Genomic DNA, 135,693 nt, shown 5'->3' on the forward strand with positions numbered 1-135,693 from the left:
CATATTTACATGGTTGCACTGAAATCTAGACCGTCCAAATCGCTGACCTAACCGATGGATGGAGCAAAATCAAAAAATTGCTCTGAGAAGATTATACTAGCCATCTGATTTTTAACCACCCATTTCATAGCCATTAATTAGATGTTTAGAGATTATTTCCTCAACAAGAATTTGAAGATAAAGGGTGGCAATGCAGCAGGATCAAGTTGAGTTGCTGAATAGCCAAGCACTACCAATTTACTAAATTGCCATAATTTACCAAACTGCTAACAATACAAGGGAAAGTAAAGGGTTAGGGTTTCTAGTGTGACCAACCATCTCAGATGATGACCTTGAGAGATTTGGATGAGGATAAGGCTACAGTTTAATGAAATATGTTTGATTTATTATCCTAGAATGTAAGGTTCTAATACCATATTAATTCAGAAAATTTGGAATGGATTTCTTCCTTATTATTTTCATTAATTTATAAAGAGTAAAATAATACAAAATTAATAAGTATATATAAGTAAATATGATAAAAAGTGTAAGGTAGTGTATAAAAGCACATAAATATATACACTAACATAGCGTAATATGGAAAGAGTTATTTAATTATATTTAGGTTAGGCTAGAGTATCTAAATAGGATATGTTACGGCCCCACTTAGGTTTAAGAATGGAATATGAAGCTAGGAGTATGCTTAGCCCACTGTAGATAAGCTAGTAAATAAATCATATAAACTTATTTATTTGGTTTAAGGTCTTATGTCAAGTCAAAGGTCGTTTCATGGATTGAATTTTGGACAATTGTGGATTTAAAATCTAAATATAAATAATTTTTTGTTTGATCACTAAATTATGGGTGGATTCGAATAAAGTAGGATTAAATCTTTAAAAATGCCAATCTTTGGCTTTTCTCTAAAATGTAAATTTAAATTTTGAGATTTTTTTATCCTCTTTATTTGACATAATGGTTAGCTCTTTCTCTCTTCCACCCTATCAAGTGACTCTTTTGAAAATTAAAGCTGCCTAACACAATATCTTTAACTTTTAAAGGATTGAAAGCTTGGATTGCTACATACAACTGATGAAATGAAAATCTCGCAATTGAAGATTTTCAAATCTAAGGCATCAGTCCAATTCATTAAAGAGACATGTAGACGGTTGAGTTGGGTTCAATCCATGTCTAACATATTTGTTTAAATGTCTAACTACTTTCAATAAATTTCAAAATAAAATTTTGGCAACAGAAAAGTAAACTATGAATGGGTTGATTGTAATCAAGTTGAAGCAAGTATCAGATACGTGGTTCCTAAAAGCATGATTTGCCTCCTCCTTTGAGATTAGGGATCGCTAGCAAGCTGCCGTTGAAGCGCTTACAACAAATCTTGTCTAATACCGTGTGCAACAATCATGAAGGGACCATAATAGGAAACTCAATTTTATCATGCAATTCATTTAATAAATAGGAGAAAGAGATAGTGTTTTGTTCTCATAATCAAGTTCATTTGATTTGCTTGTTGACGTTCTGAACCTAAAGGGATCCAAGTTATATAAATAGAGGGAATGGACTATGGTACTTGAGGCCATTAAGGATAAGAATGTTGTAAAAAAATAAAAAAGGGATAATGTTTTGTTAGTATAGTTGAGATCATTTGATTCAATTATTGATGCTCTAAATTCGAATGGATTCGATTTATATAAACCAACATCAATTTCTAATCATTCTCTATAATGGATGGATCAAACCGTTCTTACATAAGTGTGCCACTAACACACCCTCTATAGCCACATTGCCATGCCCGCAACCCAAGTTCTCTCCTACTTTTCTCCCAGTAATTTTTTCTTAACTTTATTTATTTAACTCCAAAAAACTTCCATTTCTGAACGACATGGGATAAAAAAAAACGTCACTTTTTAAAAAAGAATTTTGGTATGAAATAAAATTTTTAATTTGATTTTTTTTTTTTTAAAGCATAAATTATTCATTTTAAAGATACGAAAATTCTCAACAACTGGCCGAGGCCAACTTGCAACCTATATACGTCCGACCACGCCTCTCTCTAAAGCATGTCAAAAAAGCTTACGTGAGGCCACCATAGGCTTACATATGAATCACCATCATTTTTTAAACGGTGCAAAACTAACATTGAGTCTTACGCGTGATTAAGTAATGGGTTGCTATTTGATACTCTGTCTGAGTATGAAGTTTGATACACAGGGACTCAGAGTACTAGCTTAATCTAAACCAACTAAATTGTGGAAAGCGGGGTCTATAAATTACAAGATAGTAATCAGATTTGTTGAACGATCCTGATCTCTGATTCGTGTACACTTTCTTTATGAAATAAGATGCTTGGATGTCTTTAATTTTTAACCGTAGAATAATTGTCAAGAAATCTAATAATTTGATGATCAAATAAGACTGGTCTTTAATTTATAATGCATCTAAAATGATATTTATAATTTTGGACGGTTTATTTTGAAATTTGTATCCCACGTATGCAATTTATTAGCAATTTTTAACTGCCTGTGTATCATCCATCGCACTCCGCCAGAGTATCAAGTATTTATCCAAATAATAAAGGAGGATAAGATAAGAGACTAATGCCTGCGTTGTCATTTCGGAGATGTGGAGTGTCCGATCTTTCCATCTGGACCGTCCATTCGGCATAGTATGCTTAAATCGATTATTGAACTTTCTGCCACGAATTGTATGGGACCGTTTATTTTGGAGAACACGTGTGGATAAGATCCTCTGATCCTCCTGAGTCTTTGGACAGCAAATGATCAGGGCCACTACTAATTCGGATGAGGGGTATTTTGGTCATTTCATTTGAGGGCAGTTTATAAGTAATCACGACCGTGCAAGGAAGTTTAAGACCGTAAGGGTAGTTTGGTCATTTTTCATACATGGGCCGCCTCTTTTTCGCTGCTTAGGGTCGTACAAAAATCCCATTGATGGGATGATCCTTATCCATTCCAACTCAGGGCTTTGCTTTTCCAATCAACGGATGAGATTGTAAGGATTGAGTACTTCGACCTTGGTAGATGATAGCAGCCGTAGGAATTTACCCTTGGAATCGGGACAACTCACGTTTTTTCTTCTAACTGTCTAGATCCGGACAAGCACCCGCTTTTAAGGAGTCTTTCTACCTGTAAAAAATGCAACTAATGGTTCGGTGATCCAGACCATTGATCTGATGGGCCCCAATTTGGGAGATCTTTGGGACACGATCCATCCATGGTGGACCATGGACCCAATAGCCTAGATCAAGCTGATATATATATTTTCCCTTCATCCAAGTCTGTATGACCTAATCAACAGGTTAGATGTCAGATAACCATTATAGTGGTTTTTAACGGTGGACATTCAATCACTACTATTTTCTCATGGTGTGGTCCACCTGAGATTTATATCTACCTAAGTTTTGGAATCAAGCCCTAAAATTATCTTTCAAAATGGATAGACGGCGTGGATAAAACACAAACATCATGGTGGGGTCCACATAGCACCGACCACAAGCCATTTGGCTGATGGCAGCGTTACTAGCCAAACCGCATCCTTTCGGTTGCCCTTTCCACCTCCAGGGATCAAACGTCAGGCGTCAATACACACACTGTTTGATATTGTCCTCTCTGGGGTGGTCACTTAAAACCAATGGACCAGATCGTACAATTCCTCCACAATGAGAGGACAGGAAGGGATAGTTTGGTAATTTGACAAGATGAGATGAACTTCACGGTGGGGCTCCAGTAGTGGAAATGGGCTGTAAGTGGGCCCAGTGAAGGCAAGCCCAGCCCATTAATAGTGGGCCTCAAACTGGGCCAGCTCTGTTACTAAATGGACCAACATCTAGAAGTAAGCCAGGACCCGGCCCATCTCTAATCTTAGTGGGCCCACCTTTTGCTAGGATATGACGTCTACACATGTCCACGTCGCGAGAGAGACCTCTCAGCCGTCCGTAAGTGATTGGACCGAAATCTTGTACAACCTGTCGTAGGCGGCGCGTGCAACACTCAAGCTATGTGGGGCCCACAGCTATTTGTGTGGCATGTACTCCGCCCATTCAAAACTAGTTGAGCCACACCACAGGAAAATTGTAAAAAAGAAAAAAAGAAACCGCCTGAAGCATATATATTCAGAGGATGTGGTCCACCTGAGTTTTGGATCAGACTAACGTTGTGATTCGCCTGATGGACGGGTTGGATGGCGTATAAACATCCCATCCCCACTTGTCATGGATCGGTCCTAACATGAGGTACAGAAGCTGATGGACGGAGTGGATGCACAAACACAGGCCGAGGTGGGCCCACAGAGCTTTGGTGTTGCACGCTTTTCCTAAAACAGGTGTTGCAGAAAATTTCCTTCTCAGGATTTCAGCGATGAGATCTCATCCGTCGAACAGCATCCGGAGAAAGAAAGGGCATTTTTGGTAAAAGATATTAATGAGTAATACGTTCCTTGGCCTTTTATGAAGAAAGATTTGTATAGGTGATTGGTGTGACAATGGGACATAAATAGAAACATCAAGGTTATTTTGGTCATTAACGGATTGTGACGGTAGATAGGTATGCACTCAGGAAATGTACGTGTGGCTGAGATTTTAGTCAAATCGACATATATCCTGGGACCCACTTTAAATTGACCGTTGAATAGACATGTTGATTCATATCCTGACCGGGCCGTTGGTGGACATCTAGTTGACGGTTGAAATAAGAAATAGCCATGAGCAGAGGTTATAATGGTCCACTCAATCAAATTTCATGGTTAGGATCTATCCAAAACGGGGCCCACGGATTGGACGGTTTTATCTGAGTTAAGAGTATGCCACGTGTACAAGTTCTAAATGCATGCCTATGAACCATGATACACTACCAGAGTATCAAGACGGCTCCTTCTGGAGAAATATTTCTATAGAATTTGGGAGATCCACAAGCGTGTGGAAGTCTCACACATCCACACGCGGGATTATCTGTCATATGTGACCCTTGTGTGAGATCCGAGCTTTCTATCAAGTGACCTACAATCTTCACACTTCAGAAGGACAAAAAGATATCAAAATCAACCAATTTCTAGAAATAAATTCGTGACCGTTGAATTACTTTGTAAGTTTTGGCCCACCTGAGGAGCAACATTTCTGCAGAACATATAAGCATTAGTTAGAAACTAATGAAAAGCTCAGATCTCACACATGTTCTTTATATTTTCACGTATTCCCGCGTGTGGACTTGTACCGATCTACACGCGTGTAGAAATAGCAAGCATTTGAAGTTGTTGTGGTGTACAACAGTACAAGAAAGAGAAAGTAGGGCCGAGCATGTATCGTCGCTTGCGAGAGTAGTATTTATGCGTCTCTGTCGCTCGTACATGACATGGGGGAGCGGATTAGGTACGGCCCCAGCCTAACCAAAGATGGTGCGGCTCTTATCGTGAGGCTCACCTTGATGCATTTATTCTATATCCACACCGTCCAGACATTTTTTGAGAACATTTTAGATGATTATTCAAGAAATGAATCAGATATATATCTCAGTGGATCATAACATAGGAAATAGTATTGATTGACTATTAAAAACTTATTATGGGACACAAAAGTCTTGGATTAATATTATATTTGTATTTTCCAGTAATAAAGTTTTACGAAACATTCTCAACAGGTTGGATTTAAAATAAACATTATGAAAACATTACATTGGACCCAAGGAAGTTTTTAACGGTGGGGAGTTCATTCACCACTGTTTCCTAAAGTATGGACCATATGAGATTTGAATCTTCTTAATTTTGGTTTTACGCATTAAAATGATCTCTCAAAAATGATGGACGGTGTGGATATAGAATTCATACATCAAGGTGAGCCCCGCGGTAAGGGACTCACCGTCTTGTGTGAGGCCGGGGACTGACTTAAAGCGCTCGCGTGATATGGACCGTGCGTCCATGCATGCCTATTGTGCGCACTACTCAGTACGCACATGCAGAGAGAATATGTGATACTCTGGCTGCATATATCACTTGATACGCAGGCATATTGAAATTTTATGCGTGGCATAAGAATTTTTTGCACTTGTTTTTATAAATAAAACTATCAGATATTTTTCATTTTTAACTGTCCAATTATTGTCCAACAATCTGATATCGACATAATAAAATAATCGTGTTTTTTGGTTCATGATACATCTAAACTTTTAATACATGATTTGTACGGTCTAGTTGGACTTATTTGTATGCCACATGTGCAATTTTTAAGTAGTTTCCAAGTGCATGTGTATCATCTATCGATATCTGCCAGAGTATCAAAGATCTCTCAGTTGGATTTTACAGATGCATGGGAAGTTTTGCTTTGATTTGGAAATTGACCACTGTAAATGCCACCTTTTACCCGGCGTCTTTTCAAAGCACTCCAAACATTACTTTCCCAAAGTAAACTATTGTGTACGGACACACTATTTGCAGACGAAAATACCGTTGCGTTCACGGTGGCTAATACCAATAGCTACGGCTATAATTCGTAGCTATAGGTAGTGTATGTAAGGGTGTTTTCGTCTGCAAATAGTGTGTCCGTACAGAATGGTTTACTTTGGAAAAGTAATGTTTGGGAGCGCTTTCAAAAGACGCTGGGTAAAAGGTGGCATTTACAGTGGTCAATTTCTCTTCCTCTCTTTCATTCACATGCGTACACGGAACGTGCATACCACAAGCTCAGTGAGAAATGATCCATGCTCTCGCAAGCAAACGAAGTTATGGTGCTCCAGTTGCATCAGGACACTTGTACAGTCTAATCAATCTATCTTGACCGTCTACTAGGTTTGGAATACTTTCTATGTGTTAAAGTTACAAAATTGCACTGATGGAATGGTCTGATCCATCTGTAATATGATTCATTTTTAGCCATCCGTTTTCTAAGCCATGGATGGGATACTTAGGATTTTCTTCTAAAATTGATTCTTTGGAACTATAGCCAATCCATGATGTTCTCCAACAAATAGATTGATCAATTTATTGGTTGGGCCTATTTTCAAGAATGATGCACTAAAAATACTCCCACGTGGGAAAATGTCACTCATCCAATCTCTTGGCCCATTTCATGTTGAATGAGGACCACAGCTTCTCTTTTTACCCCCTGAACCACCTATAGGTGTACCTGATCAAAGGGTTAGGGATGAGCAATTTTTTAGACAGTTACCGTCAGCTGTGTATCTAGTTAGATCAATGGTTTGGATGAGTAAAAAAATGACCCAGATCCAACGGTTGTAGTAGATACTATCAAATTACAATAAGCAGGACGGCCTGTAGTAAACTTCGCTCTCCCAAGGCCTAGGTGGGATGGGATTAGTAGGGATTAGGTGGGATGGGATTCATCTGGTCCTGTGCCAATTCCACTCTGTTTGGAAGAATGGAAGAGGTTGGAATTGCAGGAAATAGAATTGCATTGGGTCCGTGCCAATTTCACTCAATGTTAGCAAGTTTTTGTAGGTCCCACTATGATGTGTGGGCTATATCCACACCATCCACCCATTTATCAAGATTATTTTAGAGCATGGGCCAAAAAATCAGGTAAATCTAATGCTCAAGTGGACCACACCATAGAAAGCAACGGGGATTGAATACTTACCACTGAAAACTTCTTTGGGGCCACATAAGTTTTGGATCTACCCCATTTTTAGGCCCATGCTATAAAATGAGGTTACAAAACAAACGAACAATTTAGATATAACAAGTGTGTTATTCTCAGTAATTTCAAATGATGGTGGGTATATCCATTCAATGTACCACCATATTATCAACAAAGCAGGGCATTGGTCTTATCCCATGGCAATAGGGGACAATCCCTGTCATGGATAATAATTATATTTTTTGAATCCCATCCCACCTAATCCCTTCTAATCCCACCGCCCAAACAGACCCTAACCTCCTAATAAAGAGCTGGCTCTTGGACTTGGTTATTTGATACTCCGGTAGAGTGTGATGGGCGATACACACGCACTCAGAAGTTATACACATGTCACGTAAACTCAGACTAAAATTCCAAGTCACAACACCTTCCTGAGGTTATCTTCAAAAGGTCACATTCCTTGAAAGATCCTAACCTCTGTTTAGTTTGCATCTATCTAATGAATTTGGACCGTTGAATACTTTTCATCTTGACTGTCCGTTAATTGTCCACGAATAACCAAGTTAGGAAATAAAATCTATATAACTTCTGAATTGCATCTCAAAAGTCTTGACGGTTTAATTCAAGTTACATACATGCCACGTATGCAATTTCATAGTGCCTGTGTATCAAACATCACACCCTACCAGAGTAAATGTTATGGAGGTGAGTGGGTGGAGAAGTTGGGAGGTAGCTGGAGCTAGTAGCATTGCTTCTTGATGCTTGACACGTGTCCAACATCCACTACACCTTCAATCAAGGACATCTTTATTTCACCTTTAAAAGGGCGTTTGGAGAAGCCTCTTTGCGGTGTGGATGTTCAAAGTATTTAGGTGGGCATCATAAAGGCTCTGTTTCACCTATTTTATTCGGACGTGGATTGCATACTGACCCTTCCAATAGCGACTCCTGCTGGGCGGTGCTCTGTGGGGCCCACGATGATGTATGTGTTTTGTTCGCGCCGTTCATCCATTTGCTGGATCATTTTAGGGCGTGAGCCCGGAATTCAGGCAACTCCAAATCTCAGATGGACCACACCAGAGGAAAAGGTGGTGATTGAACGCCCACCATTAAATACTTCTTTGGGGAGTTTTTAAGGGTGGGTGTTCAATCAAAGAAGTTTTTAATGGTGGGTGTTCAATTAGGATTGTTTTCCCGTGGGGTGGTCTACATAAGATTTGAATTTGCCTCGTTTTTGGGCTCATGCCCTAAAATAATGATCCAAAATGGATGGACGGCGTGGATTAACAGATACATAACAGTGGAGCCCACCGAGCACCGTCCAGTAGCGAGCTACTGGCACTGTCAGTATACAATCCGCGTTTGGAACGGTCGGCACACATCACTTATCCAAAACCGTCTATTAGCTCCGGCCAGCTACTGGACCAAACAAGAATTAAAATTTTAAATTTAAAAATTTTAAAAAATAAAAATAAAAATACACGGCAATCAGATGGTCCCAAACAATGGTGACTAGATCTATCTCCTCCGAACAATCTCATACGTCAATTTTGCATGCAGGTGAATGGTGAGTTCGAATCATCGAATTGCCTAGCCTAACGGATGGCCCAGATGAGCGATTGTAGCTTGATACGCATGCACTTAGAAATCCTAAACTCATATTTGTGGACACCTTTTAAAAAAAAAATTGAAAGAGGCCCATTGGCTATTATTCTTTTTGATCTGTCTAATAAAATTGTCCACAAATCTGACAGTGATATGACCACATAACTGCAATTTTGATGGGTTAATTTGTTTTACTTAGATGTAATGTGTGCAATTTAAGAGTCACACTCCGACTCGGCGTTCTCTTTCATAGAGATCTATTTATGTTTAGAAGAGTAAGGGATGAAGATGATAACAAACAAATAGATTGCTCAAATTCTGGATTGAACCTATTTTTACATAAACAATGTGGACCATCGATTTCATATCAAGTGGTTGGAAGGAATCATCATATCCGTATGAATTTTGCTTAGGCAATAACAGTTGAGAAAGACCTAGTGGTAAGCCTATATTGAGGTTGGACTGTCCAAGATTCCTATTGCAACCCAGAGCATCTTAGTGCTGGGGTTATTCAACTCCCTAGTTCCACAGCAGTCTTTAAGTTCTCAGGTGAAGAGCTCTATACCTCCTAACCTCTCAGGGTCTGTTTTGTAGCATGATACAAAAATACTGTAGTAGGAGCATTTACTGCTGCAATACCTATTCATTTTCTCTGTCCTCTGGTTAAATATTGAGAGATCCAACAATTTGTTTTCTCACTGAGAGTTTCACCCCTCTCAATGCTTTAAATAAATAAATTTTAAAAAAAAGGATTAAGGTACAACCATAACACCATTGTGTAATGATCCAACCTAGGGGTGGATACGAACCAAGCTAGCTCGGTTAGCTAGCTCGACTCAACTCGAAAAAGCTCGACTCGGTTCAAAGCTGAATTCGAGCTGAGTCAAGCTGATTTTTTGAGCTCGAAAATGAGTTCGAGCTGGCCCCAGCTCGACTCGACTCGGATCGAACCAGTTCAGTGACTCAGTTACTTTGATATTGATGTTGCTCACCAAGTGTTTGATGAAATGACTCCGCAAAGCATGGTTGGTGGCCCGGAAGGTATGTATATAAAACAAATACCCTTTTTTTCTTGATTTTTATGTTGCTTAGGTGTTTGATAAAATACCTGTAAAACCATTGCGAACTCGGCTCGAACTGGCCCGAGCTGCTGACCGAACCGAGCCAAGCTGGCCAGTCAGGCTCGAGGACTAAGTTTGAGCTGGGGTCCGCTAGTGGTCGAGCCGAGTCGAGCTAAGGCCAGCTCGACTCGGTGTACACCCCTAATCCTACCACAGTATAGAGCATCCTACCACCAAACATGCAATTAACAAATAAATTCTGATAGAACAAAAAATAAAAATAAAAAAATAAAAAATCCATATCTGCGACACCTAAGACCAAGGTATTCCCATAACTGCAACGGTGTTGTTATGGCTAGTTGATTCATACCTTTACGATACAGCCCTTGTAATGGTGGTTGCGGCCGTTTTTTAATTTTATTTATTAAAAAAAAAAAACAACAACAACAAACCCTGCATCTACCCCATAACAGTGGTTATGGGTCATTTTTTCCATAATGGCCCTCACGACCCCATAACAAGTAACGATTGCCACCATTACCTTTACGTAATAGCATTTATGGTCCCATAACGGCCATTACAGCACACCATGCCTAAGATGCCCCTTTCACCTTGTGACTCCTAACATGCTAACTCCAAATACACCTGAAAGGCATCTCATCTCATAATGATGCCATGAGCCAAAAACCACTTAAGTGAAGACCCCAACATGCAACATCAAGACCCTAAAGAAACCTAAAAGCACTCCCAAAACCTCGTATTAACTTAGACCCCAAAATCTCACCAATACCACGTGGAGATTGAGCTCCACATGGATGGGCTTCAGGCCCACCCTAGCCCGCATCAGATGCATTCACGGGAAGTGTGTAGACAGGTCAATATGTGATACATTAAGTTCAACCAACATTTTAAACCATGCTTCGGAGGATTGTGTGCAAGAACCCAGTTTTTATCCATTGAACCTTCAACAAATATGTCCAGTTTAACCTGTCCCCTATCCAATCCTAAGTTGAGTGGAGCTAGGCATCCAAAATCTTGTTTGTAATATGACAAGTCCTATGCAGGCATGCTCACCTAGCAGAGGTTGCATAATTATTTAGCTAAAATCAATACAGCACACACTGAGTTTTGCAACTATACATAACACATGGGCATGATCCGTAGATTTCATAGCGAGACATGGACTTGGATGCAAAACTGATCCATGCATCTTGCTTTATGTGTTAGCATTTTCTTTTGCGCATGAGAAGGTCAAGGCTCACCAGTAATTCAAGCTTTGTTATGCAACCTCAGTCTACTACCCTTTCTTATTACTTTATGAAGAGCTGCTTTGGCTTCCTCCAATGTCTCGACTCCATGTCCCGCATCAAAGGATAACCTCTGAATATTGAACTGCGATGAGAATCAAAAGATCAGATGAGACTACAATTCTTACATGTATATGAGAGAGAGAGAGAGAGAGAGAGAGAGAGAGAGAGAGTCTTTTTACTTCAGGATAGATCCAACCTTAGGCAAATTAAAAGGAAATAAACGGGTGAGAGAGTGATATGAACCTGTGCACCTTCCCGGACCCGGATATCAGTGCCCTTGCTGTCTATTGATATGAAAGCTGCATCATCTATCTCTGTTTCGGTGGATAAGAGTTCTTTAAGAGGCTTTGAGAAGATTGCATTGAGTTCCTATGGTGAATATGACACAAAATGGATTCCATCAGACCTAAAATTTAAAAGACTTTCCACCTTTTAAGGGCTCCCCAAATCATCATCATCATCACCATCTAAGCCTCATCCCAACTAACTGATGTTGGCCTAAGGCTCCTTTGATGGTTTAGAATATTTCCAATGTTTACTGCATCTCCCAATATGTATTGCTTTCTTCCCAACAATGTAATATGTATTTTTGGATGTATTGTTGATATGGTACTTTTCACTTGCACTGTGTAGTTGTACGCATAGCATGGGAATATTCCTGGAAGCTCTTTGGTGTGCTTTGACTGCAGCCTAGGTCAGTTTTCGATCTTATTGCAGGATGGCATATTGGCCCATTTTCAGAGCAAGGCAAAATCATTTGGAAAATGACGCCTTTCTGCAATTTAATGGGGTATTTGGAGGGAGATGCCAGAATTTTGTACCCCATGAAATGCCATTCCTTGATCATTTTCCTGTAGCTGTTGGGCTTCTTTGTATCTTTTTTTGGTGTTTAATGGAATCGTTAATTTTCAGGAATTTAAATTTAAATTATATATATATATATATATAATTAAAAAAAAAATTTAAAATAAAAACAAAGAGAGAGAGAGAGAGAGAGAGAGAGAGAGAGAGAGAGAGAGAAGGAAAAAAGCACCAAAGAGGATGACACAAATGTGAATCATCTGATGGTTCCAACGTCCAAACAGGTAGGAAGAAAAAGAAACAAAAATAAGGAAGAGAGAGGGTCGAATGATAAATTATCACATCCAGAAAGTTCACCTTCAGATTTTGCTCCCCACCATCAACTGCAATCTTATCAGGTTGAAGGGTCTCATATTCCTTGACATCCAGCCAAGCAACAGTGCCAAACCCTCCGATGAAATATATGTCACTGAGATAATAAATTTGTGAAAATAAATCAAACCCATGTGTTAAGAATTGCAATGCTTATCAGTTCTATTCAACATAAAGAAATAGATTGTAATCCATGGTATAGAAGATGTCACAACTTGCTACAGAGAAAAACAGATATACAATTCCCAAGTTTCAAAACCGACCTGATGATTAAATTTCTCTGAAGGTTAGGCTAGAAATTATGGTTGATGAAATATTGCAGAGAATTGTAATCTACCCAAAATCAAGGTTGATGAAATACCATTGCATGTATGTTAAGTCATGACCTTGCAAGTCTGAATGGTTCGATGGGAATAAAGCAGCGGAAAGAAAAATGCCAATATGTTCAAACAGAGATGGTGAAGCTCAAAAATGTCTAAACTGGAACGTGTCTCAAGACACTAGTATTTGTGGGCTTAATACACACTTGCTAAGGTGTTGATCTTTTGTTAGAATGGAAATCTAACATTAGGCAGCATACTTTCAATGTGCCACACTCAACTTGGATCTGCAGTAAAGTTACTGGAGATTTGGTTTGGGTCCAAAACACCTCCCAAATTATAAAACGGGTCGGATCTGGAACCTCTCAAAGTGACCCAAACCAGCCTACCCCAGACACAACTATCAAAATGGGCTGGGTATGGACGACCTAAAAATGGACTGCACCCAAATCCAACCTGAAGTCAATCTAGAATAAACCTTTCAAATGTCTTCAATTAAGTAATTAAGGTAACAAACTAAAATCTTAAAAACCCACCTGAATAAAACATGTGAACAAGTGTTTAATAGGAAGTTTGTATCAAATAGGAAATTGGAAATTAGACCAATCCAACTCAACCCCACCCATAAACAAATGGGTAATGTAGACCCAACCCACACCTGACTTATTTGGAATATGACCTGACCTATATATAATTAATGGACCGCGTACTATCATATGGTGATTGTGAACCCATCATAGCCATCGCTTGTGTGGCATACCATGATAACCATGAGTGGATGCCAATGAGAACCATATGCATGAATGTAGACATCAATCTTGACCGATCAAATCAGATACTCTCGAGCATCCACCATGTTAGATCTGTGACCGACCGGCATGAGAAATCAATTGCTAAAGGAGAATAACTAATGATCAAGGGTCATATCAACGACCCAACGGTTGGATCACTTGGGAATGAGATTTGAAGCCTTTTTTGATGATATAATAGTGTAGATCGGTCCAAATATTCTTGGACTACAAATAAAGGTTGTGTTATTGGAAGCCATTTCAATTTCTTGTATTGCACACATATTTTGGATTGGGAACCTTGTAATTTTTAATCAAGATTGATAATTTGTAATCCCGTCACCCAAACAAGGTTTATCTTTTATTATACATTTAGAAGCATGAACTAATATACTTATATCTCTTCAAACTATTTTCGATTTATGACTAAAAACATATTATTGAGGATTCTGAATAAGGGTGAAAAACTAGAAGGCACTAATTTTGACGCATGAAAGCACCAAATGATGTTCTTGCTCTTCGAGTGGAACATTCGTCATATTTAAACTAAAATCACTGTGAAATCAACTGAAGGCACAATCGATGAGGCTATGTGCTATTGCTACTAAAGAAAAATGCATATGGAATGACACATTGTTCAGAGCAGAAGGTCCTATGCTCGAATCTCGAGAGCAGCAAATATGCCTCGCAAATATATTATTCTCCCACGGGGGGTCAGGAAAAAATCAGGTCCGGCCCAAGGACCGGGAAATCAAGCCCGGCCTATTTATGGTGTGAGTATCCCTCCACCCTTGTTAGTATGTTCCCGTGCGGAGTTCCCACCCCGCACGTGCGGGGGGGTTTTGGAGTGATAAAGTCCCTTGATATACATTGATACACCACACGCTGACAGTTAAAGCTTTTAGAGTAAATGGCTGTTTGACACCCATAACACTGGTTCCCACCGTTACCATTATGTAACAGCCTTAACAGTGTTACGTAACTGGTTTTTAATAACTTGGCCATAATGCATATCTGTGCTTAATTATCAATTGTACAATATCTTGTTGGCGGTATTGATCTTAGTGCTACGTATGCACAATCTCTTCAATTTGGGTTCCGTTTTTTCAAATTGCTACATCAAGCGATGCACAGTGCATTAAGTAGATAACCCATCAATAAAAAATCCACTTCTTTGCATACTTCTAAAGAAGATTTCTAACACACTTGCAATAAAGAGAAGCCAAAGACCATCAAATATTAAATTTTAATAATGTGCAAGGTTTAGGGCCGTCAACAGGCTGGTTCGGGCCAGGCTGAGGTTTGTCCAAGCCTGGCGCGCAAAGTAAAACCTAGGGCCTATGCAAAAAAAAAAAGCCCATAATGGGCCAAAAGAAACAGAGCTGAGCTCAGTCCATGATGGTTACACATGGCCCTAGCCCAAGTCCAACTTGAGCCCAGCCACCCTCTTTTGTGCAATATCTTGGTTGTCCATTAAGTGTTGCCCAATCATGCATGATATTGACAAAAAATGCCCTTGACACCTCAAACGGGCAAGGCTGATGGGCTCTTATGCACAGCCCGTGCCCAGACGATTAGTAAATGGTCTTAAAGTTTAGGATTTGGCTCCATCCCTAGGGCTAGTATTTCAGCCCAACAGGCCAACCCAGCCCATTGCCAGCCCTACTAGAGGTGCAGGAATTGCTTGCTGACAGAGAAATTAAGATAGGGGACGAATAGTTCTATAGAAGATTCATTTTTTTAACAGACCAGCAATAATAGCACAGGTGCAAACTCCAAACAAACCTTATGTTCTGCATCCTGTAATAGTAGAAGTTGCCCCACTGTTGAGATGGTCCTTGTTGATGTTTTGCTATGTACTGCTTATGAGCCCAGTCCTAGCAAGATAGCATATTAACAATATTACACTTCACACACAGTGTTCGAGTTGTCGGTATCACTACAAGTTTCGCTGGACAGAGATAAAGATATAGTATCGTTATCGCCGATAACTGGAAATGCAGGAAAAAAGGGGGAAACATGGAGAAAATGATGGAATTTTTCAGTGAAACTTCAGGACATGCATGAATACACATATTTACATATTCAGGAATGAAAAAATTGCAAAAAGAATCATTACATAATAACTTTTCATTTAATGGGACCTAAAAAGCATGCGATGCCATAAAAAATCACTCTAATAGCAACCAAAATGAGTTTATAAATTACAAATGCAGCTGGCATATAGTAATTAAGACATGTAAAAGTGAATGAACTCAAAGATGCCAAATCAAGGATGGATTGGATTATCCAATCAGTGTGGTTTTTGCATGATAGAGATGTACGTCACAAATCTACTCCTACCATCTGTTTTGAAAGGCCACAATAAGACAATGTTCTAAAAGTTTGGCGGATCCAAAAATTTGGTGGTGGGCCATACCACTGTTTTTAATGGTGGGCATTTAATCACCACTGTTTCCCTTGATGTGGTCCACCTGAGATGCAGATCTGTCTCATTTTGGGCTCATGCCTTAAAATTATCTATCAAAATAAATGGACGACATTCATAAAATATTTATCATTATGATGGCCCCACAGACCATCGACTCATCAATCCACGGATACCAAGTGGAGCACACCATTAACAGTGTGAATGGAACATCTACCATTGAAAATTTCTTGGGGGCCACAGAAGTTTTGGATCAAGCTTGTATTTGTGTTTTCCCTTCATCCATGTCTGTGTGATCATATGAACAGGTTGGATGAGAAATAAACATCACTGTGGGCCTAGGAAATGTTTCAACGGTGGAAGTTATTATTCCAACTGTTTCCAATGGTATGGTCCACTTGATCTTTGGGTATGCTTAAATTTTGGTCTCAACCCCTAAAATAAGATGGAAAAATGGATGGATGGCATGGATAGACCAGATTCATTCACGGTGGGCCTAACAGAGATTACTCAGTACCACAGGAGCGTACTAAGTTACTCAGTACACAATCCAATTTCCCCATAAAAACTGGATGCGGGTTTCCTGCAAAACCCTTCCGCAGGAAGTTCCTACGCAAGGATTCTGGGTGGGGCCCACTGAGATGTTTGTTAGAAATCAAACCCGTCCATCCGTTTTTCGACCCCATTTTAACACATGCTACAAAAAATTAGAAGGATCCAAAACTCAAGTGGGCCATAGGAGATGAAATAGTGGGGAAAGGAATGTCTACCGTTGAAACCTTCCTAGGCTCCACCTTGCTGTTTATATGCCATCTAAACCGTTTATAAGATCATTTTCACTCAAATAAAGTGAAAACACTAAAAAAATTAGACCGTTACAAAACTTTTATAGCCATATAAATGTTTCAACGGTGGTCACTAAATATCCACTTGAATTTTGGATCCTCCTCATTTTTGGTCTCACGTCATAAAATGATCTTCAAAAACGGATGGAGGGGTTGGATTTCTCATAAACATCTAAGTGGGCCCCACACATAATCCTTGCATAGGAACTTCCTACGAAAGGGGGAAGCGGATTGCGTACTGAGTAACTTGGTACATTAAGTGTACTGAGTAAACTCTGTGGGGTCCACCGTGATTTGCATATTTTATCTACTCTGTCCATCCATTTTAATAGATAATTTGATGGCTGGATCCCAAAAATGAAATATACCCAAATCTCAGGTAGACCTCACCACGGGAATCAGTGTGAATTGAAATTCTACCGTTGAAAATTTCTTGGGGCCCACATAAGTTTTGGATCAAGCGGATATTTGTGTTTTCCCTTCATCCATGTCTTTGTGATCTTATGAACATGTTGAACGACAAATAAACATCACTTTCAGCCCTAGCAAGGTTTCAACGGTGGACGTCATTATTCCCACTATTTCCTTTGGTGTGGTCCACTTGAGCTCTGGGCGTACTTATATTTTGGACTCCACCACTAAAATGATCTTTAATAACAAATGGATGACGTGGATAACCCACATATATTCATAGTAGGCCCAACTGAGTTTACTCAGTACGATAAAAGCGTACTGAGTAACTCAATACACAATCCCATTTCGCGAAAGGGTTTCGCAGGAAATCCGCGTCCATAAAAAACCCGCCCATCGTGAGGCCGTTTTCGAAATGGAAGAGGGTTTCAGAAGGGAACCCTCAAAACCCTAAATTTCCTAAACAAAATCCCTCTAAATCCCTAATCTTCAGCAGATTTTTCGCCGAAATCATCTTTAGGTTTGAAATTTTTGACATATTCGAAGAAAAAAAGTGAAAAGTAGAGATTAGATGGCACTTACGGCACACCGATCAATCATTTGGCACACCACAATTTCCGTTCACCGATCCTCTTCTAAGATTGGCCCTCCTCTTCTACAGGTATGAAAATCCGCAAGTTTCCCCAATTTCCCCCTTTTTTTGGGATATTTTGCGCATTTACGCAACGCTCAGATGTTATCAGTCCTTTTATCATAGAAAATGGGTTGTTTGCTACAATTATCCCGTGACAGGGTAAGCATTTACAATGATTTCTCGCTGACAACTCGACTTTTCGCAAAAAATCGATAAAATCGCTGAAAATTTGGTGATATTAGGAAGAGAAACGAAAAAAGGGAGTTTCGGTATCGCAACTCCAGCGATACTAAAATTATTGGTGATAATTCGATAATATTGCCGATAATTTAAACATTGTTCACACATCCATGCAATATACACTAAACAAATTTATATCATCTTAATAGAGGGCTGTTTAATTTATATCAGCATTTTTAGCCCCCAAAAAAAAAAAAAAAAATTATCCAAAGTAAATCTAAGAAGACAAGGAAAACATTTGCGAGCATTAGGAGTGAGGACAAAATGGTTCCCTATATCCATATTCGCCGTGCTATTAACATATTTATCCAGGAAGGGTATACATTAGCAAGTCATACATGGTTATGGGAACATGTTGCGAGTGTTGTTTAAATATAAAACCAGTCTACTATAACCACAGGTAGTACTAGAGTTGTCAATGGGCACCGGAAACATGGGAACCCGACATACCCAATCCAATTTTAATGGGCCAAGGTCCTGTTTATTGGACCCACTAAGAAATTGGATTGCATTCGGGTCTTTCCTTTTGGGTACAGTTAACAAGTGGGTCTACTCGAGTTTGGGTAAGGCCCAATTAATTTTACTAGTAAATATATATATTTAATATTATATTGATTATTCTAGCAAAAGAATAAGGTTTCCTAAGATACATACACGTCAAAAAGCCCCCGCGTAAATTTATGAAATTTTATTAAAAGAGCGCCAAAGGCATGCAAAGCTACAAAGGCCCTAAAGAAGGCTAAGAGAAACAATCTACTGGAATAGTCAAGCTACAAGCCCATTCTGTTACGTCCACCTTAGCCCGCTCTTGCCCCTAAAACACTGATTGTCTTCCACCCCAGATTGTCTAAAGACCCACCAATAAGGCAAGCTTCCATAGAGACCTTCCATCTTTCCCAACGCCACCACCGTGCCATGCTAGCAATATCTCTTCTATTGCTCCCAGCATCACCCACGGTACCATGAAAACCCCCAAGAATCTCTCCCATAGAGACCTATGTAAAGGGCAATAGATAAACAAGTGGTTTACCAACTCCACATCGATAAGGCACATGGGGCACAATGTTGGGGTCCTTGGGGATGATCTTTGATCTCTTCTAAAGGTTGTCTATAGTAAGCACTCTCTTTCTACCCACCAACCAAGCAAAAGCCGCGATCTTGGGAGGAGCCCCATAGCTCCACACAAAAGCCCCGAGCACAATTCTGAGGCTACCCCTGCCCCAAGCCCGACCACACAGAGAAACGGCCTGACTTCTCTAATCTCCATAACTTGGTGTCCTTTACCCCAAAATCGAGACAAAAATCTTGATTCCTTGTTGAAATCATCAGGAACTCTTCGAACTCCTCTTCGGAAAGGTTCCTTCTACAAGAGGGAGACCACACCCATCTCTCCTATCTTAAAGAAGTATCTTGCAATAGAAATATTGTCGTCCTTTACCACTCCAGCCAGCCTAGGAAATGTTGCTTGAAGAGGGCCTCCACCTAAATTTCTATGAATCCATGGCTCCCAAAAAAAAAAAAAAACCTTTGCGCCTTAAGACTTTTTCAATCGCTCCAAAACTGTCTTCAAGCATTTGAACAAAGACATGAAATAAAGCGGCAAATTGGACATGGATGCCTTGATCAAAGTTAATCTCCCACCCCCCCCCCCCCCCCGTCAGGAACTCTTCAAACTCATCTTCGGAAAGGTTCCTTCTACAAGAGGGAGACCACACCCATCTCTCCTATCTTAGAGAAGCATCTTGCAATAGAAATATTGTCGTCCTTTACCACTCCAGCCAGCCTAGGAAATTTTGCTTGAAGAGGGCCTTCACCTAAATTTCTATGAATCCATGGCTCCCGAAAAAAAAAAAAAAACTTTGCGCCTTAAGACTTTTTCAATCGCTCCAAAACTGTCTTCAAGCATTTGAACAAAGACATGAAATAAAGCGGCAAATTGGACATGGATGCCTTGATCAAAGTTAATCTCCTCCCCCCCCCCCCCCCAAGATAGATGCCTACTCTTCCATCTTGACAGCTTTCTTTCCATTGTTTCAAAGACCATGTCCCAAAGATGCTTTAGCAACTTACTGATATAAAGAGGAAGACTAAGGGATGTTAACAGACAAAAGCCAATCCCTCACCCAAACACCATGACCAACCTTCCCACCACCTCCTTCGAAGTTTGTATTCCCAACATTTTGCTCTGTGAGATATTACGCCTCAACCCTAAGACAACTTCGAAGAACACAACTACCTTAAGCTATCCATCGTAACCTCCTTTGTGTCCCAAAAGATTATGGTATCATCAACAAACGATATATGGGAGACCTACAACCCCCCACTTCCCACATCAAACCCTTGATCAAACTTGCTTCTTGCCCCCTCTCCAGCATCCTACTAAAGGCTTCCGTAACCACCAAGAAGAGAAATGGGGGTAGAGGGTCCCCCTGCCGAAGGCCCTCGAGGCTTTAAAGAAGCCTTTCAAGGATCTGTTAACCAAAACTGAAAATCTCACTAACCGCATGCATGCTTGCACCCATCTTCTCCACTATTCCCTACACCCAATCATGTCTAACATGTAGTCCAAGAAATCCCAATCTACATTATCATATTTTCAATATTAAGTTTGTGAACAATCCCCTTTAGCCCAACCCTGTGGCAAGCATCAATGCACTCATGCGCCACAAGGACCTAATCCAAAATCTCTCCCCTCTGTAAACATATTCTAAGATTTAGAAATGACCCCTGAGAGAACCGCACGGCATCTGGAGGCGAGACTCTTGCCTAAGATCTTACTTGGGCTTCCAATTAGACTGCTTGGCCTCAAATCCTATAGATTCTCTGCGAATGATCGTAAAGGAGTTCCCCAAATCAGAAGTTAACCAACCGCCGCAAAGAATTCTTTAATGAACCGCACCACATCTCTTCCCATTAACCCCCCAAAACTCCTAATAAAATACCATAGGAAATCTGTCTGGTCCCAGGGCTGTATCCCTCCCTAACTCATCAATTGTCACTTTAATTTCATCATTTGAGATCAACCTCTCAAGAGCTTTTGCTTGCATTCCAGATAGACAATTAAAAGATTGGTTATCAAACCATAGCCAAACCCACCCATCATGAGTCGGTGGATCCATGTAGAATTTGACAATAGTATCGCAAACCTGCTCCTTGTTGTCCACCTGAACATCATCCACTTTTACACTGCAGACTCTATTCAACCTGGCTCACACACTAGCAGCAGTGCAGATAACCATCCTGTCATCTTTCGATAGATCCCCTCTACCCTCTTTAATATCAAGCGTTTGGATTTCCCGAAGAATAGCATCCAACTCCTAAAGAGAGCTTGTTTAACACCACGTACATATCAAAGCAGCACGTGTGTAAATCTATCCATTTGGGTGGGCTCAACCATTTAAATGCTCTTATTTGTCCTGAACGCAACTTGAAATAGATTCAAAGACCCAATGGGCACCTGATAGGTACCCAAACCCGATGGAATCTGGGTCCAAACCCAGGCCTTCAAGAACTAGACACGGACCTAAAAGGACCCAGACCTGGCAAGACCCGAACCCTGTTAGCCTGAGCATGGGTGCTATAGGATGACCTGAACCGTGGACAGCCCTGGGCAGTACCATAACCAATTAGAGTCAGATCATATTAAGAGAACTTCTATCGCAAATGAGGCAGATGCTTGTTTAAAAAAAATTAAAAATTAAAATTAAAAGAGGGAAGAGAATGAGCAGGTGAATCAAAGTATTTGCTTATAGTTGATTAATAAAGCTTGATGACTTAAAAGTATCTACTAGTAGTTGACAAATTGAACTGAGAAGCATCTATATAAAATATGACTTTACTGATTATTTTTCTATAGTTTTTTGTTTTATATGTGTGTGTGTGTGTGTGTGTGTGTGTGTGTGTGTAGAATGTCTTGATTTATAAACGAAAAAACTACAAAAATTAGAAAATTGAATCGAGTCAAGACGGTCTTAGTGGACTAGGTGGAGACAGTGGAAGGAGGCATTAAGAAGTCTGGAAGCAGGAGCAGACAAGTATCTTCAGAAGAAGGTTCCTGCAACTATGTCAAAACAGTCTAAAACCGTTGACAATTGGATCAACGTTACCAAAAAACATAATAACCCGTGTAACAAGTTTAATTAATGAAGGAAAGATGATATAAATATATTGAATTTGACAGTCACCTGTTGATCGTCAGGGAGAGGGAAAACATCACCGAAAATTGTTACCCGTGCATTTGATAGCCCACTCCATCCAGGAATCTAAGATTGAAACCAACTTTCAGTGAGTACAATAAAAAAGGGACACCTCCGATATCAGATTTATAATTACAAAAACTAAAAAAAAAAAAACTAAAACAAATAACAAAATAAAACCGAAAGATCCCATTATTTACATCAAACCTGCACAACAAGTGTACATCTTGAATCTTCCAACAGATTCCGTGTGTGGATGGCCAATGGCGAAAATGAAAAGATTGGATCTGCATACAAATCATAACAGTATCACATTTTCTGAGATCAAAGAGCCAAGTTTATACATGAGCTGAAAAAAGATTCCACATCCTTAGTCTAGACATTAATAACTTACGGCCCATCGAATCAGGTGCAAAATCAACCAATGAACCAAATGGGTATCCCATTCGACGGTGATGCATCCGAGACATGACAGTGCATAAATGAGCAAATCTGGCCTTGAATAACAGAGAAAAGAAGAAAAAGAAACAGAACTTAGAAATAGAATCATGTGAACCATCAATTTTGTATTATCACAACCAAAATTAAAGGTGTGCTTTGATGCTCAATTAAATCAAATTGCAAAATTCAACAAGATTGACAAAAGTGGGGGTGCCCTTTTTAGGTGAGAGGGGGCACCATTTTAATTCATAACAACCACCAAGCCCCTAATTGCATTTCCATGCAATGCAAGCTGGAACTTGATATTATTGTAATGGTAGTTCGGGGGCTTGTTCCATGATGTGAAAAAAGAAGGGCTCGCCCCATATTGGCCATTGCCTCATTGTTGAAGGGAGTTGTTCTGATTCATTTGGATAGAACATCCAAATGCACCCAAACATTTAAAAGGGACAAAAAGAATCAACTGCATGCAATAAGGTCCCACAATTTTCATAGAGGTTGGACTTTACCTGCTCCATCAGATTCCGGACTGCCAAGGCTGGTCTAGGTAAATCATGAGCAGACGTTGCACTCTGGACGCCGCCAGAAATCGGTGTTCTGAAAAGGCCAGCCCTGGAGCTTCCACTTGTCCCACTACCGCCCATAAGGGGTATTGTTGCCCCTGAGTTTTCATCATCACCCCTTTCTTCAATTTCATCAAGGCTGGAATTACTCTTCAAAATACCAGTGCAATTACAATTGAACAGTGTCAATATTGCCATTTAAATTTGGCATTCACTGATAACAGTTGAGAAAGGACAATTTTAGGTTCTTTCTGAAGTTCTTAAGGATCTGTTTGAGTAAGGGGATCCAGCATAGTCAGGATTTAAGTATAATACCGATTTTGGTGGGGCCCATGCCCTCCCACATTGGATTCACTGCACTAAAGAAGTGCTTCCCTCCGCATAAGCGCAATTAGCTGCATTTTTTTTGTTTTTTCTAAGACTTCCTTAATTGTGATTATGCAAAGGAAAGTGCTGATTTAGTGTGACAAATACTACATGGAGGGCATGGAGCCCACCAAAATTGGGATTAGACTTGATCCCAATTATGAGGGATCCCCTACCCAAACAATGCATAGTATAAAAACTCAAAAACATTAAAATAAAATGGCAATATCATGGATATCTTCTTAATTGTGAGAATCCCAAGATTTATGCATCTCCCGCCCTTTCTCCACTTCCACACTTGCAGAATTACTCTCCGAGATGCACAAGAAGGAACAGGCTTAAAAGATGTTTCACTCTTCGGTTCAAAGGGTAAATATATAACAAAATAAAATAATTATCAACCATAACTTCTAAAATCTATCAAGAAAAAGCAATGGGGTACAGAAACAAGTATCTAGAAAAGGCGATCAGACACTCATTCTCGTATAAAAGTCGCCAGTATCACAGCCCTGTCCCACTGGGGTGAGCCTCTCATGATTTATTGGCAAAGTTTTATGACTGCCTGTCCAGCTGACAGATGTTTCACTCTTTGGTTCACAGGGTAAATATATACAAAATAAAATAATTATCAAGCATAACTTTTAAACACCATCCAGAAAAGGCAAAAGGGTGTAAAGATAAGTATCCAGAAAAGGCAATGAGCCACTCGTTCCTCACGTAAAAGTCACCAGTGTCACGGCCTTGTCCCATTGGGGTGAGCTTCTCATGATTTATTTGCAAAGTTTTATGACTGCCTGTCCACCTGACAGCTGACACTGTCCTTGACCTGTGCATGTGCCAAACTGTGTGCCACTACCAATCGGAGTTCTTGAATCCCTCGCATGGAGGTGGATTAAATAAAGGGAGAAAATGGGAAAGTTACCAATTATAAACTGTGTCGGACATCAAAACATGGAATGTTCCCAAATATAAATGGTGAAAATGGGATAGCAAGAACATAGAGCAAATTGGACGAAAAAAGGGAGACAATGCTAATATAATTTTCATGCAATTACGGATTAAGTGAACAGCTTAAAAAGGGAATAGATAGGGGGTTTTAGTATTTTATAGACATGCGTAAAACCAAAAACCAAAAACATCAATCAAATCATGGAAATCTCCGAATTGAGATATGTCCAAAATGGGCAGATTGTAATTTCAACATCCATCAATAAGCATAGCTGTGAAATTAATTTTTTTTAAAAATAATGCTTTCAGTTAAATTTCAAAATTGAATATATCTTGCTTGAACAAACTAGCACCAAAACAAGAAGCCATTTCATGCATCAAAACATGAATATGTCCATATTAAAGGAAAAAAGCAAGAAAATAAATATATGAATCATAGTTACCAAAGTGAAAAATGGATGGAAAACAATGCGAGAAATGTATGTGCAAAATGTCCCAAATTTACTCTGTTAATAATAGTAAGCTCGGGGCATGAAGCAAGTACGAGAAGCCATAACTGTTGGTCTTTGCAACAGGAAACAGGTTTCCAACGGGAATAGCATGAATATAATTCTACTTCCCAACTTGCCCCCATACCAAAGACCCAGCTTCATGCATCTGATAAAATAAAAGCTTTTCTTTTCTGAACAAAAGATAGGAACTATACATTTTATATCTAATACATGGGCTATTGGTCCACATTATATCAAAATTATTTCTTATGGATGCCTTGCCAAAGCCTTTAAGCATCGCCGTTTCTTTTCACTACTGCATGGGCCTGGGCCCCTGTCACGCCCCGAAATTCAAGTATCCAAGTAGATTAACTCAGACCCGAATCCTAGGCCCGTGAGTTATATAATTCGATACAATACAAAGCATATCTCTCATTTTCCATTCCATCAACATTTTAACAATCAATCCAAAACCATACACCATTGAAAAATAATGAACCATAGTCATTTTTTACAACAATCATAAGATGTAAAACTCTAACTTTAAAAATAATAAAGAATTCATAATCCATGTTAAAATCTAATTACATCAGTTTGAAAATTAACTAGCCTAAATCTTGAAATAATCAAACTATTCCTAAGTAACATCTATTCAAAAAATAATCTCCAGCGTTTTCATAATATTTCAGGCCTGCACCTGAAATGGTTAACACACCATGAGTTTGACAACTCAATAAGATTACGTCCATCCCAATCGAGATTTGCACGTTAGTATCATAATGCAATCTCATTATAATAATTTAAAGATCAACAGTAAAAGAAATAATGAATATTTACAGTACATTTAGAATTTAAAGAAAAGTATTCCATGAATAACTGAATTAGAAATATATTCATTTGCAATTAAACTTAAAAATATATCTAACTATGATGATCTTGTAGGGAATGACCCTGGGCAGAGCATCGCGTGATATCTCTTTGGGAACAACCCTGGATAGAGGGTCACATGGTATCTTTTAAGACTTAATCCAAGGCAAAGCATCAGTGTATGTAAAGCTTCTAGAGAATTACTCAAGGCAGAGCACTCATTCCGATCTTTCAGGAGTGACCCAGGGCAGAGCACCTGTGTGTGATATCTTTTAAGGAATTACCTATGGCAGAGCACCTGTATAACATTTTTTTAAGGAAAAACCTATGGCAGAGCACCAGTTCGTTACACGGGTGCTCTAACCTGGGTTTTTCCTAAAAAAATTATTATACAGGTGCTCTGCCCTAAGTAATTCCCTAAAAGATATCACACACAGGTGCTCTACCTGAATCACTCCCGAAAGATCGACATAGGTGCTCTGCCCAGGGTAATACTCTACAAGATATACACACATTGATACCCTGCCCTGTACTAACTCTTAAAAGATATCATGTGATGCTCTACCCAGGGTTGTTCCCTAAGAGAAATCACATGGTGCTTTGCCCAGTGTCATTTCCTAAAAGATCAACATAGTTAAATATATTTTCAAGTTTAATTGTAGAGGAATATATTTTTAATTCAATCATTTACATAATATTTTTCTTTAAATTCTAAATGTACTATGAATATTCATTGTTTCCTTTAATATTGATCTTTAAATTATTATTATGAGGTTGTGTTATAATACTAACGTGCAAATCTCGATTATGATGGAAGTGATTCTATTGTTTTGTCAAACTCATGATGTGTTAACCATTTCAGGTGCAGAGCTGGAATATTATGAAAATGCTAGAGATTATTTTTGAATAGATGTTACTTAGGAATAGTTTGATTATTTCAAGATTTAGTCTAGTTTATTTTCAAGCTGATGTAATTAGATTTGAATGTGTATTATGAATTCTTTATTATTTTTAAAGTTAGAGTTTTACATCTTATGATTGTAGTAGAAAATGGCTATGGTTCATCATGTTTCAATAGTGTATGGTCTGAATTGATTTTGTTAAAATGTTGATGGAATGGAATGACAAATGAGATATATGTTTTGAATTGTATTAAATTATACAACTCACTGGCCTGGGATTCGGGTTCAAGTTAATCTACTCGGATACCTGAATTTCGGAGCGTGACAGCCCCCTCTAAAAAAAGTAAATAACAAAAAATAAAAAATAAGAATTATATATACATTAAAAAAATTTAAAAAAAATAAATAAATAAAAGAGATAATGACAGTATGATCATTCTTATTACGAGCAGTTAGGTGAGCATCAGCAATGTAATTTGGGCGGGTTGGGCCAGGTTGAGGGTCAACCCGACATCAAGTTGGGTTAACTCATGGCCCAAACCAACCTGACATGCCATATCCTCAACCCAAACCCATCTCAGGTTGGGCCAAAATTTTAGTATATATAGTATCTTTTCTTTTTGTCTTTTTTTTTGAAAGATAGTATATATGGTATCTTATACTACAGATATATTAAATATAGTAATTTATACTATATTAAGTAATATATGGCTGGGTTCGGAATGGGTTGGGTTGCCCAAGACCTCAACCCGAGCAAAACCTAAACTGCAGACGGTTGAGGATTTCCACCCCAAGCCAAACCCGGCCTCAACCAAAATTTCATGTTAGGACAGGTTGGTTCGGGTTAAGCCCGACTGCAGTAAAAGTGGTTGAACAATCAAATAATCCGGACGATTGCATCAGTTTCCCCACTATGAATGAACCACAAACCAAAAATCACACTGCTCAAGCAATCCTAACCATCCAATAAATAAATTTCGGTGTGGACACAGCCACTTTTGCTTCTAATTGAAGGTCACCAACTCAATGATCGGGATCATTAGGTCAGTATGGCTTTTGGGTAGCATCCCATACAATGTGGAGCCCACCAGCTGGATAATCGCCCAACTGTGCAGTCATGTCGATGATGGTGGCATCATCGTCGCACCCAATTCACACCATTCAATAAAAAACCAAGAGAGAGAGAGAGAGAGAGAGAGAGAGAACGAAAGCATGGATGAAAATTTAAAACAGATCTCATACTACTGCTATCGTCATCTCACCTATGATTAGCAAAAATAGAAATTTCTGAATGATAAAAATAAAAAAATTTAAAAAAACAAAAACAAAAACAAAAACATAAAAATTATGTATGATTAAATTCAAAGAACAGGTTCGATTGATTTTACCTCGAACCATGAAGTCTCTTCGGGAATCAAACCAAACCCGTTCCCAGACGTCCCTTCATCTCCGCCACTATCGGAAATCTCACGGGCAACTGCTCGAGCCCTCTCACCGCCAATCGAAACCCTCTCTGCTCTCGTTCTGCAGCTCGAGAGGCCGCGAATGCTCGAAATCTCGGTGATTCTTAAGTACCCAGATCGCCTGGTTTGGGTTTTGATCCAAGAAGGTGGTAGAGATTGAACGGCGTGGGTCGGTTCGCAGAATCTCGATGGGAGAAGAGAGCTTGAAAGAGATTCCATTGCAAGAGAGAGACAGAGAGAGAGAGAGCGACGGAGGGTTTTGCAGATGCGAAAAGGTTTTTGCTATAAGCGGAAACAGCGGCGTGCGTAACTCACGCACCGAGGAAATCGTAAGTCGTAACTCAGTACGCTCTTGTCGTACTGAGTAAACTCAGTTGGGCCCACTGTGATTGTATATGGTTTATCCACACCGTCCATCCGTTTTTCCAGCTCATTTAAGGTGTTGATCCCAAAATTGAAGCATACTCTCAGGAGGATCATACCACAGGAAATAATGGGAACAATGATTTTCACCGTTGAAACCTTCTCAACCCACGAGCGATGTTTATTTGTCATTCAACCTTCTTCTTTTCTTTTCTTTTTTTTTTTTTTTTTGTTAGCTTGTTAGTACAAAGCCATGTCAGTACACACCATGTTGGGAACGGATTGGCTACTCCCCTTGGCACCAGCCCCATGGCTGGTGGTCGGTGCTCTGTGGGGCCCATCATGATGTATGTGTTTCATCCATTCCGTTAATCCATTTTTATAGATCATTTTATGACTGTATACAGAAAATGATAGGGATATAAATCTTAAGTGGGCCACATCACAGGACAAAAATAATGAATGGATATTCACAATTAAAATCCTCCTAAGGCCCACTGTAGTCATAAAGACCCAGATGAAAGGAAAAAATAAATATCAGCTTGATCCAAAAATTTTATGGCCCCCAAAATGCTTTTAATGGTTAAAATTCATTCAACACTGTTTCCTATAATGTGGTCCACTTGAGATTGAGATATACTTCATTTTTTTTATGGACAGCATGGATGACACACATACATCATGGTGGGCCCCATAGAGCACCGACCACCAGCCAATGGCCGGTGTCAGGGGGAGTAGTCAATTCGTTCCCCACCATGTTAGCCACCCTGCTAGGGATTGATAACAGGACCTCAAGTATTGAAACGAGCTATCTCCGCTCAGTCAGCCAATTGAGCTATGGATGGGTGTTCGTGAGAGCATACTCATATGGATGGAGGAAAATAAATAAATAAATAAACATAAGTTTAATCTAAAACTTATGTGGCTAGAAGAATTTTTCAAAAGTAAACGTTCATTCAACCTGTTCGTGAGATCATACTCATATGGACGAAGGAAAATAAATAAATAAATAAATAAATATAAGTTTAATTTAAAACTTATGTGGCATGGAGAATTTTTCAAAAGTAAACGTTCAGTTCATAACATAGGAAACAGTGGGAAAAGTGATTCCACCCTTAAAACTTTTCTTAGCCCATGATGATGTTTATTTGTCATTCAGTTTGTTCATAGAATCATATAAACTTTGACAAAGAAAAAACACAAATATAAGCTTGATCCAAAATTTAATAAGCTCTTAGGATTTTTTCATTTTTCAACCATGGACGTTAACTTCAACTGTCTTTTGTGGTGTGGTTCATTTCAATATCTTATATGCTTCGTTTCTTAACTAAGTCTTAAAATTATCCTGTGAAATAGATGCAGTTGGTGAATAAAATGATAAATCATGGTGGACATCATGAAGCTAACCCAATAAGCGAGGCATAAAATCATCTTATAAAATGGATGGGTAAGTGGATAAAATACGTAAATGATAGTGAACCTCGCAGAGTTTACACTGTACGCTCAGCAGACCCTGTTAGTAAGCAATCCGGTTCCCACACCGAGAGCACACGGGTAGACCTCTTATGAGATCCAAACCGTCCATCAGGGAGTCTATGTCATGTTTGCCTTGGAAGCCAAAAATCATGATCGATAGGTCAGGTGGGCCACACCCTAGGAAAAAGTTGGCATGGGAATTGGGTCCACCGTGGCCTTTATATGTGACTAAAACAAGGTACCTGATGGACGGGGTGGATTTCATGCACGTGAAGTTTTGTGGCCCACATTCGAGAAAGTGAATTGGGTAGCCATGTGGGTGCTTCACTACTCACTGACGTGGATGGATGACTTCACGTGGAGTAGATCCACCGCGTCCATCAGGTGTGCCACCCTGACTTTGGACCGTGTCCCAAAAATCAGGACGATTAAAGATAGGGAACAGTTGATATGGGAAGTTCCACCATTATATAGTCCGAATTGTATGTGGGGTCCACCGTGGTTTATATAATCTATCCAATCCACTCATCTGACTCACCACAGGATGGTTATTTTTCCAGAAATCAGGAGATTACAAAACTCGCGCACCTCACAACACGTGTATTTATAATTCTAGCCATGATTTTACAATGTGCCCCACCTAAGTTTTCGATTGCATTTAATTTTATTTTTCACCGTGAAAATAAGGCTCAACACCTGATGAACGGCGTGGATCTCAAATATATTCTCCCCGCGTGGTGCTTGGATTGTTGTAGTCACCCGTTCGCATCACTGCTCGTGGTCAGGTGAGTCGGACTCTTCGGCAACGAGGATGCTCTGGCAGCGTATGACGCTTGATACTCAGCATGCCATATATCAACTAAAATTAAACCCAACCCACTAGCTCTAGGACACAGCCCCATGATCAGATTATGAGAATCCTATCCTCGTGGATACTTGTTTTGTAGAAAATTAATCATAGGATGTTTGCCATTTAACCATCCAGTGAATAATTCACTGATTAGATAATCAAGTTGTTGTGGTTTGATTTCAAATTTGACCATGCAATTAGGGCTTGTTGGATTTTCAAGACATTGGTAAATACCCCGTAAAAGGGGTAATAATTATTTTCCCGTGCATTTACAACATTTCACCCATACTTATTTGACTACCTACTTTTTAAACACGAAAATCGAGAATATTACAAAATATATGTCGGTCCCACTATGATGCATTTCGCTTATCCACACCGTTCGTCTATTATGCCAACTGCATTTATGGCATGAACCAAAAAATGAGGCATATCCAAAGCTCTAGTGGGCCACGCAACAGAAAAAAGTAAATCATACACTTACCATTAAAAACTTCTAAGGACTATTGTTTCTTTTGGTGTGGGCCACTTGAGTATTAGATTTATATGATTTTTTTACTCATATCTCAAAATGTTATGGTAAAACGGATGGACGGAACAAATATATCATATACATCACCATGAGGTTTAAAAATTTTAACTAACACTTTTGAACCGATTTCCAAGGCAAGAATTTTCAAAAATTTACAAACAGGTGAAAGTATTATAATTAGCCATTTTCCAGGTATTTGCGCTTGCACTGAAAAATCAAACAGGCCCTTAGTGCAAGCATGCAATAATTGAATTTGCGGTTCAATTCAAACTGAACTACTATAACCCCAAGCGTCGAGATATGCAGACACGTAGTATGTGACCGAGATTGAATGAGATAGAACACGTATTCAACTGTTTGCTCCACATGTCAATAGGATCCAGCGATATTCGGATAATAAAGTTCGTCATCTGATGATAGGTTACGTCTCTACATTTCGCACTAATGGACTTTTTAATATAGATAAAAGACAATCAAGGAAACATTACAGTCAATCTTCTTATATAAAAAATTGAATCTAATGTATGAGCATAAACTAAAATTACAGTTAAGATTATCAATTTTTTTTATTAACACTACATATTACACTATGGAATATAAGCTACAGGCAAAAGGTGAAAGATTATATTAGAAAATATAATTGACTTGCAAAAAAAGTAAAGTGATCTTTAAAAAATGTAAATGGTGGATACTTAAAAGGACAATTGAAATATATACATATGAGACAAATCTTTCTATTGAATATTTTTGCTATTTATAGGCTTAACTCTAAATGCTTATCAAGTTATGACGGTTGCGGTAACTGTTTTATATGCCTTAATCATTTTGCTTATCGTGTTCTCATAACTACTTCTGCATTATCACTTTTCAATCATCCACTTAGTAGATGACATAATGTTGCTCAATGCACTCCGGATATATTATTATAGAATTCCATTTGTATACCCACACATATCTCCAAATATACCACATAAATCTATTCAAGTCATATGTAACTCACTTTAATTGGCTTTCACAGCAACAATAAGGATTAATTGAGCTTATTTTTTTTGTTCATGATGCATTAAAGTGGGTATGAATATTTAGCTTGATTTACTTGGGTGGTAGGTATGCAGTTTCTAAGTAATTCCACAATGCCCACGTATCATTTGTTATAAGTTGCCGGAGTATTTTCTCTTTTAGAGAGAGATTTTAAGGGAGGAGGAGAGTAATTCCAATAAAGCTTTGATACTTTGGTGGAGTGTGATTGCTGTTAGGGCTAAAAGTTGGGCGGGTTCAACCCAACCGACCTATGATCGACCCGACATTGGGTTGGGCTTAGGCAGGATGTATTGGGTTTGGTCTCGAGCTTGGGCCATACAAACACCAACTCGATAAAACTTGGATTGGGCTCGAGTTGCCCGACTCAACCCAAACTCAATCAATATATAAATTCTTTATAAATTAATTATAATTGATTTTGGATCGTTCGTGTTGAAGGCACGAGAAATTCCAATGTTGTCGGGTTTCATTGGTCCACTCATTTTCGATTACTCAATCTAACAATATACATTGGATTTCTCTCTCCCAGATAGATTACTTGATACACAATACGACTTTTAAAGGAGTGTTTATCTTATATCTTAGCTTATTTGTTTAGAAAAAATGAACTTCTTTACAATAAATAAGTACATATATAATTAATAAACTTATCGGTATAAAAAATAAGACGTGTATTGAAAATATGACAGACTAATGTAGTAATGAAAATATTAGCATATATCTACCTGACCAACCCGGCTAACCTGACCGAGTTGCTTGGGTTGGGCTCGGGTTAAGAATTTCCAACCCGAGATTGGGTTGAGTTGGGTTAGGGTTGAGGCATAAAAACCTTGGGTTAGGCTAGGGTTGAGCACCAACCCGACCCAACCCGCATGACTTTTAACCCCAATTGTTGGTACGCAAGCACTTGGAATGCATTTCAATTTATGACATAAAAGTAAATCAATTTAAACTATTCAAAGTATGGTTCACAATTTATATGCATCATTAATCATTTTTATTTATTTTTGTCTATCATCTTGAGGGGCTTATAGTAGTGGAGCCCCTCCACTAGCTCTCTCTCTCTCTCTCTCTCTCTCTCTCTCTCTCCATCTTTTCTCTGATGATCATGGCCCACCTGATGTGCTCAGCACATCCAAACCGTCCAGCATTGTGGGACGACCCTGCTGTTCAGATTTCGGGACGCAGGCTGGCCCACCTTGCTGCCCTGTTTTGCATGCAAGGAAAGACACAAAAAATGAGCTTGGTCTGATGCGTGTGGCCCATCTAGGAGGGCCCTATCCTGATGCATGTGATGTATATCCACTTATCCAGTAATTTGTGGGCTGCACCATGCAGCATGTTGCTACCCAATTTCCAGGCCCACATTATTGGCCATCTGGATGGAGCAAAGCCCTCCATTTCAGCTTGATTTTTTGATGGGGAGTGGGGTGACCCATTGACGTGTGGACCTCACCTTGATGCTTGTTCGAATCCACACCATCCGGCCAGGGGAGGACGTCCCTGGACTGGGCCCAGCAGGGCTGGACGGTCCAACATGCTGGCACCGTCCAGCAGGCCTGGATGAAGGGAAAAATAAATATCAGCTTGATTGTAAGCCGGTGGGCCACTCACGTGGACCCCACCTTGCTGTGCACTTGAGGATGCACATCATCCATCCATTTTCCCATGTTAGGCAGGCCCTGGGCCCAACCTAGAGGTAGATCCACACCCAATATGAGCTAGGACGTTGTTAGACTGATTGTCCAGTTGCTGTCCATTTTTTATGAATGAGTTTTATATTCTCCCTTTACCGTATTGTAACATCTCGGAAAAATCCATACAAAGACCCAAGTACCACCTCAGGCAGAAATACTTAAGGATCGTATCCCGTAGAAATTTAGGCGAAAATAGGTTAAGTGCAAAACTAAATAGTCTGTGGATTTAACTCGAACCACCGTTTTCACAAATGGCAAGACTTAAAACCATTAATACCTGTAACGTCCCGAATTTTCACTGTTTTAGATTTTCAAAAATCATTGAAATTTTTTTCTATTAATTAACTTATAATATCACTTAATGACCATTAACACTCAATGTTAGTTTATACAAGGGTGTACCAGTAAAAAACCGCACAAGTCCAACTAATCAGCCGTAGAAAGCCAATGAATCCGCCCGATCACTTGAACATCAGGTGTAGTGTAACGTCCCGCCCAACGTGAATAGCTTAGAAATGAAATGAAATAATAAAGGCTTCATTTAAGTCACTCATAGTGAGGTATCACAAATAAATTAGACCAAAATTCCCATTGGAAAAGAAAAGTCCCTGCATACCAACTTGGGCTTCATAGTAATGACCGTTACACTTACGACAACACGGCTTACCGACGACATGGAAGATCGAAATAAAAACAATTTGGAAAAGCATAGATTGGGCTTGTGGTCCATCGCGGACCACGGACCTAGTGGACACCCTTAAATCTCATTTGTAAAACCAACGACACTTGCCAAATAACCAAAACAGGCCTTAGGGAATCGACACGGAAAAAACCGATGTAAGGCCCTTAAACCACCCCATTCTCTCCATAATTTACGATGAGGGTCTAATGTATTTTTCTACGCCCGCCCACAAAAGGAGAGAAATGAACTTTGGGAATTGCGCATGGTCCGTCCACCAAACCCCATATTCCTCCACTCCTAAATTTTGCATGGCCCTTCAACGGGACATGGAGCACCATCCTATAAGTTTATGTGAAAGGGCCAGTAAGAAATGCCAATTTTCTAAACGAGATATGATTTGGTCTTGGTTGCCACTAGTTCCAAAAATGAATAATGCCCGTCTCAATCGGTTTCACAAAGGTGCAGACATAACGGGTATTGTCTAGAATTGCTCAACTTCAGCCAAAGGATGAGTGCATGAGAAGTGCAAATACCTTAAAGGAATGAGTTGGAACTTAAGTGAATTAAGTCGTTCACTCTTATGCAAAGTTGAGGATTTCGGACCATCGGTTTGCGACCAAACTTTACCATGGAGTAAGAATATTTCTCTGCTCATATCTGTATAGCCGTGGCCCTAATCGACTATCGGTGACCGTTAAACAGACTTTTAATCATATCTGTCGATCGGCGCGTCCAAATGGCGAGCCGATCATATACATACATAGATCATCATTAGGACCAATTATCCAACGATGAGTGCCGACTCCTACGCCCCATAGTGGCCCCCAAATGGTAGAAACACACTCTCCTAAGGCTAGTATAGTGAAAACACAACACTTGAGGCCATTTGTACCAAATCTGGCATTATAAAATGAGCTTCTTTGGGGCACCCCTCTCTCTATACGAATTTGCCCTAGAGAGGAAAGAGAGAAGAGAGAAAAGGGAGAGGAAGAAAGGAAGAAGAGAGGAAGGGAGAGTGAAGAAGGGAGAGGAAATGGGTCATAGCTAAGGTGGGGCCCAAGGGAGTTCAATCTTGCAACTCGTTACCTCTTCCTCAAGAAAACCTCCACCAAACCCACCCATGCTAAGAAGCGAAGGTAAGAATGATATATTTTTCCTTCAATAGAGCAACATAGTGTAGATTTCTAGGCATTAATATTGTCTTTCTTGATTTTGATTTAGAAAATAATGGTTTTACCTAAATCCCCAAACCCTAATATCTCAAATAATAAAAATCTCTTCTTAAGGTGCGGACTATTGTTCTTAGGTGGCTTAGCACCAATTTTAGTATGAGTTTAATGATTTTGTTTGCTTGGATGATGCATTTGAAGAATCTAGACAAACCCAGGGAAGACCATACCCTTGATCCTATCGATTCACATGAAATGGTTATGGAATGTTGTTACCTTTCGTATGATTTGGTTTGAATGGATGATTGCATGTACTTGTCTTGTTTGGTTCTCACATGATGTTGCCTCATAGCATGTATGATCCATTAACTCATGTGTAATTTGGTTCTATTAAGTATAGGAAGTGCTTAGCTTCCTCACCAACCCACACAAAACACATGCACTCTTGATTCATGATATTAGTAGCTTGTTTGATAGGAAAATCTAAATTGTATGTTGATAAAATATGAAATATGATATTATTTTATGCTAGATGATAACCCTGCTAGTTGGCATGCTATAGATTATCATCAAATCCTTAGGTTAGTCAGGAATATGAGGAGAGTGAAGGTGATCTCGTTGGTAGGACTGCCCTGAGGTTAAACCCATGGATTTGGACGGGTGCGTGTGGGCGACAGTAGTTAAGCTACACGGGTCGCTCATACCCGATGTCGTCCGTCCCGTACTCGCCTAAACTCGTGCAGTCTAGCCTACTTACTGACCAACCCTATTTGTTAACCATATTTTCCCACACCTGTATGGAACCTGAAACACCCTGCAACCATTGTAGCCCATCGATAATTAAATTGAAATTAATCCACAGTCTCGTGAGCCGGACATGGTGGAATGAGACACTCTGTCCGAGCTGTTGGCCTACGCTGGGGTGATGAGCCTCCCCGCAGTAACCGCGAGCGACCCCACATTCAGTACCCCCCATGTGCTTGAAGTCGGGGATGGGGGAAACCCGACGGGGTCAAGGATCGCGGGGTCTCGGCCTCACACATTGGGGGGCCTTGGCCTCGCAACTAGTTCAGGGCATTTGATACATGGGGTGTATCGGATTTCCAAATCTGCTGGATGAATGGACTTAACTAAGAACCCGGTTAACATCATCATTGTATGGCATTAGCTAGGTTGGCGACTCGGCAGTCGATGTCGCACTGAGGGAGTGTTGTCATACGCGATTGTTAGAAGGAGTCGCTCGAGGGAGAGTTGTGGCGAGGGCATGCATCATATCTTCCACATGCATGTGCATTAATAAGATTGGTTAGGTATTTGTGAATGATTGCTTTTCATTAAATTCCTATTATAACTGATGCTTGTTGCAACTTAAGACTAATAACACCCACTAAGTTGATCACTCACTCCCACTCTGGGCGGTGTTTTAAAACACCAACCAGACCTGCTCGTAGATGCAGGAGATACATATTACGTGGAGCTTGGTGATGCGAGTCTCGAGGAGGAGGACGAGTTCCCTTACTTCCAGTTGATGAGCGGGACCCCGTCGGATCAGTTGATGGGTCGTTGGATCGCCGAGCAGCGACTCAGCTTTATTCTTGTTGGTCGTGCCATTCTTTTTGTGATTTTGTTGGGCATCACCTTGTGCGCCCGTTTGTATTCTTTTGGACATGTATATATACATATAGTTGATTTTCTTCCATTTCAGTAGACTTGTGTGGTTGTGTCTCATGTTTCAGGAAATTTCAGAATGCGCATTTAGACTGGATTAATCACATATTAATGAAAATCGGTTATAAGTGACTCTGGGAACTCGGGAGTCAAGCTTATACACGACCCCCGATTTTCAGAGCGTTACAATACCACTGACTCAATACAACATAAAGACCTAGGAAAAATCCCATGAGCCTGTCGCTCTCAAGATTACATTGAAACTCCTTATCGGACTTGGATAGCACGTCGAGAATCTGATGACCGCGAAACTATAGGATTATGTCCGTCCTACTGGGCTTGACAATTATCGCGGGAATCAAGCTTAGATGGTATCAAAAAACGCACAACGTGAGCCCTAAACGAAGTGTGTGAAAACGTGAATATCTTTAGAAAATGAAATGAAATTTAAGTAAATTGGGTCATTCATTCACATGTGAATTTTGAAGATTTTGGACCGTCGGTTTCTGGCCAAACTTCACCAATGGAAAAGGAAAATTTCCCTGTACATATCCGTATACTTGTGGCACCGATTGAGTAAGTACGACCGTCGATCTGACATAGGTCTTCCACGGTCGATCGGCCTAACCGATCGCACTGAAAACCACATCTTGGCCTAGATCCATTGTCAGGAGACTTATCTTACGACGTATGTGAATACTCGGCCTCCTTATGTGCCTCATTTGTAAAAAACAGTAGCCCGTCAGATATAATCTAAGTATACTAGGGCCTTAGGGCCATTTGCATCACTTTTGGGCCTATATATAGCCCTTAAACCACCCCATCTCTCTCCCATACGAATTTCTCCAAACCCTAGGAGAGAGAAAAGAGAAAATAAGAGAAAAGAGGAAGGAGAGAAGATGAATCTTTGGGAATTGCTGCAGTGGTTCTCTCCCACTACTCCACGTACTGATTCACCTCCCCACTTCGCTACACACGTTTTTTGCTACGATTTGGGTAAGGAAACCTAACCTTAGTATCGTTGTAAAGATCCATATTGAGTAATCGACAAACTAGCTAACCTATTTCATGATTTAGGTACTCGTCGTTCCGTTTTCGGGAACTTCGAATTCGAACTGTGTCTGAATCGAGTATTCCAACGAAAGGTGAGGACTATAAACATTTAGGTTATGGTTTTCAATGCTTTCAATGTCAGCTAATGATTTATGTCTGACTTGATTGCTGTCATATTGTCTTACATACGCCGCTTTCGATACAATATATATGTGTAAACTATGCTGAACAAAATATGCATCTCATATGTTTGTTAAAATGTTTGAATGAACATGAAAATATGATTTTGTGTTTGCCATGTCTACTGATCTATGATTCACAGTTATTACATGCATGCTGACCTCTCTGTATAAGGATTTGCTAAAATATATGTTGTAACTAACTTAGTTTATATATTTGGTTAAGAGTGGCTTATGTGTTTGATAAATCGTCTGTATAAGAAAGATGTTAATGATTTGTATTTATTAAAAGTATTAAGATAGGATTTTCAATTATCTTAATCATATGCATAATTTCTTTTAAGTAATCATATTTGCCGTTACGCAATTTATGGATAAAATGCAAGTGTTAGTGACATTTTCAGTGTGTTTTATGAAATGCTCAAATGAGGGATTTATTTGGATTGCTTGTTAAATGCTGGTATGATTATCACATGTGTCTACCTATTGCATCTGAGTAAGACTGAGGGTACAACGTAACCCAGGCAATCGGTAGTAATCCATGTATAGGTGACTAAATTAGTCTCGCCACATTGGGTAACTGGACAAATCCGTGTCGCAAGATGATTGTCAATAATGGTTAGGCCACAAGAGGTGTTTATGCGCTCCATGTCGATTAAGTCAACATGTGCTCGTACTAATCAAACTTACCAAACAAACCGACTGGCCTATTGTGTGTTTACCATGTATGGACATCACTGCTTGAATCTAAGGGCCTGTTTGGATTCGCGTATAAGAGGGCGGTGTATCGTATTATAAGTGAATATTCCTGAATATTCCAATTAAACAGCGTTTGGATTGGAGCGTATAACGGACGGTATCCCATGCGCGCGATTTCAGTCCGTTTCCAAAAATTCGAAAACGCGGTATTGTTTTGTCAGAGTTCAGGCATGCCGTCATTACAGCCTAATGGCGGCACTGCATTGTATTCTCATTCTCGAGAATTCGCTACTGATGACTGCTAGAGTTAGGGCCCCACCATGATGTATGTGTTTCATCCATTCCGTTCATCCATGTTTACATATCATTTTATTGCTTGATCCCAAAAATGAGAGGGACATAAATATCAGGTGGATCACACCACATGAAAACAATAGTGATTGGATATCAACCATTAAAATCCTCCTATGGCCCACTATACTGTTTATTTGACATCCAATCTATTGATTAGGTCATACAGACCCAGATGAAGAGAAAAAACAAATATGAGCTTGATCCAAAACATAATGGCCCCCAAAATGTTTTTAATGGTCGACGCTCATTCAACACTGTTTCCTGTAATGTGGTCCACTTGAGATTTGTATATATCTCATTTTTGGATTCAGACGGTAAAATGATGTGTAAAAACATATGGATGGCATGGATGAAATACATACATCATGGTGGGGCCCACATAGCAACGACCACCAGCCATTGGCCGGTGTCAGGGGGTGTAGCCAATCCATAAGGTTGTACAGTACGCAGACATAATACCTCCTATCTAAACGTTGAACTGTATAAGATATTGTATACTATTCTCCATAATACCTCCAATCCAAACATTGATTTGTATCTTAATGATTTATATGTATTCTGAAAACCGTCCATTGTATCCATGAGCAGTACTCGAATACAGTACAGTACAATACAATACACGAATCCAAACAGGCCCTAAGGTACCACTTATTAATGTAAAAGCCCGTTTCAACCATGGTACCACGATCCGCTAAGACTCATGAGTCGGGTATGGTGGTATGGGACACCGTGGTCGAGCTGTCGGCCTACACTGGGGTGACGAGCTCCCCGTAGTGACCAGTGAGTAACCCAGACTCGTGAGCCGGGCATGGTAGTATGGGACACCGTATTCTAGCTGTCGGCCTATGCTGAAGTAACGAGCCTCCTCGTAGTGACCACGGGTATAAACTTTGAACTTCCCTATTGACTGCTTTTCATTAGGGGTGATGCCTTACAACTTGCCTATCGTATGTGATTTACTAGGATTGATGATCCTAGATGGATCCTTCGGTTTGGGTTAGTGATATAAAGGGAGGTATCCTAGCTTCCCGAACCTGTTGTATGAATAAGCTTAATTAAGTACTCGGCTAACATGGTTATGCATTGCATTGCATTAGTTAGGATGTGCTTTTGACGAAGAAGGTGCACTTTAGGGAGTGTTATCATATGTGAACTTGATTGTATGAGTCGCTTGTGAGGGAGCTTTGTGCGAGGGCATACATCATTACCTGCACACCATTCCTGCATTAACAAGAGTAGCTAGGAAGTGATTGTTATATTGTTTTATCATTACTGCTTGATTGACTTGATAACATGTTAACCTTTGCCTTATAGTACTACTGAGTTGATCACTCACTCTTACCCTAGGACGGTATTTTAAAACACCAACCGGAATCTATTGTAGATGCAGGTGATGGGGAAGTCCATGCAGTGGAGTTGGACTTCAAAGATGAGGAGGAAGAATTCTCTTACGTTCAGCTCTCAGGCGGGTCTATGTAGACCTCGTGCTGATTCGATGGGATTACAGGGATATATGGATTAGTTAGATACTTTACATTTTGATATTTTGTTTATTTTGAAACAATACATGTATATATTCAACCCAGTTGCATAATCATACTATGGAGGTTGTGAAACACTTACCTGTTCAAATATATATGTTTCAGTCTTTCACTTGCTTAATTTAATTATATCTGGAGTATGATATGCTGTTTTTGTATAATCATACTTATGTTTAACTCATTAATATGGACGAAATCTGAACATCATTATCCATGTTGCATAAGTGATGTGCTGGATCTCGAGAGTAGAGCTTTGCTCGACCCTCAAAATTAAGGGCGTTATAAGTATTGTGGCCCACCTCATGTTGTTCTATGAAGATCTAGGCTATCCATCTATGGGACACCCCAACCGGGCCAACAACCCACCTACTGGACGCCCCAACTGGGCCAACGTCCAGCAGGGGCTGACCGTCAACCCTTACAGCCCACCTTGATGTTGTATGTTATCCACGTCATTCTCCATTTTTTATGGCCACCTGGATGGAGCCCACCCTCTGGTGGGATGTCTACAGGTGGGGCCCACCTTTGTGTATGGATACCCAGGCCGTCCAGGCCCTTTGGACCGTCCAGCGAGGTTAGGACGCTGCTGGATTGGCTGTCCAGTAGCAGGCCCACCCCTGATATATGTGTTGTATTCATGTCGTTCATCTGGTGGGGCCCACTGTGATATATATGGGCCACCATGAGTTATGTATTTCATTCAAATTGACCATCTGCTGGACCCCGGCAGGCCTAAGAAGTTGGGAGGGCTGGATATCCAGGAAGGGCCCAACCTGCTGCATGATATTGCCATTGTTAACTTGTGAGACCCACCAGATTGGAACTGTAATGTATACACACTATACATCTATTTTTCTGAGATCATGGCCCCCATTAGTACCTCGTGAGGCCCATCTTTTATCAGAATAAATTAGAACCATGCTGTTCAGATTTTTGGACGTCCAGTGGGCTGGAGGTCCAGCCTTAGAGCCCACTTTAATGCATGAGCTGCCCATCCATTATGCAGGATTTTGTGAGCTGTTTTGTAGGCCCACTATGATATATGTGCTGTATGTACCTTGACCATTTTTCTAGAGCATATGGGCTGCCCCATGAGGCCCATTGTGATGTGTGAGCTACCCATCTATTTGCTGAATCATATGGGCTGTCCCAGGAGGCCCACCATGATGGATGTGCTATATATACCCTATCCATCCACTTTTCTGGGCCATGGGCTGCCCCATATAGCCCACTTTGATATGTGTAGACCATGGGCCATTTCCTGAGGCCCACCATGATGTATGAGATAATATGTATGATGCCCATTCCTTTCCTAGTTAGTGTACGGGTCATGGGCCCCCATTGTAAGTTAGATTTCATAACGGGCCGCACTCTAGGAAGCAATGGTGGTTAAACGTCCATGTTGTAACCTCCCTAGGGCTCATTGTTAGGCCCATTCTCATATTCTCTTATTGGGCTATCCCAAATCATTAGGCCCCCGTAAGTACTACCCATCTCACCTTAGCGGGTTAACCCAAACCGTTGAGCCCCCATTATTGATGGTGCTTCCACCATACCTTGTGGATTTGTCCAAGCCCTGAAGCCCATCTTGTGCTTATTGGGCCCCATAGGAAGCCCAATTTACTACGTGATAAAGAGGGTGAGGAAGCCCACTCTTGTACTTAGGCTCATCCTCTTGTCTTCCTTTGTTGTAAGCCCATTGGGCTCACCATGAGGCCCATTCATGATGCTATCTAGGCCACCCGTTGATTGAAGGAAAGTACATCATTACCGTAAGGCCTATCTTGATGTCTGTGTTAGATACGTTGCCCTCATATGGACTCCGTCATTATTTGGGCTGATTAATGTGCTAGTATACTTAAGCTAGTAGGACTTACTGAGTATATCCTAACATAACCTCATGTTACATGCCCATACACATCATTTGTATGCTTGTTATGATGAGTGATTGATCATAACATATGCCATTGGGTTGGTTGTTTTTGAAACTCCTTGTGAAACGGAGTTGCCCCATATGAGCGCGCGGTATGCGCATGATTAATACATGACTAGATAGTATGACTCATGCATCTTGTATTTATGTGAAGTGATTCACTGTACGCCTTAGCGACATTAGGGTTGTGGCCTCCATAAGCATGTCGTGGATGACAAAATTGGATACCGAAAATATTTGGTTCCAGCACTGGGACACTATGGATGTCCATGGATGAAAGTCCCTAAACCCTTATGGTACCAAGAGGATGCTCCACAAGTAGATACATAAGTGCCCGAATATCGAATACTAGTAGGCCGCGCCTCCCACTGTGTTGTGGTCAGTTGGAAATGGGTGTGGCCTTATCCGCCCGAAGGTAGGGGGCAAAGCTAGGCTGAGTTTGACCAGCTTGAAAATGGGTTCGTTACTGACGAGCCGTGTAGATATTGGCTGACCACTGGCCAGGCGGTTAGTGAGGTCTCTTTCGCTCACTCGGCTATGCGCATGGGGGAGGGGCAGTTCATGTGGAGCGCACTAGACCCCGGTGATATTCCAGAGAGGAACTGTACTGATATATGGATTGAGATGATGACTGACATGCATCTTGCATATGATATTTGGCCATGTAGGACTTGCATCGCATAGCCTTGGTATGACCGATAGTATTCATGGACTTGCCAGCATTTTTCGCATTACTCTGATATTACATACTTACCACATGCGTTGCACACACACTTACACCACCATTTAAGCTTCCCGTAAGCTTATGCACGATCGTTGCATGTAGGTGATACTAGGACGTAGTTAAGCTAAGGCAAGAGCGCGTGGTGATCTTTCTGGAGTTTTGATACACACACACACACACACATATATATATATTTGTTCCTGTATTTTCCATCCGCATTGTACTCAAACGTTTTCAATTATAGTGGATATGTAGTGGTGTTGTTGTTTTTTGTGACTTGGTTATGCTTCTTTACAAAAAATTATATTAAAAATCATCCATGTAGGATTCCAGAATCGGAATCCGGTATATGGGTGCCGGAAGACGATAATGGGGTACCACGGAAGCTATTGGCGCCGGATTCGGTGATTGAGATTTTTATGAACCCGGTTTCCGAGTTTAAGGCGTGACGGTAAGGCTCAAGGACCGAGTCAAGTCGAGTTTGAGTTAGGGCCAGTTAGTGGCCGAGCTGAGTCGAGCTCGACTCTTACATATTGCCCACGCCTGAGCTTGAACGTGAGTGCTTGTAGCACTGGAACAGACAAATCGAGCATCTGTTCCTCAATTTTTCAAAATAAAAATACTCCACACTCAAATACTTATAAATAAAAACTTTTCTCGCACTTTATCCAATGTGGGACTAAAAAAAGACAACATTTCATGAAAATAAAAATTTCAAGTTTATTTATTTTTTAACAAAAAATTCAACAAGAAAGTTAGTCCTGACTTAGCCATAGCTTAAATTTTTGCCATCCCTAATTCTCCATCCAACATTTCATATTTTATAGGCAAAAAACTAGTAATAATTTAAATTTGCCCATAAAAGATATGCTTAAAGTGAATGGTTCTCCTTTTGCTAGGGTGTATAGCATACACAATGGTAATGGCATGCAACAAATGTCTCGTACATGAGTGTACAAAATTCACTTCATATCTCTATTGCACATGTCATTATATGACGTGGCCCATGGGCTAAGCAAACACACACACACTCTCTCTCTCTCTCTCTCCCTCTCCCTCTCTCACACACACACCATACCTAGCATCAACAACATATAGCCGCACTCTTTTACTCTTTCCCTCCCATCTTCTCTCTTGCCATCCCTCCATGTGTGTTGCACATGTCACTCCCCTATTGTTTTAATGCAATACTGCGGACAACGTCAATGATGGTGTGAACCAATCATGATGCATAAAAAACATGAAATCCTATTTGTGGCAAACAAAGGATTCCAATTCAACCTCATCGTGCTGAAGACAATACCTGATCACATCTCCTTCCCTCGAACGCACTTCGAATCTACCAAGGTGGGCGGGACCCCTGACTATGGCGCACACGGTGATGTATGTGCCTTGAATCCATATTGTCAAACCATTAGGCAATTCATTTTAGGGATGATCCCAAAAAATGAAGTTGACCCAAATCTCAAGTGGACCACACTTGACGCAGGAGAGGACATGATGATGTCGATCACCATTTTCCTCAATCGATAAACACCCTAAATCCACAAAAGGCACTCTTGAATTCACTGTAGAAAATTAAAAAATTTCTAAGAAGTTTACTGGTTGAATATAAAAAAAAAAGTTTAGCACCATAAAATAACCTTAAACAAATTATAAAAACACAATAAAAAAGTCATAATGAAATTAGGAAACAAATTCAAAAAATAGTGCAAATGTCTCATGTCCATCTACCTAACGTCAACCAATTGAATTGATAGGTCGGAACAAGCCAAAGGTGTTTAGAGATTAAAATTGAAATTTCTGTGATTTTCAACCATTCAACCCATTGTACTGGATTTCGACCGGTCGAACAAACCTATGGGCTGTCAAAATAGACAGAAAACATTAGTGAAAATTTTAGAATTTTGACCCATCAATTACAAATGGTCAATTTCCTGAATTATGTTAAGCGTGGACTATCCTTCTTTGTTTCTTTTATTCAATTCATTTTAGCCCGTTCTATATCAACACTACAAAATAACATTAATGACTAAATAGCTACCATTAAAAACTTAATGGATTTCACCGAAATATTTACATGCCATCTTAACTTGTCGGTAAGATCAACGAGGACTTAGATGAAGAGACCGCACAAACATCATCTTAGTCCAAAGCTTACGAGGCCTACAATTTTTATTTTTATTTTTAATGGCCAATTACAACGGTTTCTGTACCATGGTCCATCTAAGATTTGGATATGCTTTATTATTTTTATTTTTTTATCATGCCTAAAATGCGCGTTAAATACGGTAGACCGGGATATAGCCAGATACATCACGGTGGGCCATAGTGAAGGGTCCCACCCACCTCGGTGGATCCAGATCCACGGAAGGCTCATCGGCAGGGAAACGGATTGGCTACCCCCTGCCACCAGCCAATGGCTGGTGGTCGGTGCTATGTGGGCCCAACTAGGATGTATGTGTTTCATCCATGCCGTCTATCTATTTTTCTAGATCATTTCATGATATCAGTAGAAAAGTGAAGTATATCACAGTCTCAAGTGACCACATTACAGGAAACAGTTTTGAATGAACATTGACCATTAAATTTTTTTCGAGGCCATAAAAGTATTGGATCAAGCTGATCTTTGTTTTTTCCCTTCATCTGGGTCTTTATGATCTAATCAACATATTGGATGTCAAATAAACAGTACAGCAGGCCTTAGGAGGATTTAAATGATGGATATCCAATCACTATTGTTTTCCTGTTGTGCCACCTGAGATTTATATCCCTCTAATTTTTGGGATAAAGCACTAAAATAATTTTTAAAAATAGATGAACGGAATGGATGAAATACATACATCATGGTGAGGCCCAAAGAGCACCGACCATCAGCCATGGGGCTGGTGTCAGGGGGAGTGGCCAATCCGTTTCCCATCGGCAGCCCGCAGCTTTATTCTGCCACGTCGAAAAAATGGGGAGTGGGGACTGAACGTCCGCATCAGTTGAAACCTTATAGCCCACAAAAGGTCGCATATAAACAGGAATCAGATAGGGTGGTGAGCGCTGTGGGCCCACCGTAATGTATGTGCTTTAAATCCACGCCGTCCGTCCATATTTTCCAGCTCATAAAAGAAGCAGATCAAGTGGACCACACAACAAGAAACGGTGGAACGTTGGCACCCACCGTCCATTGAAACCTTCCAGAGGCCCACTGTAATTTTTAATTGCCATCCAACCCACTAATAAGGTCACACGGACCTGGATTAAGGGAAAATACAAATATCAGCTCAATCAAAACTTTTGTGGGCCTCACGAAGTTTTTAACGGTGGGCGTTGAATCACCGCTGTTTCCTGTAGTGTAGTCCACCCGAGCTTTTAATTTGCTTCATTTTCGGGCTCATGCTCTAAAGTGAGCTGGAAAAATGGATCGATGGCACGGATCAAATAAATGCATCACGGTGGGGCCCACAGTTCCAACACCACCCAAACCGCTTCCATACAAAAATGACGGTCAGCCTCAGGAAGATTTCAATGGTGGACATTTCCATTCACACGTTTTCTTGTGGTGTGGCCCACTTAGATATTGGATATTCCTCATTCTTGGGATCCCATCCTAGCATGATTTGGTGAGAATGATGAACGGAGTAGATTTTATAACTACGTCTCGTGGCGCATACATCTCGGTAGCCCCACAGCTTCATGTCGCGGGAGCTCCCTGAAACAGGTGTTGCTCCGTGGCGGGTCGGGGTCATTGTAAAATACTTGAAAATCAGAGAGAGAGAGAGAGAGAGAGAGAGGAGGAGGGAGAGAATGTCCGACGCGACGGTCAGGTTCAGCGTCCTCTGCAGCATGTTCCAGGCCATGGTCAGGAACAAGACCTCGGCCTTGAAGCGGAAGCATTTCCGGAAATTCCTGGACTACGTCTACTCCTCCCGCGACTATTTCAGTGCCGTCCGTCTCATCCTTCCACCCCTCGATCGGGAGCGCGGATCCTACGGCCTCAAGGAGTCCGTACTCGCCACCTGCCTCATCGACGCCCTCGGCATCTCCCGCGAGTCTGAAGACGCCCTTCGCCTCGTCAACTGGCGGAAAGCTGGCTCCAAGGTCGGCGTCAATGCGGGCAACTTCGCCCTCGTTGCTGCCGAGGTATGTTGAAGATTCCCGAAGATTTCTTTCTCATTCCTGCTTCAATTGCATTTGATTTTTGTTTTTCTTTTAAATTCTGTGCTGCGTTGGATGTACAATGCATTTTGATGGCGATAATTGAGATGCAGTATTTTTACGAATTAAAGGAAAATTAGTGAAATTGTGTTTTGTTTGGAGTTCAACTTGAAGATATCAATCCTTTTCTACTTTCGGCAATGCAATAGTACAAAAATTTACTGTTTTTCTTACCATAAGTAGAAATTAAGAGTGGCATCCATCATTCATAGTGGGGTTAGATCTCAATTCCCTTATTGAACGAGGTGAGACCGATCCTTTGTAGTTATTGTATGTTTTTCTTGATTGTTTGTTAAGCTGATCCCCCCTTTTTTTTGTGGTATTCTGATACAATGCTCCCGTTGAATTACAGATGTTCTTCAAGTGGCCCAGAATTCCATATAAGTGGGGCCCACGTTTTGTTTTTCCACGTTCTTCGCCCGGTGAGCTCCACCTTGGGTGGGTGTCTGGGTCATGAACTGAGTTTTTTTGATTGCTAGTTACACTGATTCCCTTTTTTTAGGTATTAGGATCCAATGCCCCACCCCCGAATTATGATCATTTTTACGCGGGTTAGCATTTTGTACGGGTGGGGCCCACTCTACAATTTTCAAGCGCCACCTTGGATGGGTGATGAAATGTATGTATGTAGTTATATCAGTCTGAACAGAAACATGTTTTATTCCATTTAGGATATGTAGTGTCATTATCTGGTGATCATATGTCCAGTGCTGTTGATTTTCTTCAGTTCATTGCACACAGGTGCTACAACGCCGGCAAGGGACAGCTTCTGGTGGATTAACCATCAAGGAGTTAAACGATTCGCTTGATCGGTTGGCTTCCAGTGAAAATAGGTACTTCTGTTAATGTGTGTCGATGCTTTTCACAGTAGCTTACTTCCAATAAATATTGGTACAGGAGCTAAGCTTTGTGTGGAAACTGAGCGGTGTTACACAATGCTTAGCTTGAGAATTTCTAAAGTAACGTCTGCTTTTCTGTTTATAGAAGTGGAAGCCATGGTTCAGGAGTCCACACTGCTGATATGATCAGGCCTCCTCTGGTTGGCCCATGCAGTGGAAGTCTTTAAGATGGGGAAATCTAAACCCTTCAATTGATGGCTAGACGGAAAGAAAATATTCAATTGGAAGAGGGCAAACATTTGAGCTAGGATCTTCCAAACTAGGGACTTTTGGTGCATGGTACATCCATGGTGGGGCCTATCATGCAATCAGTTTTAGAACCATGGGTCCCACTTATACAAAATGGAACCCAAGCATATTGTAGAAGTCCATGGGCCAGGCATTGTGTAATAGCTCAAAAAGAAAGCTTTTGTAATCAACACATATACATACAAACGCAGACGCATACACACAGATCAGCTTGCAGTAAATGTCATGCTATACAATACAGTCTTTCCTATGTAATATTCCTGTATACATGTCTCCTGTCCCATTATCTCCTTATTTGACAATCTTCACAACAGGGGAGAAAAGACTTCTGTTCTTTCGGATCTCATCAAGAAAACAAATGCACTGGAAATGAAGTGGATTATTATGATCATTCTCAAAGGTACTGTTTCTTAACAAGCAAGCATCGATTTTCTTGGTTGATGTGCCAATGGGATCGAGCTTTGATTGGTTTGATTTGTAGATTTGAAGCTGGGAGTTAGCGAAAAGAGCATTTTCCATGAATTTCATCCTGACGCTGAAGACTTGTTCAATGTCACCTGTGACTTGAAACTAGTTTGTGAAAAGCTGAAGGATCGAGCTCAGCGGCACAAAAGACAGGTATTTGCATGATGTGAACTCTACAGGAGAGTCTTTTCACTTATAGTCGACTGCAAAATCTGGTAAGCCGTACGAAGGTGAATAGTTTTATACTTTTACTGCAAATTATTTGTAGTTGCTAGAATTCCATCTGATTAACTTGGATTAAATCATTAATGCATACTGTTTCCTGTGAGAGGCTGTAAATAGACTCGGTTACTATTTCCGCATGGACTAATACAAGGCTAAACTTTTTCTGCTGCTCTCTTTGGACATTTTTAACTATTTTACAGCAAAGCAAATTAAAAGTGAATGAAAACCATTGACTGATGTTGCTTGTTTCCGTCAGATTATTTTATCAGCAACTGTTGCAAATAATGATTAAGCTCCGTTATTCTTTCATGATGAGAAAATGCGGCTAGCTGATTGAGAAGTGTGACGTGTGAGGAACCCACATGATATGAATATTGATTCCTCTCCAATACATTGGATTGCAAAAATGTCGACAAATTTCTTTTCGTGCTTTCATTAAGGCATCTTTTAGATGCATTTGTAATTTTAAAAATCTCCCATACTATAAGTAGAAAGTTGCTGAAAGAGCTTCTACATCATCTATGCAGGACATAGAAGTGGGGAAACCTGTGCGGCCTCAACTAGCTCTGAGAGTTAGCGATGCTGCTACTGCATGGAAGAAGGTTGTGCTCAAAGTTCCGTTTTCTAGTTCTAGTTTCTCGGTCTTCTGGAACGCAACTATTCATAGTCTTTTAATTGCTTCATGGATTGATTAATATTTCTTTTGAGCGACCTTTTTTTATGAAGAAACTTTTTGCATTTTAGAATTTGTGATTGCGAGCATTAGTTATGTGCATGAGTTCCCCTGAAAGTTGATGTTAGTTTTTACATTTTTCTGTTAGATTAGAGATTGCATAGATTTTTTTAATTACTTTACAATTATAATGAAATTTTATTAAAAGACACTTGTTGGGTAAAAGCTACAAGGAAAAAAATAATCAAAGGTCCATTAAGGCAATCACAAATACAACTTGAACCAAAGAGACTCTCTCACTTCAACACCAACCCTAATGGGTCCTAAACATGGATTTAAACAGTGGTTGTGGAGTGCGTGTCATCAAGGGACGGAAATCTGTATGGCTCTCTTTGTAGGTTCATTTCGCTTAGTTCCAATACTGTTTTGTTCTGGCGACCCATTTCCTTTTCAGACTGAAACCAGCACTACTGGGATGAAACTGAGTCACATCAGGAGATTTTTGAACCATGATCCCAAAACCACCGCCTTCTAGTATCTAAGAACATCAGATTTGGATATTCCTTTGAAGGCTTCAAATGCTAGGCCCTGACTAACAATGGGCAATTTTCACATCTCCCGCCACCCGAGCAATGTTTCCAGCTAATTATGAACTGCCACATGAGCGGTTGCCTCGGAAGGAAATTGCCTACAATTCCATCTTTTGATGATGGCCGGGAAGTATTCAATGAGGACCCAACACACACACACACGCACGCACGCACGCACGCCAAACATGCCTACAAAAGATGCTTAAATAGTCTCAGCTTCCCCTGTGGCACATCAAGCACACATTAGTGATGGGGACATCACTCATTTCATGTCCTGCATCAATTAGCCATATACCTATGCCCGCTTCTGCAGACTATTGCCTAAAATTTTGTTTACTATAGCCGCCCTTGGAAGGGCCTCTACGCTGGGAGGGACATTGATCACTTTAGCCCAGGGAGGCTTATGGGGAGAAGGAAGAAAAACTTTTGCAACAACCTTCTCCCCCTCCTGCTGCTCCCCATTCCTGTTCTTGCATCAATTCCAGCTCCAATTCCCACCTCTCGGGTCTTTAAACTTGAAAATATTTTGAAATACTTGATGACTCTAACATGAACTGCTCCTGGTTCCCCTCTAGACAATATAATTGCTACTGAGTTTTACATACCACGAAGGTTATAATTTGGTGGATAGGAGCAAGAACAAAACGACTTGAATGCCCTTAAATTCATATATCTTGTAATTCTTTTTTTCTTCTGAAAGGTATATCTTGTAATTCTAGATCAGTGATTTTATTTTTTATTTTTTATTTCGTCTATAGAATAAGAAGATAAACTAGAGTTTTACCCTAAATAGATTTTGTATGTGGGGTTGTACAGATAAAATCTCCATATAAAAAGTATGAAATTGGCAAAAGAATAGAAACTCGAGATCTCAAGAAAAATTGTGGATGGGCATACATTAGACCATCTCCTCTTGGAAACTTCCTATTCATGAGTTATTCTACTCAACTTTCTGTTTTAAATGCTTTTGTTCTTCTTATTTTCTTGTATTTATTTTAAAAAGAATATGTTGATTGTGAAGCATCAACTGTAAGTGCCAAGGAGTACTTGGCTAGGTGCATCATACTGCTTTGCCTACCTTCCACTAAGATCAGCATTATATGATTATTTGGTTAGTGTCATTTCCATGATTCATTTTGATATGTTCTATTTTCTTGTTTCTAGCTCCATGGCAAGCAAGTGGTTGTTGAGTGCAAATTTGATGGCGACCGTATTCAAATTCATAAGAATGGAACAGATATACACTTTTTCTCAAGGTAGTAACATTTATGTTCATATACATGAGGAGCATGTTCATCAACTCTTTGTTTTCCATGATATATTTTAGGATTTTTTAAGACTATCAGAACCCACTGATTCTCTACTCTCTCTCTCTCTCTCTCTCTTTTAATTTAAATTTTTTTTATGGATGGTGATATTATCGAAGAAAAAAGAAGCAACTGCGGAGGTCCCGAGGTCCCCCCCCACCCTCCCCGAGCAGAGATATTAGCCATGGGTGTGAGCAATGCCCAAGGAAAAAAGAAAAAATGTACAAACAATTGACCAAAGCCCGAACCCGGGCCACAATTCCTATTTACATGAGAAGTCCACAGTGATATAGTGGCTAAATTTTGTGACTTTGCTGACTGCTATAGATACTGTATCTGAGGATATCATATTTTGGAGAATGATCTTCGATTATGCTCCTTGTTGCAACCCAAATCAAAAGGATGGAGTTTCAGCTTGGATAAGTTCCTCCATAGATGATCAAACCACCAATAAATCTTCACAAAGCTGATAGGTGAGCCCACAATAAGAGAGAGAAGCAACAAATGCTATGGATAATCAACTAATGTTATATTGGGAAGTCACGCCTGCTAAAACTCTCAAAAGAATTTTCTTTTTTCTTTAAACCAATTGGATTTGTCCGCAGGTCTTCTCATGTAAATTAATACAATAAGGCTTTAGGCTGATTCAGTTGGTTTAAAGAAACTATAACATCTTCAGAATCCAGTTTATACTAAACCATTCCATATAACATGTGTATGACCCTTATATACAGCTATGTAGAGAGCTGCTTGGCCACCTTAATTCAATCAATAACTTCATTCGTGGTACTTATGAGTATAAACTCCATCCGATTGAATCTAGTGGACCCCACAATACATACAACTGTTCTAGAATGGATCGTCCCACGTGTCACCCTTCACTCAAGAGCATGACTTGAATGCATCAGCCTCTCTTGTTAGTACCATGTGTTCTTTTTGCAAATGGATCGTGACTTAATCGTTAAGAGGAAGATTAATATTTTTGTGGCTTAAGGACACATTGGCGATGGCTGCTTTATAATTTCTTCCGATGCACGAAAACCATTAGTGCATTTAAGGGTGATCCATTCCAGTTCCACACATTACTTCTGTCTTAGAACATCCTAAAAGTGAACTTAGACTTGTTATCTTATTTTCTGATGGTTCTTGCCTCTAATCAGCTTTACATTTAGCTGATATGGGAACTAAAGACCACAGTCTGGCATTACTAACTTCCAAAGCCTGTCCTAAACATGATCATTGGCTAGACTATTTACATGAACAATCTGTGGTAGAACCTGTATGTTTAATTATATAGAACCTGTCGTGTTTTTCATCCTTACAGTCCCTTCTTATTGGTTACTTGTTGGGGACTTAGGATTAGATTGTTTCTCATTCTTTATCAGTTAGACCTTTGGTATTTACTCTGGGTAACTATGGTAGTAACCTTTTCATTTATGTAGGAACTTTATCGATCACCCTGAGTATGGCCATTCTATGTCAAACCTTATCATTCAGAACATCATGGTTGACAGGTAAGTAATTCTGCTTATTTCTAAATCTAATATACTGTGCACTATAGTACCATGGACTGCTGTTTGTTCTCTTTTGTTATCTTTTCACTGGTAACTCACTTATTTCTCTATTTATTCCGGATATGCTTATTGAGGTTCATGCTGTTTGAAGTTTTACATCTTTTATTTTTTTCCCCGGTCTGTCAACCCCGTCAAAATCTACTTTACTTGTTTCTGAGATAATCAGATCAGATACTTTAACATGTTTACTAGTTGCCATTTAATGGGCAAATTGCTTGTCAAACTTGTATGGCATGGAGTTTGTTTCACTGTGCTTCATATTTGAGTGTTCATGCTTTCAAATTCAAAAGGAAATGAGAAGACTAGCAGTTAGCTACTGTCAACAGATTATGTTGTAACTCTATTTGAAGTCAAGAGCAAGCTTGATTCACTGATTCTTTAAAATCAAGATAAAAAATACTTGGTACCTCACTATATTCTTCTATGTATAAGCAAAGAACCTGCCAGGCATGTCATATAGACCCATCTACTGGCCCAGGTGGTGCATTTTGTCTTTTGGTATTGGTCTCATGACAGGTTTGGTAGCCAACATTGGAAGTTTTTTTCTTGAGATATTATATTTTTCTATGCTACTATTCAAACCCCACCTGATATGGATGCAACAGCGAGTCCCCAGCTCAGTAAAGGCGCAGGGTCATGTCAGTTACCAGCCAGTTTAGCAGCCAGTCATTGACCTTTTGCCAAGCAATCATGAGAATAAGCTGACCCCACATAGCTGAGAGAAGGCTGTGATGATGCTGATTTATCTAGCATTTGATACTTCACTCATTCTAAATGTGATGTAGGACCAATGTATGAACCAAATATCATGTGAGATCAAGTAGCAAAATTAAGATAATTAACAAAAAAAAAAAACACAAACCTGGCCATAACCATCACAAATACCATGAAAACCAAAAGAATATCATGCATAATCCTAGCCTAGGTTACCAACATCGTCACACAAGATTATTAAATAAAAGGAAACTAGGATCTAATGGATGTAGGGACATTCAATTAGCATAGGGTAAAGTCTATTTCAAAATAAAAGACCTAATACAATTAGGGTAAAATTAGGGTTAGGGGAATTGGGGAAGTATAGGAATTAGGGTTTATGAGATCAAATTGGGTGAATGGATTAAAGGGTTTATAGGATAAAATGTGGGAATTAGGGTTTTGGATAGAAGGGGTGTAAGGATTTTGGGTGAATCGAAGAATGGGAAAAGTTAGTGTTTGGTAATTTGGGAAAGTAGGAAAATTAGAGATTTTAGGTTTAGGGTTAGGGTTGTGGGAATGGAAGAAGAGGGTTTTGATTTTAAGGGCCTGTTTGATTTTCCATGATACAGGTAAATCCTGGTAAATAAGTAATTATTACATTTTCACCTTGTTTGAAAATGTGAGAGTAATTCCACCTCGAAAATCGATATAAAAGTGTTGACTTAAATCTATGGACCCCACTGTATATGATATATCCGCACCTTCCATTTATTTTATTAGAACATTTTGGGGCATGAGCCGAAAATTGAGACAGATCCAACACTCAAATGGCCCACACGAAAGGAAACAATGGCCTTAATTCATCCACCGTTGAAATTTGTTTCCTTCACTGGGCCCACATTGAGGTTTTTTTCATCATCTAACCCGTTCATAGGGTCACATAGATAGGGATAAGGGAAAAACACAAATATCAGCTTGATTCTAAACTTTAAAAGGCCCTAAGAAGTTTTTAATGGTAGGCGTTCAATTCCACCTATTTCCTGCGGTGTGGTTCACTTGAGCGTTGGATCTACCTCATTTTTTTGCTCAGCCCTAAATTTAGGTGGCATAACAAATGAGCGGTGTGGATAAGTCACATAAATCATGATGGGCCCCACATTGATTTTGTAAATTTCTTGATTTAAGTGTTAAAAAAATAAGTTGCATTGGGAAAGATGTGGTAATTACCTAGGTAAATAATTATCACCCATTTACATGGTAATTACAGTTGAGCCGAAAAATCAAACGGGCCCTAAGGGTGATGGGAAACTAAGAAGGACAAGTTGTGGCCGTACGGCCAACCCGAGGGGTTCACATGTGTGGCTGTACGGCCACATGTGTGGCTAGATTGGGAGGGTTTAGGTCTTTTAAGGTTTGGATTGATAATGAGTATGAGAAAGTTAGGTTTAGGAGAAGATGAAGATTTGTGATGAGAGAATCGAAGAACTTTGAAGAAAATACCTTGATGGAGACTTTGCACCTCCATTGATGAAGATTAGCCTCACACCAATCTCCATTCCAAATCACATGAAAATAAAATATCTTTAAATCTCATGAAGATGGAAGAGAAGAAGAAAAGGAGCAAAAGCTTTTTTTTTTTCACAAATCCAATGGGGGACATAGTCACATACTCACCCTCTTTTATAGCTCCAAGAAGTTTCAATAATTACAATAATCACCCTGTTTTGTGAATTTTAACGAAAATAACCCTAGTCTAAATAAAATCAACTAAAAACACTCATAATGGTGTCCAAACATAACATAAACAAAACTAAATCCTATAAGCTGATAAAGTCTAACAAAAACTAGTGTGGACGATCCACGATCAATGGCCCGATCATGTGATCCAACGGTTCAATCGTCACGTCCCTCCAATCCAACGGTCTGGATCACTCCATAAAGCAGCCCATGTGCATCTTCCCAATGTGGGGTCTTCCAGATGCTCGCATATGCACATGGGATCTTCAACACGATCACGGGTACTCGCCTAGCCATAGGGAAATCGGTGCGGCCCGTCTCCTCATCTGATACGTATGCAAAGGTGTACGTGAAGCGATGTCCTCATCAAAATGTCTTTAGAGTGCATACTCATGCTCTGTCATACAAGACCTTCTACATAAATTGAAGGAGTAAACATGTACAAAATTTGTATTGAAATTGCTCATCAACAAAGACCTAAATTGAAGGAGCAAGCATGTAAGGGACCTTTTAATAGTTGCACTGCATTCTTTCTATAATAAAATCTTTGGTTACTAAAAGAGAAAAGTTTTATTTTGATCATCGAGTTACGATCTTTTACACTAGTCATCAGTATGTCAATATGATAACCAATTGCATCGAAATATCTGATTTGACACTAGTCACACTACATATATTGCATTCAGTAGGTGAAAGTTCTCAACATGATGTGATTCAGGTGCATACTTGATGGGGAAATGTTGGTCTGGGACACATCTGCCAATCGTTTTGCAGAATTTGGCTCAAATCAAGAAATAGGTCTGTAAATTAATATCAGTTGCTCGCATGCTTATTTATTTTTTTATTTTTGAAAGGTAACACTACCAGGAATTGAACCCTGGATCACTGACACACACTACATTGTCTCTAACAGCTCATCTAATGAGTGGGAGACACGTGCTTTTTTTTTTCCCCCCTTCTATTATTATATATATTTCTACTAATCTTTATAACAGCTGATACCCCATTATTTTTCAGCAAAAGCAGCTAAGGAGGGCTTGCAGAGCGATCGACAGGTTTGCCTCTGTGAAGTTCCTTTACACTTTTTATGTACATGATTTTGTTAAGTATTATGGCAGATGACTTTTAATTCTCTACTAATTTCAGTTATGTTTTCTTGTGATGCAGTTATGCTGTATCCTTTGGGTTTCCTATTATTTCTTGTGAACCTCAAATCCCATCCTTGAGGTATTATAGTTTGAAATGTTGGTGAAAATCGAATTTCTTTTTCTTCTAAAAATCTAAGAAATGGAGATATCCACATTTTTTTCGAGGGAGTGCTCTCATTTTTTACAACTGACATTTCTAAATTTCCATGGAAATCATGAATGCTAAAATAAACATGTTATTTAGGATTCTTTTCCACAGATTTCTATTTTCACAAATTTCCTCCAATATAACGTTTTCCTTTCCAAATCTATCTTTTGGATACCACCAATCCAAACAGGCCCTTAGTTCATTCATTTGACAAAATAGATTTGATGAGCTTGGTTAAATTGAAACAATATTCTTTGAGGTGTGTGTTAATTCTAAACAGAGATGATGCATCTCAGCCTTTTCATCCCAGATTTTATTCATTTTCCATATCTGAGGTGCCATGCCAAAATTCTGCCTCATCCTATGAGGTGATAATAAGTAGAGTGCAATACCCATTAGTTTGCATAGTAACTCGTTAAAGTTTTACCAATGAAGAGAGCATGGCCATTTTAAAAGCTAATAGAAATGTTCTCAATTCAGCACTCAATTGTTGCATGATTACACATTCCAACATCTTTTTGAGTAATTTATGTGAATGTGAGTAGATCTAGGTTTCCTGTTCACCTTTGTTAGGACATTCGATGTGAGTTCTTTAGTTATTTCTAATCCCTTTCCCTTGCTTATGCTTCTTCCATTTGTGTTGCTAAGATTTATCTTTTTGGCAGGAAATGGTTTCAAGGTTGTTGAATAATTGATGTTTTTACCTTGACATAAAATATGGTCAGATGTTGCTTTTGATATTCTTTATGTAGGAGACACAAGCGTTATTCATCAAAGCTTGAAGGAACGGCATGAGCTTCTTCGGAAAGTTGTCAAGCCTTTGAAGGGTCGTTTGGAAATTTTAGTGCCTAATGGTGGTCTTAATGTTCATAGTCCATCAGGTAATATTAAGGAAAATAGCTTATATTCTTTCTTCTTTTTCTTCAATGCGAATAGGATGTTTTTTCAAGGTATTAAATAAGGTTTGATTTTATTAACTCCATAGCAAGGGTATGTACCCCATTATGCCTTGTTGAGAAGCTTTAAGAAACAAAATACATTCCAGGCTTTGGTCTGGCAGAGGCCCTTAATTGTAATTCCTAGGGAAAAACCCTTGATTAAAAGCTAAAAAGAACCAGAAAGAATTAATTTGTTACATAGTACAACTTAGTGGGATGCATATGATGCATAAAGGCCTAATCTATGGTCCTTCGTCTTCAGAGTGTCAAGATCATTTGTTAGGCTGAGATACTAGTGATAGCCTATGGCGTTTAAGCATCTCATATAACCAGCTGAGCGTCAGGATACTAGCAAATGATGCGTTGGCTTCAGAGAGCTAGGGAGCCTTGCAATGTAATCAAGCATGATCATTCCGGCATCGCCTGGTTCTCATATGCCAAAACTGATGAAGAAATGCATCCAAATTGCACTCTGGCCAAGGAGTCTGACTACGTTAATGGGGAGTGCAACCTGGGAAAAGGGGTGAGCGACCATTGGGGACTGTGCTTGATTCTTGATCAAGTATGATTTTTGTGAATGCCTTGACCTCAGGGATAGGTAGACAAGAAGGAGCCTTAGCCTGCTCGAGCAATTTGACATGGAGTCAGGATATGTGTATGAATCCATGTTCATATGATGGACAGGGTGCTCAACCCACACGAGGACTACACATCCAAAACATATAGCCTCTGGGGGTGCCTCAAAGTAAGGTGCTGTAGGGACGACACATCCAAAGCATATAACAATTGGGGATGCCCGGTTAAGGGTGTACGATCTTCCTTGGGGGTTGTGCGCGCTGCATCATGGACTTTACAGTCAGGGCAAGAGGCCTCTGCTAGGATGAGTCCTTGGACTCTTCCTTGCTCGCCTTGTCTCAAATGCAGGGAGTGAAGAGATCGACGCAGGAAAATCATGAACCATGAACATTTTAACGAGAATTCTCGAGAGAGAAATAAATCACATGTCTTGCAAATGAGCCCCCTAAGGGATATTTGTAGTGACGGTAAACCTTAGTTTCCCTCCAATACAAATCTTGGGTGATTATTTCCCGCTCTTAGAGTGGTAAAGCGGTTATTTCTTGCTCGAGTGGCTGTTACTTGCATTTCTGCATGTTTGTTCACATGTTGTTATTCCTTGAAAGGCGACCTGCGCTCTCTTAAGGGCAACATGCGCTCCCCTGTCTTTGTGTGCAAGATGTACACTGAGTACCATGGAGAAGGGCCTGTGCCCCCTGCTGGAAGGGTGCACGAGGTGTGTTTTGACACAGTTTTGTCCTTTCATTAGTTCGTTCCTTCTAAGAGAGCACACGAACTGACCGTGACCTGGAATCAGGGGAGTGCCACCTGTCCTTTGCCAATTTTGATGCCTCAGCACCATAAGAGCATTGATGTTTAACATCATCTAGGAATTTTGCTCATCACCGCTCCTGACTCTTCTGCAAAAATGATTTCTTTACCCTTGTTGTGAAGTTTGTATACTATGGTTTAAAAAGTTGTTCTTGTCAAGCACTGTATGCTTGTGAAAGAATTGGTGCCAATCTTTTTTTTTTTATAAATTTTACTAGTTATCATTTGGTTTAGTGCCTCATTCTAACATACCACTTGTTCTGGTTTCACAGGGGAACCATGCTGGTCTCTCATTGCATTTAATGTGGAAGAAGTTGAAAGATTTTTCAAAGAAACCATCGAGAATAGGTTAGCAGGCACTTATATACTAATCCCCTCTTATCACTTTTTGTGAGAAGGAAATGTTAGTTTTATGGATCTGTATGGTTAACAATTATGTGCATTTGGGAAGCTGCTTGTAAATAAATTCCTCTAGTTTTTCAAGAAAAAGTTCCTTTCATATTTACATCCATTCTTGATACAGGACAATTAACCACTTGCTCTAAAAGCTTGAACTGTTAGAGCATGGCAAATTAATTCCTTTATCTCATAGCCCAGGCCTCAAATCCATGAGTTAGGTCCTCGGCCGAACCATCCTCTTGGGCTCCAAATCCATGGGTTCCGCCCCTTCGTGGGCCCCAAATCCATGGGCTCTGCCTCGCATGAGTCACCCGCCTCTACGGGCCCCAAATCTATGGGTTATGTGGGCCACCCACCCCTAAGTGTGCCCCTGCATCCCACAGGTCACCCCACTCGAACCCGGTATGAAAATGCCCCCGCATTAATCACCCCCGGTGAGGAGTCTCGAACACAAGACTTCCCGCTCTGATACCTATTTGATGCAGGACAATTAACCACTTGCTCTAAAAGCTCGAACTGTTAGAGCATGATGAATTAATCCCTTTATCTCATAGCCCAGGCCCCAAATCCATGGGTTAGGTCTTGGCCGAATTATCCTCATGGGCCCCAAATCCATGGGCTCCGCCTCACACGAGTCACCCGCCTCCACGGGCCCCAAATCCATGGGTTATGCGGGCCACCCACCCCTAGTGTGCCCCTGCATCCCACAGGCCACCCCACTCGAACCCGGTGTGAAAATGCCCCTGCATTAATTCTTATCTATGTAAACTGAACTGATGTATGTTTTGGTGTTATACATGATTATTTTGGGAACCCAAAACAATTATGTGAGAGAACTTATGCTTCAATTATAAACAATCTGTATTATTTATATTGTGTAAAGCATTCAAAATTTCATTAATCAATTTCAAATATCAAACACAAGTGGAAATATATCCAGTCACACCTATGAATATTCAGTTGACCTAATTAGAAATTCTTAAGCAAAAGGAATTTATTATTATTATTTTTTGACAAATTGTGGCAGATATTATATATTGGCTGCAAGGAGTTATGGGCAATCATTCTAGAAACAGACACGATACATATGTGATATGTAATGGTATTTTGACTGGAGGAAAAAGAAGATCAGGTCAACTTTTGGCGAGGCACTAACTCTTTAACCTAATACATTCTTGTAGTAAAATTGTTTTCCAGCTCAGAATTTTTTGCCCTCCTAGATATCAATGACTTGTAGCTTACTGTGTATGTTTTATTGCCCATTGTATTTGGAACCCCCAGGGTCCTGAGCTATTCATATGTATTATTTTGTTCTTTCCTGATTATGTAAGCGGTTGGTAGCAGTTAAGAACCAAAAAAAGCCAAACATGTTTCTTTCTTATGGGTGAACTTCATTTCCATTTTGTTTTAGAGATGAAGGAATTGTGCTGAAAGACCTTGGTTCTAAGTGGGAACCTAGTGATCGGAGTGGAAAGTGGCTGAAGTTGAAGCCTGATTACATACGTGCTGGTTGTGATTTGGATGTTTTAATCATAGGTTGGACTTGGCTTTCTTTGCTATTCTATTTCTTGTATGTTGTATAATACACAGTATTTATAGTTTTTCTCCCTGTTCTTGACTTTTGGTGCTGTTAATAGGAGGATACTTTGGCTCAGGGCGTCATGGAGGTGAGGTGAGTGACCTACCAATTGCTGACCTCCCATTTTCTCTCTTATTTTGTGTTTTCATCAAAATAACTTTCAACTTTTTTTTTTTCTTCTTTAAATCCATTTCAGGTTGCTCAATTTTTGGTGGCTCTTGCGGAGCGGGCAACCCCCAATGCCTACCCTAAACGGTGATTAATTTATTGTCGAACTTTCAACAAAAGGTCATAAATAGCCACCAATAGTTTCAACAAAATAGGGTGATGAACTGCCAGTTTTGGATTATTTATATTCGTCACTGAAACCTTGACTATGTTTTCGTATATATGTTAGCTACGAAACTGGGAGGGTGGAATGTTATTGTTAGAGTTGTTATACATCTAAGTGTTCCTATTGGTTAAGTTACTTGTATTTGTTCTTTCTCAGTGTTTTGAAAGCTGGCCAATACTGAGGTGAACCCCCTAAACATGCTAATCAGGTTCCATCTGTAGATAAGTTTTGCCACTCCATGGCCAAGCAGGCTGAACTCTACTGTATCAGTCTAATTAAGCCACTAATAGCTTGAAGATTTGGAACTGACTTTTGAGTCAGTAAGAGTAGTTTCCTTTGCAGTGGATCCTAAAGCAGCACCGCTAGGGGGTTTGCGTTGATGGAAAACGTAGAATTGTTTTCTTTATATGTAACCCTCAGGGTGAAGGTTGGTATTTAAGTTGGCAAATGAGCCAGGCATGGCCCGACTCCAAACATATTCAACAATTTTAAGGCTTGGCTTGATCAGTTCAAAATCTGGGCTCAAACTTTCCTCCGGCCCAAACTTACTGGTTCCAGTTAATGGAATTAGGATTTAAGCCATGCACTGGACAAATGGTGGGAGAGATAGGTGGGAGGTAATGCGTGTGAGCTAGACGTAAGCAATAAGGATGAAGTATCTGTTCAATGCCTGTTGTCTGGGATGGATATATCTCATTTGGCATACATTTCTCACTTTGAAATGCTGGTGCAAGGAATTAGAATCTAAGGCTGTTTTGAGATGCTGAAGATGCCAGGCTCCCCTAATATTTGTAGTGCATCTATTTTATACTCATTTTCGATTTCTGTTCCCCCATTCTGCTATCAGTCTTTACAAATGCATAGAGGGTAAATGTGATATTGCTTGAATATATATATATTTTTTGCAGATTTATTTCATTTTGTAGAGTGGGCACGGGACTCTCTGATGATGAGCTTGATACTCTCATTACAAAATTGAAACCCTATTTCAGGTACTTCTAGAGTGTTTTGTTTTTTATCACTTTCAAGTGATTTCCATTTACACTTATTGCGAACCATCTTGCAGCGTCCTCTGTTAAGAGCGATTGGTGTCATCTAAACTAATTTTCTCATCTCATCATAAATCCAAGTAACTTGTCTTTATCTTTATTTATTTATTAATTAATCTTGATGAGCATTGCCATGTTCTATAGTCATCTTCTGACTCTTGTTATTATCTATAATGGAGTGAAAATTTTCCAAATTATCCTTTTTCTCAAAACTTTCATGGCGTAGGAGCATGCTCTTTTTGAACTTCCTACCTTTTTCTTTATTGTTCTTGCAATGAACTTTGTGATGGATCCATTCCTTTACCAATTTCATCATCATCATCTAAGTCTTATCCCAACTAATTGGGTTGGCTATACGAATCCCATTCTGCCATTCCACTTTGTCAATGGCCATAACTTAAGTTAGACCATAGGTCATCAAGTCTTTTCTTACTACCTCCACCCACGTCCTTTTAGGCCTTCCCCTTGCCCATTTAGAGCCTTCAAATTGTACCACTCACTCCTAGCAGGCGCAGTTTGGTCTCCGTTGCACATGGCCAAACAATCTAAATCTCCCTTCATCTTATTACCTATTGCCTATTGGTGCTACTTCTAAGCTCCCTCAAATACATTCGTTTCTAATTCTATCCTTCCTCATCTTGCCACTTATCCATCTCAACATCCTCATTTCAGCTATGATCATCACATGTGAACATATGGTTCCCTAACTGCCCCAAACTAGAGCATGACTGGCTTTATAGCTGTCCTATAAAATTTCCCTTTCAGTTTAAGTGGTGCATGATGATCACAAACAACTCCAGAGGCCCAATATCATCTTAATTGTCATGTGCTTTTATCTTCTATAGGCATTAGCACCTTTTGACTCACCTTACGAACCAGATACTTCCATCCCAGTAACAGTACCTGATTTGCTATTCTACTCCCTGGGAGCTACAGCATGGTTACATGATTTCTTTGCAGCCAAATATTGTATGTTATGTAATTTATCAGTAAAAAGTTACACACAGATACAGTTCACATTACATTAATATGATAATATCCAAAGTAGTTAACATGTATTTTACTTCAACATTACCATATGATATAGTAGCATGCATAATATATCCTATAGGAATGTAATAATATAATAATGTTTACTGATAACAAGGACTTAGTATTAATACCCATCACTAAAGAGTGCTAATTATATTACAGTAAACATCAATGTGATGAGAATTACATAGCTTCCTACTGCAAATTTGTGGTTGGAGCACAGTTGTCAATACACGTATTTGAACCTAGGTGAATGTTGGTGTATATTATGCTTAAAAACAACTTACCAAAAACATATGACTTTTTTGCACTTTGACATGTGGAAAATACAGCTGTGCATGATGTAAAGCAGTGGTGTTAGGACTTAGGGTTAATTTTGTCATTTGAACTGTTAGCATGTTATATTAGTTTTCTTGGTCCTTTGGAGGAGTCCTTGAGTATATAATATTGAATAACAGAGACACGATATATGATCCTAATGAATAGGAATCCTTTCCTCCAAAGTCATGGTTATCAGGAATCTGGAAATATCTGCAATTCAGTTTTATTATGATGCTGGACTTCAAATATAGTATTAATATGCAGATATGGTGGGGAAAAAACATCCGTTTAACAATGTAAACTCAGAGCATTTTTGTTGACAGTTAGGCAGTACATTTTTCATTGACCTTGAAAACTTGCAGCATTCTTTTCTTTTCTTCAATTATTCAGGCTCAGATTTTAAGAAAGCATATTTTAAACTGGAGTGCAAAACATACTTAGGTAGATGGCAAGATGAATAATCTACAACAGCTGCATAGGAAAGATGAACATTTTGTTGACATAATGATGTGATTTTTAAATCATGCACTGTTACGTCGGCAGGAAAAATGAGCACCCGAAGAAGGCACCGAGTTTTTATGAAGTTACAAATAATTCGAAGGAGAGGCCGGATGTTTGGATCGATAGCCCTGAAAAGTTTGCATCCCATTGTTCTCTTTCATACAACTAAAAACAAGTTTTGTCTTTGCAACCATTGATCTATCTTTTGCACCTTGCAGATCAATTATACTTTCCATTACAAGTGATATTCGAACAATAAAGTCGACGGTACACTTCACTGACTATTTTCCTTTGTGTGTTCTTTTGGCTATTATTAACAGTAACTCAACAAAAGACTGTTCAGGCAATATTCTATTATGCTTCTTTTGTCCCTTTTACAATTAAAAATCTGCATATGCTTTCTCTAGGTATTTGCTGCACCATACAGTCTAAGATTTCCTCGCATTGATCGAGTGAGATATGACAAACCTTGGCATGAGTGTCTTGATGTGCAATGTAATTATCTTCATTACCAAAAGAATGTCTAGTATTCTTTGATGACATCTTCATCTACTTGATTTCAAGCGATTATCTTCAAGTCACCCCTTTTTAAATTCTTTAAATTTCCATTGTGGGATATTTTCCTTTCAGCATTTGTAGACTTGGTACATTCAAGCAATGGTAATGCACAAAGGGGAGCAGATCTTGGAGGGTTGCCAGGCCACAAATCAAAACCCACTAAGTCATCAAGAAAAGTAGAGAAAAAGACTGTTTCTGTTGTCCCTTCTCATCTCACGCAGACTGATGTTTCAGGGGTCAAGGGGGCGACATACATCTTCACAAACATGATGTTTTGTATCCTCTGATTGTGCTGCTTTTGTATACTGTCTTTTTTCAGACTATTTTCGTGTCCTGTCTCTACGCAAATAGGATTGTAATGATTACTCCAGCTAACTTGTCCATTTCTCAGTGCCTTCTAAGGAATGGCTGTTTTATGGTTCTTTCCCTTGTGCTGGCATTTTGTAAAGTGGATAGCTAATTGCATATAATTTATCTCATGCCCTTATCACATGTGAGCTTCTATGGGACACCTGGCGGAAGTTTACAAGATCCAGATCCCTCCTCTGGCAGAAGTAGAACCCTTCTATGGGTGCTGACCCAAAATTCAGACAAATTCGACAAGTCCAAATTGATCAGGAAAGGGCCCAAAACTGGTGGCGTTTTTCCTTTGAATCAAATGGTCAGGATGTTCCAATTCCATGATTTTTTAGCCATGGTCCATCCATGTTGTGGCTCACCACGCGAGCAGTTTGGATTTTGTACACATCAGCTGTTTGTCCCATTGGAACACGTGCAGTCAGAATTCCTCTTTTGAAATTTCATTTAGAGTGCTTCTGGATGTTGAAAAAAATGGGTATGGTACTTCTGAACATTGAAAAAGAAAAGGGTATGGTACTTCTGAATGTTTTAAAAAAGAGGGTATGGTACTTGTGAACGTTGAAAAAAAAGGGTATGGTGCCTTTAGATTATCAAACCCTGATGTGCTATTTTTGTCCTGGCTGTATGTACATGAAAGAACTGCTTGGTTCCTTCACTGGCATAGACTTCGTCAATGTGCCTCCATCCTACTCTTTAGATTCTTTCCACAAAATGGTGGCTGAGAACGGGGGTGCCTTTTCGATGAATCTCAACGACTCAGTTACGCATTGCATAGCAGCAGAGAAAAAAGGTTTGGGTTGTTAGTCAGCTGGTTTTACTAGTATTTGCTGGCCCTCGTTGCTCTCCCCTTCTGCCTTTCCATGTGGTGATCCAGACTGGCAACCAGTAGGCCCATTGTGGATACGCCATGTGGTAAAATTCCTGCCAATTAGAGATCTTCACCCGTCCATTTGAATGGTGCTTAGAAAAACTGGTCTTCATGTTAGGACTTCTGTATGAATCATGGGGATCTTTGGTCAGTGGGATATTTTCCTTGTGGCCCATCCATATTGGTGTCTGTTGGATGAACTGTCTGAATCAGCACTTGTGAGGCACGGGGAGCAAGCATCAATTAGAGAGCAATAGATGGCAAGAATGCTGAAAGTATGTTGGATGGATGCCTTGTCAATTGGATGATAAAAGGTTTTTGCAGGCATCAAATATCAGGCTACTATGCTTCGTGGAGATATAATTCACTACTCTTGGGTCTTGGATTGCTGTTCGCAAAAACGACTCCTGCCTTTGCAACCCAAGTTAGTCGTAGAAATGTAGCCATTCACTTGCATTATTTTTCTTTAAGATACTTATCTTTGTCAATTATAATGCTTGTGTAATTGGATATTTTCTTGAAAGGTACTTCCTCTTCTTCGCGGGCTCTTCAAAGCACAAGCTACAAGAAGAGGTTGATGCATTCTCTGATTATTATTACTGTGATCTTGATATTACAGATCTTAAACAGGTATGCTTCTATAGAATCTTGTGGAACTATCATTGCTTGCTTACAAATTATATGGTGGCGGCCAACCAGTCAACCTATACACATGCTTTTAGATGTTTGAACTTTGAATGTCTTATGAGCTCCATGATCTGTGTCTGATGTTAGTCACTGATAGCTTCTATAAACCTATGCCTGGCATGTGAAAAATTGTCATCCATGTGGCTTCAACAGATTTCCAAGGACACATGGTTAGTTTTAGGTGTAATTGGATGGGTGCCTAATAATTGTTATTTTCTGAATGTCTGGCCCGGCCATTGATGTTTGGGGTCTCACTCATTGCAATGGCATGCTTACCATGGGATAGGCTTATATATGTCATCTAGCCTTGTCCCAGCCACACACACACACAAAACGCAAGCAGGGCGTGGGGTTTTTACCCCTGTAGTTAGTTCCCCTAGAGGAGAACTTTCAATATTTTAGGGAAATGGGAGGATATTTTATTTTGAAGTCGGGGGTATTTTTGGAATTTTACTGGGAAAAAGTGAGTGCTAATGGCAAATTTGTCCCAACAATTAGTTTTAGGAGTTGTTAAAACCGCAGGACATGAGAAGGATTTTACCAAAATCAAGGCCTTTATATAATTTAACATCCTCCCATGCCCGCTCTCCTCTGTGTGTAGCCCGTGGAAGGCATTTTTAGAGAGGGCTTTGTGGGGCCCACTGGGATGAATATCACACCTATTCCATACATCTGGTGCGCCAGATCATGTTAGGACATCATCCCAAAAACAATGGAGGTTTGAATCTTGAGTGGACCGCTGAATCAGAAAAAGTTGGGATGGGTTGTCCACCATTGAACCTAGCTCTCTCTCTCTGCATGTATTTGCACCTATGTGTATCCTCACTCTTTCCCTAGGTCTCTCTCCTTTTTCTTTTCTTCCCTCTTGTAAACGTCTCTCCCCCTTCCTCTCTCCACATGTGTCGCACGTGTCACACCCCATTTATTTTATTGAAAAGAAAGAAGAGCATAGATGAGGGATCTTCGCCCCAAAATTTTGCAATAATGTGTCTATATTTTCTTTGCATTAACACATTGGTAGTAATTGTGCTGGTGATCTTTAATTCGAGTTAAAACCACAAGAGAATCGCAGTGCGTGAAGCTCTTGGCTGATGTAATAGTTTAATTTTTGTGGAGATCTTAACACCAGATTTGCAACAAGCTCATTAGATTCTGTTTGGTTTGTTTCTCAGCTCTTCAGCAACATGGACAGATCGGGAGACCCCAAAAGAATTCACTATTATAAGAAGAAGTATTGTCCAATGGAAAAATGGCGTTTGTTTCAGGACTGTTGTGTTTACTTCTTCCATTCAATGCATTCAGTGTAAGATTCAGTGTCTTCTTTTCCACCTCGCCTTACTTCTTCGACATCAATGAGGAGACTGCATTGCACTGATATGAATCTTGTAATTGAAATAGTGCGGACTGCAAAGTCTTATTGGAGCTTGCCATGAGGAGGTTGAAACTTGAAGTTTCAATGTATGGTGGTGAAATCAGCAATGATCTTTCATGTGCTACTCATCTGGTGGTCTTTTCAGTAAGGGAGTCAGATGTGGCCTTTGATATGGTACTCAAAAGGTAAAATGCCTAGGTTTCAAACATCTCGGTTCTATTACCTTGAGCTTGCATCCCTTTTCTTTTGTCACTGATGTTTTAAAACCAATGCACCACTTAATGATGTGAGACTCATGGCTGGCTGGCATGGAAATGTTGTTGAGTCAGTTCCAATGGATCCAAAAGTTTCTCTAATGAGAAGCATAGGGTTAGTGGAAATGGTTTTATGTCTTATCTCGGGTTATTTTCTCTGTGATATGATCGGAACAGTAAAAAGTAGTGGCTGTTCCTGGATGTCACGTCCATTATATGTCATAGTTTAAAAACCCGAAAACTTGACTCTATGTTCATCTGGGCAGGGTTGACTAGAGGACTCGACCCAACTTGACTCGGACGTTCGATTAATATATGTTAAGATTTTAGGAATACAAAAGTATATTTAAAATAATTAGATGCTATAGGTAACACTTAAAAAAACTGGCATGGTCATGTGTACCCTTGCTGGTGGGGGCTGTACACTAGTAGGTTAAGGCTGTGGGTTCAGTTCCCTATTCTAGCATTTTTTTATTTTATTAATGGCACCCCTCACATGGCATAACGGACTTGACATGAGTCATCATGAGTCGCGTCAAGTCGACTGAGTTAGGTAGTCAACTCAATGAGTTTTTTTTTAGTCAGGGCTGAGTCGCTGCCAAAATACTGTTTCCTAAAGACTCAGCTAGAAATCTTGCCAAGTCGAGATGACTCGGCCGAGTTTTGAGTTGAGTATGGTTCTTCCACTTCAAGAATAAATTCTCATATGGGTGTCTCATAAAGATGCTTCTCTAACTATAAAGAAAGATTGTACCAATGGTGTAGATTATTATTATTATTATTTTGAAATGATGATGTAGGTTAATATAAATATAAAAGAAGGAAAAGAGGAAGAAGGAGAGTTGGTGAAAAGAGAAGGAGAAGAAAAAGAATAGAGTTTACACGCCCCCATTCTCTCTCTCTCTCTCTCTCTCTCTCTCTCTCTCTCTCTCTGTCTCTCTTATATTTAAGTGATAAAAAGGCAAAAATGCCCAAAGTACCCCTAACAATATTAACAATATGACCTTCCAATCCCAAGATAATCTAATCAGCTAAACATTAAAAAACAAGTCCAAAAACGAAGACTAGGCGGGCTGTATCACTGTACAGCCCCTTAATTCACCAGTCCACTATATGAATCACATCCATATTTGTTAACACTCCCCCTCTAGCTAGAGCATAGCTGTTGTCAATGCCAAGCTTGGAATAGATGCGTGCAGACTGACTGCGACTAAGACCTTTAGTGACCACATCAACTAGTTGATCTTGAGATCGAACATATGGCATGGAGATTTCACCACTTGAGACTTTCTTAAGTATAAAGTGACAGTCAACTTCAATATGCTTGTTCTCTCATGTAGACTGGATTACAGTATAGGATGCTTGATTGTCACAAAATAACTGTATTGGTAGGTTTGTTGCAAAACATTTCCTACCACAGATTCTTGATTCATGTATGAGCCTCTATATTCTGCTTCAACGCTTGATCTGGCTACAACACCAGTTTTTACTCTTCCACATGACCCAATTTCCATCCAAAAATATGCAGTTGCCGGTAGTATACTGCCTATCAGTTAATGAGCCCACCCAATCTGCACCAGAATACCTCATGGCTTGAAGATGATTATTCATTTTCTACAAAATTCCCTGGCCTACTACTTTTTTGAGATACTGCATAGTCTGAATAATTGCATCTATGCGAGGCACCATTGCAGCGGTTAGGAGTGAGTTTGTTCAAGTTGAAGGCTCTAAAAGGGCTGGGGGAAGACCCAAAAGGACAAGGGTGGAGTTAGACAAGATTTGATGACCTATGGTTGACTGAGGAAATGACCCTTGATAGAGTGGAATAGTGGAACAACATTCGTGTAGCCAACACCAATTAGGTGGGATGAGGCTTAGATGATGATGACGATGGTTGTTGGTTAAGCAGGCTGTGGTATTTGTCTGCACATAAATACAAAATCATCTAATTCTTTACGTCTTTATCATATTTAATTTTGATTTTAACCACCATCTTAGTTTTATTGTAATGATTTTTTTATATATATTTTTTTCCTTCTGATTTTCCATATTTCTTGACAATTCATTGTATTTTTATCCTTCTTGCATATTTTAAAATTTCTTATAAACTGAAAATAACTTGGCTGGTAGCAATAAGTTACATTAATCTCGTCTTGTATGTTTCATCTGCTTCTGCTTCTGACAGTATTCCAGCCGAAAAGAGACACTTTCTACATAAGAAACAATTGCATGTTGTGGGGCATCAATGGCTGGAAGATTCTTTGGAGAAGGGTAAGAAGTTGCAGGAGGATGCATACAATTTGAAGCCTGAAGGCTTTGAAGAAGCAGATATTGAAGAACAAAGGTAATCTTGTGTGTTTTACCCATGCGATCATGCATGCCTGGTACACATTCTACATGGAACATACATAATGCATGCACTCATAAGACATGCTATCATGCCCCCAGCTCGGGCGTCTCGCAACTCAACTCAAGACTGGACAAGTTGGTCCCAGTTGTTGAGTATTTCAACCATATGGTTCATATAGAACATCTAAATGTTTATGCACAGTTAGTTATATTGTGCATCCAAGCACATGCATTCTCTCTCTCTCTCTCTCTCCCTCTCTCTCTCTCTCTCACGCGCGCGCGCGCGCACACACACACACACCTTGCATGTGCCATGTGTTACGTTTGTGTGATATCTGAGTTGTGCAAAAGGCGCGCCCCAACAATGAAGATCACCTGATGCAAAATCAGTCATCTGGTGTGCCACGTGTTTATGGGATCATTCATACAGCTGGATTTACACTTCCCATTCTTTTTATATGGTATGGAACACCCGAGTGGATGTTGGGTGATGTTTGGTACTAGGTGATCTTCATAGTGGGAATGTCATACGTGCTTTTACCAAGGAAATCACCTCTTCATACATTGTGCTTTTACCAAGAGCATCTTTTTTCTTCTTTTGATCATCTGAATTTCTAAGTTGCATATTTTCATTTTCTTTTCAGTGTACAACCTGTAGAGGTCGAGACCCACTTAGATAATGAAGAGAAGGAGCTATTGTCGACATCACCTAACAGAGATGAAAATCGGAAAAGAGGTAGACCTGCCAATGCAAATGCGAAAAGAGGAAGAGCCAGTTTTCGGCCAGCTCGAAAGACACGGGCAAGGCATGCACCTGCTAAAATAGACCAAAATGAATCAGAAAACAGCTTTTCCTCAGAAGAAAGAAGTAGGAAGGAAGAAAACAAATTAAAAAGTGGGTCTATTGGTTATCACGGGATCACGGTGGAGGAAAAGAAGAGTACTGATGAGAATGAAAGACTGGGCAGTTACAATAATTCGTGTAGGATCAAAACAGCCAAACAGAAAGATACCCCAGGTGATGAAAGAGGCAGACCCACACGTGCAAATGCGAAAAGAGGAAGAGTTGGTTTGCAACCTGCTCGAAGAACACGAGCAAGGCATTCAAACAAACCTGCTAAAATAGACCAAAATGAATCAGAAAACGGTTTTTCCTCAGAAGAAAGCAGTAAGAAAGAAGAAACCGAGTCAAAAAGCGGGTCTGTTGATCATCATGGGATCGCAACAGAGGAAAAGAAGAGTACTGATGAGAACGTTCTTAAAAGACCGGGCAGTTCCAATAATTCACATAGGATTGAAACAACAAAACAGAAAGATGCCCAAGATGATGAAGACAGTGAAGGGTCTGATAATCTGCAGGAGATTGAAGCAGGGGAAAATAAGGCAATCCAAGAGGTGGAAAAGGCTGGAGGGTCTGGAAACACACACAGAATAAAAGAAGAAGACAAAGGTACCACTGGAAAGCTTGAGCTGATGATCGATCCAGTCCAAGCAATGTTGCTGGACATGATCCCTACCCTCAACCGGAACAAAGCTGAAACTGAAAAACCTGTTGTTGAAGATGAGAAGCCAATGAGTCTTGACGAAAACCCATTGAAAAAGAAAAAGGTTAGCTACAAAGATGTTGCAGGTGAATTGCTCAAGGACTGGTAAAACCCATACCTCATTGATTACACTTGTAAGCATAACTTAAAATATATTTCTACTTGTATGCTCATATCATGCAAATGTGTTTTGTTACAGAAACACCATTTCATGGGCATCCATTATAGCATGCATGCATCATGCATATGCACATACATAAATAGCACCATACTAATATTACAGATGATAATTGTGTTTTTGTGAATGCAAATGTATGTGTATGTCAATGAATAGCTTATAATATATTGCTACTTGAAGCTTTGCTTTTAGTGCACATGCGAGTACAATAAAGCTTATGTACATGCTACACACGTGCCAGCATGGCACACAGGTATGAGATCTGGTTCATCCATCAGGTTTGTCTGACCTTTGTCCATGTTTTCCTAAATAAATCTGGTCCAATCAGCATGTGGGCCCAATATTGGAAGCAGGTGAATGGGTTAGAAAACTTCGGCCGAGTTTTTTAGAGCGGTACATTTGTTAACTGTTGCCCACCTGACCAGTGGATCGACCTGATTCTCGTCTTCGGGTGTCCATATAATGGTGTTCTTATGGCTGGGTTGGATCTCGGACCTACCATGCTATGCTGGCACGTGTAGGGTGTACATGAGCTTTATTACACATGCCTGTGCGATTAGCAAAGGTCCGCTACTTGTATGTTTATTTCAGACAAACATGTTTTGTAACAGAACCACCATGTTCATGAACATCCATTATAACACGCATCACACATAGGTGTTGCAGTACAGACCATGCCCGTATGTTCATCAATGTAAATGTATGGCCTATATGAATGCGTTACTTTGTTACTTGTAGTATATTGCTACTTGTATGTTTATATCAAAACGAGCATGCATCATACATGGATAAGTACGCGTTTCATACAATTGCATAGTACATAGTGAACATTTATGTTTATATCAATGGATTACTGATAACATATGGTACTTGCATGTTGATATCAAGGCAAATGTATTTTGTTTCAAGACCATGGTTTAGATGTTCTGCATTTGCCACCTTCTAAGGTGAATATGTCGAGGGTCGGACGATTTGAAACTTCTACATTCTCTGTAATATGACAAGGTGAGCTATTGTCCCATAATCAAGGTTTAATGATGATCCTTACTGTCGATTTTCTGAGATGATTGTGTACTGAAGAAAATTTTCTTTTCATTGTTCCGAATTTAGGGGCTGTTTGTTTGTTTGTTCTTTTTTTTTTAAAAAAAAAAAATTTTATTTTAATTATTATTATTATTATTTTATTTTATTTATGTACCATGGTAATTCATGGTAAATAAGCCATCATTATTTACGCCTGGATTTACAGCAGCTGTCAATGTTGACAGTGACTGGTGGGACCCTGTTTGTAAGGCTTGGAACTCTCCCGATACATTGCATTGGTCCCATTTTAGCACGTAAAAATCGTGGGGTCCACCCTGATGTATGTATCTTATCCATGCCGTCCATCTGTTCCGCCAGCTCATTTTAGGGCTTCAGCCAAAAATGAAGCAGGTCTAAACCTCAAGTGGACCACACCACAGGAAACACTAGGAATTGAATGCCTAACATTGAAAACTTCTTGGGGGCCACAGAAGTTTTGGATCAAGCTGATATTCTGTGTGACCTTATGAACAGGTTGGATGACAGATATACATCCCTATGGGCCCTAGGAAGCTTTCAATTTTGAACCGTGGATGTCTTTATACCTCATGGTTCCTGTGGTGTGGTCCACTTGAGCTTACAATCTGCTTCATTTTTGGGCTCATACCCTAAAATGATATGGTAAAATGGATGGATGACATGGATCACACACATGCATCACGGTGGGACCCATGTTGGTGAAGAAATTACATGGGTGTTTTCCATCACAGCCATTGGATCTGGGTCATTTTTCACTGATCCAAACCATAGATCTAACTAGACGCACAGAAAATCTTCAAGATTGGAAGATTCTAAACATGAACCACATATAACGAAAAATGAGCCATCCATATTCAAAGTAAAAGAGTTGAATGATCGGAGTTTCGAAACTTTCCACAGTTTTTTTTTTTTTTTGAAATTTCCATGCACAGTAAGATCATGGTATAAACGTTTTAGATCAGTTAAATAGGATCCATATTTAACGGCTGTAGACTATGGATAACTGTTCATTGATATTATCAATTTTGGCACATGCGGTATGAGGGATCAAGTGATCTGTACCGTTGATCTCGTGAGCCCACAGTGGTATGGGTCATCCAAAATTTCCCATACCCTTCAATCCAGCCCTTTCTTTTGTTTGATATCGGTGGAAGGATATTCCAGTGTGAGTCATCAATCAATGGTCTTGATCACATAACGATGACTTAAATAAAACAGATGACCAAAATTTCCATAAAACAGAAAACGGGGCCAAAGATTGGACGGGTAGGATCTGCGAAGTGTGCATCCCTAACCCTTTGATCATTGGTCCATGTATATATGGTTCTACGGTCCTCATTCAACCGGAAAAGGGCCGAAAGATTAGATGGTTCTACGCATTGCATAATGATTATTTGCTTATACAAAACTTTTGGGTGGCCCCCAGAAATTGTAAATGGTGGGCATTAAATCACCACTGATTCTTGAAGTGTGTTCCACATGAGATTTGGAACTGCCTCATTTTTGGGTTCATCTTGGTAAAATGGATGGACAGCTTGGATGAAACACATGGATCATTAGTGGGGCCCACAAAGCACTTCCAGCACCGACCCTGGCAGGGTCAGCGTGCAGTCAATATCCGCCGGGCGGGCAAATGAAGATTGGTAAATGAAGACGGGATGGTAGGGTGTGGGCCCCACCGTGACTTGTATGTGAAATCCACTCCGGTATAAGGTGTGTGGCGTAAATCTAGCAGTAGGTCCTACAAATCAGCCACATCCATCATTCAGGTGGGCCACATGAGCAGAAACAGTAAGGGGGGACATCCACCATCTAAACAGTTACACTTGGTGGGCCTCATAAATCATGAGGCATGAATTGTCATGAAGCTTCACATAAACGTGACGGTGGACCCTGTATAAAATTTCAATGGTAGACGTTCCCTCCCCCCCCCCTTCAAGGCGTGGCTCACATGAATCACGGATGCCTGTTATTTATTTATTTATTAAAATAGCCCAACAGCTATATTGCTGTCCTGGACCTAATGGTTGGAGTGGATTTCACGAACATAACATTACGGTGGAGCCCACCAAAGTTTTGGATCAGGCTAAAAGTTGGCCCTGTAGGTTTCATGGCGTGCTGTCTTTCATGGACTGTTTGGATTTGGAGATACGAATAGAATAAGAAGGTTGATCTTCACTACGTAAGATTTTTTTTTTTTGGTTAGCTTTTTAGTACACAAGCCACCGTCACTACACACTCCACTGTTAGCCACCCCCACTAAGGAATCGATGCCAAGACCTCAATGTTAAAACGAGGTATCTTCACTTAAGTGAGAAGTTTCAACAACTGTCAGTAGACATTATGCACGGAATATGTTGATTGAGAGAATATGGTGTTGGATGCAGATGACGTATTGATATCGAAGCAGTGGGCAGCATTTCTAAAATTCCTTGAAGAACTTCCATATCTCAATGTTTCTGTTGGTTTATTTATTTATTTAAATATCAGGTTTTATTTGTTTTGACAACAGCAGCTATTGAAGCATCACAGAGCATTGCAATAATTCCGGATGCCACCAAAGCCAAGGAATTAATGGCTTCTATTTTTACTGTTCTTGAAAGGCAATCCAAGATCGACTCTTAGCAAAGGATGAGTGTATGACAGTGCCCAACATTGAATTCCAACGAGTCAAATTCAAGTACCCAATTCATCTTTAGATACCCGTGTTTTGAGTATCCCTTCTGGAATGGTAATAATTGTTCTTGCTTCATTAAATTTTTTTTAAAATAATCTCTGGACAATTCTGTGGCAGGAGACCTATTTTGAGATTCGTAGAGACCTTTTCATCACAGACAGGTGCAATATGACACATGCGAGTGAGATCAGACATTTCCATCTAGTGGGTCACACTGTTTAGAATCAAGCTGTTTCACTCCTCAGGTGGGTTTTGATGTCCAAACAAATGGATGGCTAGAATCAATTGTTTTAGTTGTCCAATTGTTTTGTACATTACCTCCAAAGGAGAAGCAGCCTAATTTTTTACGCAGAAGATCAAATCAGCATGTTCACCAGATGGAAAGCTTGGCATTCACACGTGTGCCACACCCCACACTGGAAACCAAGCTTGCATGTGGATGAGCAAGGTCCTGTAGGGATTGTGGTTTAGCAGATATCCTATGGCTCAGATACTATTTATGTAATTTTTTGTCTCTTCAAACTACCATCCTAGTTCTTTGTAACTGGCATGAATTTGAGATTGATCTTCACCCCAAAAACTGAAATTGATCTGTTTGTAGACTGATGCTCTAGTGGGTGAGAGCGGTAGCAGGAAAACGACGTTCCTACAGAGGTTCTATGATCCTGATTCGGGCCAGGTAATGTTGATTGGTGTGAAAATTAAGAAGTAAAAACTACTGTCTGAGAAAACAGATGGGGTTGGCGAGCCAAGGGTCCATATTGTTCAATGACATGATCTGTGCCAACATCGCTTATATGAAGCAAAGGGAGCTCTCTGAAGATGATGTTAGAGCAGCTGTAGAGGCAGCCAATGCTCATGGCTTTATATCCTCACTTCCAAAGGGGTTCAACACCTATGTAGGTGAGAAAGGAGTGCAATTGCCATGAGGACAGAAGCAGAGGATAGCCATCACAAGGGTGGTGCTGAACGACCCAAGAGTCCTGCTGCTTAATGAGGTGACAAGCACATCAGACAGAGAACCGGAGCATGTGGTCAGGGAAGCATTGGACAGGATGATGGAGAACAGATCAACAGTTGTTGTTGCTCATTGACTGACTACAATCAAGGGAGCTGATTTAATTGTGATGTAGAATGGGGTGATTGCAGAGAAAAGAAGGCATGAAATGCTAATGAAGATAATTGATGGACTGCTCGTCTTTAGTACCAGTCCAATCAAGTTCTTGCACGTAACAAATGGAAGATTTCAAAAAATTAAAGAAAGGAATGGGTGCCTACTCAGGACAGGAGTCGGGATACATATTTGTTATTTCAAGACATCTTAGGTCAACTGTACATTCCATAATGAAATCTGTCATAGGGTTTGCAGTGACGGTTTTCATGAATTCATGTGAAAATGTAAAAATATCAACTATCAAACAATCCATTATATCCTTTTTGAGCCTCATAAATCGATTTAATGCCTTTTTTTAGGTGACATTACCGTCTACTAAAAAAGGAGTAGAAATGGAAAACATATTCCACTCCTTTTTGACAAACAGAGGAAAAGAGGGATTCTAAGAGAACTTTTCACTTCAAAGGTATTGTACAGAGAGAAAAAAAACCCTTTGGATGTGGACACTTTGTATTTGTGGTCCACAATATCAGAGGATTGTCACGTTGCACCTGATTTCAGAGGCATCCACCTTCCATCGCACCTGTGCATTTGTAGTCCAAAATATCAGTGAATTGTCACATTGTGGGAGATTTCAGGGGAATGTGCTATCCATAGTAAGGCCCATCAAATCATCTGTTTGGATTGTTAGACCATGGGCACAACGAATCCTACTTAAAAGAAAATCATAATTTCTGATGAGGACCATAAAGTTCTTCATTAAAGAGAGGCATCTTTCCAAGGAGAATTGAGTGAAGGAGTTACAATGTTGTCAACTTTTAGTGAAGTTAATTTCCACTTTAATCTCTTCTTTCATTGCACTTTTTTTTTTTTTTTTTTAATGAATTTAGACAGTTAAATGATTTCATTTTAATCATCCATTTATTAGCCACTATTAGGACATTCATAAAGATCCATGTGATTTACAGATTATGATTCATCCATAATGGGCCCACTATATATGATTGGTTTGGCTTGGGTACATTTATTGGCCACTATTAGGACATTCATAAAGATCCATATGATTTACAGATTATGATTCATCCATAATGGGCCCACTATATATGATTGGTTTGGCTTGGGTACATGCATGCCACGGGTGTGCTTGAGATGGATGGCAATACTATGCCACAATTAAAGAAGAAAGATGAGGAATTATAGGGTCCTAAAATTTCTTGCATGTGAAGCACATATTTCGATGATCCAAATAGTTGATATGAACGACCTAATCTTAGGGACATTTCAAGGAATCTCATCTCCATCCACAGTAAGGCTCATCATATCATTGGTTTGGATCATGGAACCATGAAACCCACATGCATGTAATCCAACTCATCAATAAGCTATGCGTTTGCTGATAAGCAACAAGTGTAATCCCTCTTTTCTTCAAGTCTTTCTTTTTCTTTCGGTAACAAGGCGAGAATAACATTTGAAACAGACAAGGAATTACACACGTACTTAAAGAAGAGGGATCCTGGATAAGGGGAGTCCATTTGAGTGGGGTAGCCTCAGGTGTGACTGTAGTAAGGTTGTGTTGAAAGCAGCACACGAGAGATTCTTGAATGGTTTGTGTTGTCTAAGGAGGATATAAAATTCCATTATTGTCCTATTAAGATCGCCAGTGACTTTTCAATGATTAGACATATTGGTCTCAAAGATATAATTATTTGTTCTCACCAGCTGTGCCTGATTACAATGTGAATGATTGATTTCCAAATAGTTCTATTAGTGACATTTCCTTAAGGGCCCATTTGGATACCACCAAATAAGTTACTTTTTCTACTTACAGCAGTAGATAAGTAACTTATTTGAGATAAGTAAATTTGGTTTAAGGTTAATTATAAGTAACTTTTTTTTACTAAGTTACTTAATCACTTCAGCTTAATAAGTAGAAACCAAGATAAGCTACTTGCAGCATAAGTAGCTTATCTTAAGTAACTTATAATCCAAACGCCCTCAAAATATGATTTGTGTTCACAGCACAAACTTGTCACAGGCTACAGTGGCCAACCACTCTCACAGCTAGAAGGACATTATTATGAAATGAAAAGAAATCCTCAAGTCTGGCTCCCATTGGAGAGTTGGAAATGCCTATCAAATCAATATCTGGAACCAGTCCCCTGAAGGAAAAGGGATGTCCTTGAACAGATTGTCTTGGTGGGAATTGCCTTAATCTTGTATATATATTCATGTTTTGTGGCCCACCTAAATTTTAGAATGTTTAAAGTTTCAGGAATTGCCTTAATCTTGGCAGACTCACATGATAATTGGGATGGATGACAAATAAAAAAAAATGATGAACCCACATTTATCTAGAATGTGGGTGGTTGGCATCCCTCTCCATTTCCCCCTTTAGTGTGGCACACCTAAGTAATGGATCACACAGGAGTTTGGGATCTATGCATTACATTATGTGGTAATTGGCAGTTTGGATGGTACTCACACATCACAGTAGGCCCCACACAACTTGACAACATCCACTTGCACCCAAAAACACCAACTTTGTATTTGTAGGAGTTTCTTGGTATTTGTGGGTGTTTCCTAGTTTTTTTTTTTTGTTCCATAGTGTTTGTGGGTGTTTCTTAGTGTTTGTGAATGTTTAAAGGTGTTGCTTGTTTTTTTTTTTTCATAGCATATCACGGTGTTTATTGGTCAATCTTGTGTTAGTGTTTTTTGGTATTTTTGGGTGTTACTTTGTGTTTCTTGGTATTTATTTATTTTGGTGTTAGGGTGTTTATTGATATATCTTGGTGTATCTTGGTGCTTGTGGGTGTGTATTGGTGTTTTTTGTGCCTCCTAGTGTTTGTGGGTGTTTCTCAGTGTTTTTTTTTGGTATTTCTTTGATGTTACTGAGTGTTTCTTGGTGGTTTTGAGTGTTTCTTAGTGTTTGTGGCTGTTTCTTGGTGTTTGACTGTTTGTTAGTGATTCTTGGAGTTCAACCTCTAATATTTTCACTGGATCCCACATCCTGCAGCAGCCCTTTATTTAGAAATAGAAGGGCATTTAGGATGCTTTACCATATCTTGGAATCAACTTCTTTTTTTTACACACACACCCAACACCTACCCCCGCACTCACGCTGTAGTGGGAGTTCACCACCTATGGGTACTTGAACCCCAGACCTCGTGTTGAAACTCCAGGGAGTCTACCACCGAGGCAAGTATAAGGACCCGGAATCAACTGCTTTGATTGTCCCTCCATAGAGGTCCTTATCTCCCTACTAATTAGGGGATAGAGCTCTGGCCACAGTGATTGATCCTTCATTAGGATTCTCCATGCCGACGCACATCGAAAAATGTGTATCACCATTCACCAATACAAATCAAAACATTGTATCAGAAATATGCATCAGGCAAAACACTACATATTGGCCAACATTTGGACCATGGCTACTGTGATGATGATATACATCCTTCTGTAGTTTTTTCATCCAGGCTCTTCTTTGTTTGTCATACTTGAGTTGGTAGTTGGTACTTGAAAAGTAACTCAGTAACACCATTAAGCAAGCTTCAATTCAAATTCATCTCACTTCAATTTAAAATCATTAACAATTGTGAACCCTACACCCATGTAATTCTTTAGTGAATCGTACAATTCATGTACGACATCCATTAAACAGAACAAAGTCAAATCACGGATCACTATCTCCAAAAATCAAGTCAAATTGTCTGATCTGATCTGTAAACAATAGGCTTGTAACATAAGCGATCTAGATTAACATGAGAAGTCAGCAGTCAACCCAACAAATTTAAATTTCAAGGATGCACCATAAACAATCATGGAACAAAACCCATCAGTTTTTATGATGGAGAAAGAGAATCAAGAACATCATACACTATCTCATTCATGATGATGTATAAAAATTAACCACACATTTCAAAACTTCGCTTATATCATCAGTACATCAGTACGCTACCAAATCATTGAAGATTCATTATACCGCATCACACATAATTGGTGCATTTTACTCCTCGGCTAAAACATTTTGGGAAGTCATTCAACTTGTTTAGCAATACAGCAAAATCAGGATCAAAGCTACCCTCTTAATTGATACACGAATTCTCACTTCACTAACATTTATCATTCCAGACATTTCAAAAGAAAAAAGAAAAGAAAAGAAAAAGGAAAGGGCCATAATTAACTAGAAAAACAAATACAAAAAACAAAATCTGCATTGAAAGACTTCAAAATAGAAAGACATACTCAATTTCAATGAAGTCCTTGAAGCAGAGAAAGAACTCCACAGTGTGATGCCTTCCACATGCGTAACTAAAAAGCAACAAGTAAACAACCCCATCAAAACCAATCACTCTTTTTCACTGTCTTATCTTAGTAGCTTTCTTCTTCCCTTCCCTCTTTTTCTCCTCCGGCTTCTCATCCTTGCTTCTCTTCTTCACTCCATCACTACTAGACAAACCAGCATTCACTTCCACATTCCGTACCTTCTTTACCTTTGCCAACACCTTCAGCGTCCCAACTTCCAACTCCTCCATTGCTGATGCCTTCTTTTTATTACTTTTCTTCTTACTCATTATTTCAGCATCACCTCCAGTCACCTCACCACCATCCATACCGTCATCAGCATTCACCATCAAATCATGAAGATGGCCACCATCTACATTCCGCCCCTTCTTTACCTTCACCGACTTCTTCAGTGTCCCACCATCCAACTCATCCATTGCTGCTGCCTTCTTCTTTTTATTACTTTTCTTCTTACCCATCATTTCAGCAGCACCTCCATTCACCTCGACACCATCTATACCGTCATCTGCATTCATCACCAAGTCATCAATATCACCATCCATATGCCCAGTACTTAACTCTTCCGTCACCGCTGTCTTCTTCCTTTTGTTCTTATTCTTATTACCCGACAATTCAGCATTCCCTCCTTTTGCATCACCATCATTTATACCATCATCATCAACTGTCTTTGCCATCAATGCATTGATATCACCATCCATATAACGAACTTCATGAATTCTCCCCTTCTTAGACACCTTCTTCTTCTTCTTCTTCTCTGACTCCTTCTCCTTCCTCTTCTCTGACTCTTCCTTCTCTTCAGCAACTTCCGGGCCATTCTTTAACTTTGGAACAATCACCTCCTCCTTGAAAGCTTCGATCTTCAACCCCATCTCCGGCACCACCTGATAAATTGGCAGCGCCAACGAATCCAGAGACCTCAAATGGAAGGACCGCACGTTCGCCCACTTCTTCGGCACAACCTCCACTGCCCCAGCAATCGCGGCAACCACATTCTCCACAACCTCATCCCGCCCCATCGACAACTTCCCCACCTTCAGAGTGCAACAAGTCCCCGTCCGCAGGTACAGCAGCGCAGACCCACAGGCCTGCTCGATCTGCTCCTTCCAATTCTTATGCCGCAGGTCGATTGGGATCGGGATCTTCTTCTTCTTGAAGAACTGCTTTCCAAGGAGGCGAGGGAGGACTGGAACAACACGCTTGTCAGTAAAGAAGAGATCGTACGAGCCGCAGAGCTGGCGCTTGGCCTCGAACGGGCGGTAATCGGATTTGAGCTTGGTGATCTTGAGGACTTTGGAGATTGGGATGGATTCAGAATCGATCTTCTTCTTGGCGGATTCGGAGGTGAGTCCGGACCTCGATCGATCGTCGATGATGAGGCAGATTTCAAGGGGTGAGGGAAGGACAGGGTTTGGAAGTAGGATTTTGTAAGGGTTCGTGCGGGGATTCGAGGGGATCTTCTTGAGGGTTAGGGTTAGGTAGAAGAACTCCTCGTGCTCGAGGAGCTGGGCCTTTCCATGCTTCGGCTGGGATTTTATCCATTTGATGAGGGCGTCAACGGCCCGGCCGATCGTTTCGGTCTTGATGAACGGCGGAGATACGTTTTCTGATAACGCCTTCGCCATTGAAGAAGGTAGAGAAAACCCTAACGTTTGAGATTTCAGTCTTATATAGAGAGTTAAAACCCTAGCGTTTTAAACCCTGATAGAGAAGAGGCGACTCTGGGAGACGATACGGTAGAGCCGGAAGAAACTATGGTAGAGCCATCAGTACGCAGTACACGTGGAAGGTTTATGTGTCGATCGGGACCGTTCATCTAGTGGGATCTATACTGGATGGATCAAATTTTTTTTTTTTTTTTTTTTATTATTTTTAAATAGAACCAATTAGATAATACCATCACTATATTTCTTCAATTTATTTTAATGATGTTTGGCCGTTAACTATTTTCATCTCATACCGTCTATTTGAAAGCTACCTTTCAGGTGGACAAGATGATTGGATATTTGTATGTTTCGACGTACTATAAATCCGAAGTAGAGGTAGCTAGATGGACGGTCTTGATTGATTCATTACCCTGTCGCTTGTACCGTGGAGAGTTCGATCCATCCTATTGCGGCTACACCGGAAACGGATTGGCTACTCCCCCTGACACCAGCCCCGGGGCTGGTGGTCGGTGCTCTGTGGGCCCCACCATGGTGTATGTGTTTCATCCATTCTGTTCATCCATTTTTAAAGATCATTTTAGTGCTTGATACCAAAAATGAGAGATATATAAGCCTCAAGTTGACCACACCACATGAAAACAATAGTGATTGGATATCCACCATTAATATACTCCTAAGGCCCAATGTACTGTTTATTTGACATCCAATCTGTTGATTAGGTCATAAAGGCCCAGATGAAAGAAAAAAACAAAAATAAGCTTGATCCAAAACTTTTATGGCCCCCAAAATGTTTTTAATGGTCGACGCTCATTAAACATTGTTTCCTGTAATGTGGTCCAAATGAGATTGGGATATATCTCATGTTTGGTCTCATATTTTAAAATGATCTGTAAAAATAGATGAACGGCATGGATGAAACAGATACATCATGGTGGGCCCCACAGAGCACCGACCATCAGCCATTGGCTGGTGTCAGGGGGAGTAGCCAATCCGTTTCCGGCTACACCGGCTTTATGTATGAATTCCAGGGCACGCGAGCTGACGTGGCAATGACTCCAGGTTACGTGGAACATGCCTATCTAGAAAAATCGACAGTAGTGAGTCTCGCTACTGAAGTGACGTCGCCACGTTCTGTGGGGCCCACTATAATGTATATATTGCATCCACACCGTCCATCCAACTGGAGGATCATTTTAGTGCATGAGTCAAATAATGAGGCAGATCCAAATCTCAAGTGGACCGCACCACAGAAAACAGTGGGGATTGAACGCCTATCATTAAAAACCACTTTGGACCACACAAGTTTTCGATGATCAAGCTGAAATTTGTGTTTTCCCTTACTCCATGTTTGTATTAACTTATAAACAGGTTGGATCTCAAATAAACATCATGGTGGACCCTATAAAGATTTCAACGGTGGACGTCACTGTCCCCACTGTTTTCTGTGGTGGGGTCCACTTGAACTTTGGATCTGCCTCATTCTGTGGCCCATGCCCTAAAATAATCTATCCAAATGTATGGATGGTGTGGATACAACACATACATCATGGTAGGGCCCACAGAACGTGGTGACGTCACTTCAATAGGAGACTCGCTACTGTCGGGTTCAGCAGCCAATCCACGTCCCTAAAAACAAGAAGGCCTGGCCCACTCTTTTTTGTGCGAGGGGGAACGAGTAATACGAAGCAAGCGTGCGGTGGCACCACGCGTGCAGGAGATCCTGACCATTCAACAACTGGGGCACACCATGGACAATTCGTGGCCCTAAAAATCATCACGCCCACACATCACTTGTCCGGAAGTGTGCTAAAATGGACGGTGCTGAAGTGGATGGTAGGCCCACGTATCAGTTCACCTCAAGGCCATGGGTAGCAACGGGCTTGGGTTTGGCCCTTTAGACGTTTAAGGCTCGAGCCTGGACAAACCTCACATGGGTCTCTGCCCACAGGCTCAAGCCCCAGCTTTAATCAAAATCATTTGGGCATGAGCCAAACCAAAAACATGCATTCTAGGTCAAGCCCAGCTCACAGCTCATGAATGCGAAGCCCAAACCCAGTTCATAGGTCTAGCTAGTAGGTCCAAGCCCAGCTAAAAGCTAGGTCAAGCTCGCTAGGTTTTGAGAGGGTATGGCATTGGCACCTTCTACCGCAATACCACACAATGGATAGTTTTCCACCCTCGAATTGCATTGTAAGATTGAGATGAACGGTCCATGTTTTTATCAGTGCCATATAGAAATGTATGCTTGATTTCCAGAATTAAATAAGTAAAATTTTAAACTATACTTGGAATATACTTAGATAGACGTCATGCGGCTATCACCTAGGACTATCAACGGCTGGGCTCGAGGTTGGCTTCTGCCCTGATTTTGAACCGTTATTTAAAAATATAGTTCAGGTTGGCCTAAGCCCATCCCATTATCAGCCCAGTAAATAGGCTTTCTTCGAAAATTTTATTTTCAGGAAATTGTGGAAAAGAAATATTATTTCATTCATTTGTTTTTCAATAAGATTTTCATAAAAAATTAAGATTTATTTTCAATAAGACTTATGCTCGTGTGGATTTTTTCGAGAGTGACGTTGCCTTTCTCAAGCACATTGTCAAATAAAATGATTACGAACATTAATATGTTTAATTCTATAATGGTAAATCGAGTTATTCGTTAAATTGATCGCGCTTTCGCTATAACAATTAATTAGTACGACCTCCTGCTAAAACATAATGTACAATAAGGTCCTTTGACTATTCTACATATAGATCTAAGACATTCATCATTCTTTGCAACCAAATATTTTCCTTGAATGCTCCAATTAGTGCTATATACTCAATTTTTGTTGTGAAAGAGCAACCACAGACTGAAGCTTTTACGTCCAACTAGCTGTTCCACCTGCTAATACAAATGAATAATAAAAAATCGACCTTCTTTTGTCCACATTTCTTACGTAGTCCAAATCAACATAGCCTATAAAGCTTTCCCTCTAATTTATGAAATGTCAAGCCGTAGTTCATTGTACCTCGTAAATAACGAAGTAGCTATTTCATTGCTTCTCAATATTGAGTACTGGGATTTGCCATGTATTTGCTCACAATACTAATTGCATGTGAAATATTTGATATTGTAAAGACCCTGACATACATCAAACTGCATCAAACTACCAACTGTGTTTAAATAGGACACACGAGATATAACCTACTTTTCTTCATCTGTAATAGGACATTGCTCTAAAGAAAAGTCTAAAGTGAATAGCATGGAGTGTGCTAACTGGAATAGCTTTGTCCATTCCATACTTCACCAATAATTTCTCAAGATACTCGACTTGAGATAACTATAATCTGCTCATCTCTTTATATCTGAGTATGTTTATGCTGAGAATCTTTTTTACAACTCCCATATCTTTCACTTTAAATGTTCTGATAGCTAAGTCTTCAATATAATGATCTCAAACATGCTTTGATTGACAATAAACATATAACTTATCTCATCATGATGGGTGGTCCCTTAAGAGCCTATTTGAATTGTAAGTTACTTTAGATAAACTATTTATGCCCGAATAGCTTATCTTGGTTTCTCTTATTAAAAAGATAAGAATGTTTGATAAACAACATACTTATTAGTTAAAAAGTAGATAAGTATGTTCCTCATATAAATAATTTTTTAACTATACTTCAAATTCTCTTAGAAAAATGTCATTCGGTCATCACCTACTACTATGTACGGCTGGGCGTGATGTCCTGTGGTTATCACCTAGGACTATCAACGGCTGGGCCTGGGGTTGGCTTCGGCCCTGATTTTGACCCGTTCAGGCCTTGACGGTGGGCCAAGAATATTAATTTTGTAAGACTAGCCCAAGCCCGGCCCATTAGCTGCCCTCAAATAAAAGATTCAAAGACATTTCCATTACCAACTGGCATTCATGGACAAATAACCACATCTTTCCCATGTCAAATCACATTACTATCTTGGGGTGCCAGTTAACAAAAACAGCCAAAATATTTCTCAACCTATATAGTATGAATGATTTATTCCCTAAAGGAAGAAAAACACATGAAATTGCACAAGTTCATAAACCCATGAAGATACAAGAGACTTAAAAAGGAGTAATACAGATCAGATCAAAACAGTCCAGATAATAAAGGAAAACTATCTCCCAAAAAAAAAAGAAATAAGAAAAATCAGAGCAGCCAAAAATTAAATCACAAAAACTCAAACTCAGTTACAAAACCAATCTACAAATTCAAAAATAAAGACCTCAACAACTTATTATTCAATTTCCAGAATTTAAAAAATAAATCAGAAAGATAGTTTGGCCCATTTGCTTGCCTGAGAAGACCCAAATGGCTAGCTTTCTCTCTGTGAAACCTATGGTTTTCCTCCTCATCCATGCCGTCTTCATAGTCAAAATCGCCGTCCTCCTCTGAGCTGAAGATGCATAAGTTTTGCAGGTTTTTAACTGTTTTCAGACGTTTGATCAAGCCTTGCTTCTGGTCTTTGGTGCTCTTATCATCTTTGATGTGTTGGGCCTGTTGGGGCTTCTTGTTTTGGCTGGATATCTGAAACGAGCTCTGCATGCTTACCAGCCCTGACCAGCTTCTTGATCAAAGCTGAAGAAATTTATAACCACAGCAATTTATAAACACCATCGAACCTTCTCAACATATTTCATTCATGATTTTTTCCCTCAAAATTTAAGATAACTATCAAAGAAGCTAACAATAATAGATGAACAGTCACACATAACAATACTCAAAATATGTGTCCTACCAGTAGCAGAAAGTCATCCCAAGAGTATATTTTCAAACCAAACTTCCAGTCTCTTCTCTTTTTTTCAGCTGTAACCTTTCTGCAACTCACAATTGTTGCATCATCAAATGGCAATTTTAATACATATAATACAAGACATGCACCAATTATTTTTAAAAAAATGAAAAATGCTGCTTGCTTTTCGAGAATTCGTTTCCATTAGGAAATGCATTCAACACCTGAAAGAAAAAAGACAACAAAGAAAAAGAATAAAGGTAGACAAATTCAGCATATATTGCAATATAATCTTCAAAGTTTACAAAGTTGGTAGACCTTAGAATTTACAATAGTTTAGAGCTATAAATCTTGAACAACAAGCATGATTATATACAGGCATGGAGATTACAATCGCAGAACTGTATTAAAATGAAATCTATCGGAAATTCAACCATATACAGTCAAACGCTCTAAATCTCCCAAAACAATGCCCCTGATTCAACCATGATTATATAAAGCTATGGAGATTGCAATCAAAGAACTGTATTCCAACCAAATCCACTGCAAATTTGAATGCTTGAGACAAATCAAAACCATATGCAAATTCAACCATGATTCTATACAGCTGTGGAGAATGCAATTGGAGAATGATTATTCAATTTAAATCCATTGCAATTAGAGCATACGGAAATGCTTTAATCACAAAAATTCATCTAAAAACTGAAAACCCGGTCGTACATTCAAGATCTATGAAAATGATATAAGAAAAACAATAAAAAATCAAAAACTCCTTGAAAGACCACAATATAAATTTAAAAACTGGATCATAGGTTCAAGATTAGATCCAACAACATTACCAAATAGTTTCAGAATTAGAAACGCAGCAGGAGATCTCATCCACAAAAATCCTACGAATCTAACAAAACCCCCCCAAAACCAAAAAAAAAGAAGAGAGAGCATAAAAGTGAGGAATGAGGGAGGAAAGAGAGGGAAGCGACAGAGAGAGGAGACAAACCTGGTTTGTCATATTTTCTTAAAGGGGATTGTCTTCTCCTTTCAGTGGATTTTGAGAAAGAAGAAGAAGAAGAAGAAGAAGAAGAAAGGTAAAAGACATTTTAAGATGAAAAAGAGCTTACAATTAGACCATTAAACCATAAGTAAGAAAGGTAACTTATGGGACTGTTGCCAAACAGGCCCTTAATCACCCCAATCGATCGATACCAACCATGTCGGCTAGCACCATCTTGTCCACTTTCAAGGAACCAATCCAATGGCTCAAATCATTTGATGAAAAAATATTGGGTATGGTCCATTTCATGATGAAGCCCATTGGATCAAGGCTTTGATTACAAATTGGTAGTGCTTGGTTGAACCAAAAGGATGTGTTTCCGCATCATATGATACCTCATTTAGCAATGCCTCCTGACCATTCAGATGGGTCACTTCACCATGTCGATTGCGAGCTGGTTCAAGCCCTTAACAACATTAAAGTAAGCCACTTGGGCATTGAGGCACAGGTAGCTCCATGAGAACTAATGATCGAGTGAGCCGCCTTAATTCCCTGATGTCTTGAATTTGGCACTTTGTTAGGGTTAATTTCGTAGCAATAGTCCTTGATTTTTAAGTGAATCTCATGCGCTTAGCATCATTGAAATATCAGTAAAGCCACTTGATCATCTCTTATGAAACATTGACATGTTCTTTCTACAGAAATGTATGTTTAATGTTTGAAACTTGAAAGAGCAATAAAGCCAATGATCGAGTTGGGAAATTACCTTAGTTCCTTGATGTCTTGAATTAGGCACTTTGCTAGTAATTTCATAGCACTAGTCCTTGATTTTTAGGTGAATCTCATGTGTTTACAATCACTGAAAGAGAGTTGAAGCCAATCTCTTCTGAAACATTTATATTTCTTTATGTAGAAATGTATGTTGAATGTTTGAAACCTGAAACCAGATCTTGGAGCTATGGTTACCAACAGGACAGTTTTCACCTTTGTTATATGGTCAGGGACCATTGAATTGGTGAGGTTTTTACCATGTGGTTCATTTATGGTGGGACCGACCTTCAAGATGATTGGTCTGGATCATAATCTAGTGGGGCAGAAGGCAAATAGTAGCATGGGAGAGGAGGCTTTGCTAAATCATTTGTGATATGTGGTCCACATCAATGTAATCCAAACCAGTCATGGTGTGAAACTTGTAGCTGATACCAAGCCCGAAAAATACACAGATAAGATGATCCTAATAATCATATGGGACTTTCTTCTCTTTCTTCTTCTTTTTGGCAGTAAATAGATGATTTATTTGCACAGAGGAAAGGACTGTCCAATCTAGATTCAAATTGCAGTAGCCCACAAATTGGACAGTCCAGATATCAATGTGAATTTGGTCCAAGGGACCTCAAGGAAGTGACTCTGGAATATGTACGTGTGCTTGAGCAGGGAAGTTTAAGAAAATTCAGATCTCCCGCACAAGAGAAAAATAAGAAAAAAAATCTATTCAAAAGCTACAATTCAATAAAAAATTCTGTATTTGTATTGATTTGCGATGGGATCATCTAAACAATGAAAATCCAAAGAGAACAATGAGGAATTAGAACCATTCATTCCACTATCTTGAGACTGATCTGCATTCCCTACCTTTCTATTTCTTCTACATGCGAACTCCTCTGTCGAATTAGGGATACGATCATATTACGGAAATAATCACTGCAGAAGATCACGGCAAATCAAGTGTAATTGCACCTTGATTCACGGCCACAAAATTATTTACTTTCCATGTATATCTCATTAATAAATTTCCTTGTTTATAGTTTCTTGTAAATCCGATTCTATAGACATTAGACAGCTGTAAACAGATCCTCAACAATTGTACAGTTACTGATATAAATATACATCATCATCTCTCGCTGCATTCTACACGAGAGTTTCCAGCATCTTGTTTATCTTTCATGGTATCAGAGCCTAACATAACCTCTGTTTCTTTCCCGCTCCACCAATATGGCCTCATCTCCTTCGAACTCAGTTACTCCCATAAACATCCATAAGCTCGTCACAATTAAGCTCACCAAGGACAATTACCTTCTCTGGAAAACTCAGATCGTCCCCTACCTGCGTGGTCAGCGCCTGTTTGGGTTCGTTGATGGAACCATCTCTAGTCCTAGCCCCACCATTCCCAATCCTGAAGTAGCAACCTCCCAAACCTCTCCCATTGAAATACCAAATTCCAAATACATTACCTGGTATGATCAAGATCAGGTTGTTCTAAGTGCCCTGGTTTCCTACTTATCCGAGAATATCCTAGCACAAATGGTCGGCCTCACAACTTCAAGAGAAGTCTGGGTCGCCCTTGAGAGAATGTTCGCCTCTCACTCTTCCGCTCGCGCCATACAGACTCGACAATTTTTGGCCTCCACCAAGAAAGGTAACTTGTCAATTTCCGATTACTTTTAAAAAATGAAATCATTCTCGGACAACTTGGCTGCCATCGGACAGCTCCTTCAAAACCATGAATTTACAGCTTACCTTCTTGGTGGTCTCGATACTTCTTATGATGCTATTGTCACGTCCATTTCCACTCAAATTGACAAAATGACTTCGGAAGATATGTTTAACCATCTTCTTGCGTTTGAGTTACGCCTTGAGCAGCAACAAACTGTCATTGACACCTCTGTTGGCTCGGTGAACGTGGCCACACGGAATGACTCCAGGTCGTGAAGTGGAAAACATCCACAACAGCAACGCTCTTCTCAGAACCAGTCCTGTGGTTCCAACTCCATCAACAGAGGAAGGGGATGTGGAAATAGAGGAAGAGGTGGTCCGCCTCAAAACTACTCCTCCAACCCGAGACCACAATGCCAAGTCTACGGAAGAAATGGCCACACAGCCATCCAATGTTATTACAGGTTCGATCATGCCTACCAAGGCACTCCTCTTAATATGGCGGCTTATGTGACATCTCCCTTACTACAACATGATACCAACTGGTATCTGGATACTGGCTCAACAAACGATCTCACCAACGACTTTCGCAACTTGACTGTGCAATCAGAAACTTATCTTGGCAACGACCAGATTCATGTCGGCGATGGGGCAGGTTTACCTATAAAAAACATTGGTTCCACTACCCTTTCAACCCCAACAAATTCCTTTATTTTAAATAAGTTGTTGCATGTACCTCAGATTAAGAAGAATTTGATTTCTTTGAGCCAGTTTACGAGTGATAATAATATTTATCTTGAATTTCACTCTTCTTCCTTTTTGGTGAAGGATGAGGCAATGGGGAGAGTTCTTCTGCGCGGCAAACCTAAAGACGGCCTCTACATTTTTTCGACCTCCATGTCACCAACAAACCATCCTCAAACATAACTATCTCAACGGGCGTCTCTTGATGTCTGGCACTGTCGGATGGGACATCCTTCCTATCAAACTGTCCACCATCTTGTTTCCAAGTTCTCTTTACCTACTTTGTCTAATAAAATTTCGAGTGTGTGTACGGCTTGTCAACAAGGAAAGAGCCATCGCCTTCCTTTTTCTAGTTCTCAATCAATTTCCAATCATCCTCCTGAATTAATTTTCTCAGATGTTTGGGGTCCTTCTCCTATTATGTCAACCAATGGAAATAAATACTATGTTTCGTTTGTTGATCATTTTAGCAAATTTACGTGGTTATTTCCAATCCCAAGCAAATCTAATGTCATGCAAAGTTTTTGCTCATTTCAAAAACTTGTTGAACGCCAATTTAATTGTAAGATTAAATCTGTGCAAACTGATTGGGGTAGAGAGTATCGCTCTCTTCACACCTATTTTGTAAATATTGGCATTCAACACCGAATCACATGCCCCCATACGTCCCAACAAAATGGGTCCGTTGAACGGAAACACCGTCACATCGTTGAAACAGGCTTCTCACTCTTATCCATGGTCGTGTTCTTCACACTTATTGAGATGACGCTTTTCTCATGGCCACATATCTCATTAATCGACTTCCCTCCATTTGAAAAACTTCTATTCGATGACATTGACAGACTGTTCGAATAGTGCTCAATCCCATTGAGAATTTTTGGATTTTCTTCAGTAGGTCACTAGATTAACTAGGTGTTTTTTCGATGTCATCGAATATGACATGATGCAATCAAAGAAAATCGGATTTTCATGTCTTGTCTTTGGACTATTTAGGTGTTAGTTTTATGCCATTGACATGGCTCCGATACCATAAAATGATTAGTTTTGATGTCATCAAACTTTGATGACATCGAAGTGTGTTCAATGACATCAAACGGATCGTGGAAATTTTTACAGAGTTGCGATTTTGCAGAATTTGTTTCCGCTTTTGTTTAGAATTCTTCCATAGCTTTTATATATATATATATATATATATATATATATATATATATATATATATATATATATATATATATATATATATATATATATGAGTGTAAACGGACTTGGGAGGGATTACAAGGGTTTGTAATTTGTACAAAGGGTTTTAAAAGTGTAGCAAGGATTTGATTCAAGCTTGTTCGAATTGGGTAAGATTTATTCCTTTGTAATTTATGCTTTCATAGTGATTATTTATTGCTTTGTGCCATGGTTTTTTTCACGTTAAATTGTTGTGTTCTCTCTATGCTTGTGTGGTGCGATTGAATTACTTCTTTAAATTCATTTATGTGTGCTTCCGCTGTCCCCCAACACATCCATCCATCGAACCGGTCTATCGAAAGCAATATTACCTTGATCAGGCTCATGAGAAGGGTATGAATGCCCCCAGTGTATGATTTTTAGTCATAACCCACTCAAATTGGACCTGCCATAATTTTAAAAAAAATAAAAAATCATCTCATTGATGGTAAATAAATAGGATGGCTACGATGTTCCATTTCACACACTGGGTCTCAGCAAATTAACGGTCCGGATCAAGAAGATAGGCCCACTTTAATGGACATTTTCAATTTTAACTTCCCAAACGGTCACTTGTAAGTGGCATATTGGTAGTTTTACCTGTAAATAGGCTTCAAGAGCATATTCGATCAGGCCGTAACTATGGCAATCACTTACATGTATAACCACACTGTCCGTTCATTTAGGTCAAGAGCCCAAAATTGAGGCGGATCCAAATTTCAGGTGGACCACACCACAGAAAACAGCACCATTAAAAGCATCCCAAGGTCCACTGCAATGTTTATTTGCCATCTAACTTATTGATTACATCACATAGACTTTGTTGAAAGAAAAAAAAGAAGAAGAAGTAATTATTAGGTTGATTCAAAAATTTTATGGCCCACCACATTAGTGGTATTAACCGTACATGGGGCCCACCTTACCGGTGTTAACCCAAAATTTAAGCATATCCAAATCTCAGGTGGACCACACCATAGGAAATAGTGGTAATTGAGTGACTCACCTTTAAAAATTCTTAATGGCCTATTGTAAGGTCTCTTTATTGTTTATTTTCCATCGAACCTGTTGATAATGTCAAGCAGAATTAGATGAAGGGAAAATACAAAGATCAGCTTGATCCAAAGCTTTTGTTGACTATGGAATTTTTTAATGATCATTTATTACTTTTTCTAATGATGTTGTCCACCTGAGATTAGATCTTCTAAAGGTTTTGGATCTTGTTATAAATTGAGATGTAAAAACAGATGAGCGGTGTGGATATACAAAAAAATGAATCAAAGTAGGCCCTACACGATTAGGGTAACACCCACTGAGGTATTTGCAGGGTAACAGCTAATCTGCTCTCACATCTGGGGAACGGATTAGATGAGACTGGGGATCCAAGAAGGTGCGGCCCTGTGGGGCCCACCTTCATGTATGTACTCTGTATTCACACCGGCCGTTCATCTGTTTTTTCAGATATATCAGAACATTATCTAAAAAATGAAGCGGATCTAGTCATGGTGTACCATATCCAAGGGTCGCACCAAATGTACGCGGATTTCCTGCTAGAGCCTTTCGCACTAAGTTCCTGCGCAAGGATGCTAGGTGGGGCCCACTGCAATGTATGTGAGAAATCCATTCCGTCCATCCGTTTTGGGATCTCAATTTAGTACACGCAATCAAAAATTAGGTGGACCCAATACTCAGGTGGGTCACCAGAGGGAAAATTGGGAAAAGAAATTCCTACCGTTGAATCTTTCCTGGGCTCCACCTTGATGTTTGTATGCTATCCAAACCGTTTACAAGGCCATTCCCAATGGGATGAAGTGAAAACATGAAGATTATAGCCTGATACAAAACTTTTATGACCATAAGAATGCTTCAATGGTGCTCACTGAATTCCCATTGTTTCCTCTTCTATGGCCCACGTGGATGTTCGATACACCTGAGTTTTGGCTACATGTACTAAAATGATCTCATAAAACGGATGGACGGTGTGGAATTTTCAAAAACATCTCTGTGGACCCCACCCAGCATCCTTGCGCAGGAACTCCGCACCAAATCTGCTCTCAAATTCCAGGAATTTGCCGCGTAAATGTAAAAATCCACGTCATCATCCCATTCATTTGTAAACAAGATAGAAATAAAAAATACGCGTAAATCCTTTTTCACGCGCTTTAACCGGTTATAACAGGTTATAACTGAAACGAAGAGAGTTCGTTGATGTTATTCGAGAAAATCAGAAGGAAGAGGCTGTAGAAGAAAAGAAGAGAGAAGAAAACAGAGCAATGAAGTGGGTGAGAGGATCTATGTTAGGAAAAGGCAGTTATGGTATTGTCAGTTTAGCTATTCCTCTCTTCAATTCTCAGTTTCAATTCCCTCCACTCATAGCCGTTAAATCGACATTGCTCTCCCAATCTTCTTCACTTCAGAAAGAGAGACTCATTTTATCAGAATTACAAGACTGCTCTCAAATCCTTCACTGTTTCGGAGACGACACCACCACTGAAAACGACCAAATGGTCTACAACCTCTTTCTAGAGTACATCTCTGGCGGGACCCTTGCCGATCGTATCAGCAGCTCCAGCACTGGAAGATTGCCGGAATCTGATGTCCGTTGCTACGCGAAGTCGATTCTGAAGGGGCTTGATTACATGCACAAGAAGGGATATGTTCATTGCGATATTAAGCCATCCAACATACTTGTTTCTTCAGCTTCTGATGTAAAGATTGCTGACTTTGGGATGGCGAAGAAGGCCAACGAGAAGATTAAAGATAGGAAATTCTGCTTGTTTGGGACCCCCTTGTATATGGCGCCAGAGTCGGTGACCCGGAACCAATATGAATCACCGGTGGATGTGTGGTCGCTAGGTTGTGTGGTGGCAGAGATGTTTTCTGGGAAGCCGGTGTGGACATGTACCGAGAATACTAATATGAATTCCATTCTGTTCCGAATTGGGTCTGGCAAGGAGTGGCCTGAGATTCCTCAGGAGTTATCAAATGATGGGAAGGATTTCCTGGGTAAGTGTTTTATAAGGGATCCTTCATATAGATGGACAGCTGAGATGCTACTGAACCACCCGTTCATCGTTGAGGAGTCAATGGAAGGAGGTGGAGTTGGTGTGGCTGTGAATACTGCTTCGTCTCTCTGTTCTGCTTTGGAGACTTTCACTGGTTTTGAAGGAGAATCGGACCAGTCAACTGGTTCTTATTCCATGGTGGCCAATCAGATTCACGAGCTAGCGGCTGGGTTGGCACTGGATTCATCATCATCGTATGATGATAAGAGTGATGTTAGGGGAGCAGTCATCTCTATTTGTCAGGGAAGGTGAGAAGAAGTCCTGCTGATGCATTATATTCAAAATCAGTTTTCTCATTGTCGTTTGGGCAATGCCAATCCGATGCATCTGATGGAGATGAGAGCATTGATCATGTCCCTAATTCGACTGAGTAGCTCACGTATAGAAGAAATAGAGAGGGTGGGAATGCAGATCGGTCTCGAGATAGCAGGATGAATGGTTCTGAATTTTCCGATTCCTTGTTGTTCTCTTTGGATTTTCTTTGTTTGGATGTACCCATTGCAAAGTAATACAAATACAGAATTTTTTACTGAATTATTGTGCTTGAGTACTTTCTTTCTTTTTCCTTTTTTTTTTTTTTTTGAAAGGTAACACTACTAACACTATCAGGGATTGAAACCTGGATCACTCACACACTACTCAATGAAGGGTATTTGAAAACTTATTCCCCCTTTTCTGTCATCTAATTGCTATGTGGAACTATCCAAGGGAGGTAGACCTCCCACAGCCAGTGGGCCCATCTCAATAATGTGGCTTACCATGTTACTGGATGGGTCCCATTGATACAGGATCCATAGGCATTTCTATGAGGCACCTTGGCCAAAATTCATATTGATAAGATGATCTGGGCTGTCCAATTGGTGGGCTCCTGCAATTTGAATCTAGATTGAACAGTCCTTTCCATGGTGCAAGAAGAAGAAAGAAAAGAAAGTCCCATATGATGATTAGGATCATCTTATCCGTGTATTTTTTCAACTTGGTATCAGCCGCAGGTTTCACACGATGACTAGTTTGGATTGCATTGATGTGGCCACATATGATCCAGACCAATGATCTCAAACGGCCCACCACAAATGGAAGACAAGGCAGAAACCTCACCAATGCAATGATCCCCAACCATATAACAAAGGTGAAAACTGTCCTGTTGGTAACCTTAGCTTCAAAGATCAGGTTTCAAGTCTCAAACATGAAAAATGCATTTCTATAGAAAGAATATGTCAATGTTTCAAAAGAGACTCTGAAGAGAATGAGTAAAGAAATTATACTGTTGTCAGCACTAGGCCTGTTTGGATTGGGAATTACCACAATAATCTAATGAAAAAGTACTATTGTTGCAATTTTACTGCTCCTAAATCAAACGTTGCAATCGTCAGTCAAATGCAAATGTTTTCAAGAGATGGATCGAGGAATTTGTAATCATTGTGCTTTTCAATTACATACTATGAAAATCTAAAATCCAAACAAGCAAATCAATGTATTGATTTGATTATTTGACATTGAAGTAATAGAAAAGTGACATCCTTGTGATTTTACCACTGATAAACCAAATACAGCGATCTTAGTCAAATGCAGATGTTTTTAGGAGAAGTGAAGAAATTTGTAATCATTCCACTTTACATGTGTGCCATTTCTAAGTGCCTGTGTATCATGTCATACACAGCTAGAGTATCAAGTAAGTCCTTTCTGAATTCCAGTTTCTAGCATTCAAACATCTTTCTAACTTCCACTTTATTCAGATACACATTTCTATAGCATTCAAAACAGTTTTCCCTTGATTCAACATGCAAGCATGTAAGGATGTCAATGAAAAACCATAAATTCCAAGGTGACATTTCCATCCTTATTCAGATATACACATTTATTGATAAAGGAATATAGCGACGATTGTAGGGAGACTGAAATTTCCAATTGCGAAAAAAACAAGAACCATGAAAATGAACTCCATTTCTGCACAATGATAGAAGAAATAAACTTTTCCATTTCCACCCCTGAATTCTAAAACAATGCAAAAGCTAGAATTGGATTCCAGAAGGAAATTGCTTCACCCATGTTTTTAAATGTGGAAATTTCACCTTATAAATAGATTACATTTCCTACTCAATACTTTCTCAAGAGTGACAAAGGTCCCTTACATGAATAGAGAGAATCACCACCCTCAATTAATTCATTTACTCAGCCTAGAAGCACCTTCTACAAAATATTTCTTTGTTAATTTGTTCTTCTCCCTCTATGGCTTTTCGGCGATGACGTGGCAACAGAAACCTTGTATGAATTATATAGAGAGGCCTAAAAGTAGAGGATGAGAAGGAGAAGGAAACCTATGTTGAAAGAGAGGCTATGTGATGATGAGACCACAGCCACAGCTTCTCCATTATTGTGTCCTTGGATGGGTGGTGGAGTAGATAATAAACCCTTTGACCTCTTTGGCTTGCATGGAACAATAGCCGTTCATCGTCATTGTCGTCATAGACTACATGCTATTTGAAAATGAAGCTGAAGCAGTACTGGGCGAATGTGGAGCCCACATGATGTGTTCATGTAATACAGACCATCCATCGGATGCTTTGGTTCATGTTCCTCATTGGGGTGGAAAATCAGGCTGATATGTGAATCAGTTGGGCCACAGCATAGGCAACAAGATGGGAGAGAATGCTTACTCTTGATTTTTGTAGGTGGTGTATATGCAATATGCAATCTGGCCATTCAGACCCTCCATCTGGCCTGGATTAAGGGCCATGCCAAAAATCAAGATGTTTTGCCCCAGTTAAGATCAAGGGCAGCGTTACATCCCACCTCGTTCCCTTTGTTGTGGCCCACCTGAGTTTTGGACAGTGATTCTTAATGAGATTAGTGAAACCTGAGGTAACGCATTCGATGGACGGGTTGGATGTTGGTCAGACATCAAGTGTGCCCCACTTTTTCCCAGTACCGCTGAAGCCCATCTCTATGAATTAAGCAGAATTCTAGGGCCCTGATGTAGTAGCAATCTCACAAATGGGTCCCATGGTTCATTGATCTGATATTCCCCACTGTGGATGATGAGAAATGATCATATCGTATCCTACATTGTAAATTAACTTAACCTACAAAGTTCTATTTTCCACTTATGTGTCGCTTGATCCAATCCCTGAAAAGGGCACGCGGGCTGCACCATGAAGATCACCTTTGGCGAAAATTGGAACAATTCACTGATCAGGTGGGCCACACACATCAATTTCACAGTCAGATGTCATACACAAGTGACATTTCAGTAGAAAATAAACATGTTTAAGTTAACACAATGTTCGATATGAATATATCTCAAACCTTATTTTATTTTTGTGTTAGTAAAACCAATGGCTAGGATGAACTACTCACCTGCTGATGGTGGAGCAGAAAGTGATGGTATAATCAAAGGCCTTGCATGTGAAAGTGCTAGTTGCATCATCAAATGCACAACTATAAGCCCTTGGACAAGCTCTGTTGAAGATGTTTGAGTAGTAAGATGGCCCACATGAGCTTGGATTTGCATACTCTCCACTGCAACAATACTCATCTGACCCAAATGCTTCACATGCACTCTTGCAAGCAACCACACCTGCACTACCTGGCCCACCTTCTATAACCTGGAGCTCTTTTGGACACCCTGAAAAATCATTTTATCATAATGTGATCAGCGATTAGATCGAATGTACGGCTATAGATCGTTGGGCCCAAACAATGTTTTGTTCTTAAAGATGGTTGGTGAGAATCTAGCAGCATTTCAAAATTTGAATTTTCAAAAGTCCATTTTGAAATGCATGTTGAGATACTCACCCACTTTTTTTTTGGGTGGTTGGAGATGTGCTCACCAACACTGGTGTGCTCACAGAAACCTTTCCTTCTTTGTATTCTATGACATACCATGCCATTTCCCTAGATCTAGAGATGTACATCTCAACCATGGATGTGATCTGGACCGTTCATCGAGTGGGTCCTACTGTGGAGAGTTCAATAACTCAAAAATCAGGCTAATGGGAGATCCTAATCATTTGATCAGAAGACTTTTGCCTTAATCTGTACCATTGGTTGTTTGTCAATGGGGTGTCAATTGTAGGCCACTGATGGGTTGCTACAATCAGCCTATTCAGTGTGATTTTTGAATCTGAACCCTTCATTGTAGAGCTGGCCCACCTAATGAATTGCAGCATCTTTTTGTTTTCCTAGACTGTATGCAACTGAATATCACATTCATTACCCGAGTTGAGATCAGCCATGCAACCAGTGGCATTACATCCACCATTCACACCCCGAGGCATGGCCATGATTGGCAGATTGTAGCCGTCGACAAGACTAACATCATAGTAATCATCATCATTGCCCATCCCGAGTGTGATCTCAAAGAGTGTCGCAGGCGGCGCCGCACCCATGCCATGGCACTCCATCTTCCCCCCACAATCTCCTGTTTGGCATGTCCCAGCTCCAGACTCGTCGAACCTGCATCCTGTCCTGGCCCATATCCTACCAGACCACCCCAGTGGGGCCACAATTCTAGCACTTTGGCCAGAATTCATTTGAAATCCAGTCGTCGGAAGTTGCAGCGTCCCCGCCCCGGCAAGTGTACCAGGCCATATCATATGTGGGCAATTATTCACTATGGTGAATGTGGACGACTGTGATGGTGACAAGAAGATCGAAAAGGCCACAACAAAACCCAAAAACACCAATGTGATCGTCGCCATGTTGGTAATTCAGGCGAGCAATGCTGACCATCCTTTTGGATGAGTTGAAGTGGGCCACCAAAGGGGTGGAGACATGGCTATATAGTGCAATTTGAAGGGGTTGGATTTTAATACAAGGAGACACTGAGCTAGCCATGGGGGCCAAAGGGTGGGTTGAGGTTGCTTTGATGAGTGCCTCTGCAAGAGTTTTAGCATTTCTCTTATCTTGGGTTAGCCTCTGTAACAAGCAGTACCTTGTTTCAGGTGCAAGTAAGGAGGCATCCATAAGTGAAAGGAGAATGAGCAATACTGGGGAGGAATGCCTTTTCTGTCTCACCATATGGTGATCCAAGCCGTTCATCTAGAATCTCACCTATCAAAGACTCTCACTGTCCATGAGAAACACTGGTCCAGATTTCAATAGCTGTATATGGACAATGAGGATCATTAATCAACTGGCTTTGTCCACAGGTGGTGGGATCTACTAGATGGACGGTCTGATCATCATGTGGTGGGGCAGAAGGTGCAACAGCTTCATAAAGCCACCGAAAGCAGGAAAAAAAAAAAAAAAAACCCTACCCAAAACGATTACTTAATATTTGTTTACTATTGTGGGACCCACCTTTTTTTTTCGCACACACCATTTTTTATTCCGGGAACTGACTTAGGGACTCGGATTGTGTAGTGTAGCACACAGCACCAGGGTCGGTACTGTGTACTACTGGAAAAGCTGTGGGCCCCACCATGATGTATGCGTTTTATCCAGACCGTCCATCCATTTTTCCAGATAATTTTAGGGAATACGCCCAAAAATGAGGCAGACCCAAATCTCAGTTGGACCACACTGTAGGAAACAATGGTGATTGAATGCCCAGGTCCCAACCATGATGTATGCATTTTATCCAGACCGTTCATCCATTTTTCGAGATAATTTTAGGGAATAAACCCAAAAATGAGGCAGATCCAAATCTAAGGTGGACCACACTGTAGGAAACAATGGTGAATGTATGCCCAGGTCTGCATGACCCAATCAACGGGTTGGATGGCTAATAAACACTACAGTAGGCTCTAGGAAGTTTTGAATCCTAGGTGTTCATCACCATTGTTCTCTGTAGTATGGTCCCCTGAGATTGGTACTGCCTCATTTTTTGGAATCATGCCCTAAATTGAGCTGGAAAAATCATAGCACACAGTACGGGCATTGGTGCTGAAATAGCACAAAATGCCCCTACAACTGGGTCCACCCAACACATGGCAGGGGATGTATCAATCAGGTCCGTCCATCTAGTCACACCCTTTGTAGATAGCAAATATTTCAAAACCCACGTGGATATAATTATCACAAGTACCCAATAAGTGGACTACAAACTAAGTCAAAACTCATCAAGGAAATTTGCTAAAAAAAAAGATGGCTGAGTCTGTCTGATAGTGGAAAATTTTTGCACAGTGACCCACCCCCACTAGATGGACGGTCCGGATTGATACCTTTCCCTGCCATGCGTACAGAGAAGAGAATTTTGGAAAACGTATGATTGGTGCGTATGCAAATCAATAAAGAGGTGATTGCATAAAAGCATTGTTCTTGCAAAGACAAAGTATAAAAACAGATTACTTGCCATTGCCTTTGCAGATGTACAAATACAATCGCAACACCAAAAGGCAGATTCTAACTAATACAATACTACCAGAAAGCATTTTCCTACATTGGATTTCTGTGGTAAATGACTTCAAGAAAGCATCTCATCACTTTCATATAGGAATTTTTGGGCACTAATCAATCAAAAATGCACGATTTTGATCAAACCCAAATTCGGTTCACATGGGGATCATAGCTTAGTGGCCAGCAATGAGGAAGTGAACGGTTTGATTGGAGCCCAATTCAGTACGTGTGGGGACCATGTTTCAACGGCCTACAATAGACAGGTTGAGAAAAGAGTAGAGAGTTTAGAGGTCCACATTCAACTGGGAAGGCAAAAGATTCAAGATGTTTGGATCTCCCAATACGTGAGACTTTTGGGACGTCCCCCAATCAGAGTGCGGCCCATCGGTCACAACGGTCAGGATCATTAAACGGTGGACCCCACGTCCACAGAATTGAGCACCTTTCAGTGAGAATGACTGTGCGTATCATCAACTCATTGCAGCTGTAGATGGGTTGAATGGACCAATGCATGGATGTATGGATGAGAAATGATCACATACATGGAATGTATGAAGTGTTAATGCATCACCTGTGAGATATCTAAGTGGGTCCCATGACTCCCATCATGTAGATCACCTGCTGCAAAAATCAGGCGGCTCCACTCAACATAGGACAGCCATGGACGGATTCAGTGATCGGACTGGTTTTCGCAGCGGCTTAGATGTCTCATGTGGCAAGTATGAGGGGGGCATATGTGAAGCTACAACATACATGGCAATCATCTGAACATTTCTCTGTATAATAAATCCATGTTGGTGATGAAATGTGGATGGTCGGTCCAAAATTCATAGTTTTTACAGATCTAATCTTTAGAACTGAATTTCCATCAAGCCACGACTTAAAAATAAAAAATAAAAACAAAAATCATACTGTTTTCTACAATCTAAGGAATTAGTCACAGTGCAACAGCCGAATGCTACTCAAACAAGGGTTGTTGAGGACATCCATAGGCTCAGCTTGAAGCATCGCCTTCATCTTCATCGCTATCAATGGTTGTGTTGGTTGGTTGATCCTCAACAACAGGGTCCTTGGGCACCACAAACCGGCCGCTCATAGGATCAACAACACGGGTGTCACGGGGCCCGCCTTTGTGGCCCATTGCAAGCATTGGAGGTGGTGGAAGAAGCCCCGCTCTGAAAAGAATGCGTTGGACAGGATCTGACGGTTGGGCACCAACCGATAACCAATACCTGCATCACCAAGACATCTACATAAGCAAATCCAACTACCCATCTTTTTGTGTGAGAAGAGAACTATCAGAACTCCATATTCGCACACTTCAAACTGCTCTCATTATACAAATTTCGAACATTATGATGACCTCCAATCAATTCAGAACAGTACAACAAAGACTAAAACAAGCACGAAAACAATCACAAGCAAAGGAAAATGGGTCAAATCTAACAATGCCAGCCAATGCCTGGCCCGTGGGAACCAGGTCAGCACAAAATGAGCAGGAATGAGCTCTGTTACAAATTCTACAACTTTTTTTCCTTTTTGGAAGACCCATGAATTTTTCCGCATTATTCAGAAAATAAAAAAGCATTTTCCTAACTAATTCACAATTCACGGTTATTCAAGATTTCCAACTTATTTGAGAATCATCCACAATTTTAATTTAAAGAAAATTCAAAAGCTCCACAAAAAGATATTTTATTTTGAATTCATCTCGAGTATTTCCCAAGTTGAGATTAATTTCTTAGCCTACTTATATTTCCAAATCCAAACTTTGTGATTGAGTGGAAGAGGAGGATTCAAGTGCATGAGGAAGTGGCCAGCATTAAGAGATGAGGGCTACTATGATGAGCACTCACCTCATAGAGCCCTAAAACATATGCATTAGAGCGTGGTAGGGATGTTAACAGGCCAGATCAAGATCAGCCCAAACTCAACCATTTTAATTTAAAGAAATTTCAGGGGCTCCGCAAATGGATATTTTATTTGTATTTTCTAATAGACAATTCACCAATTTTTCCCCGAATCTGTCTCGAAAATTTCCCCACCTTGCCTAATTATTCCCAAATTTGAACTTTTTAACATTCAGTGGGAGAAGAGGATTCGAGCAAGGTTAAAAGATAGATACTTGGATTAACTCGTCCGGCCCCAAGTCAAGTAGCAACTAGCTCAGAGTCAGGGCTGAATTGGCCCAACTTGCCTGATGTCAGAGTTGTCCTGGAAAACCAATGTAAACCTTGTCCATTGCCGATGTGGATGTGATATTGATGATCTTAGCCATAGATCATGATAACCATGGGTCCCAGGTGGATGTGTGAAACATACATGAAGGTTAAAGGAGAGGAATTCCTCTGGTTGTCATTGGGAACTTGAGATTGTACACAATGGTCATTGACAAAGGGAGAGTTGTGTGCCATGGATCTCAATATCTAATTGTACCATGACCATTAGGCAGGCTATAGGACAAACCTATGTTGTTGTTGTTATAATGATGGATGCCATCATCCTGTGTGAGGGAACTAATAATAAGTCAAGATGGAAAGTCTCCACTATCAAGCATGACAATGGATGGGTGTGCCTTTTCCCTATCTTATATAGGAGTAGTGTGTCATTGATAAAGGCTCCTAGGTGGACCTACTGGGCACTCGCATAGGTGGATCGAGGTGAAGCCTCTAGACCGGGAGGCCCATCATGCCTGAACTATGATCGACTTGAGGATGCATTACAGCCAATAATTGTTCGGAGTATCCCCGATATTATCACCATCTCCAGCTAGGCGTTCTAGGCGGTTGCTTGTATCACCAATATTTTAAACTGTGTAAATTCCAACACAATGGGGCATTGGAAGATTCCAACACTTGTAGAGAGAGAGAGCACCTCATCTCCCTCTACTCCCTTTCCTCACATGTTCCAAACAACTCTTGCATCCCCTTGGCCCTACTCTTAGGCTTGGCATGTTTGACTCTCACCTCTCCTCCATCTAGGAGAGACTTCCTAAGTGTGGAAGATTGGCAATGGGGAAACAACACTTCTTCAAGTAGGCTTTGATCAGGTAAATTCTAAACCATTGGTTAATGGATTTTTCCTCTTTAGAAGCTAGAGAATATCTTAACAGGAAGGAGGGAGAGAGAGAGAGAGAGCACCTCATCTCTCCCTCCTCCCTTCCCTCACATGTTCCAAACAACTCTTGCATCCCCTTGGCCCTACTCTTAGGCTTGGCATGTTTGACTCTCACCTCTCCTCCATCTAGGAGAGACTTCCTAAGTGTGGAAGATTGGCAATGGGGAAACAACACTTCTTCAAGTAGGCTTTGATCAGGTAAATTCTAAACCATTGGTTAATGGATTTTTCCTCTTTAGAAGCTAGAGAATATCTTAACAGGAATCTTTAGGGTTGTAAAATCTAAAAACCAGGTTTTCAAAACATTTATACTCTACTGCTTTTTGAAAATCCCAGCACCCGAATTAGGGGTGACTCGTGGCATCGAACCAGATCGAGCAGTACTGAATCCGAGTTGACTTGAACGAGGGGCGCCACTAAGATGAGCATGCCCCATGGAGTCCTACGACAAGTGGTAGGGATATTAACAGACCATATCAGGATAAGCCTGAAACCAACCAGAAAATGTAAAGCCTGCAATCAACCTGGATTGGGTATAACCTGAGTGTTTTTAGGCTCAACCCAACCAGTCATTCAGTTTTTACATGCACATTAATGGCATGTGACACATACATGAAACTAATATACACTGTTATAAGCATAGCACTGACCTAGCTCAACACAATGAAGCAATGACGTTGACCCAAGCCAAGCACAATTTTTTTATAGATAATCTGAAAATCTATTAGTTTTTTTTTTTTTTTTAAGGAATGAAACAAAATACAAAGAAATGGGGTCCAGCTATAGGAGCCCCAACTAAACAATAATTATACACTGATGCAATAGAACTCTACAACGACACAATCTTCATCTCCTATTATCAATGTGGAGACCGATCCTAACCCACCCCTAACCATGGCAAGACTGTCTGCCTCATTATTAGCCTCTAGAAACATGCAAGAAAATGACAGAACTTTGACCATGCATATCCAAAGCTTCCTCCATCAAATCTGCAACCCTCCATGGACTGGATTCACCTCTAGGCCCGAGAAATGGCATTGCTAGAGTAATCTTTGCTGATAACCAGGAATAGATCCAAGTCATTCCAACTCTGCAACTATTTAATAGCTTCTAATAGCATGGTTGCCTATGCAAAATTAGAATTCCTGATTCTGATAGGGCCCAAGAACTGAACCAGAACACCACTGTTGTTGTCATGCACTATACCACCCATGCCCGCCCACCCACAATTATCCAACAAGCACCTGTCGAAGTTCACCTTTAAGTGCCCAAAGGGGAGCTTTCAAGCACCAGTAGCTTTCTTTTTTTTTTGCCGTTGACACTAACATTATCTCGTTCTAGCGGGATTCCAATACCAAGGAAAAGCCTCTAACTAAATCTTGGGTCTACCTTCCCCAGGCCACTAGGAGATTGAAGATCATTTTCATCAGCAGATAGACGAGGCCTTACCATTAAAGATCCTATTAATGTCTTTCAACCCATATGTACCACAGATAGGCATGAGACACTTGAACCTGGGCCACATCCAGCCAGCTTTCAATTGTTTTCAGCACAGTTTCTGGAAACACCCAATAATTCCAAAATTAGAGGTCATTGCCAACAACGTTTCCCTTGCAAAGCAGCAATGAAGAATAGATGATTTACCGACTATTCATTGGTACAACATAAGGAGCATCTGTTTGGAGTCGCCATCCCTCTGCTCTTGAGGTGATCAATGGTAAGGATCTTGTCAGGGAACGCATTCACACAAAAGAACTTACCTTCGAAGGAAATGTTTTTTTGAAAGGGAATATCGACTTCGACAGAAAATGGAAACGTTGCTAACCATATCTTCAAGAATGCCCTAATCTCTTTGGGTCACAAACAGATAAATTTCAAATCCCACATTCTCCCATCCAAGACAGACCAAGCTATATAAGGTTCCTTTAGTAGATCCAGCAGTTGAGCAAGGCTAGAGATTTCTTCATCCCTCAGGTTCCAATGAAAAGATGGGCACCAAACAATCTTGTTGCCCAGCCATTGGATGAACTAATCAACCAATGCCCCCCCTCTTTTGCAGCTAGCAAATAGATGCTTTAAAATTTCTCAAATAAAGGGACGTTCAAGCACCAATAATCTTCCCAAAACCTTGCATTTTCCCCATTGTCAATTCTGAAGTGGAAATGGCTAGAGTACACATAGGCTCAAGTGAGGTAGTGACGCAGGACAACCCTAATTATGATGCATGCTCATGGACACAATTAAACAGCGGAAATAAAAGGAATAAATGATCTAAAATTCTAACAGTAATCATCATAACTGAGAAAATCATAAAGGAAACATGCAATGGAGCGGGCCATCACCACAACCATGGATTATGGAATTCAATTACTACTTAGGTTGGATCCGGCGAGGGATGAGACCTCCCGATCTTGCATGGTCACACCCAATCGATCAACGAAGATCACTAGTCCGAAAAACCAAGAAGTTTCTCGGATTAGGGATTTGAGAATTTGGGGGTTTAGGGTTTAGATCGATTCTCAAGATTTTGATCGAAGAAGGATTAGCCAAAACTGGAAAATAGAAGGAAGAAAATTATTACCTTGAAGAAGTTGGAGGGGCACAAGAAGAAATTAGAAAAAAAAGATCAAGGGAATAGAAGAAGCACCATTAGAGAGAAGAGAGGAAGGAGGCAACCAAAGGGTTTGCTTTTCATTAATCAATAGTTAAAATTCAAGTTTAGGGCTTTAGCCCACTTAAATAAGCAAATAAAGACATAAAATTACTAAAATACCCATAGAATAAGCAAATAAAGACATAAAATTACTAAAAGACCCCTAACTAAGTCAAAAATGCGTAAATAACATAAGTACGGGAAAGTTTGGGCGCTCGGTCTTCTTTCTCCAATCTTCCTTCACATGTGTCTTCCTTGAGTGGGGTCTTCTATATGTCCAATCACATGTGAAAGGTCTTCAGCTCCTCAATAGTCGCCTATCCACAATGATGGCACTTGTGGTTGGCGCTTTCTTCGTTGGTACACCTTGAATGCGCTTGTGTCCGCATCAAGAAGACTTAGAAGTTCAGGCCAGAGTCCAACCTACGATAGACCATAGCCCCAAAGACCTAACGAGCCCACTTGACCAGTTGACAACCTCAGGACGATTGTTGATCAGGTGCACTACCAATTACCATGTAAGTGGGCAATACCAAAAAAAATCAAGGGGGACTTGACCATGTAACCATTCACCCCAATGGCCTGAAAAATGGACGGTTAACTCAAAATAAAGTTGCCCAAGTCAGCCCTATTTTATGCCATTCTGAGTCAAAAAGAGATGTAAATCGGTGGGGATGCAAATTTGGCATGACTCTAGCGAGGTTTCACGAGTTTTCTTGTGACTCATTCATATAGACATGTGAAAGTTATGTAAAATGTATGATAGAAGAAAACTAAGACTCCATCCATTGACCATAATGACCACAAGAGAACTAATATCAAGTGCAAGCTCAAGGAATATCAAATAATTGCTCAAAATTCCTTTTTTTAATAGGTAAGCTAGGCTCAAACTCAAGACCTTTATGTTGAAACACGCCATGCCTAACTGCTCAACACGTTACATTCTCGTATCTTTAATCTAAACCTCACTTTTATCAATACATCTGATTGAGTTAGTCTTCAAGTAAAGAAAGATGCACCTTGGCCTCCATCAAATATCTGGTGAAAACTAAATGTAATGGAGAGTGAGGGGTAGGTTGGCATATACATACCAAAATGCCGTGTTATTCTCATTCCACCCTCCTCTTAGATTACTAACTAAGCAGTCTCTTCTGTAATCCTCTAGTCTTGTGTATTATTGTTTTATTTTTTCATCTTCCTAATATATTAATCTTTCTATAATCCTTCAAAAAAAAAATGCACTCTTCTATGCTTTGTCAAAGAACAAAATAGGCTACCTTCAGTCCATAATTCTTGAATTTGAGACAACAAATGATGGATTCCTTTTCTTAAAAGGACCAGGCTCCAAGCAGTTCCAATCAAACCACTAAAAAGAGAAATGATCTAGTGTACACAGCATGGTTCTAAATGTATCTATTGGTTAGTGTATCGGCCCAACGAAAAAATGATACGATACGGCATCACGTATCGGTTAGGACTATATCAACACATACCGGTCAAAAAAAAAATTTAAGCAAAAAAAAAAAAAAAGAAGGAAAAAATGAGATATCCAAGAATCTATCATTTGTTTATGTTTTGATCATGTATTCAGTGGTGTATCGAACCATTCTTTGATGAGAATGTTGTCTATCGGTTTAACTTGTTGAAGGTCAACTAAATGGGCTCTAATTGAACACAAACCAAGCATGATTAGGTGAACTAGGGCCCATTACATTGAAATACAATAGAACGAAGATAAAAATATAAAAAAGAAATTGAAGGTTTACTCTTCTTTCTGATTTTTCCCATAATGGTCTACTTTGTTTCGATTTGTTGAATCCCATTCAAATCATTTGTTTTGATCCCAAAATAAGTCTAGATCTAGCCTAAAATGAGTTTTTAAGCTTCTTCCATGGTTCGGTATCCATTCATGGCTCAGTGGTAGAACCACAAGATTTTCAACACTGAGACCAAGGATCGAGTGCCCATGTAGTGTGAGTGGGTGTGTGTGTATAAAAATTAAAAAAAAAAAAAAAAACAAACAAACAAACAAAAAATGCTTCTTCCATCGTTTAAATGATAAAAAAGAAGAGACATGAGTGAAATTTTGAAAGGGAAAAAACATAAATCAAAATTGGGCTTTTATGAGCAAATCGGCCATATCGGTGCCAATACACCCCTTATCGGATATATCGGTGCCGATATGCCCTATATCGGCCGATACGGGTCTTTTTGTTTTTCATCAAGCCGATACGATTGTGCATTGCGTATCCGTATCGTCTCGTGCCAATACGGATACGATACAATACCGATATCATATAAGCTTCTCTCTCTCAACCAGCAATCACAAAGGGACATGGATTGATTTCCAGCTTTACAGAAACAACCACGTCATCCAAATGCTACAAAAACAGATAAATTGATTTTAGGATTCTGAAAATTCTTTTCCAATCAAACTAAATTCCCAGTGAGATGCTTAATGGTACATAAAAAGTTACAGACAAGATACATTTTACTTACTTCACTCTGTCGAAATTCAGACCCATGCGCTTACCACCATCCTGCCCTGAAAGGCCAAAAAAGAAAAAACACTTATCAAAGTCAAGAAAAAGGAATGCACTTCATGGAGTTCCATGAAGCACCACTAACATGTCCGCTGTACATGTGCTGTGTATGAATGGTGATCATGACCGTTCATTTGAGTGTTCATCACATCAAGGGGCATCAATAACAGAACAATGCAAACAGACTAGAGTTGCCACCTGATCGGTGCCCGCAAGCGGAAGGCTTGAGAAAGAAAAAGGGCAACAGTTCACATTCAATGGGCAATCCTTACAATGATCGGCCCCCTTCGCTAATCTGATCACACGTGACCTTGTGGGCTATAATCCATCTCAGTAGCCCACAATACCAACATCTGAGACTGTGTGCCACATGTACATGGATTTTTAAAAAAATTAAAAAATTAAAAAATCAGTTTAAAAAATTGGGTATTAAGGTGAAATGAAAAAATAATAATTTAAAAAATGAATTTACCTGGCAATGGATTGTAATAACCCAAGACTTCAAGATGCTTTCCATCTCTCGGAGATCGACTATCGGCCGCCATTACACGATAGAAAGGCCGGTTTTTGCATCCAAATCTCGATAATCGAATTCTTACTACCATTTTATGAACTTTTACTCCCTTCTATTGCTTCTCTGAGTTACAGAAAACGGCGAAAAAAAGAGATGGAGAAAAGATGAAAATGAGAGAAATCCAGTTTGGAGGAGGATTGTATCTGCGAAATTACAGCATCTAAAGTTTTTAAAAATGGCAAAAAATGGCTTACCAGAGAAATATCTTTCTAGTCTAGGGTTTTGTTCTTCTTCTTTTTCTCTCTGTTCAGTCTCCTCTCTATCAAAGCAGATGAGAAAGGGTATTTGATACTCCGGCTGCATATGACACTTGATACGCAGGCACTTCGAAATGGTAAACGTAGCATTAATCAACAAAAATTAAACCGCCTAAGTTGTGTAAAGTGCTATCTCCAATTACATATTAGAAATCAGATTGGTTGCACAATCCTCACCTCCGATTAGTGGACACTTTTCTTTTGAATGAAGCCATTGGATTGTTTCATTTTGAACCGTCCAATAAATGTCCACTAATCTAATAGTCCGATAAAACAATAAGCATATTTTTTGGTTCGTGGTACAAGTAAGTTGTTCTACCTGATTTGTACGATTTATTTTGATTTGATTTTATGTCAAGTGAGCAATTTCTATGTCATTTTTACGTGCCTGAGTATTCTCCATCCGGAGTATCAAAGTATTTATCGAGAAGCAGGGGTGTCAATGGGCCGGGCTCGAGCCTGAAAAATCAGAATTTTTAAGAGCCAGTATCGGCCTGACGGCCCGGCCTGAAACAGTTCAAAATACGGGCCTAGCCTACCCCAGCCCGGCCCATTGACAGCCTAAGAAAAACGGGGGAGTAGTTTGGTACTCATTCAGAGTGTGGTTGTTCATGCACATGCTCTGCCCAATTGTACACGTGTCCTATAAACTCACGTTACAAAACAATTCAAAACGTGGGTCCCACTCTAGATAGAACATGACTCCAACTTAAGATTAATTGAATAATCCTAACCATGGATTAATATAAATTTCATTGTTGAATCCCTACCATTGAATACTTTTTGTCCAACGACGGGCAAGTTTGAATATCATTTCACTCTAACTTTGGTTCATCGCCCATTCACAGTGGAACCAACGGTTTGAACGGTTTAATTTGAGTTGCATACAATCCTTGGTCACAATTTCTAAGTGCATGCGGGTGAACCATCACACTCTGCCAGGTGGACGCGGATTGCGTGGTGAGTCTGGACTGTATGGGGTCCACCGTGATGTATGTATTTTATCCATGCCATTCATCGGTTTTTACAGCTCCTTTTAGTGCATAACCCCAAAATTGAAGCATATCCAAAGCTCAAGTAGACCACACCACAGGAAACAGTAGGTGGCAGCTGTGATGCTCAAGTGGACCGCCCAAAATTAAAAGACAAAAATCTTGATGCTCCTGCAGCTGTTATGTATAATACACAGGCGCTTAGAAATTGCATACGTGGCATATAAGTAATTTAAACTAAACCATCTAGTCTATGGGGCCCAGTTCAGGTGTATCATGAACCAAATACCAGGGTTTATTTGATTACCTTACCATCCGAATGGCAATCATTTATTGGACGATTAAAAATGAAAATATCCAAGGGTGACATTTCAGCAAACTTTTTTTTTAAAACACGCACACACACACCCACACGAGTGGAATTTCACCATGTGTGGGTAGAGTTGTACACGAGTCGAGTCGAGCCGAGTATCGCACTACTTGTACTCGGCTCTTAATGCCCGAGTCGTGCTCGTACTCGACTCTACTCGTCCAACGAGCATGGACTCCCTGCTCGTACTCTACTCGCCCGAGTACAAGCCGAGTACGAGTAAATAACGAGTCGAGTCGAGTCCAAGTTTTCAAAGCGAGTTCGAGTACGAGCAGAAATTGGCCAGATTTAAGGCCATCCAAGGTTCATATTTTGGACAAATTTGTGGGTTATCTAACAGTCTAAAAATTGGACAGATTTAAGGCCATCCTTGCTGTTCAAAATGGACAGATTGTGGGCCTTTCTCATGGTAAAAATTTGGGTAGATTTGAATCACATTAGGCATACAATAATAAAAAGAAAAAGAAAGAATGGATAAGGATTAGGGACTCATACTCCTTGCGGACGAGTAGGGCAGCGACGAGCGTGCAAGGCAAGGACGACGGATGAGGAGGGCAGGGACAAGCGTGCAGGGCAGGGACGACGGACGAGTATCTCCACCCTTTGCGTGCAGCGGACCAGCGGTGCAGGGCATCGGACAGGCCACAGGGACGAGAGAGAGAAGGAAGAAGAGGGCCGGCCGGACAAGGGACATGGGAGGAGTGAGAGAGAGAGAGAGAGAGAGAGAGAGAGAGAGGGAAGAAGAGGGACGGCCGGCCGGTCGCTGGGGGAGAGAGAGAGAGAGAGAGAGAGAGAGAGAGAGAGAGAGAAGGGGGTTTTTATTTTTGAACGGGCGCTGTTTGAAAACGACCCAGATGAGTAGGTTTTTTTTTTAAAGCGAGTTATATATACCGGTACACGAGTCGAGTACCGAGTCGAGTACTTCTCAACTCGTACTCTACTCATTTTCTAAACAAGCCTTATAAACCCACTCGTACTCGGCTCAAAATCACACGAGTTGAGTACGAGTCGAGTATTCCGAGTCGAGTCGAGTGAGTACTCGAGCCTTAGTCTGCTCATGTACAGCTCTATGTGTGTGTACTCGAACCCTTGACCCAGTGTTGAAACTCCTCAGAGTCTACGAATACTAAACTAATCTTATTTGAGGAGCTAACATGAGCCACGTGTGCAGTTTGTCAATTTCCCAGTGCCTGTTCATCAAGCGTCATGCTTCGACAGAGTATAAAAAAAATGCCCAACTAACGATTTCATGCTTTTGTTAATTGGGTCCATCAGGGATTGCTTGTGAATTTTATAGGATCATCCTAACCATCTTATCCATGGCTTGGGAAAAGGCAGCCATCTCATTCAATCGGTGTGATTTTTCATGACTGTATGCTGGACTCAATGGACAGTCTGGATCAGTCAATGGACTGTTCAAGAGTCCTGATTGAACTAGAATCCACGTGATCATTTCTTTGCATGCCTATGGAGCATCAGGCTCTGCTGGGTCAAATAACAACGAGAAAAGCCGTGAATGGTGATGATCCAGCACGTGTGTTCCAATTTCCGGCATTTGGGACATTAGTGAATGGCAATTTACAAGTGGTTCTGAATACAAATCGATCAAATGATCCTAGCCATTCAATCAACGGCCATCAAAATTTCCATGGTAATGAGAAACACGAGTGATTTTCCTACTGCAGTCTAGCTACGAAGCGCATTGCGGAGGGACTTGGGTTCGGTAATGACCGGACTAGGATTCGGTAGTGACGATGATGTATGTCTTGTATCCGCGCCGTCCATCCATTTTGGCAGCTCATTTTAAGACATGAGCCCAAAAATTAGTCAGATCCAAATCGCAGGTGGACCACACCACAGGAAACAGTGGTGATTGAACACCCACCATTAAAAACTTCATGGGGGGCCTTGGATCAAGTTGATATTTGTATTTTACCTTTCTGTATGACCTTATCCACTGGTTGGATGGCAAATAAACATTAGTGGGCCGTAGAAAGTTTTAATGGTAGGTGTTCAATCACCACTATTTCCTGTGGTGTGGTCCACCTGAGATTTGGATCGGCCTCATTTTTGGGCTCACGCCCTGACATGAGCTGCCAAAATGGATGGACGGCATGGATAAAACACTACATCATAGTGAGGCTACAGCTTTTCCAGCATCCACGTCGGTACTAGAGAGGTCACTGCGTTGGGCATCATGATGCACATGTTTTATCCATTTCAGCCATTGCATTTCCATCTCATTTTAGGGCATGAGCCCAAAAATGAGGCGTATACAAATCTCAGGTGGACCACACCACAGGAAACATTGGCGATTGAACACCCACCGTTGAAATTTTCTTAGGGCCCAACGTACCTGTTGACTCGGTAATACAGACCTTGATGAAGGGAAAACATAAATATCAGCTTGATCCAAAACTTTTTTGTGGCCCCAAGAAGTTTTTAATGGCGGGCGTTCGATCACCACTGCTTCCTGTGGAGTGTGGTCCACCTGAGATTTGGATCTGTCTCATTTTTGGGTTGGTGCCCTAAAATGAGTTGTCAAAATGGATGGACGGCATGAATAAAACATATACATCATGCTGGGACCCACCGCACGAACCATTACCGAGTGTCACTACCAAAATCGAATCCCACCACACTGATGAGAGTTCCAAACCGTTGATCATGTGGGTCCCACTCTATATATATATATGCCCTTTTTCAAAACATCAGGCAGGTCAGATCATCAGCTGGCCACACGAGAAAAAAATGGACAGATGAGAAGTTGACCAACCATCGGCATTCAACACGCACAAGTGGCCAACCTAATGATTGAATCAGCCCTTTTTATCTAATAAAATTCATCTGAGCTGGGAAACTGCATGATGATCGGCTAGAATCTGGCCCATGTGTGAGAAGCATGGCCATTTAGCATGGCTCACTAGCATACAGAGGTGTGTTGCCATTTGAAAGACAAGCTTTCAAGCTTTCAATGGAAAAGGATTGCTTGAATACATCCCTCGGTGTTGCAATTAGGGGTTGAACTCAAGTGGGCCGGGTTGAGGGTCAACCCGAACCTAACCCGACATCAAGAAGACCCAACCCAACCTCAACCCGAATTGAGTACATGTGATTGTTCCCAATCTGACCTAACCCAACTCAAATTTGCTCGACCTGAACCCAACCTGAATTCAGATCAGGTTGGTGTCTATGAACCCGAACCCAACCCAACCTGGTTGGGTCAATCAGTTGGAGTTGACCCGAACCCAAGTTGCAGCCCTGGCTGCAATAGATGCATTGGGACTTTAGCCATTGGATCAGAGTACTTCTCAATGAGCCAGACGGTTTTATATGACAGTTCACACCATAGGGGACAACCAAAAAAACAAACTTTCAGATTTAAGCTTTCAAACCTTAAATTAATTCACAGTCCAAGGAAACCGTCCGTAGTGTAAGAAAACGAGACAAATGACCAACGGATTGAAATATTTCAATCAAAGAGTTTTGATTTTTGACTGTCCCTCTGATCCCATCCTACAGGAATCCCATCATATACACAGTTTCAATCATTGAAAGATGACCCCAAATCCAAAAGTTAAGGTCCCAAAGTATCGTATAGCAATATGTCGGAATGTATTCTAGCAAACCTCTCAATGGAAAGACCGGTTTTCCTCTATTTTATTTCCTTTTTTTCTGGCCATTAAGCTGCCAATATTCTAAAGCATGCAGCACAATTTCTTGATTTTCACTCTTCTTTACCCACCGAAAACCGGCGGAATGTTATGATTACGGTACATGGAAAGGCATTATGAGAAAACACCCCATTATTTTCATTTCTTAGATTTCTTTGGCTTCTTTGGTCCTTGAGATTTCCTTCCACCCGTCTTAACCGGCTTCCCTGTAGCTTTAGCCCTCTTTCGTGTAGCACCCTACAAGAAAACTTCCATGAAATAAGTGAATATTGCAGAACGAGGGAAAACATGGATAGAAAAAGCTAAAGATCAACAGTACCCATTGGAAACACAAGTGAACTGTGTAACTAATCTCCCACAATCCAATGACAGCCTGCTGGAATTCCTAGAAATGTTCAAAATGAGATTTCAAAGTCTCTCATTTTAATTGTGCATGGTCATTTCCATTTGATGTGGTCAACTTGGATGTCAGTGGACCATCTTCTTTATGCTGTGAGTTTTGGAAATTTGAAGAATCCCATTTGGAGAATGGCTTTGCTTGCTATTTAGTGGGCCATTTGGGAAGAGAGAAACAATCGGTGCTTCAATAATGGCCGTCGATCTGTGGCCGGTATTTCGATTTGGGCTAGAGGGCTGATTATAGAATGGGCTGGGGCTGTCCCTTAAAAGGGACGTAATTTGGATTATCTTGCTTAATTTGGGTTGCTTCCTCGGTGTCCCCTCTGTGTAGCTGTTTTCTGTTTGTTTTAATAAAGTTCCAGTTATCTTTCCAAAAAAAAAAAAATTTGTGCATGGTGATTTCTGTTTGAAGTTGATGGATGGTGGGAGATTTGGCAACACATCTTTTGAGTTCTCATGGGGAAATCTGAAGTCAGGCTCCTTACAACTAGGTTACCAGAGTCGAAACTGTCGAGAAAGTGCACCAAACAAACCAGGTGACAGACACCCAAGTCATTTGAACCCAATGCTATAACCAAGATGCAAGAGTGATTTGGTTTCATTCAAAATGGCAGGAAAGCATGATTTCCATTTTCTTCCACCATCTTGGTTGTTTCAAGTTAGAGGAGCGGTTTGCAGTTTTAAATATTGAACAATGAAACCATGATCTCTTTTGGAAAACTGTAATGCAGATGTAAGTTTTTAATTGAATTTTATGTTTTGTTGTGTGTTCCTTTTTTTTCCCCTTCAAATACACACATTCAAGTAGGTTTCAGAGCATAACAATGATTTGTTAACCTTTCCATTGGCCTTCACATCAGCTGCATCTTCATTTTCATTGTTTTGTTTGCTTTGACGAGCAGAAGCTTTAGGCACCTTGTCTCCCTCCTCGTCCGAATCAAATGAAAATCCATCAAGGGTTCCTACTCAACATGCAGATAAAGAAATGTTGTAAATACACAGTAGGCATGCACAGCTATAAATAAATAAATAAAATTCGGTCCTTTTGGCAATAGAAGAATAGCTCCATCTTGTTTTCTCTAGAAAGTATCTACACGAATCATTTGCCAATAAACATTCATTTACATGCACATTCTTATGCAATCTAAATCTTTGTCATCCATCATTATCACGATGAATTACAGAACCCTAGATCGATGGATACTGACATAATGACAATTGGGTGTATGCTTGTGGGCCTTGGTGCCATTGAAGGTGTCACTGTCAGCTCAAGAGTTTCCACAATCTCACAACACTAAAATCTGCACAACCATAGTCCAAAGAAAAATGAAAACTTAACTCGAGGTCCAGTCGAGCCAGGTTTGACTCGAAGACTCAAGCCCAGTGTTCGTTTGACACAATTTGGTTTTTAATCAGAGTATTTGAAGTAGTTGTGAAAACTTAAATATTTAAAAGACTTGAACTGTGGATAGGGTGTTTACCTGTATACCCAAGGTCTGCAGTTCAAGTTTGACTGCATCAAAAACCCTTTTTTTTAAAATCCAAAAAAAAAAGACCGAACAACTTGGGTTTGAGGCAAAGATCAGCTCAACCAATCATGTCTTGTCAAGTCATGACTGAGTCAGACTTACAAGTGATATTTCCAATGACTCCACTCGAAACTCATCCTAAGTCAAGTTGGGTCAGACAAGTTTTGAGCTGAAATTTTCCAGTAACATGGCTCAAAACCCATCAAGTCAGACAAGTTTTGAGCCGAGTCACCAAGTTTTTAAGTATGGTACAAGAGGGAGGTGTGGGGCTAGCAAACATCTTTTTTAGTGGGTATACTGTAAATTGCAGCATACAGAAATGTGTCAGAGTAGCAGTGCATGCATCTATTCGTTTGTCCCATTAGACCAACATATTAACTTGTGTGTACATGCAGGCACCCAACAGCAGCATTATATAAAGGTGCACTTGGGTGTCCGCTTTCCTAGGCAAATGGGATGTGCTTCATCCAAAACGCACGTGAGATACAACCTTCTAGTTCCTATCTCACTAGTGATTTGTGTAAAGGTGGGAAAAAAGGAAGCCCTCATAATGACATTTATGCTGCCACAGACTGTCCACCCCACTAATTGCAATTTGGATGTACTCCCAAATGCAAACTGTACTTGTGCAATGTGGGCAATGTATAAGCTTGTATAAATATAAGTACTGTGTATGGACGGAGTCTAATGTCAGCTTATGGCAAGATAAGAACTAGTGTATAGGTGTGGCACAACCACTGTATATTAGTGGAATTGGTGTTTTGTTCACATCAGACTTAGTTTCAGAGGACCATGTGTTGACACTTCGCAAGGATATTTCATCATTTGATAAATCGATACTTGTAACAAATGTAAATAGCTCAATGAGCTCTGAAATTGGACAATTGGTTTAATCTGCCCCAGATATTATCAGTTTTGACCTCTTTAAGTTTTTCATCTGATGAATATTATAGAGATCAGGTTGATTTGCATACACATGTAGAAGCTGAAAAGGCATTAAATAGAGTAATGCTCTAGTGGGTTGAGCATTTGGACCTCTTTATATCCATATCACCTATCTAGATCATCCATTAGGTCCAGTCCACTCTTTATAGGCATCTTTGAAAACATCATACTGATTGGATGATTCAGACCATCCAGTCAGTGGCTTGCAGTAATTGATGGATAAGTTCGTTGATTAAAGATAGGTCCATCCATGGGTGTTTAGGACCATCTGATTGTGAGCCATGGCAAGGTTTCCATACACAGCCCACTAGATCATTTCTCCATTAAATATATGAACTTGATTGTGAAAAAAGCAGCACCCTGATTATTGCAAAGCAAGCGCACAAAAGTCAGAAGAAAACCCAATGGAAATCATAAGGGAAAATCTTGAGAAAAAACATCCAACCTTCAATCATGGTCTCAGCCTCGTACACATTAGAATGAGGTTTCAATTGGATGAAGTCATTCATGATAGCCTCTATCTGATCAAGACAGACACCATCCTATGTTAATAAAAGTATATGGATAAAAGTTTTCAGGCTACAAAAACAAACATATATTTATTTGTAATTAAAAAAAACAAAAACAAAAGATGAATGGTTGATTGTACTTCACAACATATTCCTTTAATATCCAGAAACCTAAAAACAAAAGGCATTCCCAAGAAGATGCTAACAGATAACTTCTTTTGAGTCTGAGATTTTGAATGCATTGTCAATGGGGGCATTGCAGGGAACTTTAAAGTGGGTACTCAGTAGACAAACCTTTGCTTCCGCCTGACCAAAGCTAACCTGAACAAAAAGTGATCTCCATTACTACCCGGCAATTAGAAGCATTGTTAAACTAGAACAAGAGAATAAAATCACGGTATTCAATAGAGAATTAGTTTAGGTAGCAGAAATATCAGAATTAAAGGGTTGATGGTGGTGGATGACATACTACGCAAAATGTTGAGGAAGGAACTATCGTTGTTTTGTATATGTTTCCTGTGATATTGACAGAAAACAATTGGAAGATTCAAAGGATGTAACTGGTAACTCTTGAAAGTATCAATTAGAAGGACTTGTCGCTAAATAAGAAAAGTGAAGCCTAAGAGAGAACAATGACAAAATATAAAATAAAGTAAGATTCAAAAGTGAAGTGTGGCAATAAACGAATAAGGAAGTGGTTTGCAAGACGTGGGGCAGAGGAGAGGAGAAGCCGTTGTAAATGGGAGTTACTTTATACTGTGACAAAGTGTGATAGTTGATACTCAGGCACTCGAAAATTGCAGATGTGCCGTACATTAATTCAATTAAACTGTCAAAATTGTGGGAACAACTTTATATAGGTCATCAACCAAAGTTCAGATTGATTTATTCTCCTCTAGAATCAGAATGAAAACTTTCTAGAAACCACATAAACTAACAACTTTTAACTGTTTTGAAACTATTTGGTCATTATGGTTGATGGTGGATATCCATTTTTTGATGCCAACATTCATCAATAAATATGACCTGATTCATGAAGAAGAAGGCTAACTGCACACAATGTGTTGCATATGACTTCGCATAGACATGAGTAGCGGGCGTGCGCAAGATCTGGACCACCCATCGTGAGGGGCCCAACATATATGGCCATGGCCCAACCTTTAGGCTTACCAGACAACCCTAAGTTCCTAACCACCCGATATGGGGAGAAATGACCAACGCCCTTTTTTGGGCCCTCTTCTGGTCAAGTTGTGAGGATCATCCAATCGGCCTTGTTTTTGCTCATGACTCATACATGGCAGGGCCTGTCTAATAAGACATTAAAGTTTTGTTGTTTCTTTCCTTCCAAATTGTGCTTTCGGTTATCCATGTTTTCTGCTGTTTTGCAAATGATCGATTGTGAGAATTTTGTTTCGGCCCATTAACCATCCAAAAGTAACAGCTCTAGGCAGCACCTTCACTTCCCATAACCAAGCCATGGTAACCCTAACCAAAGCCAAGCAACAACTCTAATCGGCACCTTCGCTTCCTAATTCCCATAACCACTAACTAACAAAAAGCTAACGAAAATTCAAAATATGTTAGAGGAGATCACTGCAATACAGGGTACTTGCTGCACTAACATCAGATTGGTTCCATGTCACTAAGGATTTATAGATTTCTTGTGGCAATGCATTACATGATTTCCTCCTCCCAAAGGGTGCATCGAGTTTAACCTTGACAATAATAAGTGGGAACCCATGAGAAACAAGTTGTGGAGGCCGGAGGGTTATGTTTCACGATTATAGAGTGGACTGTGGGAGTGTGGTTGTCCTATCATCATATGGTGGACCTTTTGGGGAGATGACTTCAATTACAATTATGGTTTAAAGACTTGTACTCGGATTGACACGTTCGGTCCTGAGTCGAGTTGGCGCTCGCCTGAGTCGGGGGTGACTCGGGGAAAGGTCGAGAGGGACAAATCATGGAATCGAACCAGATTGGGTCCTATTGAGTGCAAATTGACTCCTCAGATGACTCACATCTGACTTGTCTGAGTCTTAAAACCATTATTACAGTGGAAACTGAAACATTAAGGTCCTATAAAGGTCCAAAGTGCTTTGGGATGATGCTTGAGGGTAACCCCCTCAACGTCATTCAAAGGGCCAACATGGGAGGAAGCTTGACGTTCCTTGGGAATTGAACAAGGGAGTTGGATGTTCAGGCTTTTTGTTTCAAATTATGCATGCTCATATTGGGGCCGAATCATTTGTAGATTCTATGATTGATCAAAGTGGAACTTCCTCATATTCATATGTAGAATCCAATCCCTCCTAAAGAGAAGTTTTTGCAGCACGGTATCTTACTGACAAGTTTTCTGATTAAGAAAAAGTACCGCGGTCATCAAGCTGGGACTGTTGTGCCAAGCCTATACAAATTTTTGATTTTTCTCAACCCGGGCACTACCCATTGACAGCCTTAATAAAAAGATTCATCATTGTAACATCAGAAGCATTTTACACTACTTCCTGACCATATGACTTATAATTATCAAGGGTGGTAAAATAGAACACGGTAGAGCTTCAGCTAATTATCCATGCCAAGAAGACAAGAAAATGAGTACTTATAATCCATGGCATCGCATACCTTTCAAGTCAAAGAGCATTTCACTGCTCCCACTTGGGGTACTTGAAAATGATATTCGGCCAACAGCACCCACATCTCCGCTCAAGTCTATGGAGTCCCCATCGCACTCAACAAGTGCCTGCATGTAACACATGCACTCATAAGGGGTAAGAGATTTGAGAAAACTAGGAACATATGCACATGTAAATCAAGAGGGACTAAAATAACTGAATTTTACTCAAGAAAAAAAAAATTTTAAAAAATTGTATAATACAAAGAAAGAGGAAAAGATGTGGCAATAGTGAGTGAACCACTGACAATCTCATCTCTCCCTCGAAAGAATAGAAAATGAAACATTCAACCGAAACTCCAAGGTCCTACTTTCATTTACAACTCCGATTTTCCAAAGCCCAAATCCACCAACAAAGCCCGCTTTATGGCATTCCATGGATCACTTCTACAATCAAAACCCCAGAGAAAGAATGATCGAAAATATACAACCAATCATGAAGACCATGAATCCTCACTTCATTAGAACCAATAAAACCATACTGCCCAGGTAACATCATCACATCATCTTCTTCTTTTTAATTGGAAGGCAATGATTTTATTAAGAAATGCAACTTCGGCACAATCTCACCCCAGATAACACGACATTGGTATGGCTTCCACGCTCAAAATCTGGTGGTTAAACAATGGTGACTCCTCCATACACATTTCATATACGTACATTATTCCAGATATCCAAATTGTGGATTGATTATAAACTGCATCAAGCTCAAAATTTATGGTCTCTAATATTCGTTTCAACTCTATAACCAACCATCTACTAACCAGAACAGAAATTCCCTACCTTCAATCGTTGAATTTTCTCAGGAAACACCAAGGGCAACCTTGAGGAGACCTGCAAATTACAAGCAGATTTAAGAACCACAACATGTAGTTTGAAGCTTTAGGTACAAACCATAAGCACTAGAAAACTCAAAGCACCAATAGCCAAAAATCTGATGAAGTGGTATTCCATCATTGCTGAAAAATCATAATCTTGGGAACACAGTCCATTTGAATTTGCTAAGCTATCTGAGGTCAATCAAATAACAAAACTCCAATGAGGTGTCCCATGTCACTATTGCAGCTTATTACCTGGGGTTCCATGGGCTTCTCCAGTATTTCCTTCTCAGAGGCTTCACCCTCAAATCCATCCCCTGTATCGCTTTCAAAGATCATATGAAGAATAATATAAGGGCAAAGCAATATAGACATAATTAAAAATGATGAAGAAAAAAAAAAAAACAGACCATGTGTGGGAGACCTACAATTCGGTAATTCAGACCATTGGTTTGATGGGCCCCACAGGTTGGATGGGAGACTCCCAAAAAAAGCTTCCCATATCAGAAGATCCTATCCTTTCGATCAGTGGCCTACAAAACGGGAGTTAAAAAAATACAGGGATAGTCCCAAATTCAGTGGAAAAAAAAGGGCCAAAGATCAAAGTGTTCGGAATTTTTCAATCTGGGAGAATTTCTTAGCTTCCCCATCCCTCCTTGGGGTCCATCAGATCAACACTTTGGAATTTGGATCACCGAACCATGGGTTATGGTACCGAATTAGGAGGCTGGAGAGCCTCTAATCCAGTAAATTGCATTTATCAAGATGTCCCTTTCAAAAGGCTTATTCATTACCCGGGATGATTATTTTCTAGCTAAACTTAATAACAGGTGGCATAACCAATTAATGTAATGGCACTTCAATTCAAATAAAGCCTTCCTACCATCTTCGTATACCTTCTCCCAGATTATCATTCACAACTTTCTTTCTGATCTTCGATGCCTTTGATTTCCGGGCTTTATTGACGGGAGATTCTCCACCACTATCAATAAGAACCTCATCCTTATTCCGATCAATATCTTGAGATTTTGACACAGAATCTAAAGATGGTTCTCCATGGTGGATTTCTTTGTCCCTTATTGGGCTATTATTTGGAGAAGAATCGGAAGATGAAGATAATGTCACCACTGAATGATTAGGTGCCTGTTTAACAGAGAAAACCATGCAGTTATCCAGATGAAATCTGTTGTAGATCAAATACAATGCTGTTACATCCAAAAACGATCAAAGTTATTATTATTACTCAAATAGTTGTTGTTGTTGTTGTTTTTTAATGAAAGATCTCAAATGGTTAGTTACATGGGTAAGAGGAACAATGCAGTGCAAATCACTCTGCGCAGGACAGTTTGTTCCTACTTCAATGCACAAGGCCCGTTGGATCCACAGATGCAATAGGCTATCACCTCCGTTGGTTGATCCTAGCTGTCCATAGAGAGCTTGCAAAATGGACAGTCATACAGACGGTCTAAATGTTGGTGTATAGTAGGCTATCACCTCCGTTGGTTGATCCTAGCTGTCCATAGAGAGCTTGCAAAATGGACAGTCATACAGATGGTCTAAATGTTGGTGTATAGCTCCCCCCCCCCACAAAAAAAAAAAATCACCTCAGTTGGTCGATTTTGGATGTCCATAGAGAGCCCACAAAATGCAGAATCATTAGGCTCTTGATGGGTGGCTAGGATAATCAGAACAGGCTGAACTCACCAAACCCCCCACCCAAATGGTTGACCCTATTCAAAGATGGAGAGCCTGCCAAATCGACAGCAATTGGTTTGACCATCCATTGTCCAGACTCTTGGTGGACGGCTATGATTGCCCAAACTGTTCATATGATGGGCCTCTCTTAATATGGCCCATGCACTGAAAATCCACAAGAAGAGAAGATCCAGCATACACAACATTTGGCCTACTTTCAATTGACTGTGAACATTTGTTGCATTTTCTTTATTACCATTCTATTTGTTGGGCCACGTACTAAAGGGTTAGGATATTTCCATCAGCAAGACTTTTGGCAGTGGCCAAGTGTGCTGTAACAGCTGTTACGTAACAGTAACAGTAGCAACTGTTATCCGTTACAAGGTCATAACAGCCATTACAGAAAAAATGGCCCGTAATGGCCCATTACGACTCCCATAATGACCGTAACAGTCAGTTACAAGGCCAATACAAGTTTTTTTTTTTTTCCCAAAAAAGACATAACGGCCGTTATAGTCCATATCATAATGGTAAAGGCTGTTGCATTTTCTTTCTTAACATTTTATTTGTTGGGCAACGTACTGAAGGGTTAGGATATTTCCATCAGCAAGAATTTTGGCAGTGGCCAAGTGTGCTATAACAGCTGTTACGTGACGGTAACAGTCGCAATTGTTATCCGTTACAAGGTCATAACAGCCATTACAGAAAAAATGACCCGTAATGGCCCATTACAACCCCCATAATGACTGTAACGGTCCGTTACAAGGCCGATACAAGTTTTTTTTTTTTTATCTTTTCCAAAAAAAAAAAACGTAACAGACGTTATAGTCCGTATCATAATGGTAAGGTTAGTGACCGTTATAGCCACCATTACCATTATGGAATACTTTGGTGGCCACCCACAATGGAGTACATCATATCAAAGGTTGCAATCACTAAATGATGGGCCCCACTTATGCAAACTTAAAGCCTGATTAGTACTCTAAGTATTGTACAATTCCTCTTATCAAGAATGCAAGTCCAGCCCCAAATCATTATTACATTCACTTCAGGTTTGAACAAAAACAAGATAAATTGCAATACTCCGAAGAGTGCTAACATATCAAATTGAACCAAAAACATCCGCCCACATATTTCCACAATGCTGTGATTATTAGCAGGAAGCTATTTGATACTCTTGCAGAGTGTAATGTTGACACTCAGGCACTCAGATATAGTGAATAATGCAACCATTAACTCAAAATTAAACTGTCCAGACTGTCAGTTCCACTGTAGAAAGATAGATCATCATACCAAAATTAGATTAGTTGAACGATCTGAACATCTGATTGGTGGACACTCGTTCACTGAAATCGAATCTTTGTTGGCTATTTTCATCCCAACAGTTGAATAAATGCCCACCAATGGACTAATTAAGCAACCACATTAGTGTAATTTTTGGGGCATGATCCATCTACAGCGGGACCTCACCATTTGTACAGTTCGATTCGAGTTACTTGTATGTGACGTGTACAAGTTCTTAGTGCCTATGTATCAACCATCACACTCTGCCAGAGTAGAAATGCTTTTTTATTGTCATTTTATATCGCAAACCGAATAGATCACACAACCAAACGCAGCCTCAACGATTTCCAGAGTGAAATAGAGCTGAGAAATTGAAAAGTTCCAGCAATAACATGAAATTGATATTTCTTCGCTTTTTCTTCTTTTTTCTTTTTTCTTTTTTCTTTTTTGATAATAGATAAAGAAACATTAAAAATAAATAAAATATGATGAGAAGAGGAGAGAGAGAGAGAGAGAGAGAGAGAGAGAGAGAGAGAGAGAATCGACCTGGAAACAACGCAACCAATCTGGAGAATCTTCGCGAGAGCTGCTCATCTCTCAATTGCTTGGAAGAGACTGCTTTTTGTTTTGCCGCTCCCGATCTTCTTTTGTGCTTCGGGGTTTAGGGGAGTTATTTGCTACTCTGGCGGAGTATGACGCTTGATACGCTGGCACTAAGAAATTCTTCACGTGGCATACACCAACTGACATTGAAACAACTGAACTGTGGAACACGGATTCGGATTCGGTACCCCTACAGTACCGAGCTCGGTACTGGTTAAAGTTCCATGGCCCCACCATGATGTTTTTGTTTTATCCACGCCGTCTATCCATTTTTTTCAGCTCATTTTATTGTATCATTTAAAAAGCGAGGCACATTCAAAGCTCATGTGGACCACACCATGGGAAAAAGCAGGGATTGAATGCCAACGGTTGAAAAACTCTTGTGGGCCATAGAAGTTTTGGCTCAAGCTGATTTTTGTTTTTCTATTCCATCTAAGTTGATATTACTTTTTGAACAGGTTGGATGGTAAATAGTCATAGTAGTGGGCCCTAGAAAGGTTTCAATGGTGAGTGTCACTATTCCTGGTGCTTGTTACCGTATAATCCACTTGAGTTTTGGATCTGCCTATTTTTTAGGTCAGACCTTAAAATGTGCTAAAAAAATCAATGGACAGCGTGGATAAAACAGATACATCTTAGTGGGGCCTACATAACTTTTCTAACACCGAGCTGGGTACTGGAGGGATCGGTACTGAATCTGACTCCATGGAATAGTAATGTTGGTTGAAGAATCTTATTCTTTCATTCATGGGCACTTGCTGATGGGATCATCTGATATTGTTTTTTTAACTGTCCAATAAATGTGGATCAATTAAATAGTGAAATGATAAAGCAACTGATTTTTGGCTTATAATACATCTAAGCTTCGACCCAGAATTTTGAAAGTGCAATTTGAATTTTGGGTGTGGCATGTATGCAATCGATGCATATGGAGCATAACCCAAAATTTACATCGAAAAATTAATGGCAACCATTCAATTTTACTCGTTGAATGTGGACCACATGCTATTTTACCTTCAACCGTCCATTGGATAACCTTCAATTAAATGTTTTACATTGTTTGATTATAGTAGTTGTGGAGATTTAATCCACCCACAATTTGAATGGTCTCAATTGGCTTACATGAGCAATCTTTCTAAAACTACGCTGAGGGACGCGTGGAATTCCTTGCAGGAAAGCTTCCTGCCCTGAGAAACGAGGTGAGGCCCACCGTCGTGTTTTTCAGAAATTCACTCCATTCATACAAGAGGACATGCTGACTAAAAATGATGCAGATCCTAAACTCACATGGGCCATACAAGAGGAAACAGTGGAGAATCAGCTACGACCATTGAAACATTCATATGGCCATAAATATTTTGTATCAGACTAAGATTAAGATTTTCATCTTTTCAGCTCATCCCAGTGAGAATAACTTTCTAAACGGTTTGGATGACATATAAACATCAAGGTTGAGCCCAAAAAGGTTTCAACCGTACAAATTTCTTTCCCCAATTTTTACTCTTGTGTGGCCCACTTGAGTTTTGTATCAGTCTTGTTTTTTTTCCCTGTCCAGTGTCCTAATATGAGCTCTCAAAATAGGACGACAAAATACATTTCTAAAAAACATAATGGTGGGCCCCACCTAGTTTCCTGGCGGTTGGAAGTTCCTGTCGTCGGGATGGTAGGCAATCCACATACCTTGTGGTTTTGGTATTGACCAGTAGAGACCATGGTTTGGTACTTGGACTGCTGGTGGTGAGAATGACTCACACACCCATGGGATATGCCCATCCGCCAACACCCTGCAACCATGAAATGGTAGTTGTTTCAGGAATATATATATATATATATATATATATATATATATATATATATATATATATATATATAGTGTGTGTGTGTGGGAAAAGTTACTATGCGCTCAACCTCACAATAAGCTCCCATGAGGTCGAGCTGTGTGGGCTCGACCATCAACATTGTGCATTTGATGGGTCCCCTTTAAATTATGGGATATCCCAAAAATCAGTCGTATATGAAACTCAAGTGGGCCATACCATTTAAAATCATGTGAAGACACCGTTAAAACATATAAAAGCACTTGGTGGGGCCCACCTGAAATTTGCATACATTTGAAACCTGGTCTAAACCCTCATCCAAGTGGGACACGTATAATGGATGGGCTGGATTTGCAAACCACATCTCGGTGGGCTCAAAAAATGGTTATGAATGTTTTAATGGTGCACAGCCCCTCTCCACTTCTGTATGTGGTGTGGCCCACAAAAGTCACGTATTGACTTGATTTTTGAGACCTAGGCCCACGGTGGTATGGTGCATCTGACTGATGGGGTAAATGTTCAAAATGCATCACGGTGGGACCCACACAACTCAACCTCATGGGATGGACTAGTGAGGTCGCGCGAATAGCTCGAAAAATGATTATGAATGTTTTAATGGTGGGTGTGGCCCACAAAAGTCACGGGTTGACTTGATTTTTGAGACCTAGGCTTACTATGGAATGGTGCATCTGGCTGATGGGGTAGATGTTCTAAACGCATCATGGTGGGGTCCACACAGCTCGACCTCATGGGACGGACTCGTGAGGTTGAGCGCATGGTACCTTTTCCATATATATATATATATATATATATATATATAACTAAACTCGAGCTTGAAAATTGATAAAATTACTATTTTACCCTTGAATGTCTTGTTATATTGGTTGATCAAGTGGGTACACATGCACAAAAGAAAAGACATTTTAGAGAAATGAAATTAGTGGGCCGGCCTGATTCCAACGAGAGAATATCTATGTAGTAGCACCTCTGTGATAAATGGACTGGATCTCGCACCAATGTAGCGTGCTGGCAGGAAAGCATGACGTGCATCCGAGCTGCCTCTGTACACGCGGGTAGGCTTATTAAAAAGCTCCAATTGAGGGAGCCGGTTAGGTGGGGAGCGAATTCGTGATGTATTACACACCACCTAGCAAAGATTCATATACTCGATTACCAAAATGTATGAACGTTGGAGAAGGGATCCAAATTTCGTGAGCTTAACAGTAATGTATTTAGTATATCCACACCGTCCATTCATTAGCGAGATCATTTTAGAGCATGAGCTGAAAAATGAGTCATATCCAAAGATCAAGTGGACCACACCACAAATAGCAATGGAACAATGATTATTACCATTAAATATTCGTAGGGCCCACCATTATGCTTATTTCCCATCCAATCTATTCATAGGGCCACTAAGACCGGGATGAAGGGAACAAAATAAATATCAGATCTATCCAAAACTTTGTGACTCTCCGGAAGGTTTCAATGGTACAAATTAAATCTCCCACTACTTTCTGCAATATGGCCCACTTGAGCTTTTGATTTCTCTTCTTTATTTACTCAAGCATTATAACAATCTTGCCAAATAGACCGACAGTTTGGATATAACACAGACCTCATGTTAAGGCACAACACTATGTGGTACATTGTTTTCTATGTGTGAGGTCAAGAGCGTATTGGGTGAGACCCGGACCTCACCCAAGAAGATGTGGCCCTTATCTTGGGATTATGTGGGGCCCACCTTGATATATGTATTATGTATCCACTGTCTATTCATTTTTCCAAATTATTTTGGGACATTGTCCCAAAAATGAAGTGGATCCAATTACCGGGTGGACTATACCATAAGAAACAATAGTGATTGACCATTAATAGGCCACAAAAGTTTCGAATCAAGCTCATATTTGTTTTTCCTCTTTATCCATGCTTGCTTACTTTATCAACATATTGTATGGTAAACAAGTACCGTGGAGATATTAAAGTGTTCACTATGAAGTTTTTTTATGGTAGGATGGTCAATTACCACTATTTCTTATTTTATGGTCTACTTGATAATTGGATTTGCTTTATTTTTTTGTATAGTAGCCTAAAATGTTCTGGAAAAACAGATGTACGATGTGGATACATAATACATATATCAAGGTGGGCCCCAAGATAAGGGTTGCACTGTCTTAGGTGAGGTTAGCGTCTCACCTAATCTACTCTCCATGTTCGGGCTATAGAACTTAGGTGACATCACTTTAATAGTGAGATAGCCTATTGAAGTGGTCTATAGCTAATCCCCGTTCAATTAGGTGTGGCCTTGGCCTCACCCAAGATAGGGTGGCCTTTATCATAAGGTCCACCTTTAGGTATTTATTCTATACTCACACCATCCATATAATTATTTTTAGGGCATAAGCATAAAAATGAAGTAGATCAAGTTCTCGATGGACCGTACTAAAAGAAATGGTAATGATTGACGATTAATGGAAAGGGCTGAAAGTCAAGCAAGTTAGATCCAGGTAGTGCTCAACCATAACCTAACCTAACCTAAGGCACACTCGGCCTTTGCTTTTTTATTATTTTGCCTACCCAAGTTCTAAAACCATGCACAATATGCCTTAATAGTCATTTATATTCCTCTACTGCTTTAATTTTATTTTTATTTTTTTATTTCACTTACTCAAGCTCCTAGAGGCTAGTATGGTATAGCTTGGCTCAGTTATACTGAAAATTCCCTTGAATCCTTTTAAAACCATACAATCTTATAAAATGGATATAGTATATTGTTGTATTTTTATAATAAAATTAAATTAAAAAATAAAAGTTTATTTTAGTAAGTAAATAAATATATTGTTCATTAAAATTTTATATAAAAAGAGTGTATAGCTAGTTGGGAAGAGAATTGGTTTTTGCTTCTAAAACCAGCTATTGGATGACTTTTTCTGTCCAAAAGGATATAAAATAAATACCATATGACAAAGGGTTATGTCATTTCATGAAATAAGGATGCTTGTTATGCATAAGTGTGGATATCTTGAAGAGGCACATTGTTATATCTTTGGTAAAAAACTCTATGATTATTCAACTTCTATAAATCTTGGATACCCTTACTTAAAATCTATAATACAGGTCATGTGTATTAGTTTCATATACAGATCAACATATACCCTTACTTAAAATCTATAATACAGATCAACATTAGAGATCTGTTCAACACTCAAATGAATAAATTTTCATAGTAAAACTCAGAATTGAGAGTTCATTGTATCTTGAAAACAATTTACAAATTTTCTTCGTTTGCACTTGTTGAAACTACTAAAAAAATGACAACAAACCTGTCTTTAAAATTTGACTATTCAACTTAAGCCTTGAGCCCGATAGACATGGTTGCCTATCTTTTTCTTTTATTCTCTTTGTGTTTAACATATACCCTTACTTAAAATCTATAATACAGATCAACACATGATTTCTCATCCTTGTACATGACTTTATGAATTTAGCTCCACGTAGATTCTAAAACCATATTATAATTATTAGCTACTCTAAGTCAAATACAACTGTATCTCCATGTCAACTTCACATTTAAATTAAGTCAAAATCACAACTACCAAGACTGAGAAAGCTGTAAGCTCCACGTCTTCGTCCATTGATGGCGTTGGCGGGCGCCCACCATTAAAAGCTTCTTGATCAAGTAAATGCTTGTGTTTTACTCATATCTATGTTTATATGCCCTTATGAACACGTTGGATGGAGAATAAATATCACAGTGACCATAGAAGGTTTCAACTGCATGTGCCATTATCACCACGGCTTCCTGTGGTGTGGTCCACTTAGGTTTGAATCTACCTGGACTTATACCCTAAAATAATCCGGAAAAAAAATGGATCGACGGCATGGATAAAACCGATACATCACGGTGGGCCCCATGGAAGGGTTTTCGTGATGGCGCAATCCGCTTTCCCAATTGAATGATATGGTTATTGTAGTCCGCGGACTACTGGATTGGTGGTTCGTTAGTTGTGCCATTTGCACGGACGATCGTAATTGCTCAAGACCTAGCTCTCAAAATGAGTAGGGCACTGGCAAATTACCTTTTGCCACAAGCAGTCCTAGCCATTTGATTTATGAACTGATTTAATCAAAGAACATTTGTCACGGTTTGATATTAAGCCCATTTTTTGAATGGCTAAGATGATCCCTGTATAAAAAAGAGGACTGAATATCCATGGTCTATCTTAGGGGATGCCCTAGCTCCTGACCCATATCTTACACTGACTACATACCAGCTTGGCCAGCTGACGGACTGTGTTTCCCTCAGTAGTCCTACGGACTATCCATATGCAACGGGTGTATTTTAACTGCGCTACTGAAGGACTTCCGATTTATATTATATAGAAAAAAATAGCTTTTATGGCAAAAAAATTAGCTTCCGATTAGGTCATACAGTCCCAGATTCAGGCAAAAAAACAAATATCAGCTTGATCCGAAACTTTTATGGCCCTCAAAAAGTTTTTAATGGTCCACGTTCATTCAAAACTGTTTCGTGTAATGTGGTCCACTTGAGATTGTTCTATAACTAATTTTTGGTCTCATACTATAAAATGATCTAGAAAAATATATGGATGGCATGGATGAAACACATACATCATGGTGGGGC

The 135,693-nt window shown here is 40.0% G+C and overlaps 7 protein-coding genes across 10 annotated transcripts; 2 read left to right on the plus strand and 5 right to left on the minus strand.

The window, feature by feature from the left end:
• Nucleotides 1-11,188: 11,188 nt before the first annotated feature.
• Nucleotides 11,189-28,958, minus strand: LOC131217282 (uncharacterized). Of its 2 annotated transcripts, none has more exons than XM_058212192.1 (9): nt 28,572-28,958; nt 23,556-23,759; nt 23,000-23,102; nt 22,813-22,892; nt 22,594-22,671; nt 15,637-15,710; nt 12,729-12,840; nt 11,814-11,939; nt 11,189-11,652 (listed from the first exon to the last, which is right to left on the minus strand). In XM_058212192.1, exons 1-9 carry the CDS (start codon nt 28,863-28,865, stop codon nt 11,530-11,532), a joined length of 1,194 nt encoding a protein of 397 aa, XP_058068175.1. In that variant the 5' UTR covers nt 28,866-28,958; the 3' UTR covers nt 11,189-11,529. The 2 variants fall into 2 exon arrangements, with proteins under 2 accessions (XP_058068175.1, XP_058068174.1); XM_058212191.1 differs by having other exon boundaries at nt 15,637-15,728; nt 28,572-28,957.
• A 19,408-nt stretch (nt 28,959-48,366) lies between these two features.
• LOC131217283 (DNA ligase 4) lies at nt 48,367-74,262 on the plus strand. Its single transcript, XM_058212193.1, has 26 exons — nt 48,367-48,738; nt 49,555-49,646; nt 50,276-50,361; nt 50,443-50,579; nt 51,179-51,253; nt 53,079-53,170; nt 54,664-54,735; nt 57,947-58,026; nt 58,246-58,293; nt 59,250-59,405; nt 61,121-61,196; nt 62,659-62,783; nt 62,885-62,919; nt 63,023-63,081; nt 64,069-64,152; nt 66,106-66,198; nt 66,282-66,330; nt 66,471-66,558; nt 66,694-66,897; nt 67,646-67,771; nt 68,174-68,273; nt 68,374-68,479; nt 69,709-69,839; nt 69,935-70,093; nt 72,348-72,506; nt 73,156-74,262. The coding sequence occupies exons 1-26, from the start codon at nt 48,403-48,405 to the stop codon at nt 74,162-74,164; spliced, it is 3,777 nt and encodes a 1,258-aa protein (XP_058068176.1). The 5' UTR covers nt 48,367-48,402; the 3' UTR covers nt 74,165-74,262.
• An 8,886-nt stretch (nt 74,263-83,148) lies between these two features.
• On the minus strand, nt 83,149-85,096 carry LOC131217284 (putative ribosome biogenesis protein C8F11.04). The gene has a single exon (XM_058212194.1). It carries the CDS (start codon nt 85,008-85,010, stop codon nt 83,442-83,444), a length of 1,569 nt encoding a protein of 522 aa, XP_058068177.1. The 5' UTR covers nt 85,011-85,096; the 3' UTR covers nt 83,149-83,441.
• Nucleotides 85,097-97,454: 12,358 nt separating this feature from the next.
• On the plus strand, nt 97,455-98,508 carry LOC131217664 (mitogen-activated protein kinase kinase kinase 20-like). Its single transcript, XM_058212613.1, has one exon. The coding sequence runs from the start codon at nt 97,465-97,467 to the stop codon at nt 98,506-98,508; it is 1,044 nt and encodes a 347-aa protein (XP_058068596.1). The 5' UTR covers nt 97,455-97,464.
• A 1,356-nt stretch (nt 98,509-99,864) lies between these two features.
• LOC131217286 (pathogenesis-related thaumatin-like protein 3.5) lies at nt 99,865-103,223 on the minus strand. The gene is made up of 3 exons (XM_058212195.1): nt 102,473-103,223; nt 101,607-101,881; nt 99,865-100,677 (listed from the first exon to the last, which is right to left on the minus strand). Exons 1-2 carry the CDS (start codon nt 102,954-102,956, stop codon nt 101,610-101,612), a joined length of 756 nt encoding a protein of 251 aa, XP_058068178.1. The 5' UTR covers nt 102,957-103,223; the 3' UTR covers nt 99,865-100,677; nt 101,607-101,609.
• Nucleotides 103,224-105,355: 2,132 nt separating this feature from the next.
• Nucleotides 105,356-113,832, minus strand: LOC131217287 (small ribosomal subunit protein bS16m/bS16c). Its single transcript, XM_058212196.1, has 4 exons — nt 113,677-113,832; nt 113,381-113,545; nt 112,865-112,910; nt 105,356-105,827 (listed from the first exon to the last, which is right to left on the minus strand). The coding sequence occupies exons 2-4, from the start codon at nt 113,511-113,513 to the stop codon at nt 105,590-105,592; spliced, it is 417 nt and encodes a 138-aa protein (XP_058068179.1). The 5' UTR covers nt 113,514-113,545; nt 113,677-113,832; the 3' UTR covers nt 105,356-105,589.
• Nucleotides 113,833-118,481: 4,649 nt separating this feature from the next.
• Nucleotides 118,482-129,333, minus strand: LOC131217288 (DNA-binding protein BIN4). Of its 3 annotated transcripts, none has more exons than XM_058212198.1 (10): nt 129,175-129,333; nt 126,546-126,792; nt 125,905-125,966; nt 125,615-125,665; nt 124,783-124,900; nt 122,627-122,673; nt 122,452-122,478; nt 122,094-122,169; nt 120,012-120,136; nt 118,482-119,012 (listed from the first exon to the last, which is right to left on the minus strand). In XM_058212198.1, the coding sequence occupies exons 1-10, from the start codon at nt 129,220-129,222 to the stop codon at nt 118,914-118,916; spliced, it is 900 nt and encodes a 299-aa protein (XP_058068181.1). In that variant the 5' UTR covers nt 129,223-129,333; the 3' UTR covers nt 118,482-118,913. The 3 variants fall into 3 exon arrangements, with proteins under 3 accessions (XP_058068181.1, XP_058068180.1, XP_058068183.1); XM_058212197.1 differs by having other exon boundaries at nt 125,905-125,974; nt 126,533-126,792; XM_058212200.1 differs by lacking the exon at nt 122,094-122,169 and having other exon boundaries at nt 125,905-125,974; nt 126,533-126,792.
• Between the last annotated feature and the right edge of the window lie 6,360 nt (nt 129,334-135,693).

Source organism: Magnolia sinica, chromosome 10 (assembly GCF_029962835.1).
Source record: "Magnolia sinica isolate HGM2019 chromosome 10, MsV1, whole genome shotgun sequence".
In the NCBI taxonomy this organism is placed as follows: domain Eukaryota; kingdom Viridiplantae; phylum Streptophyta; class Magnoliopsida; order Magnoliales; family Magnoliaceae; genus Magnolia; species Magnolia sinica.

Excerpts from the sequence above, each read along its gene's own strand:
- LOC131217282 (XM_058212191.1), bottom strand. The coding sequence starts at position 28,865 with ATGGAATCTCTTTCAAGCTCTCTTCTCCCATCGAGATTCTGCGAACCG. Across the intron at positions 15,729-22,593 it reads CTCTCCCTGACGATCAACAG|GACTGGGCTCATAAGCAGTA; the intron begins GTGACTGTCAAA and ends CTATCTTGCTAG. Across the intron at positions 11,653-11,813 it reads GGGTCCGGGAAGGTGCACAG|TTCAATATTCAGAGGTTATC; the intron begins GTTCATATCACT and ends TTCTCATCGCAG.
- LOC131217287 (XM_058212196.1), bottom strand. The coding sequence starts at position 113,513 with ATGGTAGTAAGAATTCGATTATCGAGATTTGGATGCAAAAACCGGCCT. Across the intron at positions 112,911-113,380 it reads TTATTACAATCCATTGCCAG|GGCAGGATGGTGGTAAGCGC; the intron begins GTAAATTCATTT and ends TTGGCCTTTCAG. Across the intron at positions 105,828-112,864 it reads CTGAATTTCGACAGAGTGAA|GTATTGGTTATCGGTTGGTG; the intron begins GTAAGTAAAATG and ends TTGGTGATGCAG.
- LOC131217283 (XM_058212193.1), top strand. The coding sequence starts at position 48,403 with ATGTCCGACGCGACGGTCAGGTTCAGCGTCCTCTGCAGCATGTTCCAG. Across the intron at positions 51,254-53,078 it reads CTGCTACTGCATGGAAGAAG|CTCCATGGCAAGCAAGTGGT; the intron begins GTTGTGCTCAAA and ends TCTTGTTTCTAG. Across the intron at positions 68,274-68,373 it reads CTCCTGCCTTTGCAACCCAA|GTACTTCCTCTTCTTCGCGG; the intron begins GTTAGTCGTAGA and ends TTTTCTTGAAAG.
- LOC131217286 (XM_058212195.1), bottom strand. The coding sequence starts at position 102,956 with ATGGCGACGATCACATTGGTGTTTTTGGGTTTTGTTGTGGCCTTTTCG. Across the intron at positions 101,882-102,472 it reads CATGGCTGATCTCAACTCGG|GGTGTCCAAAAGAGCTCCAG; the intron begins GTAATGAATGTG and ends ATGATTTTTCAG.
- LOC131217664 (XM_058212613.1), top strand. The coding sequence starts at position 97,465 with ATGAAGTGGGTGAGAGGATCTATGTTAGGAAAAGGCAGTTATGGTATT.
- LOC131217288 (XM_058212197.1), bottom strand. The coding sequence starts at position 129,222 with ATGAGCAGCTCTCGCGAAGATTCTCCAGATTGGTTGCGTTGTTTCCAG. Across the intron at positions 125,975-126,532 it reads GGAGAAGGTATACGAAGATG|CGATACAGGGGATGGATTTG; the intron begins GTAGGAAGGCTT and ends GATCTTTGAAAG. Across the intron at positions 124,901-125,614 it reads AGAAAATTCAACGATTGAAG|GCACTTGTTGAGTGCGATGG; the intron begins GTAGGGAATTTC and ends TGTTACATGCAG.
- LOC131217284 (XM_058212194.1), bottom strand. The coding sequence starts at position 85,010 with ATGGCGAAGGCGTTATCAGAAAACGTATCTCCGCCGTTCATCAAGACC.